The sequence below is a fragment of the Balaenoptera musculus genome, chromosome 2 (genome assembly GCF_009873245.2).
Source record: "Balaenoptera musculus isolate JJ_BM4_2016_0621 chromosome 2, mBalMus1.pri.v3, whole genome shotgun sequence".
NCBI lineage: Eukaryota > Metazoa > Chordata > Mammalia > Artiodactyla > Balaenopteridae > Balaenoptera > Balaenoptera musculus.
The window spans coordinates 59,397,740-59,540,312 of NC_045786.1; the positions used below are offsets into that span (position 1 = coordinate 59,397,740).

Sequence of the window (142,573 nt, forward strand, 5' to 3'; positions counted from 1 at the left end):
GGGGGGCGGGGTGGATGAGGAGGGTCCTCAAACTGAGCCTCTTCAGACATGACCCCCAGGTCAAGGCTGTTTCTCCTCGCTCAGACTGGGCCCCCTTCCCCTCCACCCCTGGCTGCCCCCTCACCCTCCCGGTCCAGCCAGGCCTGGTGGTGATAGATGCTGTCCCAGAGCAGGCATTTCAGGCAGCTGCCTCTTCCGCCGCCCGGCAATATGATTAATGCTCAGCCTTCCAGGAGCCCATTCATCACGGCCACGCCACATCCCCACGAGCCCAGGGCAGATGGGCTGCACTGGGGCCTGCCTGAGTCCTGGCCCACAGAGTCTTCCCTGTTCCCAGCCAGGCCAGAGACCAAAGCCTCGCTGAGGGGTGGGGCCCGAGTGATGGCTGCAGCAGGAAAAGGGCTTTCTGAGGCCCTCACCACCTCACTCCTGCCCCTTCCTTTCAGCCTCCAGGGAGGGACCTCCAGGGGCAGCTCTAGGGGATCAGACAGAGCTAATGGGAACAGCACCCCGTGTACTCCTTTCCAGCTATGTGGCCTTGCAGACCTCATCTTCTCTTCACAGCTCAGCTTCCACATCTGTAATATAAGAACGGTAAGAAGCTGCCGGCAGGTTCAGTTGAGGTGATTTGTATCACACGCCCCCCTGAGGCCTGGCCTGCAGCAGGGCTGGGGCAGGATCCTGACTCCTTAGGCCTTGCGGGGCTCTCCTGGGACTGCCCACTGAGCAAAATCAGAGCTGGGCCCCACCACCCAGGTCAGAACCCTGCCCCACAACTGTATAGTCACTACACCCACTCCGGCCTCAATTTCCGCAGCAGCAGAATAGGCATAATAAAATTATCACTAACCCACGCTTGGCATACAACATCTTAGCCACTGATCATTTTTATTATCCCGGGGCACCTTCCAGCCCACCTTCGGCACCCCCCTCTTGGCAGGTAGGCTGGGTGGGGGGCTGGACAGAGTCATAGGAGACTTGTGCAGGAGAACAGGCTGGGCCCAGGCACCAGGCTCCGATGTGGAAAGCCGCCCCCAGGTGCCAATACCGTAGGAGGTGTCAGGGAGCCGCCCCACTGCCCCAGTTTCCCAGAAGTGTCCAGTCGAAGTCGGGGAGCAAGGAGGATGTGCTGTCACACATGCGCATCCAGGACCACGCATGAGCACTGCCCGGGACAGCCAGAGCCTAGCACTACAGCTCCACCCGTTCCTGGTGCCCTGCACGCCCCCCAGGGCAGAGGACACAGGTGGGTTCAATCCCACCCCTGCCTCTTCTCTGACTTGGGTCAACTCACCTTCCCCACACGGGCCTCTGTTTTTCGTATGGCAACAGGGCTAGCGACATCCCTCTCCTGTATGAGGAATGAACAATGCTACGTGTGTGAAAACTGTGCCAGGTGCCTGGCAGGTGGCATGTGCCAGGTCTTTCTCCTTCCCCTCTCTCCTTCCTGTCTCCCACCTCCACCTGCCAGGCCTTTCAGGCCAGCCCCGTCATTACCACTGCTGCCCCCCTGTGCCCCATTAAAGCAGCCTCCCCATCTCCTCACAACTTGGATTTCACCCCTCTGTGCCCATCTCCACCCTGGTGGCTGAAAGCACCAATCACCAAAGCAGGGACAAGCTGCCTCCACCTCATACCCAGCAGTGCCCCCGGCAGCCTTCAGTAATTGATACCCAGAGGAAGGCAGCAGAAAAGAAGCCAGAGCTGCCGCCCCAACCACAGCCACAGGAGCTGGAGGACAGAGATACCACTGGCTTCAGCTGCAGCTGGCTCTGCTGCCCGCCCCACCCATAAGAGCAACCGGCCACCAATCCTGGCAATAATAATAGCTCCACTGACGGGGTCCTCACCACGTGACAGGCCATGTTTAAAGGCTTCTCATGCATCATCTTATCCAATCTTCCCAACATCCCTGTGAGGAAGCAACTGTTATGCCCATTTTACAGAAGAGGAGACTGAAGCACAGAGACGTTAGGAAACTTGCTCGAAGTCACACAGCTCACAAGTGGTGACAACAGTATGAACCCAGGTGGTCTGGCTCAGAACTTGGGCTCTTAACTCTATACTTTTCTGCTAAGTCCGTCCCCCAGCACCACAGAAATGCCCACGACCAGAGATCTGGTGGGGAGAAGGGAGAAGGCCACGGGGTCTCCCTTCTGTGTTGAGCTGACTGAGGTGAAAACCAAGGAAACAGAGCAGTATTTGAAGCAGAGACACTCTGACTTCTTAAAGCTGAAAATTACACCCCCAAGAATAGGATGTCAATTAGGGCATAGGCCTGACACCCAGCCCCATCATTCCCCTGTTTTAGAAATGAGGGCAGTCACAGCTTGGGTCTGCATCTCAGACCCACATGAAAAAGGCCAGTGAACTCTGGCAGCGATGATAGAGTCAGGGTGGGTGCCTGGCAAGCCCACCAATCCAGCCAAGATCCTTTCCCCAGGCCTCCTGGGCTCTTCTGGGTGGGCCCAGGCCTCTTCCGGAGTGGCCCTCACACTTCTGGTCCCCTCAGATGAGTGTACACCCCTTGGTGCCCACATGTGGCTTCACGTGGGGCAGAGCATTGGCCAAGGCTGGCCACCACCCACGCCCAGTCTTGACTGCTGATAGAGCCCGTGCCCTGCTGTGACCTGCGGACCTGCAGCTCCTCCTTCTGCCCCTGGACAGATGCTGTTGTAACTGTGGCTCCCAGACTTGCATAATGCCTCCCCGCCAGGCTCCCCATGTACCACACACACACACACACACACACACACACACACACACACACACACACACACGCGCGCGCGCGCGCGCGCGCTCTGATCCAGCACAGGTTTCTTCTATTCCAAAGATTTCTCGGGCCATCCCACAGTCATAAATAATCAAACATGCATCAGATGCCAGTTCCAGGTGTGCCAGATGACATCCCTTCAGGTCTGTGGTCAGCCTTGTGGATTTGAACCTGCCCTTCCCAGCCTACCCTTAGTAGCATCCCTGCTACTGAATCCCACGTCTGGGACAAGCGCCTGGAGCTTGCTCTTAGTCAACTGAATGGGGCTAGAGCCCACTCAGCCACCCAAGGGATGGCTGGCTGGGGAGGGCAGCTAAGGGCAGTTACTGTGGGCTAGCTCCTAAGGGCGGGGACAAACTCTAAGCAGAGGGGCTGTCAGTGTACAGAGGAGAGGGAAGTGGGTCATGTCTAGGAAGGATAGATGTGCCCCGGAGAGGGAACCTGAGAGAGCAGCCAAGTGGCTTCATCTTGCAGCCCTGCTGATTGTGGCCTCCTGGTCCAGACAGGAGTCCAGCTCCCACCCCACATGCCACGGCTTCTCTGGAGGGCAGACCCCAGCTCCTGGGGGCCTGGCCAGGGGACATGGTGGCCAAAGGTGTGGCCTCCAACCATGCCTCTCCCCTTGGGAGGCCCCAGACTGGGAGGAAAGGTGCAGAGTATTGGAGAGTGATACATAGACTGTGGGACTTGGAGGGAGAACCTGAGCCAAATCCTACCTTGGCCACCAGGGTCCATCCCCACCTCTCAGCCTCAGCTCTAGGTTCCTTTCCACCTCTAGGAAGGGAAAAAACTGCTCCCTCTCGTGAGTTGTTGGTAAGATTAATGAGCTAATTAAAGTGTGAAAAATGTTTCTTGTAGACTTAAAAGAGGTGATCAACCATGGCAAATTAATAACAATTAACACCCCTCCTCCAGGCAGTCTGCCTGGATTGGGTCCACTGGGCACAGTTTTCCCTCACAAGAATGATAGGAAGCCTGCGCCGGCCTTTGCAGAGGTGTCTGAGCCGCCATGGGCTGCTCTTCTCTGTTCCCCAGAGTTCTGCAGACTCTTCCCAATAACCAGACCCACCCCGTGCCTGGCCCTGGGCTCTGTGTTCACAGAACTCAGTCCATGAGGCAAAATAACTGGTGTGTCTTTTAACATTTACTGAGCATCAACTGTGTGCCAGCCTCTGTACCAGTCCTTCTCCATACAACATAATGCCCAGAAGGATACACTGTGAGGAGCCCCCTTTCAGAGATGAGGAAATGCAGAGGAGTGGGTCGCACAGACAAGGGTGAAGCCACAACTCCAACTGGTTATCTCAGTTAACCCTGTCCTGGGCTGTGTAGCAAGGTTAGGTTGCCAGACGAGGGTAGAGAACCAGGGAGGCCCGCCCTCAAGTCCCCCACTGCTCCCCACTGGCTGCTGCTATTGCTGTGAAAGGCTTGGGGGGGAATGGTGCCACCTCCCCTACTTCACACCCCTCTGCTGCCTACTGTGTGTGGAGGCGAGGCTGACTCGGCAGACACACTTGGGCCCCCTGACGCCAAATTAAAGCCAGAGCCCTCTTAGAAATCATCCACTCAGCAAAGCCTCCTTGGAACTGAAGTCCGAGGAGACACAGGAAGCTGGGGGGAGAGAGAGCGTCTGCCCCGAGACCTGCTGGGGCCTGCCGGTGCAGCCCCTCATCAAACAGTGTTCCCCAGACCCAGGAATCGTGTTCCCAAAATGCTCATTCATTGCAGAGCACGGCCAGGCCCCCAAAGCCTGAGCTCGACCACCTAGAGCACCTACAGCCTAACTTAGGCCCTGGCCTGCCCCCCACAGGCAGGCCCACCCCCCTGAGTGGCCCACAGCTCTGCCCCCTGCTCAGTGAGGGGCCTCCAGGGTCCCTCCAGGGTCTCACTCCTGGCTGGTGCCTCTGCCAGCAGCCCCCAAACCCCAACAGCGCCCATTACCCTGACCCCTCAGACCAAGGAGCCATCCTCCTCTTTTCTTCCCCAAAGCTGATTCCCAAACCCTTTTTTTCACCCTGCAACTCAACAGGACCCCCAGGAGCATGGCTGGAGGAAGGCAAAGGTGGGCTCCAGGAGATGGAAGAGGAGAAATGGTGGCAGAGAGGGCCGAGCAGAGGGAGACAAGGCCCCTGGAACCTGCCCTGCACACACACACCCTAGGGTCCAGCCTCATCCACCAACCCAGACAGCCCCTGCTGCTTACCTCTCGGGGGGGTTAACGTGAGCGGGCTCAGGGGCTCTTCAGAGGGACACCTGCAGAGAGACAGCAGAGAAGGGGTGAGACCGCAGTCAGATGGAGACCAGCAGACTCCTCACCCACAGGACCCATCCGGCAATCAACCCCACCAAACCTCTGCCCAGGGCCCGGGACAGAGGGAGCAGGAGACTGGGCAGCCAAAGGATGCCAGACTCACTCCAGGGAGTCAAGAATGCACTTTCTGTAAAGCAAGTGCCTGGCTGCAGCTGGCTGGGGAGGGGCCTCAGGAGGGATGGAGCTGGGGGGAGGGCTGCTCCCTGTGGCAGGCCCGAGTGTCCATAAACAGAGAGCAGCTGTCTCCACCTACCCATACCTGTGGGTTCTCTGGCCCCCGGACACACAGGACTAAACCTCAAATTCTCCCTCCTGAGGTCAGATGTGGTGGCCACAGGGAGCACCCAGGCCCTCTCCTTCATCTCTAACTGGGACCTTGACCTGGTCATCTCAGCTTTGTCACTGGCTCGCCCCATGACCCTGGGCCGGCCCTTCCCCTCACTGTGCCTTGATTTCCCCAACAATACCAGTCAGTGCATCAGAGTTACCTGGAGGTCTTATGAAAACATGGCATGCTGGACCCCACCCCCAGAGTTTCTGATTCAGCAGGTCCAGGGTGGGGCCTGAGAATCAGCATTTCCAAGAAGCTCCCAGGTGACGCTGCTGCTGCCATTTGGGGATCACACTTTGGGAACTGCTAGTCCAGATGTGTCTGGCCTGCAAGGTGCATAGTCCACACCCTCAGGGAGTTCATAGGCTGACTGAGGAGACCACACTCATGTGCACACACGGCTGATTCAAAGCAGCCACAGCAGGTCAGCTTATATTGAATAGATCCGATAGGTGTGGGCTATGGGCTAGCGCAGTCATGGAAGGCTTCCTGGAGGAGGTAGAGACTAAATTTACTATTTTTACATATTGTAGTCTTATTACTATACAAGTAATACAGTCGTACCTTGTTTTATTGCACTTCACAGATATTGTGGTTTTTACAAATTAAAGGTTTGTGGCAACCCTTCATCGAGTAAGTCTGTCAGCACCATTTTTCCAACAGCATTTGCTCACTTCATGTCTCTGTGTCACATTTTGGTAATTCTTGTAATATTTGAAACCCTCCACCAACAAAAAGATTATGACTCACTGAAGGCTCAGATGATAGTTAGCATTTTTTTAGCAATAAAGTATTTTTTAATTAAAGTATGTACTTTGTTTTTTCAGACATAATGCTATTACTTAATAGACTACAGTATAGTATAAACATAACTTTTATATACACTGGGAGACCAAAAACTTCACGTGACTTACTTTATTGCAATATTCACTTTATTGTGGTGGTCTGGAACCAAACCCACAATATCTCCGAGGTGTGCCTATACATGAAAGCATTCTCTTGTTAAGAGCTTCAAATACAGATATTTGTAGGGTAAACACGCTCTCACTCCCAACCACGTCTCCAGAGGTCCTGACTGCCCGGCTGGTGTGAAACTTTCACTATGCATTTGCACAGACATGCAGAGAGGCGCACAAGTGTTTACACAGAGAACAAACCTGCAGTTACGCGCCAGAGAGTATGGTCTCTATGCTGGTGTATAATCGCGTTCCTCACTTAATAGATTCTGGAGATCTTTCCCTGTCTGTACATAAAGATAACAATAATCACTGCTTGTACTCACTGAGCACCTACTATGTGCCAGATACTGGGTTGAGCACTGTATGTATTAACCCATTTAATTCTCATAACGACCCCCCCAAGACGGGTGCTGCTGTTAGCCTAATTTGTAGATGAGAAAACCAAAGTGCAGAGTAACCTGCCCAAGAACGCCCAGCCTAGGGAGTGGCTGAGCCCATGAAGCGCCAGTGTCTGTGCTCCAAACAGAGCCCCACTATGCTCAGTGCTACATGGAGGAACTCCACGTGGTGAACATACCCTCACCTATGTAATCAGACCTCCCAGGATGAGTGCTTAGGGGGTTCCAGTTTCTTATTTCAAACATTGCTGGAAAAAAAGCCTGCCTCTTTGTACACATGTATTTCTAAAAAGCAGGTCAAAAGGTATACACATTTTAAATTTTGATACTCACTGCCAAGTTGTCCTCCAAAAATGCCTGTGCCAATGCCAAGCTGACCATTTCCTCAGGTGAATGCCTACTTAAGAACAATTCCCATTTACTGAGTACCTACTAGGTGCCAGATCCAGTAACATCTGGGTTGTCATCTCTATTTTGCAGATGTGGAACTGAGGCTCAGAGAGGTTAAGTTACTTGCCCAAGGTCACACAGCTGGTAAACAGCATATCAATTTGCCTCAATATTATGAAGGAAGAAAGGGAAGAAGAGAAGGAGGGATGAAAAGACAAAGGGAGAGAGGGAAGGAGATTCCTCAGTCCATGTGCCCTTCCATCTTTCTGCTCCCTTTTATAGCAAAACTCAAGAGCTCTCTCTACTAAGTGTCTCAGTCTCCACTCCCTCACCTCTGGCTCTCCCTCACTCCCTCTCCAATTGTGTTTCCATCCCCATCACCCCACAAAACTGCTCTTTATCAAGGTTCCCAGAAACCTCATTTTTGCCAAACCCAGTGGTCACTCTCTGACACAGCTGACTGCTTCCTCCATCGGGAAACACTTTATCTCTGGGCTCCCACGATTCAGCCTCTCCTGGTTGTGCTCCCAGGCTTTCCTCCCTTCTTACCCCACCCGCCTCCAAACATCCGAGGCCACAGGGCTGGCTGGGGCTCTCTGCTCTCTCCTACCTACGCGTTCCCTGTTGGGTCGGACGTGTAGCTTTAAATCCCAGCCACGCCCCCAGATCTCTCTGCAGCCCCAGCCCTCTCCTGAGCACCAGCTGCGTGTATCCACAGTCCTATTTGTCATCTCCACTTGCTCATCTAACAGACCTGTCCAAAAGAGAACTCTTAATTTTTATCCCCCAAATTATATCTCCCTCAGCCTTGACTCCTCTCTTTCTCACCCCACACCCAAGCCATCAACACACCGTGTCAGTTCAACCCCGAAAACACATCCAGAACCTGCCCGCTTCCCCGGCTCATCTGCTCCCGCCCCTGTCAGCCCTGGATAACTGCAGCAGCCTCCTGCCTCTCTAGGCTCCCTGATCCCACCCTGGCCCCAAACTATCAGGGCAGCCACAGGAGGGTACAAACGGAATCCTGTCACTCTCCAGCCATAGCAAGGGGTTTCCACGGCAGAGAGAATCAAGTCTAGACGCCTCAAAGCCTACCCACTGCTCAGAACTCACCTTCGACCACAATCTGGCCCCCTCCCACACTGGCCAGTTTTGAGGACTCTGTCATTGCTGCTCCTGCTGCCCAGAATGCTCTTTCCCCAGACCTCCCTATCACCCTGGTCAAGTGGGACCTCCTTTATCTTCCCTGGTCATCCCCATGCACCCCAATCTCTCCCATCTTTCATAGACTTTATCCCTACCTGACATTATCTTGCTGATTTAGTCCTTGTTTCTCATGGATCTCCTCATCATAATACAAACCCAGTAAGGCAGGGAGGGACCGTGTCCATCTTGTTCAGCTCTATATCCACCTCTCACTAGGTGCAGTACTCAGCACATAGCAGACACTCAGTAAATATTTGTTGAATGAATGAACGAATAAATGAATGAAAGAATGAAGAGGCAGAGGCAGCTCTATCTGGCTCCAAAGCCTGTGGTTCTATTTTCTACACAGTCTGCTGCCATATGAAGTGGGAAGGAGCCGGAAGGCACACCCAGCAGGGCAGGACCCTCTGAGCAAAGGCAGGGAGGTGGGCACAAAGCTGGGACAAGGCCAGCTGGAGTGGCGGATGCATACTCAAGAGCAGTGGGGCCTGAGGCCTCCCTGGGATGCCAAGCCCAGCAGCCCTGCCCCAGGGGGAACCTGGGGCTCTCACACCTGCCAACCTGTCCCATTCAGGAGGGAGCCTTGGGGGGCAGCCGGCAACTGAGCATGACTGGCAGGGGGCCAGGATGCCTGCCAACAGCTGGCACTGCTGCCTGGCAGCCAAGTAATCGTGTTAGCCAGCGGAAATTGGTCCAGGGAGCTTTTTCCTTCGCCTCCCATTTTCCTTCTCTTCCCTTCCCCCTTGGAGCTGCAAGACTCGGAAGATTGATCTTTGCCTGAAACGGAGGAGATAACTCGATATAATGAACTCCACTGTCCCTCTCGCTGTTTGGAGCTTTTAAAAAATTTAAAAGGGCTAGGGACAAAAAAGCTTGTCCTCAGGGCTCTCTGGGGCTACACATCCTCCCCTGGAAGCCCCCACCTCTGCTCATGCCTCTGCTCATGCCCCTCTCCCAATTCTCTATCTGCCTCCTTCCCCCTTCTTTTTCCCTTGGGATGCCTTGATGGAACAAAGGTTAAAAATATCCCCTTTCTCTTGCAGGTTTTAAAAATAATTTCATTGAGGTCAGGGCTGGATCCGCCAATCGCCCTGCCTCCCACTGTCCCGCCCCTGTGGCTGCCCCCCACTCCCCATAGTCACCAGCCAGCCTGGGGTTGACAAGTTGGCTCAGTCCACCTGTTCTCAAAGCATTTCCAAAGGGAGACAGCGAGGCCCGGCCTGCCCACTGAGGGGCTGCCAGAGATGGCTTTTGTTCCAGCAAACGGCTCTTTAAAGAGCCGCCTAATGACACACAAAGGAAGCACAGCTCCAACTGGGACCCAGGTTTTGCCCCACCTCACTGGAGGTCCATGCCTCCCCCTCCCCAATCAGCCCCCACCGTCCAGCCTGGGATTCATGGCTCTGTGCCCCTACATACATCCACATAATCAATCAACATTTATTGAGCACCTACTCTGTGCCAAGCATTGGGCTGGGAGCTGGGGATGCAGGGGACAACCAGTGCCTTCTGATTCCTGCCCTCAGTGGCCTGAAAGCCTGGTGAGCAATCAATGGTCACACTGGTTGGGGGTCAGGGGGGAAGCCCACTCCACACTGGGCTGAGGGGGCTCTGAGAGCAGGGACAGCGGTCAGGGAAGGCTTGCCTGAGGAAGTGTCCTTAGAGCAGAAATCTACAGGACAAGTAGAAGATCATAGGGCAGAGGGTGTGGGTGGAGGGCTCCAGGCATTACAGGGAGGGTCTGCTCTCAGGAGGATGCCACCCAATGGGGGTGGGGGGAGGAGTTCTTCCCCAGGGCTCTCCACCTGCAAAGGGAGGCCAGATCCCATGATTCCCTGCCTGGCATTCAAGGCCCTTCCTAGCCTGGTCTCTGACCCCAAGACCCCCTCATCTCTAGCCTCCCCCTTCAAGGTGCAGCTCAAGTGTTGCCTCATCGGCCCCAGGGCAGGAATTTCTGCTCCCTCTGGGCTCCTACACCAGTGCTCCTCCCCACCCCAGCCTCCTGCTGGATGTTACAGGCAATGCTGAGCAGTCTCTGTGTAGCCGGAGCCCCGCACAGAGCCAGGAATGTGTGCCAAGTAGAAGGGAGCAACTGGGGACGCCATCAGGTTCTGACTCAGATCAGGGACGGCCGAAGGCATCAGAGAGAGCTTCCTGAAGAGGTAGGTCAGGGCTCTGAATAAAGAAGGATTTGGACAATATAAGGGGGGTGGGCGGGGGATCCAGTAACCAACAAGGACCTACTGTATGGCACAGGGAACTCTGCTCAATGTTATGTGGCAGCCTGGATGGGAGGGGAGTTTGGGGGAGAATGGATACATGTATATGTATGGCTGTGTTGCTTTGCTGTGCACCTGAAACTATCACAACATTGTTAATCTGCTATACTCCAATATAAAATAAAAAGTTTAAAAAATAAAATGAAAAAAAAAAAAAAGGTGGGTGGGTGGGACTTCCCAGGCGGTCCAGTGGTTAAGACTTCACCTTCCAATGCAGGGGGTGTGGGTTCAATGCGAGCTAAGATCCCACATGCCTCAGGCCAAAAAACCAAAACATTAAACAGAAACAATATTGTAACAAATTCAATAAAGACTTTAAAAATGGTCCACGTTAAAAAAAAAAAAAAAAAGGGGCTTTCCTGGTGGTCCAGTGGTAAAGAATCCGCCTTCCAATGCAGGGGACGAGAGTTCGAGCCCTGGCGGGGGAACTAATATCCCACATGCCGCAGGGCAACTAGGCCCACGTGCCACAACTACTAAGCTCCCGCGCCTCATCTAGAGAGCCCGCATGCCGCAATCTACACAGCCCACGCACTCTGGAGCCCATGTGCCACAACTAGAGAAGAGAAAACCCGCACGCCACGGCTAGAGAGAAGAGACCCGTGCGCCACAGCTAGAGTGAAGCCTGAGTGCCACAACGAAGAGCCCACGTGCCACAACGAAAAGATCCTGCATGCATCAATGAAGATCCTGTGTGCCTGAAACTAAGACCCAATGCAACCTAAATAAATAAATATTTTTTCAAAAATTAAAAAAAAAAAAAAAAAGGTGGAGGGGATCCAGGGCAGCAGAGACAGAGCAGCTCAGGGAAGGCCCGAGGATGTGGGCACTCAAAGACTTGAGGCCTGCCTAGGCTGATCTCTAAGCTGCAGTGCTTAAGAAGTCAAGTTGGAGAGGGGGAAACTGAGGCTCAGAGAGAGGCTGCTTCCACTAGGCTGTGCAGCCAGGCAACCGGCAGGCAGGATGCTGTCCAAAGGTCCTTAAGCAGTCACTGCCCACCAGCACCCATTTCCAGCACCCTCGACCCCCACTAGAAGAGCTCACGGACTAGTACTCAGGCAGCTACCACACCATGCGGCCCATGGAAGGAGGATGGGAGCCCGGAGAGCCCAAACCTGAGCTAGGGAGGCAAGAGGTACCCGAAGTGGTTCTCTAAGATGTTTGCTGGGCTAAGAAAGGCACTCCAGACAGGAGTCATCCTGGGCAAGGCCCCAGAAGGACCTCCGCCAGATTTGCTTCTCTGCCCACACCCAGGGTTTCTGGCCTGGCTGGGCTCCTGGGAGCATGGGTCAGCCCACTCAAGCCAGAACCTTGAAGAAACCAACCCCTTCCCCGCCTACCACCACATTGCCCTGAGAGGCTGTTCTGGGAAACCCCTAGCCAGTCTCAGGCTTTCTGTCCCCCACTTATGGCCCTGAGGTCCCAGCCCCCTTGGGTCAAGGACACAGCAGAGGCTAAGGGTTCTTGCCCAGGAAGGCCCCTGACTACCCCTCCAGCATCCCCCAGGCGGCCCCGGAAACCAAGCCTGGCCACCCCAGAGGGGCAGGCCACGGCCCCCACAGACTGCAGTGTGGCCAGCCTCTCTCCCCAGGGCCCACCACCGCCAGGAAGAAACGGAAAGGCCCAGCCTGCCCTTGTGGTTCTGCAGGCAAGTGGCTTCCCGCCTCAGCTTCTCCAACACGGCCCCATGGGGCTGCGGGCTCTGCGGGTCTCAGGCCGGTTGGAGGTACAGGAAGCTCAGTGTAACCAGCCCAGCCCCGCTGCTGGGGCTGAAGCCCTGGTCCCACACAGACCAGGGAAACCTCACCCAGAAGGTCCAAACACAAGGCTTCCGAAGACCTCAGCTGAACCATAGAGGAAATCAGAGTTCAGACAGAGGGGGAGAGAGTCTGGTGGGGGGGAGGGGCAGAGAGCGGCTTGGGCCATACTCAGTGGGCACAGCCTGGATGTCAGGCGGATGGAAATATTGGGCATCAACCTCTGTGCCCAGTAGCTACATGGGCTGAGCCAAGCAGAGGAGTAGGGCCTTCAGCCAGTTACTGGCAAATGCAAGGCTGGACAGAGGGGCCACTCCAGGGGAGCCGGCTGACCTGGCTGAGTCCCCCAAGCCCAGCTCAGGCCAGGCCAGAAAAACTGCCACTGGGCATGTGTGGAGCTGAACATTCTTTCCTAAGCCTCTGAGGGGTAAGAAGGCCTAGGCTGGTCCCCTGACCACGGCCTTCCGGCCAGCCCAGCCAGAGCTGTCCCTTCCTGTCACTGTACCCGCAGCCTTTGGGAAGCAGAGTCACAGCAGACGGGGTCTTGCAGAACCACCATCTGGGTGGCTGACATAGCAGCTTACCTACCCTCCCAGCAGCCCTGTGAGGGGGCTGTGAGCATCCCCCTTACAGAGGGGAAAACCGAGGCTGAGTAGAAGACACAGAGAATCCTGCTCCCAGCCCAACAATGAGAGAAAAACCAGATGATGGGCAAAATCATAACTTTTATCCAGCCCATCAGAGAGCTGAGGTCACGAGGCAACCAGGGGAACCAAACTGCAGAGGGTGACAAGCTGCTCCAAGGAGAGTGGGACACACAGGCGGTTTCACCTCTGGCAGAGTCAGGAGGAAAGGGTGCTGTCAAAACAGCAGGTGAGGGGCTTCCCTGGTGGTGCAGTGGTTAAGAGTCCACCTGCCAATGCAGGGCACACGGGTTCGAGCCCTGGTCAGGGAAGATCCCACATGCCGTGGAGCAGCTAAGCCCGCGCACCACAACTACTGAGCCTGCGCGCTAGAGCCCGCGAGCCACAACTACTGAGCTCAAGTGCCACAGCTACTGAAGCCCGTGTGCCACAACTACTTGGCCTGCGCGCTAGAGCCCGTGAGCCACAACTACTGAGCTCAAGTGCCACAGCTACTGAAGCCCGCACGCCTAGAGCTCGTGCTCTGCAACAAGAGAAGCCACCACAATGAGAAGCTCACACACCGCAACAAAGAGTGGCCCCCGTTCGCCGCAACTAGAGAAAGCCCGCACGCAGCAACGAAGACCCAACACAGCCAAAAATAAAATAAATAAAATAAATAATTTTTTTTAAATTTATTTATTTTATTTTATTTTATTTTTGGCTGTGTTGGGTCTTCGTTGCTGCGTGCGGGCTTTCTCTAGTTGCGGCGAACGGGGGCCACTCTTCGTCGCGGTGCACAGGCCTCTCACTGTCGTGGCCTCTCTTGTTGCGGAGCACAGGCTCCAGACGCGCAGGCTCAGTAGCTGTGGCTCACGGGCCCAGTTGCTCTGCAGCATGTGGGATCTTCCCAGACCAGGGCTCGAACCCGTGTCCCCTGAATTGGCAGGCAGATTCTCAACCACTGCGCCACCAGGGAAGCCCAAAATAAATAAATTTATTAAAAAAACCCAGCAGGTGAGCAGAAAGCAGCTACAGGTGGAGGAAATCGCAGGGGCTGAGTGTGGACCAGCATATGACCATTTAGATCCCACGGTCCCAGACAAAATGGGGGTTGGCCCTCGCCACCAGCTTGTTTCCACAGCCCCTCACAACACTCATGAGAAAGCGTGGGGCACAGTGGGAGATGGAAGAAAGACCCCTCAGTGCGTGGAGAGAACACCCAGCTGCCTCCCCTCCCTGCTGACCTGGCTGTCCCCTCCGTCCTCCCCAACTGCCCGCCAGCCTCCCCTGCCAGGAGGGGTCTCACTAGGGGATTTGGGCAACCCCTTCTCCTCTCTGGGCTCCTTCCCTTGTCAGTCACGTCCATCACGACCATCACCTTCGCTACGGCCCATAGCGTAATGAGAGTGGGCCTGCGGGGAGCCCAGGGACCAGGGGAGGGGAAAGAGAGCACCAGGGCCCACACCTTCTCGTGAAAGGGGGAGCATGACCCCGATACCCAAAGCGGAGTTGAGGGGCTGAAAGGGCACAGATTATCGGGGGTGGGGGTCAGAGCCGAGGCTTCCTAGCCTCAGGCCTGTGCCCTGTGCCCTTCCTAAAGGAGCCCCGGCCAAAGGAGGGTGGGCAGGGTCTGCTCCATTCCTTCTGAAGATGGTCTACTCTGGGCAGAGAGTTGGGGGTAATTTTCTTTTCTCTCTCCTTGAAGAACCTTTAGACAGTCAAATTATAGTTCGATATAAAAGCAGAGGCAAAGACATCAAGTTCAGGAGTTATTCTCTTCTTAACGAGCAAGTGGGGAGGACAGAGGGGGAGGCAGGAGAGAGGCTGAAGACTTGCAGTGACTGGAGGTGGGGGGCAGAGTAGAAGAAAAAGCCCCTAGGCCACCGCTCGGGGGGAGGGCAGCAGCAAGGCAGGGAGCTGGGTGGGCATCGCAAAGGCCGGAGGGGATGCTGCCGTGAGCCTGGGGGGAGCGGGGCTGTTACCTCCCAACCAGGCAGGAAAGGTGGCGTCTGAGGAGCTCATGCAGTGAGCACCGCAAGCTCCAGGAGCAGGTGGGGAGCCCACCCCACTTTCATTTATGCAGCCAGACAATCAACAAGTATTTCCTGAGCACCTATTATATGCCAAGCCTTGAGGGTCCTCAGTGTAAGACAGGCAAGGTCCTCGGAAGGGAAGAGAAGACATTGTAGGCAGGCCTGGTCCAACACCTCCAGGGAGGCCTTGACACTGGCTGTACATTGGACCCATCTGTCAGACACCGGGAAAGCCCAGAGTAGAAGAAAGAGCAGAGGCTTAGAATTAAACAGGCATTGGCCTGAATCCTAAACCTTCACCACAAGCTGTGTCCATGGGCAAGTCCCCTAGTCTCTCTGAGCCTCAGTAAGAATAACAATAGCAGCTAACTTTTATTAAACAGTTACTACATACTCAGATTTGTTCTACAACTTGACATGTATAAACTCACTTAATCAGTACAACAACACTATGAGGTAGGTACTATCATTATCCCCCTTTTCTTGGAGGAAACCAAAACACTGAGAGGTTTAGTGCCTCTCCCAAGGTCACACAGCTAGTAAGTGCGGTAGCCAGGAGTGACAGCGGGGACAGCCTGGCTCCAGAGACTGCACCCTTAACCACTGCATCATGGTCAAGAAGCTGTTCCCAACAGAGGTCTTTAGCACTGTTCCAGGCATTCCACCATAATCTAGAATTATTGCCATCCCAACCTGTCTCTGCCCACTGAACTCCTATTCACGCTCTGGAGCCCATCTCAAATGCCCTCTCTGCAGTGAAACCTGACAATTTCTCTCATAACTAAGGAGGATTAAGGCTCAAAAAGATGAAGTGGCTTGTCCCAAGTCACTTAGCTGGTTGAGGGCAGAACTTGCCATACACCACATGCACCACATGCCTCTAGCAGGGATGAACGTGGGGATACTATGTGAATGAGGCCAACATAGGGTCACCTAATAGTTCCTGGGCCACCTGGGAAGGATGTAGAGTACCTGAGCCTGAAAGAGCAGGAGATTATAAGAACTGGGAACAGAATCAATCAGTTAGTCAATAGCACTGCCTGGGGGCCCTCTGTAAGGAACATGGGTATGAATGAGGGATCTCCTCCACTTCGTTCCATGGTCTCCCATCCCTCCCCCAACCCCAAGGCTGAAAGCACCTACTCTTCTCTCCACCTGTCCAATTCCTGCCCAGCTATTTTTTCAGATCCAGAACCAGTACTGCTACCTCCTCCAAGAAGCCAGCCCTGATTGTCCAGCACCCTCTAGAGCACCTTGAACCTGCAATCTAGATGAAGACTAAAGCAGATCTAGAGGGTAGAATTGCCCCCATGCCATGGGTAAAGGGCAGTCAGGTGTAGAAGCATGTCTGGTGGGGAGGCGAACACTGCCTGGAGGATAACAAGGCACCCTGCCCTGCAGGAGACTCAGGCAAGACACTGTGCTCGCTGGCTTGACGGATGACACCATTCGGTAAGAAACAAATCCCGAGACCCATTCGCCAGGTGAACTGGGCAGGGGCGGGGGCGGGGTGGGTATCCATCATAGAGATGCTTAATGAATGTGCTGGCCGCAGCGGATGGCAGCACGTACATCTGCCTCCTACCCCTCTCCAGCTCCTTGTGCTCTGGGACCACCCTCTTCCGCCACCCTCAGGCTCAGCCCTTTCCCTAAGCTTTCCTAGAATCGTGGACAGAGGATGAAGAGATTAGCTGGTCCAGACCAAAACTCCCATTGCACAGACTCGAAAACTGAGGCCCAGAGAGAGCAGTTTACCCAAGGTCACATAGGAAGCCAAATGCAGAACCTGGACTAGAGCCCAGGCCTCCAGCCAAAGCCCACGTGGCCACTCCCTTAGACTCTACTCTCCAGGGACTTCTCCAAACCCTCCCTGCCTTCAAATTCTGCTGAGTCCATCCCCATCCCCAGGCCCAGGGCTCCTCCAGAGCACCAGTCCTGGATCTCTCTATCCTTCTGTTCCCCTCGTCTGCCCATGAAAACATGGCCACACCATGGCAGGCACCCGGGGCTCATGGCCACTTCTGGTAGGACTGAGTGGATGAGGGTTCACAATGAGTCAGGGCGGGAGCACAGGTAGGTCCTGAGGGTCTGCATTAATGACCAGATAAGACCCATCCCCAGAAAGTCTTCCCAAGGACCGTACCCCCAGGTTCCCTCCCCAAGGTTAATCACTCCTGCTGTGTGCCTGTTAATCATTCTCTGCCTGGTGACCCCTCACTTCCTAGAAGAGCAGAGGTCAGGCTGGCCCCGGCTGCATCAGAATGTCTGCCAATTCCCAGGCTGGGCTTTCACCAAGCTGATGGGCAAGTACGCTCGGAACAAATCCCTCAGTCAAATTAACGAGACGCTGATCTGCCTGTGAACAGAGCAGAGGGAGCCTTGGGGAAGCGGGTGGAGAAGGGCCAGAGAATGAGGCTGCACACAACACAGGAACCCGGCAAGCCCCCACCCCGGCATCTCCCACCGCTGCCACCACACCTGAAATGTCACCATTAAAGGGAAACATCGTTCCTTTGGGGTTCAGAGGCATTAAAGTCTCCTATTAAAGTGAAAATATCCCGGAGAGAAATCACACCCCCAGTCATTACCCACCTCCACACATCAGCAGAGGAAGTGGGCGGAGGGAGGGACAAACACCGAGAACCTACTATGTGCCCAGTGTTGGAGGCGACACCGAGGCTCAGGGGCCAAATGGCTGGCCAGAGGCCACTCAGTCTGTGGGTGGCAGGGCTAGGATTTGAACCCAGAGCCAAGCTCGCTCCTTCCATGCGATCCAGACAGGGGCTGTGACTGCCTCCCTGAGACTCCCCCTGGCAAGAGAGCTGCTGCCCACCCTCCCACCCTCAACAGCCCTGCAGGGCTTCAGGGCAGAGCTTCACTGGGCCCCTGTGGGTGTGAAAAACAGGAATCGAATCCTTCTAGGACAGGTACTCTGAGCCCTCCTAATGAGGTGTACTTTCCACACTCTCCCACCCTCTGGACATGCCACCTCCTACCCCCACCCCTGCAGCCACCAGTTTACCACCGAGCAAAAGGAACTGTCCTCGGAATCAGATGACCCAAATTCTAATCATGTCCCTTAACCTCTCTGGGCCTCAGTCTCTCCATCTGTAAAATGGAGAGAGTAACACCATCCTTGCAACAGCACTGCGGGGACTCCCTGGGAGATGATCTGGAAGAAGCCCAGCCCCTAGAGTAGCCCCCTCTGCCTCCATGTGTAGCCACCCCACTTGACTTCCTGCAGAGCCCAGCCCTCCTGGAACTCCTGGAACCCTGAAGTGGCTGCCACCAGAGGAGGGCTCGGGCCCAGTGAGCAGAACCAGGAGGACACAGGAAGAAGCAATGGGTAGAGAAAGGCCGGGTCCCTTCCCTGTCTTCCCAGCCCCAGCCCAGTTCCCCCTGGTGGTCCTGGAGGGAGGGCTGGGCCCAGCATCACCTGCCTGGCCCAGTACAGGGCTCCTCTGAGGCCCCTGCCTTTCCTGCCGGAAACAAGCACAACTCCATCCCCTGGGCGAGGCCCCAGTGAGCACCCCTCCACAACCGTGTCTCTGGGCAAGTCTCCCTGATGCTCTTCCTCTCACTCAGTCCTCCCACACCCTGGCCTCGTGGCCCGGAGGAGGAAGCAGGCTCAGCGGGGGCTGCTGGATGACCCAGAATCTCCGCAGCTGAGCAAAGACTGGAGAAGGGAGGGGTCTCTAACTCCTGACCTATTGCCAGCCAGGTCTGGGGACATGGCTCCTTAGGAATGGCTCTTCTTTGTCCCCTCCCACAGCCACTTCATAGGCCTCCTCGTTGCTGCCCAGTGAGGCTGCTCCAGCGCCTCTGGGGTCCTCCCACAAGACCACCCATCCACCCACCCCACACCAAGCCATCACCAAGGGGTCCTCTGAAAAAAGGGGCATGACCCCAGCTACTTATTGGCCCTTGAGTTAGTCAATCACCTTCTCTCTGCCATGAGGGCTGTCTGGGAGCAGCCAGAGAGGTTGAAACACAGAGAAGTGACCAGCTTGGGGGCTGGTGAGGGGAGTAAGGAGGGTATAGGCACACGCATTAATTAAGCACCAGATATGGGGCAGGCTTGCTCTATTTCATTAAATCCTCCTAACAGCCCCTTATATTATGCCCACTTTACAGATGGAGAAAGTGAGCCTCTCCGAGGTTAAGGCACATGGCTTAACTTGGGATTTGAAGCTGGATCTACCTGACTCTCCGTTTTTCCCCTGACCCCCACCCCAGGTGCTGAATAGACACCATCAGATGGACTAACTGCCCTGGCGACAGAGCTGGTGCCATTTCCCAGATCTCCCTTAGGACAACCTTGCCAGTGACCCCTTCCTCCCTGACCTCAGGGTCAACAGCTGGCCTGGCCGATCCCAGGGTTGGAGGACGCCTGCTGCCTTCCTGTGGGGCTGTCTCCCTCTCCACTCTCTCTCCATTCTCGCTTACAAATGAGAAAGAAGAATAGAATTACAGTTTGGCTACACAAGGCACAGAATTAGCAGGATTAAATATAAATAGCTATTAAAAGTGCCTTATAATTAAATTCATTTTCCAGTTATTTGTTTTACACACACACACCCGCCCACACTCGTGCACACACGCATGCGCTCCAGGCCGCAGCTCCACACAGAGTGGGTGTCAGGGCCCCAGCTGCTAACCAGCCTCCTCCCTACTGTCGCCTCTTCTTTGGAGTTCTGGTGCCTGCCTCTCTCCCTCTCCCGCCTCTCTTCCTCACCCCACTCCCTGGCCCTGTTTCGGGTCCATCCACGGAAACTACTGCCACTGCTGTTCCCACGTGCTGAGCCTACTATGAGCCAGACACCTGACACCATCACCTCCTTTGTTCCATCCAAAGATTCAGCTTTCATTCAATAAATATTTGTCGAATGCCAAGTACTTAACATGCACGATCTCATTTAATCTACACAATGACACTCATTCCTTCATTAGACAAGTATTAGTTGAACACCGACTACATGCCAGGGTCTGGTAAGTGCTAGCAATATTTCAGCCAACAAGACCGGAGCTTCTGTTCTTGGGGAGCCCACCTTGAAGAAAGCGCAGAGCCAGAGACCAGGCCAGGTGATGGGAAAGATGCAGACGTCACCTGAGTTGAGCCAGGAGGAGGTCAGGTGGGACGGGGACGCACAGAGGGGGTGTGTTGGGTAGATTCCTCCCACTGTGAGCCCCTCGAGAGCCAGAGTGTGTCCCACCATCTCCCTGTGTCCAGGGGAAGAGGTGGGGCACAGAGTGGGCACATCATTCATGATTGTCAGCCTAAACTGACCTAGCCAGGTGTAAGCCTGTCTCTGCTGCCTCTCATGTTATGCCCTCGAGAGGCCCCTCCTCCCCTTTAGGACTCAACTTCCTTCTCTGTAAAATGGGAGTAAACCTAGCCCTGTCTACATAAAGTACAGAGGTGAATACATGTAGAGAGCTTTGAACTGTGTCTGGCACATAGTAAGTGCTCAATAAGGGCTAGTTGCTTTTATGACTACCATTATTACTACGATTACTGCTATTACTGTTATCCATCTCACCTATGGAGTTGATCAGTTATGGATATGAGAGAACTTAGAAAAAGCCTCATAGAGATGGGAAGGATTATAAGACCTGTAATAGTGGGGGTGGGGAGGATGCCCTGAGAGCAGTACAGTGAAAGTCTATGTGGAAGGGGTCACACAGGGAAGGAATACTTCCAGCTAATCCCTGGAGGGCTTCCTGGAGGAGGGAGCAGTGCTTTTGGCCCCTCCATCCCAGCTCCCTCCCCTCTGCTCTCTTGGCCTGATCTTCAGCTCCTTCTCATGGGAAGACCCCAGCCCCAGAGCCTGGACTGTAAGGGAGGGGGCACTTCGAAAACTTCAGCCTTTGAATCCAGCCATTCAACTAGCCCCACTGCCTCCTGAGCCCTGGGAAAGGAACGAGAAGAAGACCCCACCCTTCTAAGGGATCAGATGGCTAGGAGGAGGGCACATGTGTCCAAGATGAACAGGGTCTGAGACAACACCAAAGTAAGGGCATGACCCCAAGCAGTGAACTGTGAGGCCACCAACATTTTCTAGTCCCTGCTGTGCATCAAGCACTCTGCTCCATTATCTCTCTCAGGCCGAACAGCCACCCGCTCACACAGTGGTACAACCCTGGCCCCTTCTTCGGAGGAAGAGACTCAAAACCCAGAGAGGTCAGCAGTGACTTGCCCAAGGCCACAAGACCTGCAAGTGGCAGAGTCGGGGATGGATGGACCCCAGATCCATCTGATCCAAGGCCTTTCCTTACCCCACGCTGCCCCTGAACCAGGGAGGCTCTGCTGGGGGCCACAGGCCCAAGGAGGCAGTGCTCCTAGAGAGCTTCCTCTGTTCAGGCCCTGCCTGCCTGGCCCCTCTCATCCTCCCGCTGTCACCCTCAGGGTGGACTGCCCACCCTACTGGCCCCCCGCAGAGCCCCCGCACTCAGCCAGCCCCAGGAGCCCAAGAGTAAAGACTTCTTGTCCTCAAAGTAGGCAGCTGAGCTTGTTAGCACAGACTCCATCCTTTCCTCGGTGAGGACATTACTTCATTATCCAAAGCCAAACATAGCCCCACGGTGTCCAGCAAACACTCTCAGGCAACCGGCAAAAGCAGCGCAAATCGATGGGCAGCAAGAGGCCTGCTCTGGCCCAGTTTCCCCACAGGGCTTTGGGGCTCTGTCCCATCTTTCTGACAAATACCAGGGAAGAGAAAGGAGCCTGTGTTGGATGAGAAAGATTACAGGTCGAGCAATAAGGCACAAAGACCCCACAGACAAACCACGCCTATTGTCACTTCCAGATGAAATCGGCCAACCCCAGGTGAAGGAGGGAGAGTGCGTGGGGGGGGTGGGGGTGGGATTCTGGTAGCAGGCCAGGCTGCAGCATCAGAGAGCCGAGAGGGAATCCCGCAGTGTCCATGGTGATGGACAGCCTTCCCTTGTGCCCACAGGAGGGGCACAGCCTACGTTGCTAGACTCATCTCTGCCACCTGCCCTAAGCCCATCGGATGGGCTTCTCACCATCTCCCCCACACACAGGTGGCCTCACGCCAGCCTCCTCTTCAGTGACCATGCTCTTTCCCCCTCCTTTCTGTCTGGCCAGAATTGGTGCCACCTCTTTCAGGGGCCTTTCTGACTATTCCACCCTGCAGAGACCTGCTCTGCCTCATGGCTGGAGCACTTCTCACAGGCCCCACAGAATCAGGCACATGGTTCTGTGGTGCCTGCCGTGCCTGGCTCTCGTTGCTGTGGTTGTTGTTGATTCGTGGGTCCTGTTGTGGAGAGAACAGAGATCTGGCTGCCTCCATCTCTCCTCCGTCATTGAGCTTGGAATAGAGACAGGCCCACGGTAGGTGCCTGATAAGTGTTTGTTGGTTGAACACTAGGAAATCCTTCTAAAGCCTCCCTGTGCTGCAACGGGGAACACCTGGAGAGTTTAGAGACCAGTGCTGTAGTCAGCTCTCATGCTAAGCTTCTGTGTGCTCTGGGAAAAGTCACTGGCTGGCATCCTCTTGGCCTTGGTGCCCTCACCTGACAAAGCAGGGCTTGAGTCAGAATGACAAGCTGCAGGAGACGGTGAGCCCCAGGCTGAGCTAGGTGCTGTTCGTGGTGCTGAATCTGTGTGGCCCTCTCTGAGGCTGGTGGGCACAAAAGCTGAACCGAGCCCAGAGACAGAGGACTGACTGGAGGGAGGGAAGGAAGGCACAGCTGAGAGACAATTTATTTGGACTGCTGGCTCTGGGCACTGCCAGGGTCTGTCAGCACGGGGGCCACATGCTCAGGCTGGGGGAGGAGGTTCAGCCCCAGCCATTGGGAGACCAACAGTCTGGCCAGGGACCCAGAGTCACATTGAGAACACTGTCTGGTGGAGGAGAGGCTGGAAGCACACACACACCATGTGTGCACGCAGCAGCACACGCATCATAATGTCTCCATAAACAGTAGGCAAGCCTCGCAGGCATCGAGCTTCCCAGCCCAGAGTGCCCTCCCAGGCATTGCTACGCTCCATCCCGCCACACCTGAGGCGGCACAGGGAACCCCTTATGGACCCACTTAAAAGAAGAGGCAAGTAAGGCTCGGTTCCTGGACCCTTCTCACTTCCAGAGTGTGAGAGGCTACTGCCGGATCCCCTCCTTCTCCAAACTGGGCCAGGTGCCTGTCTTCATGAGAGATGAGACAAAGAAGGCATTCGCTCTGGAAGAGCAGGCAGCAGGCCCAGAGCTGGGAGAGAAAGTGTGAGCACGGAGGGATGGGGGAAGGGAGGGAGGCAGGGAAAGGGGGAAGAAAGGGAGGAAAAGAGAAAGGGAGGGAGGGAGGGAAGGAAGGAAGGAAGGAAGATAGATTCCGCTGCTATTGAGGAGCAGATCTTGGCAGGCCCTTCTGCTGGGCCAGCCACCGTCCGCTTCTGAATAATTTCTCCAGCAGAAACTCCATAATTATGGGTAATAACAATCACTCTGATTTGCACATATTGAGCACCTTTCAGCCTGAGATCTCCAAGTGCTTTGCCAACATCAATTAATTCATTAGGCATGCCTGCTTCCCTGGGACAGGGCGACATGACGCCCCGCCCAGCACAGCACAGCTGGCTCGGCTACTCAGCCGGTGGGTGGCAGTCCCATCATGGGCACATGTTGGGTGTCCTGGGGGAGGGGCTCTGAGGAAGAGAAGACTGCAGAGCGGCCCCTCTGGCCCTGCATCCTGGCTCAGTTGCCCGCCTCAGAGGTCGAGCCCCTGCCCCGAGGCACAGCTTCCCTGCCCCAGCCTACCAGAGGGCCAGGGCCAGAATTGTCCGGTGCACAGAGTCACGGAGCCTCAGCTGTGCCCTCAGTCACTGGGGACCTTGGGAAACTCACAAGCTTCCAGGAAATAGTTTCTTCACTTGTAAAAAGGGGCCCGGGGTCTCCAGCTCCTAGGGTGGTGTGGAGCTCACAGCAGGCAGTGTGGGTGGGAAGCATTTAGACCTGACCAGGGCTCTGCAAAAGAAGGACACTGCTTCTCCCTCTGCCAGCCTGGTCTGTGGGAAATGGGACCAGATGGCCACAGATGGATGCACGAACCTTCCCTACTGGCTAGGACCCTCCTACGACTATACCTGGGCACTCAGTCCCCTTCAGAAACATGGAGATGCCCCTCACCCCTCACTCAGTCCTGCCCCTATTGCCCACCCCAGGCCCTGTCCCACACTGGCCTCGGTGTCGGAGGCCCTAGGGATCTGACTGGGAAGGAAGCGGTTCCCTGAAGGCCAGGCTCAGAATCAGGGCCAAAAGGGAACTCAGGGGTCAGCAGGCTGTAGCCCCAAAGCAAGGCACCCCCCAAACTCAAAGAGGGCAGCCAAATCCAAGTCATATCCTCCAGGTCCTGATAGTGCAGAGGGGAAAAACTGAAGCACAGAAGGGAGAGGAATACAAGCTTTGAAGTCCCACCTGGCATTGAATCCTAGTACCACCATTTCTTTGTGCTATCACCTTGAGCAAGTCACTACCTCCCTGAGCCTCCATTTCCTTATCTGGAAGATGAAGTGGTAAAATACCCTTGGCTAACAGCGCTGCCTACACAGCAGGTACTTAACAAATGGAGCCGTTGTCATTAATTACGCTTCAGTTATGCTATTTAACACCTTCCCTAAGGTCACATAGAAAACTCCATAACTGGATCCCTGGTTTCACCTCACAACTCTTTACTGAGCATCTACTATGTGCCAGGCACTCTGCTGCCCACCTCTCCAGCCCCTCTGCTTTGTTCACATCCTCTGCCCAGGTGGTTGGCTTCCTCGCTGGGGAGGCAAAGAGCTGGGGAGGCAAAGTCTCAACTGCAAGGAACATGCGAGTCCATATCCATGCAGAAGGGCTAAGGCAGGCCACCCCCTCGCCCCACCACTGGCTACACCCTGCCCAGTTGAGCCCACTTCCTTCCTTGGCGGGTCCTGATCTCTACATGGACATCTCCTCATGTGGTGACAGAAGATGACCCCTCATGTGCAAAGAGTGCTTTACAGTTATAGAGCCCATGGTCCCCTTGGGGTCCACGAGGAACTCAGGGTCCAAGGAGCTCAGACACTTGACACTCACACTCACAAGCACAGTCCCACATGCATAAACACTAGCACACAATGACACAATCAGGCGTGCACTGTCATACACACAATCACACGAAATACATGGTGACACACACCCATGGACACACCTTCTCACACAGAGTTACACAACACATACACTGACACACAATGACAACCACACACCCACGAACACACACCATGAAGGGGAGGCCAAGCCGAAGTGGTGGCCCGGGCTCAGCACGGCTGGTTGGTGAGGCAATGAACACAAGACTGTTTCCCTCCATCTGGGCATCTAACTGGTTTCCCCTCCTTCTTCTGCACATTTTCATCACGGTCTTAAGAACACTTGTGCCAACACGCTAACTTGAAAGATGATTACAAAAGTGCTGCCTCAGGGGAATGTGCTCAGGGCACTGACCCTGCACTCCCCAATTTCCACCCACACATCTTCCCCCACAGGGCACTGGATTCCTCTACATGTGTGCACGCACGCCCAGTGCTCCACTGCCCGCACACACTCACAGGCACTGCCTCTCATACACACTCATCCAGGCTCACACATGCTGACCTCAGGGACACCTCGGAGCCCAGCCCTAGGGAATGGCCCCACTTCTGCTGCGCAGGTCGCCCCACACATACCTGCAGCCCCTGCACCCGGGGGAGTGGGCCAGAAACCCAAGGAGTCCCACCGTCCTTGAATAAGGTGAGATACTCAGGGCCTGCTGCCTCCCTCTTTGGCCAAGCCACCCTCCCTTCTCCCTCCCCAACCAGTGTCCCTGTCTCAGGGTCATCTCTTCCCGGAGGCCTCCCTGGTCCCCAGGAATCATCTTGGCTTGATGTTTGAGACTATGTCTTCGAGAATGGTCTTCTCAGGCAGTCTGCCCTGGGGTCTTGGCTGTGGGCTGACACGAAAGGAGGTCCAAGCCTCTGGAACAAGAATGGTTGTGAACCACTCTTGCGGGATGGTAGGATGCTTCCCCAGGCTTGGGTTCCCGCCTCACGCCCCCAGATTGGGCTCCTCAGGCATCGACCATGTGTAGGGGTTGACTCCAGGGACAAGGCATCACAGGGGAGGGGCGTCCAGTCAGCCAGAGCAAACCTGAGGTGGGGATGGGAGCACCACATAGGCAGAGACTGGGCCCCCATAGACCTTATGGTGGTCACTTTCCATCTTTGTGCCTCAGTTTCTTCATCAGTCAATGGGGATATTGTGAAGACCAAGCCAATGTGCTTTTGATCTAAAAATGCCATGTAGGTGTTAGGATCTCATGGTGTTTTCCTGCAGGGTGTCCTCAGGGAAGTCTTTTATTCCCTTGACTACACAGGGTTCTCAGTGGACCCTGAGCCACAGAGATGTCCCTTCAAGTCCCCAGAGGAGAAGAAAGAAGGTGTGGAGACAGGATAAAGAGAGCCAGCAAGGGGCGGGAGGTTGCCCTAAGGGACCGAGAGAAGGATGAAGAGGAGAAGAAAGGCAGCCATAGGCGTCTATGAGCACGGGCTGCCTGGAACTGCCCAGAACCTGGGGCTCAGCCCCCCACCCCCGCACAGGCCTCAGGGCACAGGGCCCCTGGTAAGAAGCCCAACCTCCAGCTCGTTAGCCAAGAGCTGCTCGTTAATCACCGCAGCCGCCTCTCTCTGCCTTGGCTGTGTCAGGCCATAATAATATATGAAGAACATTCATTTATTCACCAACTTCCCACTCAAGAAAAGATATATGATGTTGTACGAATGGGTTTATCCTGACACCCAGCTTTCAGCAAAGTGAGGCTAATTTAAACATTTAAGTCAACAGCTCACCCCTCCCATTGTCTCCCAATTTTTTTTTTTTTTTTAATGGTGGGAGGTGAAGGATGGGAGGGAAGTTGAAAATGCACAAGCCTGCATGGCTTGAGGGTTAGAGGCAATGGAGGGAGAGGAAAGGGATTCTTGGCTGGCTTTCCCTCTGGCCTCTCCCCCCACCACCCATCCTGGCCCCATCTCTGAAATAAAATCAGTGCAACAAGTGGGTGTGGAGGAGAGAGCACTGAACTTGGGGTCCAGAGTCCTGCTCCATCTCTAACTCACTGCACCCTGACAAGCCCCTCCCCATCTCCGGCCTCCATTCCCTTGTCTGTAGAGCAGCGGGTTGAGCAAACTAGACCGCATCCAGGTCATCTCCAGATTCCGAAGCCGGGTTCCTCTGTCCACTTCTGGGCATGTCCTCACCCCTGTGGTCCACCTGCATGCTCTTAGGATACTAAGAGGACTAGGCCCTGCCACAGAGAGCCCTCAGGAAGGGCTGAGATGGCCGGCCTGCTAGGGAGAGTCGGCTGAACCTGGGGGGGTTCAGAGCAGGCTGGGAAGTCAGGGTGTGCTTCACGGAGGAGGCAAGGCTTACATTCAGGCCAAGGGGGCAGCTCTTTAAGAGCGCAGCCTCTGGGGCTAGATGCTTGGACTCAAATCCCCACTCTCCCATCTGTTCTGTGGCCTTAGCAGATTGCTTACCCTCCCTATGTCTCAGTTTCCTCGTCTGAAACATGATAACGAGAGGGCCTATCCCACAGGGTTCTTGAGAGCATCAGACGGGGCCACCATCCACGAAAAGCCCCTGGTACCACGCTCCACACAGAGGAAGTACTCAAGCAACACCAGCATCATCATCATCAGGGGTGGGCCAGGGTGGGGTGGGGGAATATCTGGGTGAGGTCTGTCTGCCCCAAGTCTCCCCACTTCAGCCCAGGCCTGTCTGAGGTGTCCCAGGGTGGAGTCTGCTCCTCTCAGCCCATCGGAAGCCCACCAGGCCCCCGACCAAGGCAGCAAGATTTCTCTTTGCTACAGGCCAAGACCCAACCACCCCACCCTCCATGAGTAAGAATAAAATCAGGGGCTTCTCTGAAGCCCTGGAAAGCACTTAATAGCAGGGCAGGGGAGCAAGTAGCAGGCACCCAGGGGGCAGGCACGTGACATGAGTAAATGAACCGCCCTCGTGTGTGTGTGTGTGTGTGTGTGTGTGTGTGTGTGTGCCTATGTGTACAAGCACACACGTAGGCATACACTAACTTTCCCACAGCTCCCCCTCCCTTCACTGGCCTCTGACCTGAGGTTTCAAGCCACTAGCTGTCCCCAGAATCCTTGGGCCTGAGAGTGGGCTAGTGTGGAGGTGAGGTACAGATTGCAAGGGCCCTGTCCAGACGGAAGACTGGAGATCAACTGGGAAGAAGGACAGGAAGCCTGCTAACCCCACACTGCCAGAGCCAACTTGGCTCAAGTGGGCCCGGGGCAGCAGGCCATGGCCAAGTTACTCTCAGAAGCTCAGTTTCCTCACCTGAAAAAATGGAGCCAATTAACACCAACTTCACAAGGTGGCTGTAAAGATTAAGTGAGGTCATTTACTGAAGCACCAAACCCAGGGCCTGGCACACAGTCGGTGCTCAGTGAGCATCCCCCACTGCCCCTCCTCTAATTTCGGGGGTTCTGGGAAAGCTGAAAGCAGTTTTCCTCTCACACCCCACCAGAACAGGAGACCCCATTAGATAGTGACAGATTGGAGCTGGCAACTGGGGAAAAAGGAGCCAGCTTATGTGGGGGGCGTCTGCATCTCTGCAAATCTCACTCTAATTGAGCGTCCTATTAAAGCACGTTGATTGGCAGCACAGCCACTTTAATAAAAGAGTTCCTGTGTTATTTTTACAAGTCATAACTGAACAAACATGCCAGATCCTCTCCCCTGGTCACGCCTGAAGGGAGCCTGGCATCTGAGCCACATCTTGTAACCGGGATGGCACTGCTCACCTGTGCCAGCAGCGTCCATACCTCAAGAGGCCTGGAAGGCGGCCACGCCCCAGAAAGTGACAGCCAGAGGGCCCCTCCCTCCCCAGGCAGGCCTGGGTGACAATTCTAAGGAGGTAGCTTTTTTTTTCCTCCTCGAAAGGAAGCTTGTCGGTGATTCACGCCTGTTTCCCCGTAGCAGCCTGCTTCTGTGTTGTCGCTCAAGCACACCTGATGGCTCCCTCCCCCGCGGGGGGTGGAGGGCACCCGGGGGTGGGGGAGGTGACATTTAACAGCCCAGGCTGGGTGTGGAAATGTTCAAGGAGGCAGAGTGAGCCCAACCACTGAGGGTGTCCTGGGCCCCAGCCAGTGACCCCAGCCCTACTGGGCCTCAGTGCCTGTCTATAAAAGCAGAGGTTGGACCATACACAACGCTTGCAAACTGGGCAACGGAATGCTTTATTGGGCCTCCTCAGTGGTTTTTAAAAGATTCGAGTCAGTTGCCAACTTTTATGAATCACATAGAAATCTGCACTTCTGGTTTCTCTTGGAAAAATCTGATCTGGCCACAGAGGTCCTGCATTTCCACGTGGCAACAATCAGCTGGGGTTGACAGTGGCCCTCCAGGTCCCCACAGTCCCCACCCAGCCTGCTTCGCTCATTTCCATTCCCTGCCTGGCCCCTGGAACCTTTGAGTCTGAGACCCCTCGGGCTTCCAGTTCTGAGGTTCCAAACCTCTAAATCAGTATGAGCTCGCTGTGCTCTACCTGGGGCTGGGGGAGATGAGGAAAAGGAGGTTAACAGAACTCACAGCTAGACCCAGATTGCAGATACAATCTAGGAACATATAAACCGTGGACTCTATTGTGAAAGGTTTTATTTTGTTGTTGCTATTAATAAGCATCCATGTTTAATTCACACCATTCTATTAAACCAAACACTTGCTCCAGTGTATGGGGTGGGACAGTGCTGGGACCAGCCACCCAACTGTGAGGGACCAGGCCATGACAGCCCAGTCCAGACACAGGACCACACGCAATCAAAGGCTGTCCCAGCAACTTGCTGATAGCACAGAAGCTGGGACGGACATTCTCTGTTTTCAAATTTGGGGACATACTAATCACTTTAAAGGGTTGAGTTGTAATTGTGCAAATACACAGAATGAAATAAAAGCTTTTTTCCGCTATGATTGTGCTCTTTCCAGTTAAGATGCCCAGTCTCTAGAAATACCATTAATCTGGTCCAGGTCAGGTACAGGACATTCCAGGTAAATAATCTCCCACTGTAATTAAGGGCTGGAAGGAGAGATTCTGACAGAAGGAGTTCTCAGGAGGGAGGGTATCAAGGGTTGAGGGAGCCCAGGCAGTTTCTTGGCCTCAGGGCATGAAACCAAGTCCCCTTATGGCTGCCTGTAGCTCCTATGCCCAAAAATTCCCCCAGGGGAGTGATGTCAGAGGATATGACCCAAAGGAGCTCACTGAGGCCCTGCCACATGCCCAGTCCCCAGAGCTTCCATCCTGGCTCATGGCCTCTTTGAGCCTCAGTTTTCCCATCTATAAAGTGGACATGAATGATGGAGTGAGGCTTGGCTTGCAACCAAGGCTTGCAACCAAGGTTCAGGGAGCAGGCTTCTGCTTCCATTTCCCTTGTTCCCCAAGAAAAGGCCCACAAGCCACCTGAGACTCAGTTCTAGGCTGTGCTATGCTACTAACTGCCGGCTGTGTGACCCCCAGGCTAGACCCTGAACATCTCTGGCCTCATGTCCCCCATCTGTAAAATGGGGCTTCACACCCTCTTGGGTCTTTTGAGCCCTAAAACTTGATGAGCCAGCCCTGAAATCACCTGGGCAGTCTTTGTTGAAACCAGAACAGTCTGCGGCTTCCTGGTACCTGGGGGTGGAAGAGGACACGGAGCAGGCTCGGGAGGTGCTGGGTGGCCCTTGCTGAGTGAAGGCAGAGCAGGTCGAGGGGTGGGTAAAAAGCAGTGACATGAGGACAGTGAAGGCAAGCCAGTCTTTTAGGACCCTGGCTGTGGTGGTCAGGCAACAACAAAATAAAACCTTTCACAATAGAGTCCACGGTTTATATGTTCCTAGATTGTATCCGCAATCTGGGTCTAGCTGTGAGTCCTGTTAACCCTGGCTGCGGTGGTCAGGCCTGGATGGAACGTGGGGCAATGGCACACACCAAGCTCATCTTATGCTCAAAGATCCAAGTGCAAGGGCAAGATATAGCCTCAGAGCTCCAGAGGAGCAGGACTTGGGCAAGCATCCTCCAGGAAGCCTACACTGATCACCTTCCTCTCAGGACCCCACTCCCCGTAGGCCTACATCGATTCCTGATCAGGCCCTCAGTGTACAGATGGAGTGAGGTACCCTGCCCAAGGCTCTCTGCACGGAGCCTCCCAGCCTCCTGTGCTTCACAGCCAGAAGATCTGGATTGGAGCCTGGGAAAGCAAGACCACAGTGGGAGAGCCCTTTGGGGAAGCTACACAATGGACAAGACTTCAACCACCAGGTCTTTGCCCTTCACCCAAACTCAGGTCTCTTATCTACCTGGTCAACACCTTTCCACTTCCAGCACTCAGTCCGTGGGCCCCCTCCTCCACGAAGCCTTCCCTGACCCCCCACCCAAGGGACACACCACTTCCTCCACTGGACCACCCACCCCGCGAAGCAGTCCCTCACACCTCTACCTCTGTCCCAGGGGCCTTCACTGTAACGTCTACTCACAAGGCTGCCTCCCCACAGGGCTGGGAGCTCCCTGAGGGAGGGACCGGGTCTGACTGTTCTCTGTCACCCCAGTACCAGCTTCAGGACCCTGCTTGGCACATAGTAGGTGCTTAATACATGTCTAAGGAACTACTGGAGGACCAAAGGTGAGAAGGCAAGAGAGACCTGGCCCAGAAAGGGAGATGCCCATCCACCCCCACCTCCCAGGCAGGCAGGCATGCCCCTCCCCACCCCGCCCTCACCCAGTTGGCAAAAGCTGCAGAATTAAGCACAAGTTATAATTAAGACGGGATGTTTGAAGAGAAACATAATCTCCGTTTCCGTGGGATCCGCGGGCACAACAGTAATTAACATCTCATTAACATTTGCCTAATTAAGCAGTTTATGAAAGTGTATGGATTTGCATACTGCCATACCAGGCTCAAGGCGGCAAAATTAACCCCTCAGGCCCTGGGTCTGGCTGGGAGGCTGGGAGGGCTGGGTGAGGCCTGGGGAGGAGGTGGGGTGGAGTGACACCAGTCAGCAGAGGCTGGGGGAGGGGATGGTCCTCACCTGCCCACCTAGCACCACCCCCAGCCCTGCCTTACCAGCCTCTCCACCGGCCTGAGGGTGGCCAGTTCACTCCTCCCCTCTCCCCACTCTCTGGGCCAACATCAGAGTTTCTCAAAAAAGACGTTTTTTTACAAGGAAATGGTCATTGGTCCCACCCCCTTCACTACCCCCAAGCTTTTCCCGACCTCCCACCCCACCAACCCCTGAGGGTCTGCCTGGAAGCCCACTGCTCAGCCAAGCTCCTGGGTGCCCACCCTTCCCTGTGGCTCTCTGCCGGGAACAGACCTTCCACCTAAGAAAACCTTTTTAGCTTCAGGTGCTTTTACCTGCATTATCTCACTCAGCAGCTCCTCCCACCAGCTCCCCCAGGGCTGTGTGAGTGTCACCCCATTTTATCCCAAAGGAGAGAGGCTCAAGGAGGTGTAGACCCTGTCCAAGATCACAGAGCTGGCGGTGGCAGACCCCTGGGCTCTGTGACCTCCAAACCCCTCCCATTTCCCCAGGGGCTCAATCTTGGGGGCACAAACGCTCCCAGCCAACAGTAACAACACACACAGCACACTTGTAGCCCCACCTTGGGAAAAGGCAGTCTGCTCCTTCTCGCCTCCCCTGGACACCTATTAACCACCCTCCTGGGGGCCTCCTCAACTCCCAGCCCAGCCACCACAGGTGGATCTGAGTCGAACCAGAGTCACCCGTGACGGGCCATGGCGGGAGGCCTCGGTTCTCCAAAGGAGACAAAGAAAGGGGCCTTTTAGGACGGTGTCAAGGATGAAGAAAAGCATTTCTCTCTAGAGCACTTTGAAGCCTTGAGCACTGCACGCATTTTGGTGTTCATTAATTATCCTCTTACTCCTTGATCTCCGCTCCCACTGAAGTGATGCCCACCATTCGTGCTCCTGGGACATCTGTCAACTCTCTCCTTCCGAGGGCAGGTTCGGACAACTTTTCCCAGTGAAAATTTAGCAAGATATATCATGAGCCTTAAAAAAATGCTCATTCCGAACAAGCTATAAAAAGCATAAGCCATAAAGGTGAGAAATCTGACTTTGTTACAATTTAAAGCATCTGTGCCACCAAAGGCACCACAAAGGGAAAAGACAAGCCAGAGACAGGCCCGAGGAGTACACCTGCAGTACATATAGCCAACAAAAAATTTGTTTCCAGGCTGTATAAAGAACTCTGCAAATCAATAAGAAAAAGACAAATCGCCCACTTTTTGTAAAAGGGAAAAAATAAGAACAGGCAATTGGTGGCTGAGGAGACCCAAAGGGCCAAACACATGACAAGACTTGCCTCAGGGCAGCAGAGTTCCCAACAATGCCAAGTAAAACGAGATACAACTCTGTACCCATTAAGTTGGTAGGCATCTAAAAAGTCACAGTGCCAAGTGTTGTTGGGGACTGTGGGGCAACAGGACAACTCCTGCGTTGCTGGTGGAAGTAGAAGCTGTTGCAAGCATTTGGGGAAACAATTTGGCCTTATCTTATAAAGCTGAAGTTGCATACAGCCTACCACCAAGCAATTCCACTTCAAGAGAAACTCCGCCCCACACACCAGGATGCACAATGCTCACAGCCACCTTGTTTGTAAGAGTGAAAAGGGGCAACGCTCTAATGTCCACCGGCAGGACAATGGATCAGCGGCAGGATGTACAGATAACTGTGGCAGGTTTGAACACGTGCATTTACCTTCACTCCTTTCCAAAACCCCATTACAACAAGAAAGGATCTTTTTTTGTACATAAATCCACCAGGACAAAGAACGGAAGAAGAGGAAAAGAGCAACATAATTTTGGAAGTTGGAAAGCAGATAGGTGAGTGGTAATTGATTCGGCAGAGCTGAGAAAGCAAGTGCCGGTCCTATTACCTGGCAGAACCCACCAAAGGCTCAGTAACTGGAGGCACCAGGTAACCCTGGACACAAGGACTGGTCAGAAGGCAAGAAGCAGGTAGACCCCAAGGAGCTCCCAGCTCTGCCCACAGAAGACTGGGAGACACCAGGCCAGGTGGAGCGTGGGGGACCATACTGAACACGGAAGGAGTCGGGGAAAGTTTATGTGCTGGATCTCAGGTCTCGGCTCCAGCCTTCCACCCCCACTCAGCTCCAGGAGGCCCTGCCATCACGGGTCCCAGTGAACCAGCCACAGCGAAGCCACAGTTGATGAGTCTGCCCCCAAACAGGGGACACCAATCAGCCTTTAGTGCCCCAATGCTAAATAAGAGCTACCAAACAAGCATTACCAGACATTTGAATGTCAGCTCCACCAGCTCGAGGACTTTGGACCATTTTGTTCAAGGCTACAGAATGGGGCTGGGGCAGAGTAGGCACTCCATAAATTTCTGCCAAGTGAATTAACTGAGGAAACCTCTAATAGGAAAGACAGAGTCCCAAACAAGTAAGAAAACAGAAAAAAAAAAAAAAAAAAAAAAAAAGCCGACTTGAAGGAAACAGGCAATGCAGATAAAAGGAAACTTTAAAAAAAATAGAGAGTGAGCTATTATTATCCTCAGAAATAAAATACAGTATCCATGAAATAAGAGTTGGATGCAACATATTTTAAAGAGAACACTCAGCAAATAAAAAGGAATCTTTGGGGCTTCCCTGGTGGCGCAGTGGTTGAGAGTCTGCCTGCCAATGCAGGGGACACGGGTTCGAGCCCTGGTCTGGGAAGATCCCACATGCCGCGGAGCAACTGGGCCCGTGAGCCACAACTACTGAGCCCGCGCGTCTGGAGCCTGTGCTCCGCAACAAGAGAGGCCGCGATAGTGAGAGGCCCGCGCACCACGATGAAGAGTGGCCCCCACTCACCGCAACTGGAGAAAGCCCTCACACAGAAACGAAGACCCAGCACAGCCAAAAATAAATAAATAAATAAAATATGGTATGAAGTTAAAAAAAAAAAAAAAAGGAATCTTTGAAATTTAAAATTCACAAAGCAGAAATCAAAAACTCTATTAGAAGAGTAGAATGATAACACAGAAGAGATCTCCTAGAAACAGGGACAGAAAGGTAGAGAGATGTGACAAAGGAGGGAAAAGATAAGGACGTTAGGGGTCCCTCCGAGAAGCACAACATGTGGCTAGTTGGAGTTCCAGAAAGAGAGAACAGAGAAAATAGAGGTCAGGAAATCACAAAGGAGTAAATCAAAAACTTTTCTGGAGCTAAAGAACATGAACTTCCAGCTTGAAAGGGCAGACCCTCACCAAGGCCCAGCACAGTGAGTTCTAAGAACATGGAGGTAAAAGAAGGTCCTACAGGCTTCCAGAAAGAAAATCCCAGGTAGGATGCCCAGAATTGATGCCAGAGCAGTCGTGGACCCCTCAACACCAGCACCATAAGCAACATTAAAGCAACAACTTGAAAGGGAGGGCCCCCTTTAAATTCTGGGAAAAGAGATCTCCATCTGGAATTCTATACCCAGTCAGACTATCAATAAAGATTCGGGCAGAAGGAAGAGTTTTCAGACGTGCAAGGTCTCAAAACATGTACCTCCCACGCACCTTTTTCTGGAAGGCTCTTGGAGGATGGTGTGCCACCAAAATGAGAGTGTCAAATTAAGAAGGGAAGCAAGACATCCAACACAAGAGAGGTGAAGGGAACCCGAGTAACGGAGGGGGGCCATCCCGGTGTGCCTGCAGCACAACGGGCATCTAAATAAACTGAATTGGAGCAGGTCAGAAGGCTCAGGGAGAAATTTCATCAAGAAGATGAAATTGATAGAGTACTTTACGTGTTTACTTATGTTGAGAGGAGATTACCCAACTGGGGGAGAGTTGGGAATCGAATAAGTGATAAGTATTTAAAAAAAAAAAAAAAAAGGCCCTAATCCCTCCCACCCCTCCAACCCTGCAAGAAGATAGTTATAAGCTCCAGGGAAAACAGAGCTGTCAAGAAAGGAAAAGTAATCAGAGTATTCTATGTGGCTCAGCTGGGAAGCTCAGCCAAGCAACAATGTGGTGACGGGGTGGAAGCAGGGGGATGGTGATCAAATGGAACTAAATCCTCAGCTTCTTTTTTTTTTTTAATATTTATTTAGTCATTTTTGGCTGCGTCGGATCTTAGTTGTGGCACGTGGGATCTTTCGTTGCTGCGTGCAGGTTTCTCTCTAGCTGTGGCGCGCAGGCTTAGTGGCCCACGGCATGTGGGATCTTAGTTCTCCGACCCGGGATCGAACCCGCGTCCCCTGCATTGGAAGGCGGATTCTCAACCACTGGACCACCAGGGAAGTCCCTAAATCCTCAGCTTCTATAGTAAAACTCACTACGTAATGCCTGAAACTAAACCAAGGAACAGCCATACAAGCCAGTTATTTAGAAGAAGCGAAGTAAACACACAAACGATCCACAAAAAAGTTGAAGAGTTTGCTCCAGAGGAGTGGCAAATGGCCCAGGGAAGGGCAGAGGACTGCAGGGTTTATGACAAAGCAACACAAGCGGCCTCACCCACTGCCAGTGGGGCCACCTCTGGCCCTAAACACCACAACCCCTGCCATAACCTGTGAGGGTTCATTGTCCCACCAGCACCCCAGCCTCCTGGCCAGCTCCTGCCTCCACCCCTGCTGGGTTTCAACACCTGGGCCCCTCGACCTCCCTCAAAGGGGCAGAAGCAGGTCCCCTGGGGCAGACAGGGAGGCCTTCAGCTTCCTCTTCCTCCTCCTCTTCTCCCTGGTTGGGGGCTTCCTGAGGGTGGGGGTCTGTCCAAGCCAGCGGTCTACTGAGTTTTTCTTTCCACTTTTCATTCAACAAATAGTTACTGAGCACCTCCTCTGTCCCAGGCACTGGAGACAGGGCTGTGAACAAGGCAGCAGCACATTAAGCAAATAAAGCAATAAGTACAAACTGTGGGGAGAGCCACGAAGGAGGAAAACCAGGTCTGTGGAAGGAGAGCTCTGATTTCTTCATGGGGACACTGAGGGGCAGACGGGGATGGTGACAGGGACACAAGTCTCCTGTCTAGAAGGAGGAAAGGAATAGGTGGTGGGGAAGGAGGAGCATAAGAGTCTCTACCCCCCTCCCACCTCACCCCCCCCCCCGCTTTGCTCCCCACCCATCACCCAGCCAAGACCAGGGCCAGGCTTGTCAGAGGACAGCAGGAGAGAGAAATTCATGGCCCAGGCTTTTAATGGAAATTGACGCCCACCTTGCCAGGGTGTTCTACACCCTCAATTCATTCCTCACTCAGGTCAGATGAGGCACCTCAGCCAAGTGGGGAGGGCAGGGCAGCAGGGTGTGGGCACAGGGTCCCTCTGCCAGAGAGTTCTCTCTGCCTGCTGCAGCCCTGTCACCGCAGGTGTCTTCCTGCCCTGTCCTTCCTCCATGAACCCTGCTTTCATTCAGGTCTCCCTTGCTCAAGATCCTTCCATGGCTCCCACTACTCTCGGGGACAATTTATGGGCTCTGGCATGCAATCCTGGCTGCAGCCTGACCCAGGCGAGGCTCACGGCCACAGAGCTGAACTAGGGGCTGATGACCACTTAGCACCATCCTGGCAGAAACAGAGGAGGCTTTCCATGGCAGGGCGAGGCTCAGAGCAGGAAGCCCCCACCAGCTGCCACAAAGTCAGCAAAGGCCTCCAGAGGGACCATGCTGAAGCCGGCCTTGGGATGAGCGGAAGTCTGCCAAGAGCTCCAGGAGAGGGTCAAAACCCCACTTGGCCCATTCCTACCTCCAGGACTTTGCTCTTGCTGGGCCGCTTGCCCAAGGGCCCTACCCAGTTAGCCCACTTCAAGTCCTCCTGAGGCTGCTCCTCAAGCAGCTTTCCATGACCTCTCAGTCTCCTCCATGACCTTGGGCCCTCTCTCCTTTCTCCCCCCTAGCACAGAGCAGGTGCTTTGGGAGGTCTTTCAGCCGACAGAGTGGCCAGGGTCAGCAAGGGGTCGAAGGAGGGTACCTTCCCATGGGAGGAATCGCCCTCCTACCCTGCCATACCCCAGCTTGGGCTGGGCAATGTCAAAGCCAAACACAGCCATGGATGGAGGCAGGGGAACTGACATGGAGAGAGAACGAGGGAAGGAAGCCAGCGCTCTCAGCCCCTCGCCCCACTGCTGTGGACAGCGACCACAGCTGACGGTGCCGGACCGCTGTCATCCACTTGCCTATGCTCCCTCCCCCACCTCACACAATGAGCAGAGATGGTCCTGGGAAGAGGGGGTCAGGGCGGACCTGAAATAGCCACCATCACCCAGCACCTCCTAGGTGCCAGGCACCTCACATAAGACCTGCCTTTCGTTACATGCTCACTCAGCGCTAAATGTGCAACATACGTGAGCTTGTTTAATTCTGAGACCCTGCTGTGCCCCATTTTCCAGTTGGAGAAATTGAGTTCCAGAGAGGTTTAGTGACTTGCCCACAGTCACACTGTGGTTAGTGGTGGGGCTGGGATCTGGGGTCAAATATGCCAACCTGGGGAGCTTAGTTCTTCCCAGGGACCTCCTGAGATGGGGGTCCCTGGGATGGGGGGACATACAGTTTGGGGCCTGCATCCCAGGAAGCAAATAAGCCTTTGTGCTCTCAGCTGGAGTGGAGGTGCCCAGAGGGGCAGATCATTGCTGCCATCTATCATTCCCCATAGATGGGGAAACTGAGGCTCTGGGCGGTCACAGCTAGGAAAGGTGGATTCAGATCCAAGCCTGACTCCAGACCCAGGGGCTCTTCCCCAGGAACGATTCATCCTCCTCAACTGGGCAGGAGTCAGTAGGCCCTTTCTGAGCCCCTGGACTGGCCAGGGCTGGGCTTAGCCATTCCGGGCCAGGGACACAGGAGGCTGGAGCTCCCAGCCTGGCCTGGCAGGCTGCCACCCAGGGCCAGAGAGAGCCCAGACACCCGCCCCCTTCCACCCCCTGCCTTGGCCAGTCAAGCGGGTGGGCTGTGAAGAAAGGGGCTGGTCCCACCTTCAGGCTCCCAAGTGAGGACTGCGACCCTTCCCTGGGCTCAAGTCACCCAGAAAGCTGAACCCCACACCACACCCAACACAACATTTCCTCACCCACAGGCACCTGGTGGGTGAGACAAAGTCAGAGGGAGGATGAGGCCAAATAGAGGTGGGATGACAGCATCACAGCCCTGGGGGAGGAGCAACTCCGCTTCTCCAGTTGGGCCAAGGGCTCCGAAAATCCAACCTCTTGACAGTCGAGGACCCTGGACCTCCAAAGGTCTGTGATTCCAAGATTTCATGCTTCTCAGAATTTTGCATCTGCCACCACTTTTGAGCACTGACTAATGTACAACAACGTATGGCATTTGCCCCCTCCACCATCCCACCAGGAGGTGGGGTTTTAACTCACTTTCTCGCAGGGAGCGGGGACCTGCCCAAGGTCTCCAGTGAGGAGAGGCAGGCTGGGTCAGACTCTGGTGCGCTGACTGGAGCCGCTGTGCACTCAGCCCACGGCCCATGAGTCCTCACAAAGCCCACTGTCCCAGATGGGGAGGGAGGGGAGGGCAGGGGGTCTGCGATAGATTCCTCTGACCTAGAAAACCAAGGGTCTGAGAGCCAGGATTTCTCAGCCCCGGGATTCTCCACTGAGAGTTCTCAGAGGGTAGAAAGGAAGCGCCCACACTGCCCTGCCCTCCGAGACCTTCTCCAAGCTCTAAAGACAAGAGCTTCCAGTGTTCATGGAGTGCCCTGTGCAGGAGCTGGTGGGGCTGGGCCTCAGGGCCCCGGAAGCTGGGCCAGGAGCCTGGGATGGCACCCGAGAGGTAGAGGGGGCCGGCAGGGACCGCAGAAGCCACTGCCACCCCTCTGCCTGCAGGATGCTGTTGGGCCCATTCCACAGATGCAGTAACTCGGGAAGGAAGATTCTAGGCTCAGCTCCACATCCTGCTCCCATCCCAGCTCTGGCCCTGAAAATCTGTGGGGGGTTAGGTGGGCTGCCTGCCCTCTCTGGCCTTGAGTTTGTCTCTGTTCAGTAAATTGGGTCATCCCCTCCAGCCAGGCTCCGGGGTCTGGCGCTAGCCCCCGCACTCTGATTCAGAGGCCACTGGAAAGGTGGGATGCCCACCTCCACTGTGGGCTCTGCCTCTAGACCTGCAAAGAACACCCATTCAAGCAGCATCCTCCGTGTGGAAAGAAGAACCCTGCAGCCCTTCTTCTAGACCAGTGTGACCACAGGTGCTCTGGGGCCAGCACTGGCGGTAGCCTGGAGACTCTGCTAGCTTCTCCAACCTGTGTTCCCCTGCCCCTGTCCCTGGGAGTGACCTGGGCAGACAGTCCCACTCTGCCTGGACCCCCGCACATCCCTGGTCAGGCAGCGAGATGGAGTAGAAAGAGTGTGGAGTTTGGTGTCCGACAGCCCAGGTTCAAAGGCCGCCCACCAACCCCTCCAGTTCCAGAGCAGTTTGGGGCAAGTCTTTTAACTTCTCTCGACCTCCTCTCGATTTCCTCATCCACAGATGGAGCCCACAAGCACGCCCCTAAAAGGAGGGGATGCGTGTGAGCAGGCGAACCAGTGAGACGGAAGCGGGGGACTCTGCCCATGCCTCCCTGAGCAGTCAGCCTGCCCCCAGGTCCTGCCAACCTGACACCTCGGTTCCACTTTCAATGCCTAAAAGCCACTGACAAAGGGGGAAATCTGTAGTTTAAAATAAAGTGGAATTTGCCTCTCATTAAAATGAAGTTTGTCACCTCTATCATAAATTGTCCCTCTCAGCTGCAGGAAAAGGTCCATTAACACATTTCTTTTCCTTCTCCAAATGAGATGAGAGTGGGTAGGTTTGAAAATCCCTGTGGACAGTAAAAAAAAAGCCAGCAAAGCCCTCCCCCCTACCACCTCCAGCTGCCCCCCAGAAGCCAAAAAATTCATTGTAATTATCTATCTGGGAGCAGGCTCGGGAGAGCGCCTTAGCAAGGTTCGTTAAGGCGCTAATTAGCAGGAACCAGCTTCAGCTATGGGGGTTGGGGGCCAGGGGAGTGGGCTTCAGTCTCTCCCTCTCCTCCTACCATCCCCCAGCCTTCCACCCACTCAGCTTCACCTGGTTCATGGGCACTTGCTCTCAGAGCCCAGGTCCCTGCAATAGCCCTCTCCCTTTGAGGACTCAGTCTCCACATCTGAGCTACGGAGACTGATCCCTGTGACTGCTGGGGACTCACAGAGCCCTGGATACCCTGTCCCTGGGAGGCTTTGGCACAGACAGAACGATAGAGCATGGAGGGGGGAAGGGGTTGCCTGGAGCTCTGAGCACTTTCAATTCCGATGTTATAACAATGATGACCTATATTTAATGAGCACCTACTATGTGCAGGGCTTGACGGAATGGACTCTTAATCTGGGCACAAGAGCCCCACGAGGTCATCCCTCCCAATGTCCTTTAAAGATGAGGAGGCTAGTCACAACAAAGTTGAGTGACAGCTAGTAAGTGAGATCTGAACAGAGGCAGCTAGTATCTGAACAGAGGCAGGGAAACTGAGCCCAGTCCCCACCCACCACCACCCTTGGAGCCCGTGCATCCCAGCCCCTGACTCCACACAGAAAGGACACGTGATTCTCTAGCACCTTCCAGCACAAATGGCCCTATGAGAGGGAATTACTACTGTACAGTGATATACAGAGATAAAGGGACTCCCAGGGTCACAGCAGACCAAGAGAGTGAGGGATTTTAAGAATATGTGTCCCTGCTCCCACTTCACAGCCCTGGAAACTCGCTTGGGGCCGGGCAGCCCCCCAGGGGCCCTGCCCGGAGCAGAGCTCTCCTCCAGTCCCCTCACCTGGGAACCTGCCTGAGGCGCAGCTGCACCTCCATGGGCTCAGAGACCCCATCTGTCATGCCTACTCAGCTGTCTCCAGGCCCCACCCAACCCTCCCTTAAATCCTGAGAGCACCCCTCGGCTCCTGCCCGCCCTCACAAACAATATCCCTCTCAATCCCACACCTCCGTGGCTCCAAGGGGGTCACTGGGCCATGAGCTCTGGGAGGGCGCCCAACCTCTCCTGAGATCCAACCACCAGAGCAGCTCTGATCCCTGCCCTGCCAGACCTTCTGGGGGCTGCAGGCCGGCCCATGCCCTTTCTGGGGAGGATGGGTGAAGGGAGCCAGAAGAGGCTGCGGAGGGGCAGTCTAGGGGGTGGTGAGAGTGTGCAGGGAGGGTGCCTCAATTTCCCAGAAGGTTTTCTTGGCTCCTTAAGTGAGCAGGGAAGTGTGGGCCTTCACTCACAACGAAACGATGGCCACACCGACAGGTCTGTCCTCCCCTGCCTGATGCCCAACTCTGTCCCAAGCCAAGCCCTCCAGCCCCTTGCCCCACTTCACCCAGGGCCCGCTGCCCTCAAGCACCTTCCAGTTTAGATTCTGCCTCAGAATCAAGGAGCAGCCGCTACCCCGATTCCACTCACACCCCCATGGACACCAGAGTTTGTGGGGCATCCTGCAGGAACCCTGTTCCGACCACCATTGTCCAATGCACACACACATCCACACACACACGCTCATACACACGGTCCCGGGTGCCTGCCCCCGGCTGAGCGTGAGCGCCCACCACCCATGCAATCCATCTGCCACCCAGTTCAAGCCTCTGGTATCAGTAATGAGAGCAGCAGGCCAACAGGTCACGGGGCTGATTGCCACTCAGCAGCGGCAGATGAAAGGAAGCTTCCTGACCCTGGGCTGAGCCCTGACTCTGTTCACAGGGATCAACGATGGGGATGGGTACTCCTGGGATTCTAGCCTCCCCCTTTACCTGGGTTCAACTGTCTGCAGAGGAAAGTGGCCAAAAGGGGCTGGAGTCAGTGCCCGGCATCAGGCCCTAAGGTTCTTCCCCAGCAGCTCCCAGCCCACAGCCTCAGTGTTCCTTGCTCCTGCCCAGAGAGGCCAAGGGCTCTATCTGAAGTCACACAGCAAGTCAGGGACAAGCTGGCGCTAGAACTCGGGTCTCCCATCTCCTGGGCCTGGGACTCAGATGCAATGCACATTGTAATCGGGGCAGAGCCACAGACACAATTCTCATGTCACGGGCCATCTTATCTCCTAGAACTCAGGATGACAGTGCCTGCCTCGGGCCTAGAAGGACAGGCCCCAAACTCTCCCCTTTCTCCATCAAGAATTCCTTCTCCAGTCTCCTTAGCCATGGTCATTGAGCCCCTGCTTGCGTACTTCTGATGAGAGCAAGCTCACTACCACCCAAAGCAACCTGTCCATCTGTAGCTCTAATTGGGATCCCCCCGGCCAGACCCGGCTCTGCCATGGGGCAGTTGGTGGCCATTGCAGGTCGGGGTCTGGGGAAAGGGCTCTGGCCCCTCAGAGATTTCTGGACGACAAGTGCAGCCCCCGAGCCTACCATTTTCCAGGTCCCAGCCCCTCCTTGTCTCCTACTTCCTGTTAGTGTCCCGGAGGGCCCCGGTGGAGGCCCAGGCTGGAGCAGCGACTGCTCGGTGGCTGAAGACTAGTTCCTTGCTCTCTCTGAAATGAGACAATTTAGGTAAAGCCCTGGCCCCAGAGGCTCTGGCAGTGTGGGTCCATCACACTCAGCCCTGGACAGGGCCCTGCATACCAGGCACGACCAAGCCTCCCCAGTCATCTCCTCCTTCACACCAGACTCCCTGCTCCTTGTGATACAGCCTCCCACAGCCTGAGCCACGGCTCTCCAGCACTCTGCCCTATGTCTGTGTCCCTCCAGGCCTAGAAAAACATTGTGTCTCCCTGCCAGCTTGGCCTGTCTCTGAGGTTGGCCCTGGGCCAGAGGCTGGAGGGTCTCCCCCAAACCCTGGCCAGCCGCAGGCACCCCACTGTCGCCCTAGATGCCCAGTTCCAAGCCCCCATCCCTCCATCAGCATCCCCGCCATGCCCTCATTAGCACAGCCGGCTGTCCCCGAGCCCCAGGCTTGCTGAGTTACAGCCCATCCATCCCTCCCAACGTCCTTGCCACTGCCACCGTGGGCCCATATTACGGCGTGCACATCTGCCAGACTGTGGCCGCCACCACTGCCACCGTTTCCAGGGAGACAGACTCGGTTTATGACATTATCAAAAAGTCCAGCCCCTCCCTCCCCCTCCCAAGTCTTAGCCCCACCTCCCTTTATGGGAATGAAGATTTGGGCTGTAAATATCACTGCATGTCTTACCTGCAGATTCTAATGTGCCTGAATACATTGCTGCTGCGGAGGACACCACAACCAAAAGCACGCAGCCAGCATGTGCTAATAGGTGCATTAAGGCCTCACTCTGGCTACCCTGGCCACCCTCCCTGCCACACCCAATGCCACTGGAGAGTCCCCAGCCCACCCCTCGCCCATGCACCCCCTGTTTCCCTCTAAGCCCTAAAGCAGAATCTGCTCACAGTAGAGGCGGACTGGGGATGGGTCACCAACCCAGGGCTTTGAGGGAAGGAAGGTAGAGAGCTGGCCCTGACTGAGCCCCCAACTTGGGGGCCCCAACATAACAGACCCTTTACACATCAGCCACCAAGTCCTTCTCCCAGGAGCCCCACAAGCAGCTGGTGTTAAGAGGAGAAAACCGAGCATCTAAGGTCACACAGCCGGGGAAGCTGGGATTCGAACCCAGAACCGGGGACTGCAAAGCTCCTTCCGCCACAGTCCTGGCCCCCCAAGGCCTGAGGGTTAAAAGCTGACACGTTATAAGCATTTTACATGTTTACATGTAATAATTTAAGCCTCACAATGACCCCATGAGGCCGGCACTACAAATACACCCATTTTACAGACAGGACACTGAGGCAGAGCCAAGGCCACATGGCTTACAGGTGGAGGAGCCAGGATGCAAAGCCGGGCAGGCTGGCCCCAGAGTCCAGCTCTTAAGTGCTCTCCTCAGAGCAGCATTCTAGCCTGACCAGGTGAGGTGTTCCCACCACTCCGGGAAGACTCAGCCCCTTCCCTGCACCCACCCCACAGAGATGGGCCTTGTCACTGTGATAACACTAGAGGAGTGAAGCCCAGGCGCTGGGCCTGACACATTGTAAGGGTTCACCCCAGCCTTCCCCAACCCCCAGTCTTAATCACAGCGGAATCATGAGGAGCAAATGTTCAAGATTTACTCATCCATCAAGGGCCAGGCAAGTGGTACATGGCAACATCATCATCATCATTATTATTATTATTATTGCCATTGCTATCATCACAGCGGAGGTTTGACCCCATCGTTGTGGGCTTTCTGACCTCACGCCCCACAGGAGGGCACACACTCCCTCTCTCCATGACCCCGGGAAACTGAGGGTGCTTCACTAACTCTCTAGGCCTGTTACAACTGTATTCATTTCCAAGGGCTGCTGTCAAAATTACCACGAACTTGGTGACCTAACAGAAATGTATTCTCTCACAGTTCCAAACTGGTTTCGCTGGGCCAAAATCAAGGTGTCAGGAGGGCTGATTCTCTCCAAAGGCTGTAGGGGAGAATCCATTCCTGGCCTCTTCCAGGTGGCGTCCAGCATTCCTTGGCTTGTGGCCACATCACTCCAATCTCTGCCTGTGCAGTCACATAGCCTTCCCCTCTTTGTAGTCAAACCTCCCTCTGCCTCCCCCTTAGAAGGACATTAGTGATTGCATTTGGGGCCCACCCAGACAATCCAGAATAATCTCCCCATCTCAGAATCCTTAATTTAATCACATCTGCAAAGACTTTTTCCATATAAGGTAATTTTCACAGGTTTTACGGATTAGGATATGGACATCCTCGGGAGCCATTATTTAGCCTACCACAGTCACCAAATACCCAGCTCAACACCCCTCCTGGACAACTAACAGGTGCATCAAGCTTCACATGATCACAGCTGAGTGCCTTACTTTACCCCAAGCCTGATCCTGCCAAAGTCCCCATTTCAAAAGTAGTTGAACCCCCATCTGCCCAGCTGTCGAGGCCAAAAACCACGGGGTCAACTCTTAGTTCCTCCCTTTCTCTGCCCCGGAATAGGTGATCCACCGCCAGCAAGTCTCATTGGTTTTCCCTTCAAAACTGACCCAGGATCTGACCATTTCTTGCCACCCGCACAGCCACCACCTGGTCCAGACACCATCCCTCTCTCCTGGATTACTGCAAGAGCCTCCTCCCTGTGCACCTGCTTCCACAGTGACCTCAGCACAGCAGCCAGAGGGACCCTTAAAACCCAAGTCAAGGTATCACTCTGTCAAAACCCTGCAGTGGCTCACGACCCACTCAGAGCAAAAACTTCACAACAGTCTGCAGGTTCTGGCCCCATTTGCTCTCAGACATCAAGTCCCACCCCTCTCTCTCTCCCTCCCCACTGTCCTGCCACTCAGGCCTCCTCCCTGTTCCTCACACAGGCCAGGCATGCTTCCAACCTGGGGGCCCTTGTTCCCTGGCCTTGAATGCTCTCCCCAGGTATCCATGTGGTCCCCTCACCTCCTTCAGGTCTTTACCTAAAGTCATCTTCTCAATGGAGCACTCCCGCCGCTGACATTTCCTTTTTTCCTCCGCCTTGATTTATTTTTTTTCTCCTTGACATGATCACGATCTAACACAATACTTATCTTGCTTATGCATCTTGTTTAATGTCTGTCTCCTCTGCTAGAATGTAAGCTCCATGGAGACAGCCTCCTAGGTCCAAAAAGTGCCTAGAATGTAGGTGCTCAATAACTATTCGTATTCATTCACTCCACAGATAATTATGGAACCAGGCACTGAGGAGGTACTGGGACCCAGTGGTGAACCAGACACAGCCCCTGACAAGGACCATCCAGGGTATCAAACACAGGGACAGGGAAGCACAGAGTGCTGTGGGAGGAGGAGGGAGAGACTAACTCAGCCCAGAGAGTTGGGGAAGACTGTACTTCAGAGGGTTTTGCAGAATACATAGGAGTTCACTGGCTGGATGAGGAGACAGCTTTCTACCTGGCAGGAGGAACAGCTGGTACAAAAACAGGGAACAAAATAGTAAGACCTGTTCTTGGGACAAGGGAGAAGGCAGGATGTGAGGCTAAAGGGGTCAAGCAAGGGCCAGGTTCAAAGGACCATGGAGAGTAGGCCAAGGGAGTTGAACTTTTCCCTGTGAGCAATGGTGGGGACTGAAGGGAAGGGTGTGGCAGGTGTGGATGTCTGCAGGCTCCCCTACCGCAGATGACCAGCAAGCAGCCTAGATGTGGGGAGAGGCTGGGGTACAGGGCCCACCTACCAGGTGCCAGGGGAAGGAGTAGGAAATTCCCTCAAACTGTGGCCTCAGCCAGGAAGCAGCTCAAGCCACAGTGACATTATGGGGCCCCAGTGTGCCCAGGACTGTGCTGGGAGGAGACCTTGGGGAAAATTAAAGCCAACAGTTTACAACAAATTCTAGACTGTGCAGCTTCGATGCAGCCAGGGGACAGGAGAGCAGGGATGGCATTATGAACTGAATTGTATCCCTCAAAGTTCACACGTTGAATCCCTAATCCCCAGCATGACTGTATTTGGAGTAAAGAAATAACTAAGGTTAGAGGAGGTCATAGAGTGAAGCCTTAATCCAATAAGATTAGTGCCCTTATAAGAAGAGACACCAGAAATACCTCTCTCACCCTCTCTCCCTCTCTCCACGCCCCCCTCCTCACTCCCTCTGCCATGTGAGCACACATCGAGAAGGTAGCCATTGCAAGCCACAGAGATTACTCTCACCAGAATCTGACTGGGCTGGCATCCTGGTCTCGGACTTCCAGCCTCCAGAACTGTGAGAAAATTAATTTCTGTTGTTTAAGCCACCTAGCCTATGTTATAGCCATCCAGTATTTTGTTACAGCAGTCAAGCAGACTAAGACAAATGTCAAAGTCAAGGAGAGCTTCCTGGAGGAGACAAGGTTTGGGGCCATCCTAGGGCTTGAAGACAGCTCAGATCCTGGCTGGCTGGCCCTGTGGTCACAGAGCAGACCCCAGCCAAGGCCCTCCTTCATCTGGCCTGCAAAGTCTCAGCAGCTTCTTTGGGGTTTAATTCCTCTGCTGAGGAGCACAGAGATAGTTGCAGGATTGATGGAACTTTGCATCTTCCATAAAGTATAGCCAGACCCCTCGAGACAGGGGTAGGAAGTTGGAATGTTATGGTTCCTGAGCACCGGATACCCGTGTCCCCCTTCTGCCACCATGAAAGGTAACTCAGCCTGGCCCGAGCCAACCAGGAGTCAACGTGCAAGGGCCTCCCCCCAACTCAGGTTCCCACCCCTAAGGGGGTTGCCTGCACGTGGAGACCTGGGCTGGGCTCTGAATGACAGAAATGATCAAGATATGCAGAGAAAGAAGGTCTATAAATAAATATACATTTTTATAAAACATGTTTAATTAAAGTGGATTAAAATTAATTTGCTTTAAGAAAATTAGAAGTGCCCTAGAGGATTTCAGAAGCAGGGCAAGAGACCCTGAATCTAGAGGCTCCTTAGAAGGGCCTGGGAGTGGGATAAGGGGTGGGGGGGGCGCCCATTCCCTGCTCATGGTGTCCTCAGAAGGAGGTGGCTCCCATTTACACAGCACTCTGTACACCTCAAGGTGTGATCCCGTGGGATGGCAGGCACGTTCAGCCTCACTTTGCCAGGGAAACTAAAGCCCAGAAAGGGCAGTGATTTGCCCAAGGTCACACAGCACAACTGTGGCAGGGCTCAGTGGGAAGCCGCTGGTCCTTTCTGCCAGCCCTGGGCATTTTGTTCATGCTCAGCACTCCAAAAGCCCCTCACCCCACATACAGGCCCCCTCCCTGGCCTGAGCTGCTGCCCCCCAGGATCCTCCCATCTGCAGGGCGGGGACTCTTGCTCTGTGACAATCTGGCTCCTCTGAGGCCTGGCACAAGGAAGGTGGAGGGAAGCAGCCCGGGGGTTGGGGACAGGAGGCAGAAAGGGAAAGGACCTGAAATCAACAAGCGTTCCAGAATTTTAAGCAGTTTTTGGAGGAAAACAGGAGCAGGTTCAGCTGTAGCAATTTGCTCCAGGGGAAAATTATGTTCCCGTGCTCTATTATACAAAACAGAAGGAACATTTGGTGGGTTGAATACTTGTTAATTTATTTCTCTGTTTGTTAATGGGCCTGACGCATGCGCATGCTCATGTACACACACACCCCAGGCGTCAGCAGGAGATGATGCCCGGCTCCCCGAGTTTTCCTGCCACCTTCCTAGGAAGTATCACTCCTGTCCTTGCTCCCTCCTCTCAACGCCGACGCCGGGGGTCTAGAGGGAGGCAGTGTGCAGTTCAGGGACTGAAGTGAGGTAAGAGCCCCTCAGTTTCCTCATCTGAAAAATGGACTTGGCAGTGAGATGACCCAACGTGTTTGACCTTGGAACGAGTATAAAGAGACGCAAGAAGTCATTTTGAGAGTGTCTAGAGACACGCAGTAGGTCCCCACAGGGCCTGAGGGAATGATGCTCCGCTGGACAGCTCCTCGGCACCTCACACCCAGCAAGTCCAAATGAGGACTGTCACGCTTCTGCCTGGCCCAGAATCCTATCTCGGAAGTGGGGCCACTCAGGCCAAGCTGACCTCCCCCGACCTGGACTCTCAGCCTTCCCCCGGCACGGCCCATCTCCAGCATCTCCCCTTCCATCCATTTCTCACCATCCCGAGGCCACCCTCCTCCCCGCTGTGACCCCACGGCTCCCCTCCAGACCCAGCACCCGCCTCCCCACCAGGCTCCCTGCTTTTTTTTTTTTTTTAATTATTAGCACCTTTAATTATTATTTTTTTTATTTATTTATTTTTTTGGCTGTGTTGGGTCTTCGTTTCCGTGCGAGCGCTTCCTCTAGCTGCAGCAAGCGGGGGCCACTCCTCATCGCGGTGCGCGGGCCTCTCACTATCGTGGCCTCTCTTCTTGCGGAGCACAGGCTCCAGACACACAGGCTCAGTAGTTGTGGCTCACGGGCCTAGTAGCTCCGCGGCATGAGGGATCTTCCCAGACCAGGGCTCGAACCCGTGTCCCCTGCATCAGCAGGCAGATTCTCAACCACTGCGCCACCAGGGAAGCCCCCAGGCTCCCTGCTTTCCCTGCCACTGGCTCTAATCCATTCTCTCCCCATGGTGGCCAGAACGGAATTTGAAAAGCACAAATCAGATCCCGTCACTCTCCTGCTTAGCGCTCTCCAGAGCTTCCCCCACCCCACAGTGCTCCGAATAAAACCTGCTCCTGGTAGGGCCTCCCCTCTCCCTCCTTCCCTGTCCACCAGCGTGCTGTCTTCCTCCTGGTCTTCACACACACCCAGCTCTTTCCCATCTCCAGGCCTTAGTCTTGCTCTTCAGGCACCTGGAATGCCATTTCTTCTCAGACTTGAGGTCACCTCTTCAGAAAGTCCTGCCTGGATCCCTCCCCCTCCAAAGCCACTCAGCCCACCCCAGCCACTCCCTGTTTCATGGCCCTGTTTACTTCCCTCCCAAAATCATCACAGTCTGACACTACTGAAATTATTTGAGGTTTGCCTCACTGCCATTCCCACAAGAATGGAAACCATCTGAGGGCAGGTGGAGCATGTGTAACTTTCCTCTATCCACAGAACCTAGAAATAGCACCTGGTACTTAGGAGGTATTTTATAAACACTTGAATGAATGAATGAATGAATGGATGAATGAAAAGACAGGTCAGCTCTAAGCCAGAGGGGTTAGTGAGAAGGGGGCCAGGGCTCCCTGTCCCCATTGTCTTCTGCCCCAGCCTCTGAAGGGTGCAGCACCTCTTCAACTGAGAAAAGAGAATGGTTAGGGATGAAGTTTGTGGAGCAGCACCTATGATCTGGGACCTTTTCTCTAAACAATTTCAAGAAGCAGTTACAGACCTGAGACTCAGGCCTAAGTCCTGGCCCCGCCACTCTATGCAACTTGTTTGACCTCTCTGAGCCTCAGTTTCCTCACCTGCATAATGGGGTAATAATAGGACCCATCTCCTAGGACTGTTCTGTGGGTGAATGAGATCTTGTTTTCAAAAATATGAGACGAGGTATTTCCCTGGCAGTGCAGTGGTTAAGAATCTGCCTGCCAATGCAGGGGACACGGGTTCAAGCCCTGGTCCGGGAAGATCCCGCGTGCCGCAGAGCAACTAAGCCCATGCACCACAACTACTGAGCCTGTCTAGAGTCCGTGAGCGGGAACTACTGAAGCCCCCGTGCCACAACTACTGAAGCCCTCGCGCCTAGAGCCTGTGCTCCACAACAAGAGAAGCCACCGCAGTGAGAAGCCCGGGCACCACAATGAAGAGTAGGTCCCGCTCGCCGCAACTAGAGAAAGCCCACGCGCAGCAACGAAGACCCAATGCAGCCAAAATTAATTAATTAGTTAATTAAAATAAATAAATTTTTTAAAAAATATATGAGACAATGATGATGATAAAAAGATCCCATCTCTTACAGATGAGGAAGCAGGAAAGGTTATGGGTGCTGTCTGGTTCCCATAGTTGAAAAGTGGGGAGCTAGGACTATATGCAGACTTGCCCCCGGAAATCAGGGCTCTTGCCCCTGTGCTGGTCACCCCACTCCCACTGGCTGGGAGTGGGGAGTGGAGCACAGGAGGCCTGTCTGTCATTTGTGCCTCGGTGGTTGTGTTCCTTTATGTTCCCCACATGAACTGGCTTAGCCTCCCGTTCCCCCAGGTTCAGCACAAAGACACTTTAGGAGGCTGGGAGTGCTGGCCAAGGAGAACAACGTGGCTCCCACTCCACCCCCCATGCCTGAGGCTAGGGAGCTGGGGAAGAGGCAGTGGCCCAAGCCCTGGACAGGTAAACTGAGGCAGCCTGAGAGCAAGTCTGTGCAGAGACTCCCCAGGATGGTCTAAGGTGGAGGAATGGGCAGGCCTGAGACTCAGAAATTCTGAGAAGAGTTGGCCCACACAGCAGGGGAGGAGGAATACCACTTAGGAAGCACAGCCCTGTCCCCCCGGCCAAGGGCACAGAGCAGGGGGAGGCGGCAGGACTCCAAAGGCCCTGGGGCAGGGTTCTAAGGACAGACTTGAGGCACACGCACTCCCACTCAGACTGGCTTCTGGGGTTGGAAGGTCATCACTGAAGGTCCAGAGGCCTAGAGGTAAGGCCGCCCTAGCAGAGACCCTGCTCAGGTCCAGCAAATGAGGGACGCCGCTACGAAGAGCCAAGGTGCCTTCCGCTTGCAGCCCACGCACATTAAGAATTATTCCTCTCGCCAGCAAACAATTTGTTATAATATCCATCGCACACTTTTCCTAGTTGGGTGCCCTCCCATACATCCTGGATTAATCCCGGAAGTCACTCCATTCATTTAGGACATGCCTGAGTGTGCCTCCTCTTTTATTAGGGAAATTTTTCATTGTTTTGAAGCACTCATAGGTTTTAATTTGGGGCTGAGATTTTAAAGCCTCCTTCAGTGGCTAAGACACATGAGTAGGCTTGTGGCTGGAAAGATTACCTCTGTCCTCAGATCTGGAAGGGCCTGGCAGGGGCCACCAGACCCTCTAGAGGAGGGGAGCAGAGCACCTCCTCTCCAGGGAGCCAGGGACTGCAGACCTCAGTGCTGTGTGGCATTGGGGCACACCCTCGACCTCTCTGAGCCTCCCCAAGAGAGGCAAAGTCAAGGAAGACTGCATATTTTGGTGTCCCTCTACTGAGTCCACCCAGAGAAATCTGGGAGATCATCACCTCTAAAACCCACAGCCCTGGGCAGTAGTGTGGGGCCACTGAAAAAGCTAAAAGTTTGGAGTTCATCAACTATACCCCAATAAAAATTTTAAAATAAAATAAAATAAAAGTTTGAAGTTCAGATCTGAAATGACCTGGGGCAGGTGAGTCATCAGCCTCTCTGAGCCTAGCTTCCACCTCCTCAGGATGAGCTAAGTGCCACCCCCTCTCTGGGCTGTTGTGCAAGCCCAAGTTCAGAGCAAGTCTGACTCAGGGCCTGGCACACAGTGGGTGCTCAATAAGAATTACTCTCCTGGCCCTCCCAACCCACCACAGACCCCTCCCACTTCTCCATCTCTCAGTCTTGTGGTCCTCAAGAAGCCAGACCCCGTGGTTCCTTAATCCAGGCTTGAGGCTGCCCTCAGGCTGCGGCACCTCCAGCCAGAGCCTCTCCGCAGGCCCATCTTGCCAGCCTGGGTATCTGCCACCAACCTCCTCCCAGGCCTTGCACGAGGCCTCCATACCCCCGACCCGAGGCCCCGGGGCCTGGGGAGTTCTGTCTGTACACAGTGAACCCCTGCCCCCCGCCACAGGCCCCATCCCATGCCAGGCTCTGTGCTGGGATTCAGGCTGCATGTTTGCTGTCCCCCTGCCCTAAATCAAGAGACAGCTGTCCCACTCCCAATTTCTAGTCCCCCACCACCACCAGGGGTCCGGGGCTGGGACTTCTCTGGGCTCTGACTGCAACCCCCTCCCACCCCCCACTCCCCACCCCCATTACCATCCCCTTCCTGGTCTTTGCTCACCCAACCAGGCCTGCCCTCTCTACATTCCTCCCTGCCCCACCTCCTTCCCCAAATCTTCCTGGACACTAAGGTCCAGCTTCCTCCAGGAAGCCCTCCCTGACTTCTCCAGCCCTCATCTCCTTCCCTTTCCTGTACTCCCAGCATTTCTCCTCAGTCCCGCTAAGTTCACATTGCTACTCAAAAGCAGGAACTATGTCACCTACTCATTTCGTGGCCACCAAGCCCAGTACCACTGGGTACTCAGGAAGGATGGGCTCATTAAATGATTCAGAGGGAAGGGTGTAGAAGACTCTCACTGATGGAGTACACACCTCTGTGAATAGGTCTCATCATGCCCCTTGAGCTGATGGAGAAACTGAAGTTAAGAGAAGTGAAGCACCTACCAAAGCAACAGGGCTGGCATGTGAACCAGCCCCACCAAATGGTGCTGTTAAGACACAGTCCAGGAAATTCCCTGGTGGTCCAGTGGTTAGGACTCTGCGCTTTCACTGCCAAGGGTGTGGGTTCCATCCCTGGTCAGGGAACTAAGATCCCACAAGCCGCATGGTGTGGCCAAAAAAAAGACACAGTCCACAAATCCACATTCCACTGACATGACCCACCAGCCCTGCAATTCACACACACTATCCCGTGTGACCCTCACCACCTCAGCTCCACTGTTATCTGTGCCACCCAGGAGGAAACTGGGATCCAGAGAGGCGGGGTCACTTCTCAAGGCCACACAAACTGTTAAGTGGCAGCACTGGAACTTGAATCCGAAGTCTCTCCGTTCTCAACCTCGTCAGAGGGCCTATCAAGACCCCCCTCACGAGGTCTGTAGACCAGCCTTCGCACCCTGGTGCCCTCCCCTCCCCAGGCTGCTGGATGGCCCTCCTTGTCCCCAACCAGCACATCACCTGCTCCCAATTATCAGCCCAACCCCAGGACTCCAGGGAGAACTTGCACGGTTGATCGACCTTTTGGAGGGGCCTGGCTCTCACGGTTCTGGGTATTTACACAGACAGCCTTGCTGCGGTGGTTCCCGGAAAGTAGGACATGTCGGGGGAGGGTAGGAAGGCAGGTGCAGACTGAAAACACTCCCGCCATCCTCCACACCACCTGGACAGTGGAGCCACCCATGGCACCGTCTCCTCGAATGACCTTAACAAGTCCTGGGGGCGGACCCTGTGGGGACTGGGGTAAAGGCCTGGACTGCCCACTGAGGGAAAGGCCTTGGCCAATGTCCCCTCCAGCTCCTCTCTGCTCAGTGACCTGGAAGACCTCGGGGGACATGGGAAGAGAAGCCCCTTTTTAGCAAGAACACCTCTCTGCGTCTAGGGGTCACTTTATGTCACTGCTCCCTCATCTGTAAGTGGGGTTCAGGAAATAGAGGCCTCCACATTCTAGACATTCAGGGAAACTAGGCTGGCTTATCCCAGCAGGATCTGAGGATGCAGCTCTCCTGGGACACCCAGCAGACATTCAGCTCCAAGCAGGACAGATCTGGTCTCCCAGGAAACCAGCTGTGTAGCACTGAGTAGGGGTGCCACGCTGAAAGGCAAGTGGACACATCCACCAAACAGCTACAAAACCACACCCAGGATGTTACCACGGAGCCCAGGGTCTCAGAAGCCAAGAGGTGCTGCCCCCTATGCAAACTGTCTGCTCCTGAGCACAAGGTCAGGCCATGTTCACCATTACAGACTGTCATCACCACACCCCAGCCTCCTCCCAACTCTATGCTGGCCTGAGTGGAAGAGGACAGAGGGTTCACAGTAGAAGGCACCAGTGTGTGGGGTTCAGGCTAGAGCCAGAGGGGCGTAAGGGCTGCAGGGGGTGGAGGTAAGGACAGTTTCCCCCTCTTTGCCCTCCCCGTGCCAATCCCCATCTCCACTGCTGAGCAGAAAGGAGCTGCCCCCCCTCATCACACACAACCATCATTCTCAAGGCTGGGGCACCCGTCTTCGGTGTCCCCCACCCTCTCATCTGCAGCTCAGGCTCCACTCTGTCTCTCTCCAAGCCCAGCTCAAGCACTTTCATTATTCAGAAGAGCCTCTTGATTGAAAAGGCCTCTAAGGCATCTCGCAAATAAGAATCCTTTAATTGGGAAGTTGTTAACTTCTCAAAGAAGAATTTTAATTTTGCTTCCCCACCATCTCCTCTCCCCGAAACCTATGAAAACTACGGACTAAAAACAAAGACTAACAAAGCCAAACACCCCAGGCACCCTGTCCCCAACTGCACAGCGCCCAAGGCGGCAGAGGCAGAAGTGGCAGCTGCCCCCTCAACTTGCACAGACACCCCCGGACCCCCACCTAAGACTGTGCAAAGGCCTTGACCTCTCCCTTCGGGCATGCCTGCTCCATACCACCCTCACCATCCACACAAAGGGTGACAGATGGCTGAGGGGTTAATAGGATGACAGGGCACCCAGACAGGGCAGGGACTGCGTCTGTTGGGTTCCCAGAGCCAGACTCTCGATACACATCTCCCCATAACCTCCTCTGCTGTCCTCTATCACACTGTCCTGTAGCTGATGACTTTAAATTATATTTATTGAGCATTTGCTATGTGCCAGACATTGCTCTAAGCCCTTATGTGCACCAACCGACTTAATCCATACAAGGTCAATGCTATTATTATTCCCAATTTACTGATGAAGAGACTGAGGCCCAGAGAGCTTAAGTAAATGGCCTAAATTTATACCATTAGTGAGAGGCAGAGCTGGCACTGGATTCCAGGCAGTCTGACCCCAGAGTGGGCATAACCTAAAGTGCCACCTTCACCCGCCCACCCCCCTCCATGGCCTGTGAGCTCCTTGAGGACCAGGGCCATGACCATCTCATCTCTGGGTTCCTGGGGACAGCACAGAGCCTAGCAAACAGCCCGCACTTAAGAAATGTCTGCAAAAGGAAAGCACTTTCCCAGTGGTTCTCTCCTTCTAGCCTCACCAGAGGCCTGTGACAAAAACAGGCAGGAAAGATGGTCCCTGGTTCACAGTCAAGGTAGACTGAGGCTCAGAAGTGAAAGCAACTGCCCCAGGTCACCCAGCTAGTGGGTGCAGAGGCCAGGGAGTTCCTCCTCCAGCGCCGACTGTGCGTACCTGCCTTCCACCCTGAGTGTACAGGGACTGGGTTGTTACCGTCACACACCAGGTACCATGTTCCTGGGCCCCAATTAAAACCCTGGCCTGAAACAAACACCAGGAAGCCCTGGGGTAGGAATCTCCTCTCTCCACCCCTGACAGCTCAGGGCAGCCTCAACACCACCTTGTATACCTCAAGGCATGAGATACTCACCACCACCAGGGCTGCCTGGTCCACTGTTCACTGCTCTGGAAATCCCAGGCTAGTCGCATGCTGTTACCAGTTGAGTTTTGCCCCTCAAATTTATATGTTGAGTTTCTAAACCCCAGTACCTCAGAATGTGAGCTTATCTGGAAATGGGGTCATTGCAGGTGTAATTAACTAATTAGGATGAGGTCATACTGGAGTAGGGTGGGTGTGGCCAACCAGTATAGCTGGTGTCCTGATAAGAAGGGAAATTTGGACATACACATACCCAGGGAGAATGCCATGTGAAGAGACACAGGGGGAAGATGACCATCTATAAGCCAAGGAGAAAAGCCTGGAATAGATCCTCCCTCACAGCCCTCAGAAGGAACCAACCCTGCTGACACCTTGATTTCAGACTTGTAGCCTCCAGAACTATGAGAAATAAGCCACCCAGTTTGTGGTTACAGAAGACCTAGGGAGGGTGAGCTGACAGCAGTTTCTCCAGGCTGGTAAATCTAGACAGCTTGTCTGTAAGCCTTGGGTAACAGGCCCACCCATGGGCAAGGAGCCCCCATGGGCTGGATCCCTAAGCAGTAAGGCCCAGATTCCTCCTCTACATGCTCTTGTCCAGGCTCTGAGGCTTTATTTTTTATCTTTTTTTTTTAAAAATAAATTTATTTATTTATTTATTTGTGTAGTTATTTATTTATTTATTTCTGGCTGTGTTGGGTCTTCACTGAGGTGAGCGGGCTTTTCATTGCAGTGGTTTCTCTTTGTTGCGGAGCATGGGCTCTAGGCACGCGGGCTTCAGTAGTTGTGGCACACAGGCTCAGTAGTTGTGGCTCACGGGCTCTAGAGCGCAGGCTCAGTAGTTGTGGCGCACGGGCTTAGTTGCTCCGTGGCATGTGGGATCTTCCTGGACCAGGGCTTGAACCCGTGTCCCCTGCACTGGCAGGTGGATTCTTAACCACTGCACCACCAGGGAAGCCCCCAGGGTCTGAGGCTTTACACACACCCTTCCTCCCGCACCCCCACCCTTGGTCAGACTGCTGACAACTCCTTCATTTACATGCCCACCCCAGCCTCTGCCCTCAGCTGTAGCCGTACAAACCCACAGTCTGTGCATCCCCTCCACGTGGATACTGGCATCTCAAACGTACCACTTCCAAACAGGACTCTTCCTTTCCCTTCCAAATTCATCCTTGGCCCCCTGAGCTCAGCTCAGTCAAAGGCTCTACCAGCCACCCCGTTCTCAGGCTCTGACCCCTCACAGCCCACAGTCCATCCTTCAGTACCCCTTCAGTCTCCTACCCTCAGCCACTCCTCCCCACCCAGGCCCAGTCCGCCAGCTCTCTCCGGACTGATGCTGGGGCCTCCGCATGAGCCTACCAGCTTCTACTCTTCCCGCCGACCCACAACCCCCTCCCCAGTCTTTTCCCCATGAGGCTGTGAGAGGGAGCCTGTGAGCCATGAATAACCTCCATTCACACTCTCTAACAAGAGGCCCCGCAAGCCCATTTCTCAGCCCTTCTTCCCCACCGGCTGCTCCCTGCTCAGAGCCTAACCAGACCTCCAGGGGCCTATTCCCTCTCCTCAGGTCTCTGCTCACAGGGCAGCTCACCTGAGAGGCCTTTTCCAGACCACCCTGCAGAGGACAGCTCTCCCACATGCTCTCTCCCTTTTCCAGCCTTATTTTTCTCCACGGCTCTTATTATTCCCTAACCTTTATTATGAATTTACTTCTCTGGTCATTTTCTGTCTACTCTGTTAGAATTTAAGCTCTATGAGGGCAATGACCTGGTCTAACTTATTCACCTGTGCATGCTAGGCACATAGAACAGTGCCTAACACGCAGCAGGTGTTCGATAAGTATGTGTCGAATGATGAATGAGCCATGGAATGAATGAATGACTTCAGTAAGCATTTGTGCAGCACCTGGTATAAAGGGAACAGAGGGGCAAATCAGGTTAGGTCTGCCCTGAGGTCTGTGGGGAGAAAGACCCATGCCCATAGGTAATCCCGCCCAGCGTGTGAGCAGTGCTGGTGTGAACACACGTGCACGGGGAAATGAGGACTGGGAGGGGGCCACCAGATGGGCCCAGAGGTCAGGGAAGCTTCCTGGAAGAGACACCCCACCCCCAGCCTCCCTTCCTGGCTCTCCAAGGTCATGGGCCGCCTCCCACTCTCCACCAAGGGGAAGGAGGGAGGCCTGTCTGAGCAGCAGCACTGATTCAGAAGTCCGTAAGTGTTCAGAGCTGGTGTGTGTGTCCCTCCTGCACCGAGACCTGGGCAGGGCTCACCAGAGAGAGAGGGGGGCTTGATTTCAACGCCATTGATCCCTCCAGGGAGCGAGAGGTCAAGGGCTGTGGCATCTGGGACCCCCAGCCTCATCTGCCTTTCCCCCACTGCACCAACCTGCCCCCTCCCCTCCGACCACAGGAGCAGCCAGAGGAGGCAGAAGACGGCAAAGAAAGACCTGAACTCCCTCCAGGGCTTTGCTGAGTCGAGTCTCAACTCCTCAGCAGGTCTCGAAGGCTCCCAGTGACCAGCCCTGCCCCACTCCTGGGCACCTCACTCTGCAAACACTCCAAAGTCCCCCACCTCTATACCTCTGCTTAGCCTGGGCCCTCCTCCTCCCCCAATCCTTTTCCACCCATCATAACTCTACATACATCATCTTGTTCATCCAGGCATTCTTTATGATGACACACCACAGGAAATAATCAAACCCTACCACAGAGAATTGGTTAAACATGCTACGGCACACACAGGCTGGAACATTATGCTGCCATTAAAAATCACATTACAGAAGAGTATTTAATGATGGGCAAATGATCTTAGTATAGTATTAAGTGCAAAAGGCAGGTTAGAAAACAGTAAGTGCAGTTTGATCCCAATTATGATATAAATATGTATTTTGTAAAAGACTGACAGGCAAAACACCCAAGTGCTCACATTTTCTATGGAGAAATGCAGGCTTTTTTATTATCAGAAGAACAGAATATTTTAAATGAATCCTACAGCCTTCCAGGCTCAGCTCAGGCAGCCCTCCTTCAGGGCTCTCCAGCCCCCCAGCTGAGAGGGGCCCCTGTTAGTTCCCCTGTCTCCCTGCCCACTGAGCTTCCTGGTGCCTCACGCTGTCGCCTAGCCAGCGGGAAGGCTTGCTGCGGCCCCTAATAGGGGGGTGGGGGGCAGGGCCCAGCCACCGCCTCCCTGACGCCCCTGCCCCCAGTCCTCCCATCACCCCTGGCTGCCTTGCAGATAACCCTGACCACATCCTCTCTCCCCATCTCCCAGCAGCAATTACAGGTTAAACTGGAGGGGCTAATTAGCTGTTCATTCCACCCGGGGCTGACTGATTAGCAGGAATACTTTGACGGAGGTAACTGGACTTCAAAACGAGCCCTAGCGCCCAGGAAGGAAATCCAGCCGTCCACTCCCTGCCACACCCCGCGGCTTCCTGAATGGGAGGACAGTGTCGGCTGAGCCGCAGCCGTACCACAGCTGTCACCCAATCCTTCAGGAGAAGGGGTGGAGGCCCACGGCGCTGCTGAGCCGCGAGGTCTTCTCTCTCTGAAAAATGGGGTTAACATTCCAGTCCAGCCTGCTGCCCTGAGCCCTCCCCCGGTGCTCCTGTGTAGCAAACTTTCTCAGGGGTCACAGAGGCCTGTCCAGAGCAAAGCATTGGCCGGGAAAAAGGGTGGAAGTCACCTGTTCAAAGTCACAGGCAAGGCAGCAACCCAGGCCCCCCTCCTTCCCCATCTACCACCTCTTTGGGACTTGCTGTAGTTCCTCCACATCCCCTCACGTGAGACACAGAGTGGGAAGGCCTGTCACCTCCCACCTTCTGGGTGTCCTGCTCCTGGTGATACAGTCCAAGAGGCCATCTACTCTGCTCACACGGCGCCAAGGTCACCTGGCCACCAGTGCTTGTCACACGCACGCACCTGGGGCAGAGCCTCATCCTGCCTTGAAGGTGTCTGGATCCACACATTGACTCTGGCTTGGAGCCCCATTAGATTCCACACGTTGGAGCCAGTGCCAGCCTCTTGACAGTTTCCTGGACCCTGATTGTCTCAGTCTACACGTTCCCACTCCCTCCTGACCTAGAGTCATGCACACATTTGGTCAACGATGGGACAGAACCAAGGACAGAGCCCTTCAGCTCACCATTAGAGACTTGCCATTCCACGCGGGAACCCATTAGCCGGCACGCCTGTGAAACCGTGTCACTCAGGAAAATGCCCCAGGCTTCTGAGCTGGCTGCCAGAGCCCTGCCACAGCAAAAGCAATGCTGGGAGGTGGCCCAACCGAATCAAACCTCCTGGACTTGAATTCACGTGGGGATGGAAAGGTGGGAACACCCCCCGGAAAGACTGCCCCTTGATGGCCTTCCCACAGCCTCTCCCTTGGGGACACCACATCCACCCCCCATGGCCCACGCCAGCCCCGCTCTCCCAGCGGCCCAGAGCAGCTTCTTACCTCAGGTCGGGCAGGCGTTTGGGGAGTGCAGCTGCTGGGGGATCAGCCTGGTTTGACTCGGTCTCTCTCTTTGCCTGTGGGCACAGGAGCCTCAGGGCCTGTGGGAGCAGGAGGCTGTGGGAGAAGGAGATGAGCCGTCAGCCAGAGCGGAGCAGCAGAGGGCAGTTCTGGGGAGCAGCGGGGGGCCGTGCACACAGGGAGTCTGATCCCACCCGGCTGGGCAATAAACACTCACACATCTCACACACACACACACACACACACACACACACACTCCCTCTTGCTGACACACTCACACTTGCACACTTGCACGTGCCCTCACTCATTGGCACACTTGTGCTTATACATACGCACACGCTCTCACATGTACACACACATGTACTTACTCTCTGACACACTCACATATCACTCACACACTGGCATTTACACACACGTGCTCTCACTCACTGACACTCACATACACTCACATGCCACCATCTAGGGCAGGTGGGGCTCTGGGAATGATGGGGCTTCTGGCAGCAGGCAGAGAGGGGGGTGTCTGAACATGCCTCCCCCCACAACTGGCTCTGTGACCTTGGGAAAGTCAAGTCCCTGAGCCTCACTTCCCTCATCCGTAAAATGGGGATACCGTCCCTCCCGTCAGGACTGCTGGGAAGATACAAGCAGACAAGGGATGCACGGCCTGGGGCTCAGTAGGTGCCCAGCCAACACCAGGGCCTGCCTTCCCCCGCAGCCTGGCTCCAGGAAGCAGGCCCCGGGGCTGACCCCTGAGAGCGGGCACAGCAGAGCACCAGGGGTGCCTCTCCCTGGGCCTGAGCCCCAGCTTCCTGGTTCCCAAGGATGCCCTCTGCTCCCAGCCACCCACCTCCCCGCCTTCCTTCCCCAGCCTCTTCTAGTTCATTCCTTCACCAAACACTCTCCAAGGGCAGCTCGGGTCCCTGTCCCCCCACCCTCCGTGAGTGGAGGAAGACACTAGGGAGTCCTGTCTCCTTGGCAAGGCCCCAAGACACAGGCCTGGGGCTGGAAGTCCGAGGAGGCAGGTCGACTCCCAGCTTCCTCACTTGCTGGCTGTGTGGCCCTGGGCCAAGCTTCCCCCTCTGAGCCTTAGTTTCCTCAGCCTCTCAGACCAAGACCCAAATCCCCCTCTCAGATAAAGACCTAAATCCCTTTCTGAGCTATTGCCAAGAGGTTCCAACCCCATCAGTGATTCTCTAAGCATGAGACACGTTGCTGGAGGTACATAAGGGGATTCTAGGTGGTATGTAGACAAACATTTTTATTTTCATAGGTGTGTGTTTATTTTTCTGTGTATTTTTTTTAAAAATGACAAGTATATCACAGCTGTGATTTCATGGATGTGTGGCGTGGGGAGCGCTGGGTAATCCACCTTCAAACGTGAGTCAACGCAAAGACAAGGGTTAAGAAAACGTGAGTGCAGGTAGCACCCAGAGGTGGCTATAACCATGATGGTGAAAGGGAGACACAGAAAGTCGGCATCTAATAGGGTCTGGCTCCCAGCAGCCCTCACGAGGGTTAGCAGCTCCCTTCTTCCCTGACAGACCAGGCCAGCCCCTCCTTTTCCTCTTAATTCCCCACATGGCACCATAAAACACAGGCCTAAGTCCCCAGGGGGACTCACAAGGCCTTCCAGATGGGATGGATGGACGCATGGATGGAGGGGGCTTGGAGGTGGTTGCCATAACGTGGGCGGAAGATGGCAAAGGCCTCTGAGTCTCTCCCAAAGTCAACATTCCCTCAAGTCTAACATGCAAAGATGGAATTTCTAGCTACATGGTAGGTGAAGATGGAGGGACTCTCTAAAGGCAAGTCTTCTCGTTTCATGGGCTGTAAACTTCTCCTCCAAGAAAGAGGCAGAGAATTGGGTGGGTTTCAGGGTCCACCTTGGCTTTCCTCTCCTGACAACAGAGCCACAAGCAGTGTGGACCCAATAAGAGAGGCCTGCCTAGCCCCACAGTTCACCAGCCCCAAATTATGCCCCCTGCTGCCAGCAGGCCCCAAGGGTGCCTCCCAATGGCTGCCGATCCTGGAGGACAGGACAGGACAGGACATAGTGATGCTAGTCTGGGACAGAGGGGTAGCCGGAGGCTGGGCAGTTCCTCAGGACGGGGTCCTCCAAGCCAGGCCTATCCAGGCAGGGGTACCCTGAGTGGACGCCCAAGCTGGCTCCCAGTAGATTGGCACAAGTCAGCAAAGCCCAGGCCAACCCAGGCAGCCCTGTCCTGGGCAGGCCTCCAGACCACCTGGCTGGCAGCCCTGAGCCCATTTCCACCTGAGCTGGCAGGACAAACCATCCTCACAGCTCCTCTCCAAGCCCCCAGCTGCCATGTTCCATGATAATGAATGGGCCTCCCGCTCCCTTCTTCCCAAACCTTCCTGAAGCTCCCACTCTCCACGGTGGCATCACAAGGAGTTGCTATGGAAATGTGACCACAGGCAGAGCATGACAATGATTTGGGGCAGGGGAGGAGACACAGTGGGAGCTGGGAGCTCTCCTGGACACGAGGCCTGCCTGTGTGCTGAGTCCTAGAAAGGACATGAAATCCCAGCTGCACGCCTCACAGCCCAGGGGGGTGATGGGGACCATGGCAGAGGTGGGGGGGGCCGCTTCCATCCTGCCCTCCTGGCTCCTTACCCCCTCAGTGGAGCCCAGGGAACCCTGGGAATCAGATGCCTGTGTCTTCAACAGAATTAACACATGCCCCAGGGAATGTGAGACTTCCACGGAAACAGCTACTTCAGGATGCTGCTAAAGTGACTTCAGTACTGTGGCGGGCTGGCACCAGTAGGTGCTCAGCGAACACTGTGATCAAAGAGGATAGTACTGGCGTGTGTATATGCAAGTGTGTGTGTGTGTGTGTGTAAGAGAGAGAGACAGAGACATGTGCCTGCTCTGGTCAACACAGTCACAGAATCACAGAGCTTGAAAGGCCCATTGTACAGATGGAGAGACTGAGGCCCAGTGAGGGTCAGGGTCAACCCAGCAAGTCAGCCAAAAAGTCAAGTCCAGAACCCAGGTCTCCTCTCCCCCAGACCTGAACCCTCTACCTAATACCCCTGGTTTTTCATTCATTCATTCATTCATTCTACTTTTGGTAAGCGCCTACTATGCGCTTGGTGACTGGGATAAAGAGATGTGAAGGACACCGCCCCTGCCTGCCAGAAGCTCAGAGAGGAGACAGGCCATCATAGTCAGGGGGAGGGGGCTGGGACAAAAGTCCAAGGGGCTGCAGGAGCCCAGGGAAGGTTACCTCAGAGATTTCGGTTATATGCTTCTGAGCCGTGCTTCAAAGAGACCCCAACTTGTCTCCCAACTGCTTCCTCAGCCCAAGGCCCCCTACAGTCCCCACGCAGAGGCCTGCAGTGTGGGGCAGTACTGAGCCCACCTGCCCTCACCTCCAGGAGGTCATGGGGTGTTCCCCATTAGCACCCCCAATCTCCAGAAATGAGGAACCATGAGAAAAGTACCTTGCTACACAGAAGGAGCTCAAAGAAAGTTGGTGCCCTGGTGCCCTTCTCCTCCCCCAGGCTCAGCATCTTCCTGCACTGTTCACTCTTTCCTTGTTCATTCTTGCTTTCCTGGGCACCTCCCATGAGCCAAGCATAGCACTGGGCCTGGGGTGGAGCAGAGAACAAGTGAGCCCTAGTCATCAGCCATCACACTCGTGGAATTCAAGTCCCCATCTCTGTCAGCAGCATGCAAATTCTCTCCTGTAGTGGGTTTTTTGGAGGGCGTAGTACTGAATGGGCAAGAGGGGACACCTTCCAGAGCTTGGCTTGGAAGACCTGCCAGCTCTGCTATATCCCACATGGGCCACACCTCCCAGCAGCTGGTTCATATGCCCACAACCAATTTCACACAGGCGGAAACCAAGACCCTGAGAGGTGGCCAGGTGGACCCCAGGTTGCTCAGCACTGAGAAGGAAGGACAGGGAAAGAGCAGTGAGGACAGAAGGGAAAGGCCAGGTCCAGGACTGTGGAAGTGGAGGAAGGAGCTGTCTGGGATGGCTTCCTGGTGGAGGAGGGATGGGGGTTAGCTCAGAGCCTTTCCTCAGCCTCCCAACAGGAAATGAGTTTCCGTGAGAAAGAGAACTGAGCCAGGGTCTGTTCTGCCAGCCTATGTGACTTGGGGCTGCGCTGGCAGGCGGAGGATGAGGGGGGCATGTTCCCTAACAGCCACGGTCCCATCCCAACCCACTGAGGGCTGCCACAGCCGGCATCTCACATCCCTAATTACCGCTGCTCAATGGGGAACCAGCTGGGGATGGGAAAACAGTAGAGACACAGAAAGGGAGGGACAGAGCACATGAGAGACAGAGGCCCGAAGAAAGAGCAACTGTCTCCCCAAAGCCAGAGGACAGAGAGAGAGGCAGAGAGATGAAATGGATGGGCAGATGGGGCCATCCCTCCCTCTCCCAGAGCCAGTGCTGTAGCTGCCAGGAGGAGCCCACAAACCAGGGCTTTGCAAAGATTTCTCAGCAATAAAATTCTTATTTGAAATGAAACCTTACGCAGTGGGGGAAGCCTTCTATGCCAGACATTAAATCCAGAAGCCATAAAGTGAAAATTTGATAAATCCGACTATATAAACACATAAAAACATCTGTACAGCAAAGACACTATAAACAAAGTTAAAAGGCAAGTGAGACACTGGAAGAAAATATCACTAATATACAAAGAGCCCCTACAAATCAATAAGAAAAAAAAGACAAAAGAAGAGAAAAATTGGCAGTGAATTAGAAATCCGTAGAGGAGGAACTAAATTGGCCAATAAACATATGAAAAGATGTTCTATCTCACTAGCAATCAGGGGAATGCAAATGAAAACAACATGATATCATTTTTTGCCCATCAGACTGGGAAAAATTAAAATGATTGATAACAACCAGTGCTGGCAAGGATGTGGGGAAATGAGCACTCATGGACCATTGGAAGGAGAGGGAATTGGCTCAACCTTTGGAAGGGTAATTTGGCAGTACTGAATAACGTTTTAAACCCACACACCCTACCACCTAGTAATCTCACGTCTAGGAGCTTCTCCTACAGAAATGATAGCATAGGCACTCACATATAAATATCCTAGGATGTTCATAGCTGCATTGCTGGTAAGAGTAAAAAAGAAATGGCCTAAATGTTTATCAAGAAGGGAATGTTTAAACAGAATACAGCACATCCATACTATGGAACACTCCGCAGCCACGCAGCCCTTTGACAGAAGGAGGCACCTCTATGCATAACAGTATGAAAAAAAAATCAAGCTGTATAATGCTATTTCAGAAGGAACCCATTTTTATAAATAGCAGATGGTTGGTTTATGCCCCAAAAGGCTGGAGGATAATATCCAGACAGTACAGTGATCGCCTCTTAGGTGGGGGACGAGGGGGCTTTCATGGTCTCCACTGCCTACAAAATGTGTTATTGAATTTTCAATAAAGAGTTAATTTTTTTCTTTGAACCCTGCCAGGACCCCAGTATAAAATGCAGATCTGAGCAGATCTGCTGTGGTTGAAATGGGAGGGGCCTATGCAGCCCCACCACCACCCCCATAGCCCCCAGGCCCCTTCAGGGACACCAGGGCTCTAGGACCAGTTTGAGAACCTCAGCTGGAGAATGTGGAGCCCATACCTTCACTCCCCCAAACCAAGGCCAGCGGGGCAGAGGGTGGCCCAAGTCACACAGGCAGTACAGACGGGTCGGGGCTAGAGGCCTCTGGCTCCTCGGCAGGGCTCTGGCCCTCCAGGGCTGGGGCGGGAGGTTTCCCTAGGTGACCAGGAAACCCTGGAACATCACAGTCTTGGGAACCCTAGGCTGAGGCTCAGGGGAGCCCAGGGGGTGAGGGCAACACAGGAAGGGTCTTAGTAGAAAACTCCAGGGGAGGGGGCTTTGAGGTCCAGCTCTGAGCTCTCACAGGGCTCCTGTGCTAGGGAAGGAGAGGGAAGGAAAGAGGAGAAGGGAAAGCAACAGGGAAGCTGTGGTGTGCTTCCCTTTGTGCAGAGAGAGGCTGGGCGAGCCCGTGGGTACAGGTAGAGGGCACTGCTGTGTGCAGGTGTGCGGTGCTTGGAGAGAGGGGGCTCGTGTGGGTCTGCGGCGGTGACTGTGAAGGGCATGTGTGTCGTCGTGTCTACATCTAGAGTCTGTGTGTGTGTGTGTGTGTGTGTGTGTGTGTGTGTTAGGGCGGCTGGGCAGCCAGCAGGCCCGTAGAGAGGCCAGGAGCGGGTGGCAAATTCCAGAGACCCATCCCCAACTGGCCCTCAGCCTCATGCCTGACCCAGTGCCTCCCAATACTGCCCTACCCTCCAATGAGAGGAGGCATCAAGGACTCAAGTTTGTGGAAAGAATGAGCGGGTTATCACAGCACTCAGGCCCCAGCCAGGCACCGGGTGGAGCAGCAAGGGCGTGGCCACGGGACTGAGACGCCTAGCCTCCCATCCTAGGACAACACGACAGGTCATATTAACCATGTCACCTGGGAATCGATTAAAGCACAGTTCCTAACTGGGGTCCCCTGGGACGGGGAACTTAGGAGGTCTGTGAGCACTGAAACTGCACAAAACTAGATGTGCATTTATGCACATGGTGCAGTGAGGGGAGGATGCATTGTTTTGGGTCGAGGGCCCTGGCTTTCATCAGATTCCCCAAGTGGCCCACAGACCAAAAAGACTCAGAACCATCGAGCAGGAAGGGAGCAAGGCTGGGCGTCCGAAGGACAGAGGTCTCAGGGGCTCATTAACCCCTGTGTCTGCCTGTACGTCCATGGGGTGTTGGAAGGCAGGCGCTAGGACAGGTTCTGCGGCTCCAGGCCCCAATCAGGACCCCCGCGAGAGTCCCAGGGGGTGGATGCTAGCTCCGAGCAGGGACGAGAGCCGTCCAAGGTGAGCGGGGCTGCCTCGGCAGCGGGGAAGCACCTCGTCGTGCAGGGGTGAGAGCACAGGCTAGATAGGCAGAGGTCAGGGTGAGCAAGTGGCGACCCTGAGTCTCATTCTCAGACTCTGTGGACCTCAGTATCCCCAGGGCTACACCCCAGGGCTACACAAGGTGTACCCTGGGAGTCCATTCTGAGCGTGTGAAAGGAAGGGCCAGGGCCATGCAGGGGTGTGGCTCAGGCTGTAGGGCTGAGTGTACGGTCCCGCATTTGGGAGTCCTCCCACCTGGTACTGGCCTCAGCCCCTCTTCCCTCCTGGGGTAGCGGGCAGGCTGCCCCGGCTGCCCCACACTGCTGACTAGGTCTGCAGAGTCCAAGACCTTCTTGGGTGTCACCACCTCCCACATGACAGTGACCCCAGAAAGTACAGGAATAAGAGGTTTCATTACAATCCTGGACTGGGGCCAAGGGAGCCCAAGGGCTGGACGGAAGCACTGAGCAGGGCTGGCAGACAGGCCAAGGCATACGAGCTCAGTGGAGCCCCCCAAACTCTCTCTGAGCCCTCCAGGGGCCTCTCTCAGCCTGGCCTGGGGAAACTGAGGCACAGAGAGAGCCCTCTGTCCTGGGTCACACAGGGAGTTGGTGGCAGATCTGGGCCAGGATCCCAGGCCTCCCGCCCCTGGCTGAGCTTACTCTGGGCACAAACGCAGCTCGTCCGCCTCAGGTGACTCAGTGCCCGTCTCAGCACCCTTAATCCTGCCAGAAAGAGGCAGCTGGCACTGGGGCTCCAACACACTGATTCACATGCAGGTCTGCAGGGCCCCCTGGATCCAAACACCCTGAGCCTCAGTTTCCCCCTCTCTAAAACAGAGGTACAAAAACTCCTGTTGTGAGGATTAGAAGAGCACAGATGCACAGGCTGCTTAGGGGCACTTTCCAACCTCCCATCTCTGGGCCTCAGTTTCCCCATCTCTAAACAAGAGGGTTGCTCTGAGTGATTCCCCAGGTCCCCAGAGCCTCTGAGGCTTCTGGGAAACTTGCCTGGGTGCACGGCCCATACCCATGTCTGTGGGGAGACAGGCTGCAGGGGCAGAGACCAGGGCCTGTCCTCAAGGAGCTCCTTGCTAGTTGGAAAGTGAGAAGTGTGGGGACTTCCCTGGTGGCACAGTGGTTAAGAATCCGCCTGCCAGTGCAGGGGACATGGGTTTGATCCCTGGTCCAGGAAGATCCCACATGCCACGGAGCAACTAAGTCCATGCACCACAACTACTGAACCTGTGCTCTAGAGCCCACGAGCCACAATGACTGAGCCCATGTGCTGCAACTACTGAGCCCGCATGCCACAACTACTGAGCCTGCGTGCCACAACTACTGAAGCCCGTGCGCCTAGAGCCCATGCTCCACAACAAAAGAAGCCACCACAATGAGAAGCCCGCACACTGCAATGAAGAGTAGACCCCGCTTGCCACCACTAGAGAAAGCCCGCGCGCAGCAATGAAGACCCAACGCAGTCAAAAATAAAAAATTTAAAAATTAAAAAAAAAGAAAGTGAGAAGGGTGACTGTGGAGCAAAGACTACTTAGTAGAGCTGGGTGTGAAAGCGTCCATGGAAGGGCTCCCAAACATGCCTGCACACTGCCACAGTCTCCACCTCTCCCTTTTGCTTCACACCCAGCCTGTTCCACTCATTACCTGCCCGTCCCCTTTAGGCACTAGGTTTGTACCCCTGCTCCAGGGGCCACAAGAAGCTTGAAAATAGAAAACCCATTGTGAGCTGGGCAGTAATCAAGGAAGGCTTTCTGGAGGAGACAGGACAAAAAGAATCAAGTTCACACAGGGGACCTTGAATACCCAGATGAGGAATCCAGACCCTGAGGAGCCACTGGCAGTTTCATACGGGCCCCCTCACCCTGGGCAGAGATGCCAGACCCCACCCCAGGCTGGCCTCAGAGCTGTGTCCCCAGCAGAGGGCTTGAGGGGGTGGGGGACCTAGGCACCAGGCCCCCTCCACCCCTCCTCCACAGCCATGGACTCTGACTCCATCCCAGAGAAATGAGTCCTGGTCGGCGATGCCCAGCGGCCGCGGAGGCCTCATTGCAAAGAGCTTTGCTGCTGGTGAGTGCCGTCTGGCCAGGGAGGGCTCCCCGACAGATTAAGAGCAATGCCGGCCCGGACTCATTCATATTCCGGTCTGGCTGCTGGCTTCAATATGGCTGAGAGACGCGAGGGCAGAGGCGGCCCTCCGAGAATGCCCGGCGATGATTCCACTCCGATTCCAATTTATTTTCTATCATTAATGCTTTTGAAAAGCCCCACATGCTCTGCAAACAGGGAAGGAGCACGGGGCTCGGGAGGGGAGGAGAGGAGAGGGCTGGGGGTGGACGGGGGCGCGACAGAGGTGGTGCGGGCAGCCGGCGAGGGGCCCTGAGACCTGGGTTCAAATCTGCACCCCATCTCCACCTGCCTAGAGAACACTGGGGGTAAACCTGGCCTATACTTGGCAGTGGGGAACGGCCCCTGCTCTGCCTAACTCAGGGGACAGTTTCCAAGATCTACTGAGGGGTCAGAGGTGAGCAGGCTTTATATATTGTAAAGGGCTGTACACCTTGAGGAACCGAGAGCGAAGCAAAACTGATTGACCATGGCAGCAGAGGCCTATGAACTGGACGCCTGCCTCCCCAGCTACACTGGGGGACCCCCACCCCTGGGTGCAGGAAAGGTCTGGGCTGCCTCTCACCCCAGCACAAGCAGAGGAGATAAGGATTTGGGTCCCCTGTCCCCTGCCTTGTCCGTCTCACACTGCCAGCCTCCCTACCCCCACCCCCCCCACAGGCTTACCAGGACCAAAAGGCCCTAATCCCTCCCACCCCTCCAACCCTGCAAGAAGAAGATAGTTATAAGCTTCCCAGCTGAGCCACATAGAATACTCTGATTACTTTTCCTTTCTTGACAGCTCTGTTTTCCCTGGAGCTTATAACTACCCTTGGGATCAAGTCCAAACTCCCCACCTCCATGCAAAGCTCTCCCAGGCAACTCAGGCCCATCTGGGCAGCCTCAACTCCTCCCTGGCCTGACCCCACCCTCAGTTCCAGCGCTGACCACCCCTGGTCTTCGCACATGTTATTTCCTGTCTGGAACTCCCTCCCCCTTGGCCACAGGTTGAAACTCCTACCCCCTCTTCAAGATGCAGCCCAGGTTCTCCTCTATGAAGCTTTTCCCAACTTCCCTGGCCAGCCCTGTTCTGTGCTTCTAAGTATCCCGTACCCACCTATGTTACAACTCAGCAATATGGTAATTATGTTTGTGTGGCAGCTCCCCTCCATTCAGCGAGTGGCCAGGGGCTGCGTCTGATTCGTCCCCAGCATTCCCGGTGCTTGGCAAAGTGCCTGGCTCACAGTAGAGCCACTGATTCAGTCAACTGATCTTAATAGAGCACCTACTGTGTGTCAGGCTCGGTGCTGGGGATGCAGCAACAAAGACAGAGCCCGTCCTTGCCCTCAAGTTCTTCCAGTGGATGTACTCAGGGTAATGTCTGTTGAATGAATAGACATACAACCACCTTGTAAATGGGGAAACTGAGGCCCAGAGAGGCAAAATGCCCTGTCCAAGGGTGCCTCTGCCTCCTTGCCCGCACCTCTTTCTACACCATTTCTCTCCCAGAACCTTAGCAGCAGTGAGGAGGAACTCAAAACTAAAGGTTAGAATCAAAAAAAAAAAAAAAAAGGAAGAAGAGAACGTGGTGGATTTTCCTCCTTTCTCAATAATGTAAAGAAAACTGCTTTTGCCAACTATGGCAGCTTAAAAGCAATTAGAGTTTTTGGAGGGGACTCTGGGCACAAGCAGAAGAGACAGAGTGAGCGCCCAGCACAGAATTTTTCCAGCATTCGTTTGTATCAAGCAAAAGGGGGAAAAAAAAGTGTTAAAACAGCAATTTCTAGCAGCAGAGATGGTGGAGATAAAATATTTACAGCCTCCAAGGGAGGGGCCTGGGAGGGGCCAAAGACCCCCACTCCTACTCCTCTGGAGGCAGGAAAAGGGAGGGCAAAAAATGGGAGACAAGGAGAGATGAGCCACCTCCCCACCACTCCTGTCCCGACAGGAGCCGTGGGGCAAGGAGGGGAGAAGCCCCCAGGTGCCCCTACTCTCTCACCCCTTCCCCACCATTCATGGCCCACAGCCACTAACCAGCCCTCAGACATCAGAGATCCATCCCTCCAATCCTCAGACCTGGCTCTGCTCAAAATTCAGAGAACATCACCACTCCGAGCTGGCATTTGAGGCCTGCACAGCCCAGGCCCCTCTCCAGCCTCTTCTCCAGATGCTCCCCACAGGGCACGCTGCCCTGACTGTTTTCCGAGGACCCTCGCTCAGTCCCACCTCCAGGCCTTAGCCTGAGGAGGGACTATAAGGAGTGTGTACCCCTCCCCTCAGGGGGAGGTAAGTCAGGTTGGAGGGTGTAGACCTTGAGCAGATGACGGAGCCAAGGACACACAGCTCTAGACCGCACGCTAGACTTCCAACCACGCCTCTCCCACTGAACCGCTCCTTCCCTACCTGGACCCTTCACCTGCCCCTTGGCCTCCTCTCTCCAAATACACAGCAGCCTCCAGCAGCATCTTCCTGAACCCTAACTTCCTCCGTCCCAGCTGCAGCAGAGACTCCCCTCGTGTGGCACACAAATGACATACTCTCCATTAGAAGCAGACGTTCCTAGGTTCAAATGTCAGCTCCTCCACTCACTAACCGTGTGACCTTTGCAAGTCCCTCAATCTCTCTAAGCCTCAGTTTCCTCATCTGTTAAATGGGAATAGTAATAGTACCTATCTCATGGGATTGTTTTTAGGATTAAATGAGGTAATGTATGTAAAGCACCTGGCACTATGACTAACATTTAGTAGGTGTTTAATGAACTCACCTCTGCCCTACTTCATGTTCAGTCCTCAAGTGTGACTCTCCAGGCCTCAAGATGGCCCATACACGTGCACACAGCCTCCCGCGCCATCTTGTCATCACCTGATAAGTGCACAGAAGGCACACACCAGCTGGGAGCAGAGGGAGGAGGTGCTGAAGGGCTCTGCACACTCAGAGGCCCAATCCCTCTGCACAGAGCCAGGGAGCCTCTCACTTTGCTTGGCTTAGGAAGGATTCCTCCAAGAACAGCAGGAAGCCTCAGTCAGAACCCTGAGAACTTGCCAGGCCAGGAGGAGGTGACTGGAGGCTCAGCCTTCCCTCCAGCCTGTGGTGCAGCGCATCCCTCAGCCATCCTTCCAGCCCTACTGGACAAAGGCAAACACCAAGGCCCAGGGAACAGCCGTTAGTAGTAAATCCCAGAGCAGAAACCAAGTCTCGAAGACAGTGTGGTCCAGCAAAGCTGGGTAGTTCTGGTCTCAAATCCCAGTCCCGCCGTTGACCAGCTGGGTGACCTCTCTAAGCCTCAGTTTCCTCATCTGTAAAATGGAACCCATAATGCCCACTTTGCAGGGCAGTTGTATGCACTAACAAGGGTAGCGCTCTTCCAGCGCCCTGCCGAGGTTCCAGCATGCAGTCAGTCAGCATGGGGACGTATGCTTGTTCTGTCCCATCTTTTCCCTGGACTCCAGGCACAGTGCACTCCCTACCCCGCAGCACTGGGAGAGCAGAGGGAAGGCCTGGAGGTGGGGGCAACAGGACCTGCCCTATTTCCTGTGATCTTTCCCAGCCCACTGCCCACCCAGCAGGGGGCTAAAGGACCAGCCAACAGACAGGCCAACAGCCACGGCCAATCCTCCCTGCCCCACTCTCAGAGCAGAAGAGGTCCATTCCCTGCCTCATTTTATCCAGGAGAGGTAGTGACATGTCCCAGGTCATACAGCTCCCATCAAGCCACTTGGAGGAAGTCGGGTGTTTTCCTCTCTTTCCCCAACTTCAGAGAATACACAGCCTCAACATAGGGTCTGGCAGTGCCACAGGGCTGTAGACCAGGAATCAGAAGGTGTTTTGAGGTCTCTGTCTCTTGCTTCCCCTCCGATTGCCTTCCTCCCACGGGGCTCTCCCGCCCACTGCCCCTACTCCTGTCCTCAAGAAAGAAGCCCAGCAGTAAGCCTGGCACTAATCAGGGCTCTCCTTGTTGGGGGGCAGAGATGGGAGCACATGAGGACTCTCTGAGCCCTGGATGGCTGAGCCTCAGGACACCCTACTGCAGCCTCCTCCCCAACCTACATACCCATTCTCCCCACTGGTAAGTAACTGGGGCGGGGGGGTGTGCATGTGTATGCAGACAGGATCACGGGTCCTAAGAACCTGGGGCCCACCCCCAGGATGACTGATAGCCCTTCCCCAGCTGGGCCCGCCTCCGCCCCTTTGCATCTAGGGGAGAACTGGTCTGTCTGAACCACAGGCCCACAAGGCCCAGGAGCTGGGGATCCTGGGACTGAGAAGCCGGATGCCTGACTTATTGCCTAGGCTCTGCAGTGCTCTTCAATGTGAGACCCAAGATGCAGTTGGCCACTCCCTGTGCCTCAGTTCCCTTATCTGGAACCTAAAAGAATGAGATCATCTCTGAGCCTGCCTTCTCCTTCCGACATTCTCCAATTGCATACCTATGACCTCTGGGGCCCTCAAAGAGTCAAGAGGTGCTCCCAAGTCACCAAGGGCACTAAGGGCAGAAAAAGGAGTCCCAAGCATGTGTGGGTGCCGGGGGGGCAGGATCACCCTGACCCCAAGGAGACAAGGAATCCCAGGGAGACCTGCACCTACCCTAGGCTGGCAGAGGACACCCATCCTCCCTCCCCAGGGAGGAAACCGGGCCCAGGCAGGAGAGCGAACACGGCTCCTCAGTGAGGCTAGAGGCAGCCAGAGCCCTCTCTCCTTTCTGCACGTGCCCCAGCTCACCCCTCCATGCCTCACTTCCCATCTCTGTTCTGAGGCTACAGAAGATTCAGCCCAGCCCAGATCTCAGGCTCGGCCCCAAGCTGTCCCACCTGCCCCCTGGACTCCAGGCACAGTGCCCTCCCTACCCTGCAGCACATACAACTCCAGTTCCCCCAAAGCCCCTGGCTGCCCAGGCTAGGATCCTGAGCCCTCCCTCCAGGCAGCCCTCCCCGTGCCTTCCCCACTGGCCTCCAAGGCGGCTGGTGGGGGCAGCCCTACTCCTTGTGCCAGCAGGGGCTCCCCTGGCCCTGCATGGCCAGAGCCTGATAACAGTCTCCTAAATTAAACAATAAACAAGAAGTTGTTCTAGATTTTCCTGACGCTGCAGTTCTTGATTAATCCCCATAGCAAACAAAAGGAAAAGAGCCCCGGTTACCCTGAGACTCACTTCCTGTTTCCAGGCGGAACCTCCAGCCTGAGCCAGAGGAACCCCCAGAGGGGGATCCTGCTCCAGCCACCTGCCCGGCTCCAGACCACTTACCCCCTCCCTTTTCGCCCACCATCTCGGCCAATCCTGGGTTGACACCCTTAGCGGCCTCCTAGATCCCACCTCTCCTCCCCTCTGGCTCTGCGCTATGTGACCTTGGACAGACCAGGTCACCTCACAGGCCTCAGTCTCCGCAGCTCTCAAGCATCCTCACCTCTCAAGGATAAAATGAAATATGTGACCACTTGAGGTTAGACAGAAATTTTCTTGTATTTTTTAGAGATGGATGCTGAAATATTTAGGGGTGAAATGTCATGATGTCTATAATTTACTTTAAACTACTTCAGAAAGAAAAAGATAAAGCAAAACGTGGCAAAATGTCAACAACTGTTAAATCTAGATGAGCGGGTATATGGGAGTTTCCTACACTATTCCCTCTATCTTTCTGTATGTTTGAAAATGTTCCTAACGAAAAGCAAAAACAAAAAAAACAAAAAAAAACACATTGGTCACATGAGCCAGAGCCCCACAAATAACGCCTCATGCTCCTGGCAGGCCTGAAAGGCAACTGGATCTCTTACGTAGGTTAAACGTCCCCCCTGCCATCTCCTTTATGTGGTTTCCCTAGAAATCGCTTTTGCACAAATTCCACTGAGTCCTAGCTCAACATTTAGAAGCCTTGGCACATTCAGAAGCCAGACACAGTGCTGTACTGAAGCAACTGTTGTCTTCTCTTTTTTTTTTTTTGAATTTTATTTATTTATTTATTTTATACAGCAGGTTCTTTTTTTTTTTTGAATTTTTGAATTTTATTTATTTATTTATACAGCAGGTTCTTATTAGTTATCTATTTTATACATATTAGTGTATATATGTCAATCCCAATCTCCCAATTCATCCCACCACCACCAGCGACTGTTGCCTTCTGACCCACCACCTCCCTCCCGCCCACCACCTCCCTGTCCTTTCTGCAAAGCAGCCCTGGGCTAGATATCGTGACGCTGGCTCCATCCTCATGTGGCCACTACCCTCTCTGAGCCTCCAAATGTCGCCCCCCACCCCACTTAAGCACAAATGATGACAAGTCAGTGACTGCCTAGTCTTCTCATTCAAAGGCACAATGTTACCCCACAGAGACTGAAATCCCCATTTAACAGATGGGAAAGCTGAGACTCAGGCCAGGAGGGACTGGAAGCAGAACCCAGAAGGTGGGGACAAAGGGAGGTGGGAGTGAGCAAAAGCTCCCTGTCTGTCCCCTCCCCCCTCCTCCCCATTCCTCTACCCCAAACCTGACAGCGCAAATCAGAGGGAAGATGGCCAGCACCTCCCTTTCTCTGGTTCCTATTTACAAGCTTCCTGGTCAGGAATAAATGGCCATGATCGCAATCTCCCAGCCAGGCCCAGCTGACCCACACCGACGTTGGCCAGGTCCACCTCTGCCGATCGATAATGGAAGAGTTAACAGTACCTCAAATAATCAATCGCTAATTGCTGAATGCCATGCAATTCATCGGGGAGAGTTACATGTGGCCAGTGCCTGGGCATCCCTGCCCTGGCCGGGCGGAGCCTCCAGAGGCAGAGAAGGCCTCGTCTGTCGTGAGCACCTCAGCAGAAAAGCCGCCCATAACTTGGAGCTTCACAAACAGATGTCCTAGGCCCAGCTCACATCCCCAGGCGCAAAGGAGAGGCGGAAGAGGCAGTGGCCGACGAGGCCCTGAGGGATGGGCCACATGCCCCTGGTCAGCCCATCTGGCCCCAGGTCCCTGGAAGTGCCAGGTACCCAGGATGGATAAGCCCAGTCCCCGTCACCAAGGCATTCCCAGGCCATGAAGAGAGACCAAGTGCCATGTATCATGGACCTTGCACACAGTAGGCCTCACATACGGTAGGTGCACAGCAAACGTTTGCAAAATGTAAAGCAGATATGTTGCTCTCAGAGTTCTGAGGAAGGAGCCGCTACTCCCAGCTAGAGTGACCAGGAGGGGTTTCTAAACATGGCATTTGGGCTGAGTGTTGAAAAGTGGGTGGGATCTATGGGCAGAGACGGAGGAAGGAATCAGGCAGAGGGGACAGCAGAGCGAAACCCTGGAGGAAGGAAAGCCAGAGCGTGTGTGAAAAGGAGAGTGAGTGGCATTTGGCTGGAGCCTGGGTGCACAGAGGAATATGGAGGGAGATGGCTGGGAGAGAGAGTCAGACTGTGCAAAACACTGAGGGGTCCAGACGCCAGTCTGAGGGAATGAGAAGCCCTTGAAGGGTGCTGAGTAGGAGCGTGACAACGAGCATGTGTTTGGAAGGACCATTAAATGCCATGGAGTCCACAGTTACTGCCAGGCTGCACACCCTAAGAGGGCGGGGGCTGGTCTTATTCATCTCTGTCCCCATAACAGCCAGCACAGCCGGGCCCAGAGGAAGCATCCAACAAGTGAATCGCTGAATGATTACAGGACCATCAGATGTAGGACTGGGGACTCCTGGACTCACAGCTGTGGAAGATGATGTTTGTATAAAAATACATATTTATAGTAGAGTCTCAAACACAGCCTTTTGAGGCAGGCTGGGAGAGAATTATCTCCAGTTTACAAAGAGGGAAGCTGAGGCTCAAAGAGGGAAACAGTGACCTGGCCAAGGTCACACAGCTGGCAGAACCCAGTGCTCTCCCCATCAGGCCCAGAAGGCTGAGCCCTGCTTGCCTTGGCATGGCCCAAGGCCCATCCCCTCCTCATTCCCTGACACCGCCACCGCTACCCTGTGCTGGCCAGACAGAGAAATGCAGCAAATGCTGCCCCATTGAGCATCCCCCCATACTAACTCCAGCTGGGATTGGCAGCTGTCACCATGGCAGCCTGTCCCTGCACCTATAATATAAACAGGGCTAGGCAGGGAATCTCTAGAATCCCCAAGCTTGGTCTAGACAGACCTTGTTGCAGACAGACCCACTTCTCCCCAGCCTCCGCCCCTCGAAATTTGGGAAGCATACCGATGGAGCAAGAGTCCTGGACCAGGAATCCAGAGACAGGGTAAAGGTCAACTCACTGTGTGACTCTGGAGAATCACTTCCAAGTTTCCTCATCTGTGAAATGGGTCGGTGCTCTCTGCCTACTTTACAGAACTGCCATGAGGACTAAATGAGGGAGGGAGTATAAAAACTTATGGAAAACTATAAAGCAAACTTTGTCTTGGAAAATAATAAGTCTCCTCTCTACTTCAGCCTGTTGGAGAACAGGACTCACTTCCCTCTCCCAGCAGAGAGCAAAACATGAGCTAACATTTACTGAGATTCTTCAGTGTATCAAGCTAGTGCACACTTTACATGTATTATTTCGAAGTACACTAATGACACCCCTACAAGGTAGGTATCATTCTCCCATAATAGATGAGGAAACCGAGGCTCAGAAAAGTGATTTTCCTGAACTCATCCCACTCAGAAGGAGCTGAGTCAGAATTCAAACTTGGTTCCAGATGGCATCCAAGCCCAGGCCCTTTGATTGAGGGGTCCATTTCCACACCCCCAAATCTCAGAGCTGCAGAATCAGTGCTCAGGGTAAGGCTGCATGTCCACACCTGAGCTGCATGTAACACACATATACTCCAGAGGCCTGAGACCCTGACATCAGATGCGCCGTGCCACCCCATGGCCTGTGGACCAGCAGGGCCATCGGAGTGGCATGGGGAATGGGGTTGGGGGTGGGGGTGGCTGGCACAGCTGGTCTTGAGCTAATTGGATCAGTCCTGGACATGGAGCCGCCCGTCCGGCTGCCCTGGCAGATGGGTGCCAGAACTGGAACACCTGCCAAGGCTCCACCTCCATGTCCAAACCAACTTGGACACTGAGGTCCCATTTTGGCCCCCTCCCGTGCTGACCCTGGGGGCTGGCAGTGCCTACATAGATCCAGAAGGTCAGGGTGGCAGCCGCTATCCTTCCTTCAGCGGCTGGCGCCTCCCCTGATGTGGCCATATGGCCCCATACGCTCCCTGACAGCTGGACTGCCAAAGCAACTGCCTGAGGATGTCCTCTGCAAAGGCCCCGAGGCCCCAGCCACCACCCCCCACCCAACCTCTGCCCAGTGGGCCACAGGCGCAGCCAGGAAAACCCCAGGCTGGAACGCCCTGCCCCCAACTTGCTTTACGATCTTGTGTAAGTCACTGCCCCTCTCTGGGCCCCAAACTCTTCCTCTGTCAAACAATGATGTTGACCACCCCTCTACGCCTTCCCTTTGTATTCCACTTCCAAGGTCACTAACTTCCACCCAAACTCGCTCCAGGTGTCCAGGGAGAAAAACGTATCTGTTTTATAGACATAGAAACTGAGGCCCAAGGGACCTCAGGGACTTGCTCAAGTGTGCACAGTGGGAGGGCCAGTAGTAAAGGCTCATTTTATGACTCCAGGATGCCTGCCATCTCTGTACGCCCAGGAGGTGGGAGTGGTGATAACCGAGGCCCTGCCCCATTCTGATGGCCTACATCACCCCACCTGGCTCCCCACCCAGCCCGAATTTCTCTCCATCCTCCATCAAAGGGGAACCATGCACGGCCACTTGGCCATCAGGGCGAAGGCTGACAAGGTGCCTGCCCCTGCTGCTGCCCTCAGCACCAGCCTGGATTCCCAAAGCAGCCTCAGGACTGCCTCCCTGCCTCTGGCTCTCCTGGCCAACCCCTCCCCCCGACCACTAGAGGGAGAGGTTTAAATTGCAAATCTGATCGCGTCCCTCCAGAACTTCAACTCTACAACCCCTGAATACGGAATCAGCCCACACTCTTCAGTCGGGCACTCAAGATCGTCCTCCGTCTTGTGCCAACCTGCTCTGTGCCTGCTGTGCCCCTGCATAAACTACTCCACTGCAAACACGTTCCACCCATGCCTGGCGCCTCCCACCTCCGTGCCTTTGCTAACACTATGCCATCTGCCTGGAAAGCCCTCACTTGGTCACATGCTCCATTCATTCACTTATTCAACGTATTTACTGAGCATCTACCAAGTGCCAGAAACATCCGAACAGGTCAAATTGCAGCAGCCCTTCCGGTCCATCTGAAATAACCCCTTGCCAGCCTCCCTGCCCCATACCTCTGCAGGGGCCCAGCCCAGTCTGCCTCATACCCAGGGGTGCGGGTCGATGTCTGTGACCCCTTTCAGAGCCCACCCAGGGAGGGGCCCAGGTTTGTCATCAGTACCCCCAGTACTCAGCCCAGGCCTCAAACCAGGAGATGCCCCCAAATGTGGAGTGAGCCCCAAGTGAAGGGTTCCAGGAAGTAAAGAGCAAGGCCAAGCAAGACATGGTTCTTGGGAGCAGATGTCTGGGCCCTGGAAGTCCGCAGAAGAGACTCTGATTGGCCATGGTGGCCCCCAGTCCCCTCAAAAGGAGGCCTGAGTGATCAGGGGTAACTTTACCCTTTCAAGTCACCCAAGGGCCCAGCCCAATCAACAACTTATCACTGAATTTGTTGTAATTTAAAAACACAAACATGGGGCTTCCCTGGTGGCGCAGTGGTTGAGAATCTGCCTGCTAATGCAGAGGACACGGGTTCGAGCCCTGGTCTGGGAAGATCCCACGTGCCGCGGAGCAACTAGGCCCGTGAGCCACAGCTACTGAGCCTGCGCGTCTGGAGTCTGTGCTCCGCAACAAGAGAGGCCGCGATAGTGAGAGGCCCGCGCACCGCGATGAAGAGTGGCCCCCGCTTGCCGCAACTAGAGGAAGCCCTCGCACAGAAGCGAAGACCCAACGTAGCCATAAATAAATAAATAAATAAATAAATAACACAAACATGGCAGGGCCAGGGCCTGGCTGGACACGGAAATTAAGGGGGCCACACTGAGCACTACCCATTCCCAGTCAGGAGGTTTAGGGAGGGGAGTGGCTGTCTTTAAGAAGACAGTGGGGGCTGGGAGCACCTGACTGGGATTTTCACCCCTAACACAGAGATCTGGGGCCAAAGAGATACCATGTTCTCTCCCTCTCCATGGCTTGAGGTCCCATATGGAGGGCTCATCCTGCTGGAGTCAGCTGGGGGCACTGGGGGCGGTGGGGGTGGGGGGCGAAGCAGACATCTGGCCATGCTCCAGCCACCTGGGTATCAACCAGAGCATCACTCAGGTCAACACACAGGAGGCAAAAGTCCAGACTCAGGGAGCCACACAGGGACAAAGGGGTAAAGAGGTGGGGAGAGAAAGAGAGAGAGAAATGACAGCTAAGAAAGACTGAGTCAGCTAGAGCTGGCAGAAAGGAAGGGGTAGAGGCAGAGAGAGTCTGCCCCAGGGTGAAGCCAGCAAAGAGGCTGAGGGAGCCGCCACAGGACCCAGCAGGCCACCACCACCACCCTCAGCCCCAGGATGAGCTTTGGTCACTCCTGGGCAGCAGCCTCCCCACCAGAGGCCTTCAAGGGCCTGAGTGGCCCTGGGGATGAGTCCAGGCTGTCATCAGGACTGGGCTGGGGTGAATGGTCACAGAAGCCTGCCTGGAGTTGATAGCTACTCTAGCCGCCTATGTCTCAAGTGGGCCATTTGGGAAGGAAGTGGTCCCAGTAGTCACCAGACCCCATCCCCGCCAATGCACATTTAGACCACTGTGTGGAGAACCCATTCACCTGAGGGTGAGCTCTTTGGCCCACAAAGGGACTCCAGGGTAGAGATCCTGAGACAGTGGGAAGGGTTCCAGGGCCCAAACAGGAGGACCTAGAGTGCCAGGCTGGGGTTGGGAAACCCCTCTGATTCCCAGAATGATACCGACATCCCAGTGCCAGAACCAGGTTTGCAAACCATCAAGCAGAGCCCAGGGAGACTCTGGCCCCAGATCTAGGAGGCAAAGATTAATGAGGCTGGGGTCAAGCCTGGGAGAATCAGGCTGAGAGTGGCTGCACCCACCTCCCTGCCCATCTGGAGAGGGTGTTGGTCACAGGCAGCAGGAGAGCTGCCCTGGGGAGACCTTCCAGCAGCAGGCCCCCAGAGCCCTGCTGCCCAGTCAATAAAGAGGGCTTGAGGGCCCTCCCTGCCCCCTCCCCACCTCACCAAAGACCAGGTTTAAAGGATAACTTCACAGTGAAAGGGGCTGCCCTGAGACTGCAGTTCTCCTAGCTCCATCTCTGCCTCAAAATCCTCTTCTTACAAGGTGGCAGAGAGATTCCAGAAAGGTTAGTGGAAGTGGAAGTGAGGTCTAAGCCTGAAAGCTGGTCAAATAAGACATTACCATACCCCACAGACCCAGGTAGATACTGACTGGCCCAACATCACGATCCTTCACCCAGCATCTAGGCTGAGAACGAGACTTCTGACCCCACAGGCTCATACACTGAGTGCCAGGAAGGAGGGCACATGGACAAGGGCTGCTGGGGAACTCAGCTGCTCCAGCCCAGAATCCCAAGCCAAAAGGAAGGATTGGGAGCAATCAGAGAAGGCTTCCCAGAGGAGGAAGAACCTGCCTGGAAGCAGGGAGGATTTGGTAATTTGGAGGGGCCTGCAGGTGGCCTGAACTCTGACCCTTTCTTGGGCCTCTCACTCCTGGGGACACTGGCCTCCCTCCCTCTCGGGGCACCATCCTGGACCACATCTCCCCATCCTAACTTCTGCAGGGGCAGGGCTGGCATGGCGGAGTGGTGGGGGGTAGCTAGGAAGTTTCCTGAAGTAGTCAGCAGTGGACAGGAATGCGGGAGGAGACTCAAGAAGATGGAGGTGGGGACCGGGGTACAGCACAACCACAATCTCATCACACTGAGTGAGGCACGCAGGATCATGGCTCCAAGCAAAGCAGGCATGGGGGGCGGGGGTGGCACTATGCTGGGGCCCTAGAGGTTCCCTTCCAATCCCTAGCCTCTTGGGAGCTCCTGCAGGCCAGGGCTGATGGGATGCACTTTGCCGGCAGTTCCCTTCTTCCAGCCGCCTGTCCCACGGAGCAGAAGGAGCAGGGACACACACGTACACACACACACACACACATACACACACACACACACACACACACACACACACACGGGAACGTCTCCCAACTCTCCCCACCTCAAACCCGTGTCCTCAGCCTGGCTGCAAAGATGACCTCGCGGCCCTGGGACCTGGAAGCTGTGGCTGTGCCTGACCCTGGAGGGGTCACAGGGGTCCAGCGCCCGGAGCGGCTCTAGAGCGGCGCCGCGGGGCTGGACGGGTGTCCCAGAGAGCCGGCGGCTGCGCTGATGGGGTGGTGGAGATGCAGCCCTTGGCCCGCCGGGCGGCACAGCCCCCGCGCCCCCGCCCCATTCCTCCCTCTCTCCTCGAGAAAGAAAGGCCGGAGTTCCACCACTAAAGAGCCTCCATCCTCTCCCCCTACACGCAAAGTTGCTCCAAGTCGCCGGGGTTCCCGCGACACGCGAGGGTTAGGCGGGGCTGCTCAGCGGGCGAGAGCGCGGTCACGAACAGGGGTGCCGAGCGCGCCCCCCTGCAGCTCCGCGCGTGCACCCTCCCACAACGGGCGCGCACCCAACACCCCACCCCCAACCCGCGGCCCCTGAGGCTCCCGCCCAATCAGAGGCCGCGCACGCCGCGCTGCCGGCGGGCAGAGACACCCCAGCTCCCTGGCCTGCGCCCCCGCGGCCCCCGCCCCGCCGAAGCCTCGCGGCCCGGCCACACTCACCGTCCCGGGCGCGCAGTTCGCGCGCAGCTCCTCTCCGGGGCCGCATTCCCCGTCTCCGTTCCCCTCCTGTTCCCGCTCCGGCTTGGGTTCCCGCTCCGCAGGGCTCGGCTCTGAGATGGTGGCCGCGGCAACGAGCGAGGCAGGGAGGGCGTGTGCGCGTGTGTGTGTATGTGTATGTGTGTGTGAGCGCGCGCGGTGTGTGTGCGTGTGCACGGGAGGGCACCGCGCTCCCCTGCGCGCCCCGCTCCTGCCTCCTGCTCTCCACTCTGCGATGCCAGCAGAATCCCTAACGCGCGCTCCCACCCTCCTGGGCGCTCACACTCGCGCACACACGCGCACACCCGGGCGCGCACACACACCTCGCCGCCTCACACCCGGCTCCGCACTCCCGACTCTCGCCCTCCTGGGGCTCTCACAAAGGCCCCTGGCCCCGGCCCGCCGGAGCCCCCGGAGCGGGGCCTGAGGAGTGGCCCTGCGGTCCTACCGGGCTGGCCCCGCCTTAGGTCCCCTGGTGCTCCCTCGGGCGTCCCTGCTCCTTCACCCTGCCCTGCCGGGCCGCGGCCGTGCTCTAAGCCTGACCCCGGCCGAGGAGCCCGACTCCGGCTTCTGGCGCTCCCACCCAGAGGCGCTGGCTCCCTCCTCCTCGCCTGCTCCGCCGCCCGCAGCCGCGTGCTCTCCCGCTCCTTTCTTTCCCCCTTTTCTGTCACTGCCTATCCTTTTATCTCCTCTCCTTTCTCCCACCTGCACCCGCCCCGGTCCCTGTCCTCAGTCTTTCCGGCTGCCTCTCTGTCTTGCCGACGACCTCTCCCGCGCCTCCTCCCCACCGCCCTGCGCTGCCCTCACATTCTCCGCATTACATGGGGTGCCGCCCGCCACTCGCCGAGCCCAGGGTGCGGACGCACTGTGGGCGGCGAGGGGACCCGCCGAGCCCGGGCCCCACCGCCCCCTCGGCTCTCCGCTTGCTCCTCGCTCCTCGCTGCGGCCTGGCGGGCGGCTACGTCCCGCGCTAGCCTCGGCTGTCGCTGACAGCTCCCATCTCGCCCGGGCTTAAAGGGATAGCGCACCGGGCTCGACCTGCCCCACCCGGGGGCGCCGACGAGGGCGGCCTCCTGCGCCGGCACAGTCCGGGGCGGTGGCGCAGCCGGGGCGGTGCGGGCGGCGCCCTGTCCAACGCGGTTGAGCCCAGCCCTCCCGGGCTGGAGGTGAGTCAAGGAGAGGGCGGTCGGGCCTGACCACGCCATCCTGGGGGCGCTCAGTGCTTGTTGGCGGCTAAGCCTAGGGCCAGGCTGGAGGTATGAGGCAGTGCAGGCTGGACGCCCTGCACTGTGGGGCGGGGAGAGGAGGGACCAGGGAAGCAGCTGTCCGGATCTGAGCACAGGGTGAGGACACCTGTCATGCTGAGAGGACAGGGCTCACAGGATGGCCTCCCGCTCTTGCTGTGTGACCTTGGGCAAATGCCTGCCTCTCTCTGGCCTCAGTTTACACTTCCTTGGAAGGCCATTGGCTTCCATCATCTCTGGGGCTCTGATTTGGTGGTAGATCCCTCCAAAAATGAGAGAGCAGGAGGTATGACGGAACTTCGGGGGGGGGTAGGGGGGGGCGGTGGAGGAGGTCCAGGAAAGCTCCTGGAGGAGTTGACACTGAAGCTAGGTATTGAAGGATGAGTAGGAGTTGACTGGGCAGAAAGGGCATCCCATGCCAAGAGAAGAGGATATACAAAGACCTGGAAGTGGGAAACAGGGAAAATGTGTGTATTTGGGGGGAGGAGAAGCTGTAAGAGCCTTGAATTGAGGAGTTTCAACTTTGTTCTGGGGCAGCAGTGGGGATGCCACTTAGTTAATCTAGGCAGAAGCCCTCCCCATCCTTCAGCCATCACAGAGGCATTGCTAAGGGCTCCCCACATCCAGGAGCTTTTGAAAGAGGCCTCCTCTCCTCTCCTCTCCACTCCACCCAGTCCCAACTTCTCCCAATCTCTCCAGCCAGGCGCAGCACAGCCTCCCCCTGCTGACGGGAGCTGGAAGTGGGAGAAGCCCAGGCCTTGCTGTAGTGGTGCTGTGAGCCCCAGAAGGGTCAGACTTTAGCACCCACCAACCAAGGTGCCCTGAAAAGACCCAAGCCTTTGTTGTCAGGCCATACCCAGTGCCAGTTCCAGCCTCAGTGTCCTCTTCTGTGCAGTGGGAATAAAAATACTCAGCCACAAAGGAGGTTGGCGAAGAATTCATGAGAATTCACACACAAGAGTGACCCAGCACGCAGGAGGCATTCAGCAAATGTCCTTTTCCCTCTGCACACCTGGCCTTGGCTCTGTGGACCATCCCAAAGGCCCTTACTCTCTCCCTTTTCCCTTCTTCCCTGGCCATTTTCCTTCTGCCTTCCTACCAGACTTCCTGGGGGCCTCAAGGGAAATGAGCTGACGGCTGTTGCCTGCTCTGGTTCAACGCACCTCCTGAGGAGTCTTCCCAGGGCTTCCAGGTGGGCCCTAGGGAAGCCAAACAGAGACAAACAGCCTTTCCCCAGAGTCCCTGACATCCAAGCAGAGCAGCAGTCTACAACCCCATCCATTTCTCCCACTCTCCTATTCTGGGAGCCACACAGCCTTTGTGTTTGTGCTTGGGAATTTATGCCCCCAGTTTTGCTGTGCAACCTCAGATAGGCAGCACACCCTCTCTGAGCCTCAGCTTCTTCCCTAAGTATGGGGACATGCTGGTGTGCCACACAGGGGCAATGAACATAAATCTAAGTCATTTATTTTCCCTCAGCAGGCCCAGGCCGTGTGCCTCTATCCAGGAACTCTGCACAGAGGCAGGCAGGTACAGAAGACTCTTTGGGACCCCCTTATGTCCTGCTGTTGTGCTAGTGACCAGGAGCTGATACCACCTCTGCCTCCCAGCAGGCTTTACAGAGAGGCAAGGCATAAATATGAACAGACCCACTTGGAGGAATCACTCTCCACTGCCAGAGCAGCAGAGGCCAGGGGCCAGCCCGCTGTGGGCAGCTCCAGGAAGGAGCTCCTTCACGAGAAGCTAAGAACTAGCTGCTTCCTGTCACAAGGGCTGAGTCAGTGCCCCTGCTGGTGTCTGCTCAGGGCTCCTCTGCTGTTTTCAGCCAGGTCTGCAGGCCATTGGGGGAGCCCTTGGCAATGTCCCAGACCCAGTCACTAAGCCAGGTCCAGCCGGGGGCTAAGTGGCCCACATGGAGTCCCAGGAGGCAGTGGGCATTTCCTGCCTGCCTTCTCAGCCAATCCCTGGCTTCCTGGATCAGGCTGAAAAATAAATAGGGTCACTAAGGGTTCAGAGAAATGCCCCACCCAGGCAGGCTGTCTCTGTGCTGTCTCTCATCCCATCTCCCCACCTCCAAGTCTTTTCCCACCTGTTCTAGGGCCTCTTGGCTTCCACGCACCCATCCACCTCTCAAGTCCTTGCATCCCTAAACAGCTTTCCTCGAGTACTCCCCGCCCACTCCCATCTCCCTCCTCCTCTTTACTCTTAACCTACTATGTGTCAGGAGTTTTCATACATCGGTTCATCTTTACCCTAATCCTGGTGTTATCATTCTCATTTCAGAGAAGAGAAAACCAAAGTTTAGTGTGCAGTTCCAGGATTTGAACTGAGAGCCACTGTTCTCCCTTCTTTCCATGAACATTTGTTGAGGGACTGCTCCATGCCAGCCTCTGTGCCAGGTGTGGCAAATACACATCAGAGGACTTAGTGTCTGGAGAAAGAAACAGACAGAACCCAAACAGACAGAACTCTTTACATTGCAAAGAAATGTAAAATTACAACTAGGACAAGTGCCATGAAGATCTATGGGGCTGTTAGGTTGAGGCCCAGGCTGGTCTTGGGAGTCAGGAAAGGCATCCTGCAGGATGTGACATTTGACCTAGCACCAGAAGGTTGGGTAGACATTAACTTAGAGAAGTAAGGGGCTCCAGAGAGAGGGACTAGCATGTGCAAAGGCCCTGTGGTGAGAGGAAGGAGAGAAAGCCCATGTGGCCAGAGCATAAGGAGAGGGAATTGGAGATGGGACTGCATGGGGCCAGGACAACAGGTTCTGATGGGCCCTGCAAGGAGTTGAAGGTTTAGCCTGATGGCTCTGGGCTGGCCCTGGAAGTTTGAAGCAGAGTACAGTGTCCCACTGTTCCTCCAACTGCTTCCCAGCCCACCACCCAGCACCTTTGTACCCAGGGACCACTTCTACCCCCTTCTTGTGATGCCCCAGCCCTAGCACAAGGTGGGGCATGCTGGAGGCTCAGACTTGGCAGCTGAGCTGGCAGCATGGTGAGGGGGAGCAGGAGACCTTGGCTCAGCCTTCACTCAGACTCCAGCTGAATGACTCTGAGCAGCTCCCGCCCCTCTCTGTCCCTCATTTAACTGTAAGGCAAAGATTAAGACTGATTCCCTCTGCCATGTCTGGTTGATCCTGGGCTATAGCCCATAACAAGGGAATGGAGAAGACACAACAGTCAAAATGACCCCACCTGAGCCAGATTCCAGAGCCTAGAGCCCCGCAGTGGGGATGGGGGTGGGTGCTGCTTGGGGCCTGCTGCTGGCCTAGTGCCTTCCCATCCCGCCTCTCCTCCTGAGCTCACCCTCCCCAGCCCTCCCCAAATGAAGCACTCTAAGGGGCTTTCCTCCTCCCCTCCACCCCCAGCATGGCCCATGCCCTCACCCACTTCTCCCCCATCAGATGTCTGGGAGTCCCTGTTGGCCTGTAAGAGCTGAATTGGATTCCTTGGGCCTTTGGTTTTCTCATCAGTAAAAGGGTGTCATTCTTTACTCCTCCTGTCTCCCTGGGCAGGAGAGAGGATGAAGAAATGAGTTCTTGGTATAACCTCCATCTACTCCATCAGGGGCACTGCTCCCTTGTCAAGCATCTTCCTGGGACCTTGAAGTCAACAGCACTGGGGGAAACAGGCACACCAGCGAACCTTTTTAAACCTACTCCTGGCAGACTGTAGCCAGCTGCCCCTCCTTAAGGACACCACATACCTTCCAATAGGACCGCATCACCCTCATGAGTGCCACTGGACAGAGTCCGGTTTGTGGGTCCCATGTATAGATGGGAAAGTGAGGCTCCAGAGACAAGAGGCTGGCCCTGGTCATCGCAACAAGCCCTCCTGCCTTGCTTCATCCCAGCTGCCTGGGGGGAGTTCAGGGAAGGGGGACTCCGTGGGGTGCCACCTCCCCTCCCCCAGTGCTCCCTTGTGCGTCCAGACCGAAGCCGGAGGGGGGCTCCCTTCCTGGGCAGCACTGCCCTCCGCCCTGTGGGAGGCTCTCTTCTCTGAGTTGTAATAGCTGCTTCTGAGCTGGCCTTACCTTTTTAAGGGCCCATCCTAAGGATGCTGGGATGGCCCTGCAGGAATTGTCCCCAGGTCAGCAGGGGCCAAGCCAGGTCAATCCACAGTTCTGTCACGTCAGCTTTTTCTACAATAATCACACCTACCTATAAGTGGGGAAGTACTTTGCTGTCCACAAGACTATCCCGTGTGCCTTCTCAGCGAAGGCATGCTACAGCCTGGGGAAGTAGAAACAAGGATTATCCTCATTTTACAGATAAAGAAACTGAGGCACAGAGTTAAGGCCAGGATGGACATGGGGGACCTGCAGTCCAGCACAGTCACATGTCGGGGTGTCAGGAAAGGATGGTGCCAGGGGCAGCAGGAATGGTGGCTATTGGGGATCTAGGCAGAGAGGTGACCCTGCCTATTACTGAGAGGTGGGGTTGGAATTGCAGTTTGAGAGGCCAGTGGGGCAGGGGGCAGTTTAGGGACCTGGGAGTGTGCACAGCTCAGGGGATAAACCTACACTTCAGCTCCCACTCACAGAGGACGTGCTCCGTGCCAGGCCCTGTGGGGCCCTGTCCTCAGGGAATTCACAGGCTGTGGGCAGACAGGCACCAGGAGAGCCACATCCACAGAGGAAGGCCAGGTCTGGAGTGCGCACTGTGTTGGGGTGGCTGGCAGGATCACAGAACTAAGACTTGGGAGCCCGTGGGGCGTGTCCCTGAGCCTCAGAGGAGAGGAGGGGCCTCCTGCACTCACCTGGGCTGGTGTCAACGGGATCTGGCTCTCCCCAAAAGACTGTGGATTGGCCGCCCTTGAATGATGCATAGGAATTCACTGGGCGGAGGAAGGGGGCCTGGGGAGGGGGAAGTGCAAGCAGGAGTCACCTCTGAGTCCTCAGCCCCCAGCAGTCCAGGCCTGGCTACTGCAGGGATTTAGGGAGTACGTGCTGGCCGCTTGGATGGTGTTTGAATGAAAGAAGGAAGCCAGGGAAGGAGGGAGGGAGGGAGAGAGGGAGGGAAATAAGGAAAGAGGGAGGGAGGAGGGAGGGACGACTGCATGAGAACAGACAGAAAAATAAGAAAGCACCCACACTGTCGAGGGAGGGGCAGGATAGCAAGTGGGGTACACTGGGAGGAGGTGGCAGGGCAAGGGCAGGGCCAAGTCACCAAGGTTCTTGAATGCCGTGGGAGGATAATTGAACTTTGAAGGATTTTAAGGGGAGGCAGACGACCAGATCCGAATTTGTGGATGCTCCCTCCGGCTCCCGTGGGGAAGATGGATGGAGGGGGTAAAACTGGAGGTCAGAGCTGGAGAGGAGGCTATTGGGGTCCTCCAGGCAAGGAGATGGGGTGGGGTGGAGGGTAGATAATTAAGAATTGAAGAAGCAGTACTTGGCGAGTGTCTGGGTGTGGAGGTGAGGAAAGGAGGGGCCCCCAAGTCCTTTCAACAGAGTCTACTGTGAGCTGACCCCACCAGGCTTCATGACTTCGTTCCAGGGAACCCTCACACCGACCTCCCTCGATCGTCTGCCATGTGTAGGGGGCACAGACCCCCTTCAGGCTGAAGCACTTCTCCCTGCTGCTGGGAGTATTGAGGCTGGCCGGCCACAGATGAGCACCTGCCTCTCAGCTGAAGAGAGAGGCTCCCTGCCCAGGGCCTTGCCCCTCCATGGACAGCTGCATCCAACGACTGGTCAAGGCAGGGGATAATGGCCCAACCCTCTTGTCCCAGTTCAGGCCAACCCCACAAAGAGAGCTCAGGTCCAGAGATTCCCAAGGCTCTGTACTGTGAATGCATCGCAGCGCAGCTTCCCCTTCTGCCCCATCCTGCTTCCCTCACTCCCTCCCCGCCAGGGGGGTTGATCCCAATAAACCTCTTGCATGCTAATCTTCCTAAACACGCTGGTATTAACATCCCCATTTCACCCATAAGGAAATTGAGGCTCAGAGATATAAAGTGACTTGTCCATGGCTGCACAGCTGATAAGTGGCAGGTCAGGGGCTGGCTAGGGAAGGAAGAGGCCAGGGACCCTGGCTGGCTGAAGCAGGGAGATGGAGGTGGAGTCAGTCCCCAGGGAAGCCTGGTGCAGCCTGTAGGCCAGCACTAGAACGAGGAGGGAATTATTCCATCTGCCTCTCTCTCCCCATTCCACAGACGGGGAAAAGGAGATCAGAGAAGGGGCAAGACTTACCCAGGCTCATAATGTCAGTTAATGATGGCCCTGGGAGTATTCCCTAGGGTTCTGCCTCTCAGACCAGCGTGGGTGTTTCCCTTGGACCACACTAATGTTCTCTTCCCACCTGCCTCCCTTTCCAAGCCCAGCACTACGTCTCAGGCTCAGAGACCCGGCTGGATTGACCCTTACTCGATTTCCCAAGGCTGGAATGAGGTGCCTGCAGTTCCCCAGGCCTGCAGAGACCTTGGCAGCAGCCTGAGCTGCCCAGCCCTAGCGTGAAGTTGGGATGTACTGGGCTGGGCGGGCTGGATCCGACTGGCACAGCAGAGCAAACAGACGGAACAGACGGGAAGGAAATCAATTTGAGTGTTTGATTAATTTTCATTTTTAATTTGCACAGAGAGTAACGCAACCCATTTGACACTGCATACCCTCTGTGAGCTGCTAGCATTCGTCATTGCTGCCACCGCTGCAGCTTGGTGTGCCCGGCGGCTCCCTGCCCTTCTGTCAGGTGAGCCAGTCCCTCGCGTGGCAGAAGGGCCTTCTGCAAAGCAGGAAGGAAGGGTTTCCTCTGGGACCTCTGCCCCTTCTGCCCAGGAGAAAAGTGTCTGGTAAGTCCCTTCTGGGCAAGGTGGGAGGGGCCAAAGATGTGCTCCCTCCTGGGAGGAGACCAATAGGCAACTGTCTGTTCCAAAGTCAGGGTTGGCAAATGAACTCTCGGGAGTGGTGACAGACCAGTTTGGGGGGAAAGGGAGATTCTGGGTGCACGTCAGTTCACAAGTGCTAAGTAATTGCCCAGGCCACCTATATTCAAGGGCAACCCTGTACCTAGAGTCAAATCTGTCTTAAAACTAGGACAGTCTCAGCTCTTGTGTTCTGAGACTCCACGGGTCAAAGCCCTGCTATCTCTTTGTTGATTTGGAATTTAATCACATGCAGGTGGGGAAAGTTGGTCTGAATTGAAGAGACTAATTCCATCACACCCTCTAGCTCCTGGCCCTTCTTTCTTCCCCCACCGGGCCTCATGCCCTGAGAGCATCACCCTATGGGGCTGAGAACAGAGACTAATGAGGCAGACCTGGTTGCAATCCTGCTCTGCCAATTATTAGCTCTGTGACCTTGGGAAAGTCACATAATCTTTCTGAGCATAGCCTTCAAGGACCCCTTCAGACCTCATCCTCTCTTGGTATCTACGGAACACAACATTCCATGGCCTCCTCCAAGAAGCCCTCTCTGATTAAGGCTTCTATTTTCCTCACCACTACTATTCCTGGGTGCTGGCCCTGCCCTGAGCATGAGCCCTTTCCGACCTCTCCTTGACCCTCAGTAGCTCAACTGTGTGCACTGCACACTCTGCATGGGGTGATGTGCTAGAAAGAACGTGACCTTTGTTATAGACATCCCTGGTTCAAATCCAAGTTCACCTCCATGCTGACTGCTTAGGCCCATCTCTTGAGCACCTCAGACTCAATGGATCCAAACTGAACTCATCATCCCTCCTCAAAGTCACCCTTGCCTCTTTTTCTTCCCTATCTCATCAAACAATACCCCAGCCAACCAACTGCTCAAGCCAGCGAGCTAGGAACCGCTGAGACTCCTTCATCTGCTTCATTCCCAGCATCCTATCTGCCCCAGGTCCTCTGTGCCCACCCTCCTCTACCTACCCTCTGATGGGGCAGGCAGAGGGGAGAAGAGGGATGCTCCGTGGTATTTACTCCACTGCATGACCGGGCTGGGAGAGCCTTCAGGGAACAGTCAGTCCTCGCCTCTCATTTTACAGATGAGGACACTGAAACCCAAAAAGGGACAAAGACCTGCCCTGGGCCGGATGGTGAGTTGCCCACAGCAGAGCCACTATGAGAAGTCAGATCTCCTCTGCAGCCCAGGTGTGCATCTCAGGGAAGTCACAGTCAAGGCCAGGCCCTGTAACAATGGAAGAAGGGAACATGAAGCCCCTGAGGTCTCGGCCCACTTCCCCTCGCACCCCAAACCCAAAGAGGCTGCAGGGGAGGCCTGAGGGGCTGGGGCTGTGTTCAAGTTCCCAGGCAGAATAAATAATCAACTACTGAGAAGCTCATGAAAACCAGACATCACTCCCTGGCGACTCCACAGCCTGGACCCTGGAGTCCTGCTTGGAAGTGGCCAGGGCAGCAAGCAAGAAGGGGCCTTAGCCATGACTGGAACCAGTGGTCATTCTCTGTGTCCCCCTCCCCACACACCCAACTCTCACACTGCCTGAAATTCTACCACTGTGCCGGGCTCAAATGCAGATTAATGCGGTCTGGCCATTAGAAGAGCTGGTACAAGGGTGGGAGAGAGGGCCTGAAGAGGAGTCATCCCAGTTAGAGGTCCCTGAGAGGGAACCCAGGGTGGACAAGGCTGTCCCTTTTTACTGAGCACCTTCTGCGTACTGGGCACTGTGCTGAGTGCTTCACAAGCTTCCTCCCTGCTGCTCCAAGGCCCCCTGCCTGTGACCCAAGCATCACTCAACCCCTCCCGACCTGTTTCCTCTCCTATAAAATAAAATTAGTAGTAATAGCTACCTCCAGAGGCTACTGGATGATTAAATAAGAGAAGGTATGTAAAGTGCTTCCTACGTTGCTGGACATAAAGTAGATGCTAATTAAATGCTAATTATAAATGAGATAACTCCTGTGATAAGGCCGAGAATGAGCCCAGTTCATGCTGGTCAAATCTGAGCTGCTAATAAGATAAATGTTTTACCACTTGCCACTGGAATGGGGCAGAGCTGGGGGTGGAGAGGGGGGTCTGTCCAGGGCTATGGGACAAAGGAGTCGTCTAGAAACCCAGAGCATTAATGCTAAGACAAAGCATAGAGAAGGGGTAAGGCCACAGGAAATGGACCACCAGAGGCCAAAATCCACTCTTATCTTTTTAAAAGCCTCTATCTCTGAGGTTTGGGCCTGGATGGGCTGACTCCAAAGGTCCCCAAGTCTTTTGGATTGGACCAAGTGGGGCAGTCAAGAAGAAGGGATGAGAACTTTATCCACTGGGAGGGAGAGGGGAGTGGAAGAGACCCAAAATGAGACAGAGACATTATGAAGACAGTCATGTGACAGCTGCCAATACACAGCCCTTAGAGCACATGTGCTTGGCCTTTGCCTACATTTTCTCAACTCATTCTCCAAATAGCCATGTCAAGGGTATTGTTACGCCCATACACAGTTGAAGCTCTAAGAGGCTAATAATGACTTGCCCAAGGTCATTGCCTATAAGCCTTGGAGCCAAGATTTGAGCCTAGATCTTTCTGGTTTCTCAAGACCATGCTTAGAACCATGTAAAGAAGGATCAGGGAGGGAACTGGTGCCAGCCTCTTCTCTGGGTTCCAGAGCCCCTGGCCCAGGGTAGTGGGGCCTCCCAATTTCCAAATCAATGCTTCCTCAGATACTCCAACAGTTTACAAGGCCAGAAAATGTCTGCCTCTTCCTAGTCTGACCCTGGAAGCAAGACTGGGAAGAACCTGGCCATGCACCAGAGCTGGGGCAGTCATGCTTGAGATTAAAAAATAATAATAACATTTTGCTGCACTAACTACACGCCAAGCACTGCTTTAAGTGCTTTATATATTATGTTTCATTCTATAACACCCTTTGAAGTAGGTGCTTTATCATCCCCATTTCACAGATGAGGAAACTGAAGCATAGAGATGTTAAGTAATGCCCCCAAGTTCACACAGCCTGGGGGAGACAGAGCTGAGATTCAATTTCAGGCAGTGACGTTGCAGAGGCCATGACTATAACCATCTACCATGCTGCCTATCAAAAGGGCCAAGTACTGCCCCCAAGCCCACAGCAACCAGGATGGTGTTGGGGGTAGGATTGGACTTACAGCACTCTTATTTGCACACACTTTTTAGAGTGAAGAGAGACACCTGTGTCTTTGCAGATTCAGCATAGAGAAGCTAGCTGGGCTGTCCCTGCTTTTGCCTCGGTTCCAGAAGACACAACCACAGGCAGTCAGGCTGCGGGGAAACCTGAGGCCACTGACCCACTGAATGACTTAGGCAAGTCATGTTCCCAGGGCTCTAGTCCCCAGGTCCCACCCATATGATGATTTCCCAGGATGAGCCAGTTCTGAAAAGCCCAACTCCACATTCCACGCACCTCTGGGGCGTTTGGGGCACTCTCCAGGGTCCTGAAATATCTCTCCTGCCAGTAAGCAGGGAGTCTGGAGACCCCAAAGCAGCTGACTTGGTTCTCTGAACACGTTCTTAAAAACCAGGAAGGTACATCAGCATTTTGGACATGGACTATTACCCTGAGCACACGTGGGGAGCTATTTCTTAGATTCATCACCACCACCACCAAGGACAGTCCTTCTGTGAAGTCAATGAATTGATGCACCTCTCCCTCCTCCCTGTGGGTGGCTCTGTTTCCATTTGAATTTTCATGTAAAGGACATGCCTCAATGAGGTAGGCTGGTCTGTAGCCCTGGAACTGAGGTGAGTGCAGCACGAGGTGTTTAGCCCAGGGGCTCGTAAATGTCATCGGCTGCCGTCATCACCACCATAATCCTCATTTTCCCTGGGTAGACCCCTCTTCTGGGATAGCAGCCACACCCAGATGTGTACCTCCAGCTTGTGGCTCCAGAAAGCACACCTGGGGAGAAAGCAGTGGTCTCCATTGTTGCGTGCAAAAGATGGCCAGATGGCAACCTTTAGGGGAAGGAGGAGGAGGGCCTTCCTTTCAGAGGCTGCTCAGATCCTCTCTGTCCCAAAGTTCCCCCTTGGGGGACCTGGAATGTCCTTGTCCTACCTATGCTTTCAAGTTAAGACTGGGTAAGGATCTGAGAGGGTCTCCCTCAGTCCCCCACCCACCATCCACAAGTCCTGATGGGGAAACCCCATGAAGTGACTCCAGGACCAGTTGATTATAGAGCCATCTTCTCCCTCCATACCCGCTTCTTTGGGCCCCAAGACTCCCCATCTCAGTGGAAAATCAGGCAGCCAGATTCTAGTAATTCTTCTTCTGCCTGAAGAAGGCAGGGGCCCTCCCCATTTAAGGAAGGGTCCCAGATGCTGGGGAAAGAGATGTGTCCCCACACAAGGGTGGGGAGTGGGGAAAGAGAAAGACTTACTACCCTTTGCTCCCCTCTCCCACCTTCTCCCAGTTACCCCAGCGTGGAAGGGGCAAGGTCTCGAGGCAGAGGCCCCTTACTCTTGTCATCATGTTCAGCCCCAGCCAGCCAGTACCCTGTTACTCAGTCTTCATTACAGAGCAACTCTGCAGGCTCCACTGCTGGGCCTGAGAACCCTCAAGTCCTCCTTCCAGCAGACACTTATTAAATACCTACTGTGTGCCTGACCTGTGCCAGGCAGTTCTCTTACACTTGATCCCATTTGATCTTATGACAACCCATGCAAGTAGCTATTTTACAGGTGAGAAAACTGAGGCTTAGAGAGGTTATTTTCCCAAGGTCACACAGCTGGGGAGGGGTGAATCAGGAACACAAGATTGCCCCTTTTCCAGTCTGATGAGAGTGGCTCTCCTAGCCCTACCCCAAATGTTTGATCCCACAGAGCTGACTACAGCACAAACTTTTTCCTTAGAACAGGTGAGCTTCACTGAGGAATCAGAGGGGAAAGGAATGTCTAGCCTCATTTACACCTGCTCTGGGAGAACCTGCCCAGCTGGCTCCCTGGGTCTTGGAAGGATGCCCCATGTGGGCAATGGTCAAGGTGATGAAGGAGGAAAAGTAGTCACTTCCAAGGCTCGACTCCTTCCTTGCTTCCCACCTGACAGGCCATCAGGCACCGCTGAGACTGAGGGGTGAGGAACAAAGGGGGTCGTGCACCGTATCCAGGAGGCAGATGTGCCCTCCTCCCCCACCAGAATACAGGCCTCTCACTTCTCGGGGCCACCAGAGAAGACCCCTTCTGAAATGCCAACATTTTCTGAAAGGGTCAGGGGTCACTACCCCCAAGGGTCAGGCAGGTAACCAGAAACAGACCTGCTGAGGAAGGGCCAAGGAAGTGCAGGCTCTGCCTAAAAACCCCAACTACCCTATGTGGGCCTGCTGATTTTTCAAGAGAAGCCAAAAGCCAGACTTCCCTCGGAAACTGCTCATTTTTTAAATATTGGCCACTAATTCAATTTTTTAAAGTACCCTAAGGGCCAAACATTTGCCATCGCTGGCTCATGCACTTAGATGCTCCCACTGACCGAGGCTTCAGTGGAGACCAGCACAGTGTGGCCCAGCAGTTCACAGAGCCCCTGCCCAGCCCCCCTCATCTGAGCCTTGGGGATCATGGTCCCCTTTTTACAGCTGTAGAAACTGAGGCTCAGAGGGAAAAGAGTCCTTGGTGAGGCCGGGCCCTGACCCCAGCCGAGGCCTCCTCCTGCTCCCCAGGTCGGTGAGCTGACCCCTCGTGGTAGCCTAGGGAGCCCAGGCAGGCTCTCCTATGGGAGGAGACCAAGGCTCCACCCAGATGGAACTGCCCTGAGCACAGATGAGGACCACAGGCTGCTCTGAGGAGCAAGGCTCAGGAGCCAGGGGCAAAGGAGGCACAGATTTTATTCACCCTGCCATCCTCAGTGGGCCCTTTTGATTGAGGTGCAGGAGCAAGGCCCCAGGGCCCAGAAGAGGTAAAACTGGGTGGCAAGAGGGCTGCCAGCAGCCCTGGTAGTGGGAAAGAATGATGCATTGGATTGGATTTTCTCCATTTGGAGGTGATGTTGGCTCCACTGTCCACTAGTCTCATCAGTATTTTTCATCGAGAAGTTGCTACATTGGATGGGGTGGGGACTGAATGGGGACAAGGTTCAGGGACCTGGGCCCCCAGGGAGCTAGAAGCCAGGCTTCTGATGGGGAGACCACAGGGGTGTGAGAAAATCCACAGTCCAAGACAAGGAGGCACCAATGTCCTTTCTCGGCTTTTTACACACATGCACACGTGTGCCTGAGACTTGTGCATGGCAACACCAGCACATGCACACATATGTGTATATGGGCAGGTATACGTGCAAACGTTCTCACACATGCCTCCAAAGCCCTTGCTTAAACTGTGCTCCCCGCCTAGGATACTCTCCCCTTCTCTCTGAATCCTCCTGTATCATTTCTTGGGCCGCCTCCATGCCTAGTCCCTGGAGCCAGAGAGGTGTGTCTGGATCATGACTCAGGCCGGGGGGTAATGGGCCCTGGGTGTATGTCTGAGAGAAAGGGAAAGGGTCCTAGGGCAGAGTAGAGCTCAGGGACCAGGACAGTGCCAGTGCTGGCAGCGGGGCAGGGAGGTGTCCCAACACTGCCAGGATGGGAATGCTGAGGCTGCCGTCAGGGGACTGAGAAGGACCCACTGTTCACAGAAAAGGGCACCAAAGCTGGGCCTGAAAATCTTCCTTTGGCACCCTGCTGGAAGTCCTCCAGGATTACCCCAGGCCGGGTGCTCTCTCCTTTTTCCTCTGCGCTCCGACAGCCCTGATGGTGGGCTGAACCCACTGGACACTGTGCTCAAGAAATCTTAAATCCATCTTCCCAGAGCATCCAACCTACTGGATCAGCTCCAGACCCAGGACTGTACTTTTAAAACCCAAGCCCTTTGGTGGTGGGGAGGTAGCCTTCAGCACCTAGCAACAGAGAAACCCGGCTGAGTGTGATTGGTCAGTTCCAGCTTACGGGAGGGAAAGCATGAGCTGATTGGTTGGCGATGTTTATAAAAGGGAGACACCAGCGACCACGAAGGAGCAAGTCCATGCAAAGGACCGTGGTAGGGCTTGGCTATCCTCCCGAGAGAGCCAGAGAGCTAGCCAGAAGGAAGAAGGAGGACAGTCCGCAGCTCAGAATTCCCCCTCCCATCCAAGCAGGCCGTAGAGGAGCACTCCCATTGGAGGTAAGTGTCCAGTTTCAGATCCCAATCTTGGTGTTCCAGGAAGATGGGCCCAATTCTCAGTCTGCTCATGGAGACTGGCAATAAAGCAAAGTTTCTGGCACTCAGAGGGTTAAGCCTGAATTAACTAGAACAAACCTAAAAGCATTTCCCAGAGTGTCACAACACCTGTGTCCCCAGGCAAATTCCTGGAAGGTAGGCCAAGGGTTTCCAAGCTGGAGAGGCTTTGGGGATGAAGTAGCCCTGTTCCCATTACACAGATGAGGAAACTGAGGCCCAGAGGAAGCAGTGGGGGGTAAGGGGAGGATTTGTCCTTGGTCACACAAGTACTTAGAAGCCAAGCTGGGACTGGGACCCAGGTCTGCTGACTCCTGGTCTGTCCAGCAATCTTCCATCTGGCCCACACAAGCCTGTAGGTCCTTCATGAGGCCCAGCTATTGTGTACCTCCATGCTTTTGCATATGTCCCTGGAATGCCTTTCCCTGCATCTCTACCAGGCAAACCCCTACCCATCCTTCAGTTTTCAACTCAGGGATCACCTTGTCTAGGAAGCCTTCTCAGATGCCCCCTCTGTCCATCCTTGTGCTCCCATGGCTTCCTTCGTGCTGCCTGTCATAGCTCTGGTCACAGGGGACTCCTATTGTCTGTTTACATGTTTGTCCCCTGACAAGGCTGTGGCCCCTCAAGGGCAGGGTCAATCTGCTCCATTCTCATGTCTCCACCACCCAGGCCAGGCCCAGGGTGCAGCTGGAAGTTGAGAATTAAATGTCTTTTCAACAGAGGAATGAAAGACTTTGATGTTTTAATTTCAGTTTGCCTCCAATATGATTCCCATTTTCCATGTGCCCAGCCCTGTGCTTGGGAGGAGAGAAGGGGAGGGCAGAGGGCCAAGCCCTGCCCCCCAGAGCTCCCAGACTGGAGCCATAGAAGAGGATGTGTTAAGGCAGGGGTTCAGGCATGCTGTGCTCAGGGTTATTACTTAGAGGCCTGGGTGCCAGTAGGGGGAGTAGCACTAGACAGGGCTAGGACCCTGTCTGCCCTTGCCTGGGTACCTATGCAACAGGTAGATCCAGGGGGAGGGCTGTCCCCTTCCTCAGGTCTTCCTAGTAGCTGTAGAGCTGTGAGACTGCTACCCCGAAGAGCTCTCAGGCCTCAACTGCACACCTCCAGGGGTCATTATTCATGTTGTTTTCCACTAATGGCACCCCCTGGAGCCCAACTCCGTAGCCTACAACGTGAATGGCACCCCCTGGAGCTGGGTAATGTGGTGGCTCTGGGCGCTCAGGGCAGCCAAGCTGATGGTGGACCCCAGAGGGAGTCTTTAGTCTCACCTTTGCAGTATCCCTAGTGGTGGTCATGGGTGGGGGCTGACTAAAGACTGCCAGCTCAGATGCCCCTGTACAAGAGAGTCTGGACACTGTCAGCCCTGAGCCTCTCTTCCCAGCCCCTGCTCCCAGCCTCCCCCCTCAGCAGTCATCGACCAGCTAGCTGGACAGGCCCGTGGATGACATGTCTGCAGCATGTCATCCATGGCAGCTCGGCAGTTGAAAACCACAAGATGCCCATTTACTGCAGGGCAATATTTACATTTTCCAATACCAGGCAAAGAGGTGGGTAATGTAACAATATTGGGGGCATAAGGGCTGTTCCATACAACAGTGACACCGTTAGAGGAGTACCCTCTGTGTGCCAGACACCATGTAGCGTTTCTGATTCTCATAAAAATCTTGGGAAAGAAGTATAATTACAGTAGAACCACTTCACATATGAGGACACTGAGGCTCAAAGAGGCTCAGGGACTTGCCAGGCCACACTGAGTCATGGCAGAGCTGGATTGAAGGATGCCCTGCCTGATACCAGGGCTTTCCACCTGCCCCCTAGTAGCCCAGCCCCCAGTAACCTTCTGTCCTCAAGGGCTATAAAGGCAGCAGGAACTTATGTCCGAAGTAGCTTTGGCCAGTCCAGTGTGATGAGAGGGCTGCACTATAAGGGTCCCCTCCCCAAGGCTGTGGGCTCTCCTTTCCTGTAGCAGATAAGAGCTGTCTTTGTGCTGCATGCAAATGTGGCTGCATGTGCATGTGACTCTATGTACCCGTGCTACATGGAACAGTCATGTGCTCTGGTCCCAAACAAGCTGGCCTCAAATCTCACTCATTCACACAGTAGCCTGGACCCTGGGGAGTCATGTCCCAGCTCTGCCACTTACCATCTGTGTGACCTTAGTGGACTACTTAACCTCTCTGTGCCTCTGAGTCTTCATCTGTACAATGGGGATAATAATAGCACCTTCCTCAGAAGTATATGAGTTTAATACAGTGCCTGGTGCATGGTAGGTGCCATATGGGTGCTGGCTAGTATATTTTTTCAGCAAAGGCTTACTGAGCACCTACTATGTGCCTGGGAGTCTGATAGGTGCTAGGACTGCATACTTATCCAGACAGGCACAATTCCCACCCTCAAGGGGGTCTAGCAAGGTTCCTCAAGGCTGCCTCCTTCCACAAAGATGCACTTGCAGATGGGACAGGTAATGATTGAGACAGAAGACGGGAGAGGTGGCATCAGGGACCCTGCTCTCTCTGGTTTTCCTCCTGCCCTTCTGGCTGCGCCTCCTCAAGCTGCCCCCTGGCTCCCTGTCCTCCACCAGCCCCAGCTGTGGGGGGCTCCCAGGGCTCTGTGCTTTGCCTCTTCTCTCCCCACTGCCCACCCTCGCCAGCCCACCCACCCTCTCCCATCTCCACAGCCATGGCACCCACATCTCTTTAACCTGGCACACCCAGCTGCCTGCTCAACACCTCCACCTGGGGGTCCACCATGTCCAGATAACAAATCACCCTCCTCCCCCACCATGTCTACCCTCTTTCTGGGTGCCCATCTTAGAACCTAGCCCTCCCAGCTACCCAGTCACCCAAACCAGTAGCCTGGAAGCCCCCTTGTCATCTCACTCTCCATCACCCCTTCATTCAACCACTAAATCCTATCAGCTCTACCTCCTAAATCACCATGAATCCATCCATTTCCCTCCAACCCCACCAGACTCCACCTCCCCCAGTAATAGGTGCTGTTGGTGCCTCACCCAGATCCCTTTCACCAGTGCATTTGCCCCCCAGCTGCTGTGAGCGCTGGCTGTTAACAGCTCACAGCTGCCCTTCTCTGGAGCATTGCCCTCCACCAAGGAAGACTGACCTTTTCAGGAAATGCTTGAAGGTTTACAACCCACAGCCAATGGCTGACAGATCCAGGAACAAAAGCCCACTCCCCAGCCCCCTTGCCTCCTGACAAGTCTGACACTCTTCAAGCTCCAGGGCTCCCCTGGGATCAGGCTGAGACCAGACTTCAGCTGACCCCCCTCATCCTTGCCTAGCTTCCTCCCCATCCTATCTCACTCTCTTGTGGGCATCACTTGAAAGAACTCATTTAATAAACCTCTAGACTCAGATCTCCTTCTCCTACTCTGCTTCTCAGGAACCCAATCTAAGAGACCGTCTCCTTGCTGGGCTAGTCAGAGTGACATATCCCAGCCCCTGGGGGAAAACTTGAAGGACAGGTGGGGGCCAGGCTGGGGTAGGGGACCATCGGGCCCTGGGAAGGGAAAGAAAATGAGCCCTGATCCTCCCCACCCATTCTGTATAGGCTGGCCTGAAGGAGCAGCTAGTACCCACCTGGCCTCCCAGACACTGTGATTAAGTTTTGTGCCAGAAGGAGAATGGGGAGCTAGTGCTTTCCCTCCTCCCTTTTTCTTTTTACTTCTCTTTTGCTTTTTTTCAAAGGCTGAGCCCAAGTTAATCAGATAAATTCTTCGCCGGTTGCACCAACAATTTTTCTAAGGTTCAGTCTCCCCAGAGCGACTCATAATTACTCCAGACTGAGACATTAAAGCAAAGGGGAAAGAAGAAGGGGAGAAAAAAATGTTTTTAATTAAAAAATTAATTTTTCCAACAGACCCACTGATGGCTACCCGGCTGTGGTGCTTCACTACCCCGGAGACAATCCCCCTCCATCCGTCTTTTCCTCATTAAATCTCGAGGAGGCGGGGTGGGCCTGGAGAGAGCAGCCCCTCCCTGAACAGAGCTTTCTCACCCTCCAGCTAAAGCATCCAACTCTCTGCCCTCCTGTAAAGTAAGTGGTTGGATTGCAGGAGTCTAGGTGGGAACAGCAGACCCAGAGTGCAGGCTTTGGAGTCAGACAGACACCGGTCCCTAATCAGTCCCTTAGGACATATGCAACCTGGCAGAGCTCCCCGGCACCTCCCTACTCAAGTGAGGTCCTCTGACCAGCAGCATCGACATCACCTGTTAGAAACCAGAATCTAGGGCCCCTCCCCAGATCACCTGAATCCAAATCTGTGTTTTAATAAGATCCCTGGTGATTCATGTGCAGACTACATTTTATGAAGCACTGCCTGGACTTCCCTGGTGGCACAGTGGTTAAGCATCCGCGTGCCAATGCAGGGGACACGGGTTCCCTGGTCCAGGAAGATCCCACATGCCGCAGAGCAACTAAGCCTGTGCGCCACAACTACTGAGCCTGTGCTCTAGAGCCCGCAAACCACAACTGCTGAGCCTGCCTGCCACAACTACTGAAGCCCGCGCGCCTAGTGCCCATGCTCCGGAGCAAGAGAAGCCACCGCACTGAGAAGCCCGCACACCACAACGAAGAGTAGCGCCCGCTCTCCACAACTAGAGAAAGCCTTCGCGCAGTGATGAAGACCCAACCCAGCCAAAAAATAAATTAAAAAAAAAAGAAGAAGAAGAAGAAGCACTGCCGAGTGGCTCTGAGCCTCAGTCATTTCCTCTGGAAAATGGGGAGAATAAGGACCTCTGCCTTACAGCTTAGTTTGCAAGGATTATGAAGATGTAGAAGAAAACAGTTTGGCAAATCATAAAGCAGGAACCTTAAAAAACACTCACTACTTATTACCCTGAGCCACTTTGTTGTTTGCTGTCAAACCTCCTCACATCCAGTAGCATTTCAGGAACTTGATTTGGTGAGCCAGAGGCCTTCCTGCTCACTCAGGCACTTTATTCCCTGTATCTGGGGCCCAACCAGGAGTCTCTTAAAGGAACTAAAGAGTTTGTAATCAGGGAACTCTCGATCAGAGGAAATAAAGTCACTCACTGTCACAAGCATTCTCCGGGTGCCTCCCCTGCTCACAGCAAGCTAGGAGCTGCTGGGAGTGGGTAGGCTGGGGTGAGGGCAGCTCAAATCCCAATGTCATAGGGATGCAGGTATGCACTCTAGACAGATAGCAATAGCCAGGGCCTCTGATTTTTACTTCATCATTCCCTTCTGGGGTCTTTCCTGAAGACATAATCTCAAGTGTGGACAAAGCTTTATGCTATCAGATTACCTCTAATTAAGAGTAACTGGGGGGCTCTGCTACCCTTGTAGGGTGTGAGAGCTCCCCTTTCTGGTCTCCAACTCTATTGTAATTGAGGTTTCTGTTTATTAACTTTTTACAACATTTTACCTGGAAGTTTTGATTTATCCCACTCTCAAGAGCCTCCATTCTTGGCAAGAACACTGGAATCACAAATAACTGCTGAGCAATCATCGACAGGAAGACACTGGAACTCACCAAAAAAGATACCCCACATCCAAAGACAAAGGAGAAGCCACAGTGAGACAATAGGAGGGGTACAATCACAATGAAATCAAATCCCATAACTGCTGGGTGGGTGACTCACAAACTGGAGAACACTTATACCACAGGAGTCCACCCACTGGAGTGAAGGTTCTGAGCCCCATTTCAGGCTTCCGAACCTGGGGGTCCAGCAACGGCAGGAGGAATTCCTAGAGAATCAGACTTTGAAGGCTAGCAGGATTTGATTGCAGCAAGACTGGGGGAAACAAAGACTCCACTCTTGGAGGGCACACACAAAGTAGTGTGCACATCGGGACCCAGGGGAAGGAGCAGTGACCCCATAGGAGACTGAACCAGACCTACCTGTTGGTGTTAGAGGATCTCCCACAGAGGCGGGGGGGTGGCTGTGGCTCACTGAGAGGACAAGGACACTGGCAGCAGAAGTTCTGGGAAGTACTCCTTGACGTGAGCCCTCCCAGAGTCCGCCATTAGCCCCACCAAAGGGCCTGGGTAGGCTCCAGTGTTGGGTCACCTCAGGCCAAACAACCAACAGGGAGGGAACCCAGCCCCACCCATCAGCAGTCAAGCGGATTAAAGTTTTACTAAGCTCTGCCCACCAGAGCAACAGCCAGCTCTACCCACCACTAGTCCCTCCCATCAGGAAACTTGCACAAGCCTCTTAGACAGCCTCATCCACCAGAGGGCAGACAGCAGAAGCAAGAAGAACAACAATCCCGCAGCCTGTGGAGCAAAAACCACATTCACAGAAAGACAGACAAGATGAAAAGGCAGAGGGCTATGTACCAGATGAGGAACAAGATAAAACCCCAGAAAAACAACTAAATGAAGTGGAGATAGGCAACCTTCCAGAAAAAGAATTCAGAATAATGACAGTTAAGATGATCCAGGACCTCAGAAAAAGAATGGAGGCAAAGATCGAGAAGATACAAGAAATGTTTGACAAAGACCTAGAAGAATTAAAGAACAAACAAACAGAGATGAACAATACAATAACTGAAATGAAAAATACACTAGAATGAAACAATAGCAGAATAACTGAGGCAGAAGAACAGATAAGTGACCTGGAAGACAGAATGGTGGAATTCACTGCCAGAACAGAATAAAGAAAAAAGAATGAAGAGAAATGAAGACAGCCTAAGAGACCTCTGGGACAACATTAAATGCAACAACATTTGCATTATAGGGGTCCCAGAAGGAGAAGAGAGAGAGAAAGGACCCGAGAAAATATTTGAAGAGATTATAGTCAAAAACTTCCCTAACATGAGAAAGGAAATAGCCACCCAAGTCCAGGAAGTGCAGACAGTCCCATACATGATAAACCCAAGGAGAAACACGCCGAGAAACATAGTAATCAAATTGGCAAAAATTGAAGACAAAGAAAAATTATTGAAAGCACCAAGGGAAAAACAACAAATAACATACAAGGGAACTCCCATAAGGTTAACAGATGATTTCTCAGCAGAAACTCTACATGCCAGAAGGGAGTGGCATGATATACTTAAAGTGATGAAAGGGAAGAACCTACAACCAAGATTACTCTAACCGCCAAGGATCTCATTCAGATTCGATGGAGAAATCAAAAGCTTTACAGACAAGCAAAAGCTAAGAGAATTCAGCACCACCAAACCAGCTCTACAACAAATGCTAAAGGAACTTCTCTAAGTGGGAAACACAAGAGAAGAAAAGGACCTACAAAAACAAACCCAAAACAATCCAGAAAATGGTCATAGGAACATACATATCGATAATTACCTTAAACGTGAATGGATTAAATGCTCCACCCAAAAGACACAGGCTTGCTGAATGGATACAAAAACAAGACCCATATATATGCTGTCTACAAGAGACCCACTTCAGACCTAGGGACACATACAGACTGAAAGTGAGGGGATGGAAAAAGATATTCCATGCAAATGGAAATCGAAAGAAAGCTGGAGTAGCAATACTCACATCAGATAAAATAAACTTTAAAATAAAGAATGTTACAAGAAACAAGGAAGGACACTACGTAATGATCAAGGAATCAATCCAAGAAGAAGATATAACAATTATAAATATATATGCACCCAACATAGGAACACCTCAGTACATAAGGCAACTGCTAACAGCTCTAAAAGAGGAAATCAACAGTAACACAATAATAGTGGGGGACTTTAACACCTCACTTACACCAATGAACAGATCATCCAAACAGAAAATTAATAAAGAAACACAAGCTTTAAATGACACAATAGACCAGATAGATTTAGTTGACATTTATAGGACATTCCATCCCAAAACAGCAGATTACACTTTCTTCTCAAGTGCACATGGAACATTCTCCAGGATAGATCACATCCTGGGTCACAAATCAAGCCTCAGTAAATTTAAGAAAATTGAAATCATACCAAGCATATTTTCAGACCACAGCGCTATGAGATTAGAAACCAATTACAGGGAAAAAAACGTAAAAAACACAAACACATGGAGGCTAAACAATACGTTACTAAATAACCAAGAGATCACTGAATAAATCAAAGAGGAAATCAAAAAATACCTAGAGACAAATGACAATGAAAACACGACAATCCAAAACTTATGGGATGCAGCAAAAGCAGTTCTAACAGGGAAGTTTATAGCTATACAGGTCTACCTCAAGAAACAAGAAAAATCTCGAATAAACTATCTAACCTTACACCTAAAGGAACTACAGAAAGAAGAACAAACAAAACCCAAAGTTAGCAGAAGGAAAGAAATCATAAAGATCAGAGCAGAAATAAATGAAATAGAAACAAAGAAAACAATAGCAAAGATCAATAAAACTAAAAGCTGGTTCTTTGAGAAGATAAACAAAATTGATAAACCATTAGCCAGACTCATCAAGAAAAAGAGGGGGAGGACTCAAATCAATAAAATTAGAAATGAAAAAGGAGAAGCTACAACAGACACCACAGAAATACAAAGCAGCCTAAGAGAATACTACAAGCAACTCTATGCCAATAAAATGGACAACCTGGAAGAAATGGACAAATTCTTAGAAAGGTATAACCTTCCAAGACTGAACCAGGAAGAAATATAAAATATGTACAGACCAATCACAAGGAATGAAATTGAAACTGTGATTAAAAATCTTCCAACAAACAAAAGTCCAGGACCAGATGGCTTTACAGGTGAATTCTATCAAACATTTAGAGAAGAGCTAACACCTATCCTTCTCAAACTCTTCCAAAAAATTGCAGAGGAAGGAACACTCCCAAAGTCATTCTATGAGGCCACCATCACCCTGATACCAAAACCAGACAAAGATACTACAAAAAAAGAAAATTACAGACCAATATCACTGATGAATATAGATGCAAAATTCCTCAACAAAATATTAGCAAACAGAATCCAACAACACATTAAAAGGATCATACACCAAGATCAAGTGGGATTTATCCCAGGGATGCAAGGATTCTTCAATATACGCACATCAAGCAATGTGATACACCATATTAACAAATTGAAGAATAAAAACCATATGATCATTGATAAATATCATTGATAAATGCAGAAAAAGATTTTGACAAAATTCAACACCCATTTATGATAAAAACTCTCCAGAAAGTGGGCATAGAGGGAACTACCTCAACATAAAAAAGGCCATATACAACAAACCCACAGCAAACATCATTCTCAATGGTGAAAAACTGAAAGCATTTCCTCTAAGATCAGGAACAAGGCAAGGATGTCCACTCTCACCACTATTATTCAGCATAGTTTTGGAAGGCCTAGCCACAGCAATCAGAGAATAAAAAGAAATAAAAGGAATACAAATTGGAAGAGAAGAAGTAAAACTGTCACTCTTTGCAGATGACATGTTACTATACATAGAGAATCCTAAAGATGCCAGCAGTAAACTACTAGAGCTAATCAATGAATTTGGTAAAGTTGCAGGATACAAAATTAATGCACAGAAATCTCTGGCATTCCTACATACTAATGATGAAAAACCTGAAAGAGAAATTAAGGAAACACTCCCATTTACCATTGCAACAAAAAGAATAAAATACCTAGGAATAAACTTACCTAGGGAGACAAAAGACCTGTATGCAGAAAACTATAAGACACTGATGAAAGAAATTAAAGATTATACCAACAGATGGAAAGATATACCATGTTCTTGGATTGAAAGAATCAATATTGTGAAAATGACTATACTACCCAAAGCAATCTACAGATTCAGTGCAATCCCTATCAAATTACCAATGTCATTTTTTACAGAACTAGAACAAAAAATCTTAAAATTTGTATGGAGACACAAAAGACCCTGAATAGCCAAAGCAGTCTTGAGGGGAAAAAGCAGAGCTGGAGGAATCAGACTCCCTGACTTCAGACTATACTACAAAGCTACAGTCATCAAGACAATATGGTACTGGCACAAAAACAGAAGCATAGATCAATGGAACAAGATAGAAAGCCCAGAGATAAACCCACGCACCTATGGTCAACTAATCTATGACAAAAGAGGCAAGGGTATACAATGGAGAAAAGACAGTGTCTTCAGTAAGTGGTGCTGGGAAAACTGGACAGCTACATGTAAAAGAATGAAATTAGAACACTCCCTAACACCATACACAAAAATGAACTCCAAATGGATCAAAGACCTAAATGTAAGACTGGACACTATAAAACTCTTAGAGGAAAACATAGGAAGAACACTCTTTGACATAAATCACAGCAAGATCTTTTCTGATCCACCTCCTAGAGTAATGGAAATAAAAACAAAAATAAACAAATGGGACCTAATGAAACTTCAAAGTTTTTGCACAGCAAAGGAAACCATAAACAAGACGAAAAGACAACCCTCAAAATGGGAGAAAATATTTGCAAACGAATCAACAGACAAAGGATTAATCTCCAAAATATATAAACAGCTCATGCAGTTCAATATTAAAAAAACAAACAACCCAATCCAAAAATGGGCAGAAGACTTAAATAGACATTTCTCCAAAGAAGACATACAGATGGCCAAGAAGCACATGAAAAGCTGCTCAACATCACTAATTATTAGAGAAATGCAAATCAAAACTACAATGAGGTATCACCTCACACCAGTTAGAATGGGCATCATCAGAAAATCTACAAACAACAAATGCTGGAGAGGGTGTGGAGAAAAGGGAACCCTCTTGCACTGTTGGTGGGAATGTAAATTGATAGAGCCACTATGGAGAACAGTATGGAGGTTCCTTAAAAAACTAAAAATAGAATTACCACATGACCCAGCAAACCCACTACTGGGCATATACCCAGAGAAAGCCATAATTCAAAAAGACACATTCACCCCAATGTTCATTGCAGCACTGTTTACAATAGCCAGGTCATGGAAGCAACCTAAATGCCCATTGACAGACGAATGGATAAAGAAGAAGTGGTACATATATACAATGGAATATTACTCAGCCATGAAAAGGAACGAAATTGGGTCATTTGTAGAGACGTGGATGGATCTAGAGACTGTCATACAGAGTGAAGTAAGTCAGAAAGAGAAAAACAAATATCGTATATTAACACATATATGTGGAACCTAGAAAAATGGTACAGATGAACCGGTTTGCAGGGCAGAAATAGAGACACAGATGTAGAGAACAAACGTATGGACACCAAGGGGGGGAAAGTGGTGGGCGTGGTGGTAGTGTGATGAATTGGGAGGTTGGGATTGACATAAATACACTAATATGTATAAAATAGATAACTAATAAGAACCTGCTGTATAAAAAATAAAATAAAATTCAAAAATTCAAAAAAAATAAAAAAGAGTAACTGGAAATAACACTGAAAGACTGAGCAAATGATAGTAAGGACCTTTGAAATATTAAACTATTAATGACAAGAAATGTTTATAATGTAATGTAGGATATAGAACAGCTATAAACTTATACCTATGTTTAAAAAAATTGTAAACATAAGTTTGTGTGTGTGCAGGTGTGTGTGTCTGGGCTTCTGGCCAGAGAATGCTGTAGTCCTGGTTTCCAGGGTCTCTATAAGACCAAGTCCCCATAGCCAGGGCATCCTGTAAGCAAGGCCCCGCCCCGGGAGAAGAGGGCTGAGGGAGGAAGAGAAAATAACAGAGGAGAAGGATCAGGGCCACAGCAGACAGAGCCAGAGTTCAGGGCTTATCTCCAGCACCCACAGAGAACTGCAGAGACCAACAGAAGGAAAACAGAGAATGAGGCAGCCATGGACCACATTGCAGGGGTGTGAGGGGAAGGCTGAAGCCCCAAGATGGAGCTCACTCTAAGCCATGGGATGCAGGGCAGAGCAGCTCCCAGTATACTCCAGGCGTGGCTCCTGGAGCTGGGGCCAAAGCTTCAGCATCAAGCCTTACAGTTAACGTTAGCCCAGAATAGGCAGGAACTGACACCTTGTCACAATATCGAAAGGTCTTTGGCACTGGCAGTGTTTAGGGGGAAAGGTGCTGGGGTTATAGTAATGTTGAAGTCTACTCAATAGCTAAAGCGAGTGGAGCTTCAGTCAAAATGCTTCTCTAAATTTGTGCTCTGTGGGCCTACCACTAACTCCCTCTACTTTTCTGCAAAACTTTAACAGTGACAGAGAAAATTTAAAAAGAAAAAATAATAAATAAGGCATAACCTAGGAAAGCCAGAGGAAGATGACCCAGTAAAGCCACATTCTGGCTCTGGGACTGGATCTGCAATACCTACAAAATCACCAAGGGATAAGAGCCTTAAGCAGGGTATAAAAGGAGGGTAAAACCAAAATTTTAGACAATAATAAAAAAAAAATAAGACATGGTTTTGCACTTGGAACTTCAGGGGATTAAGGGAGCAACTGCAAAACCAACAGTTGTTAGGGACAAAAAGACAGAGAAAAACTTTGTTTTGAAAGTTATCACTTGTTTGGGTAACCCCATTATATCTGATGTTTTTCTTTTCAGGAGGTTTGATGATGGACTTTAAATACAGGCCTGAATGTTTTGACCAGGGAATGGGGGTAGAAATCTTTGCCAAATACTTTTAGGCTTCCTACCTCATCCCCATCCTCTCAACACCCAGTGAAGTGGAGGGCGGGGCTATCACTGAGGGCCAGAGAGGCAGAGACTGTGGACAATGGTTAGTGGCACAGCCAGAAACAGAATCCATGTCCCACCACCCCCTACAACCCCAGTTTTTCCCGTGTCTCCCCAGGCCACCTCCTAGTTGCAGGGGGTTGTGAAGTATCTTTCCTTGAAGTCTCTTTCCTGGAGCTGATTCAAACCAACCTCGTGCATATGACCTCATTCAAGATGCCAGAGGTGAGAAAACGCCAATGCCCCTGGGGGACACTGCCAAGCAGTCCAGTCTCCCCTCACTCTCGCTTGGAGAGTACGACAGATCTGAGACCAGGAGAGCTCTGCACTGGAGCGCAGTCTCCAGCTCCTGGTGTTTGAGGCTCACCTTTGCAGGCAGACAGCAGGGAGGGGCTGCCTTATAAGATCAAAGACAGCGTTTTCCAGATGGACAGAAGAAAAAGCTCTTGTGAAGAAAATCATCGTTCTTTGGATCTGCTTAAGGTGATGCCCAGCCGTTCTTTAGTTAATCTCTCCACCTACTTAGAAAGAAAGGTAAATCATTGACAGCTTCTCACTAGAATGACTTGACCCAATATTGTGGTTATAAAACCTTAGGCTGGTAAATTCCCTCATCTGTGAAATGTCCTTCCCCAGACAGCTACTGGAGCACGGCAGACATCCAGCGACCTGAGAGTGGGCACAATTAGATCCAGCCTGAGATGGGCCAGAGAGGCCTGCACTGCCACCCTTCTCCCTGCATGGTCTGCTCCATGTTTATTGAGTCAAGATGGCATCTGGTTCCCCCACAAGCTCTGACCTAATGGGTTGGACTCTAAGACAACCTTAAGGAGAGTCACCAACCACTGGCCTGGGGGCTAGTAACATGTTTCCCTGGAGGAGAAAGTAGGATGCCCTCATTGCCTGGGGTTCCTGTGGAGTGAAGGGAAGACAGAATCAGCGTGCCCACCCAATTCCTTCACACTGTCATGATCTTGGAAGAAAACACTCTGCAATTTGCTTTGAAATCTTAAAAAAAAACCAAAAAAACTAAGTCACAGAGTAGTCAAGGTTGAAAGGAACCTCAGAGAACAACTGGTCCAACCCCCTGACTGTTCTGAGAAGGAAACTAAGGCCCAAGGTCACACAAGGAGGATGAGGTGGGCCTGAGTCCGCAGCCCCCAGGGTTGGCCTCCACTGCCTGCAGCTCACATCCCCAAGACCCAAGCTGCAACGGGGACTGAATCTCGGCTGCCCAGAGGGGAAGTCTAAGGAGCAGGAGAGAGAGGAAAAGAAGGCGGAGGACAAAACACAGGGTGGCAGGAAGCAGTGTGAATTTGCTCAGCCCAGTTGTACTTGATCAATCGTACGCGGGGTGCGGGAACGGGAGCGGGAGCCGCTGCTGGAACCACAGATCCCCGGAGTCCCATCACTCAGCGATATGGTAATAAAGTGGCCGGGGCTGGAAAAATGCTATGAGATTCCAGAGAGCTCAGTCTCATCCTGCTGGGTTATAACCCTGTTATTGACACCCCTGAGGCTTGTTCTGTCTCCTTCGGCCCCAGGAGGGGATACAGCCTGACCCAAGCCCAGGGCTGGGAGAGAGGGGAGGTAGGTGGCGGGAGAAACTGACTCCCCAGGGCCACACCTGCCATCAGTGTCCCTTCTCCCTGAACCCCAACTCCTGTGTCCACTGAGGCTTCAGCCATTCACGGGCTGTGCCAGGAGGGACAGTGGGAGGAGAAACTGGGGTCAGGCTTGAGGGTCCTGGAGTGCACAGTCCTCACCTGCCAAAAGGTTAGCAGATAGCAGAGACTGTGCGGTTCAGCTGTTCATACTCAGAAGACAGAAAAGGCCATGGGGGTTTCAGAGGGGAAGACAAGCTTCCGGGGGGAGGTGCGGCTACACTGGGCTGGGAGGGTCATAATTCTATTCCGGAACCATTGCCACAGGCTCCTGCAGACCATCCTCCTCCTCCCCTCCTCCCACACGTGGATCAGAGAGCATCCTAAACAGCAGGTGCCCACTGTCATTCTACATGAAACTTTCCCCAGCATGCCAGCACTTCCAGGAGAAAGTCAAAATCCCATCACGTAACAATAATATTCAGCCATAAACAGAAATGAAATTCTGATACATGCTACAACATGGGTGAAACTTGGAATCATTATGCAAGTGAAATAAGCCAGACACAAAAGGACAAATATTATATGATTCCACTTATAGGCTGTACCTAGAATAGGCAAATTAGTAGAGACAGAAAGTAGAATGGTGGCCGTCAGGGGCTGGAGGCAGAGGAGGGGGGAGGGGAATTATTGCTTAATGGGTACAGAGTTTCTGTTTGGGAAAATGAAAAAGTTCTTGAAATGGATAGTGGTAATTGTTGCCCTACATTGTGAATGTACTTAATGCCAATGACTTGTACACTTAAAAATGGTTAAAATGGTAAATAAACTTCATGTTATATATATTTTACTACAATTTTTTAAAAATCCTTACCCTTGAAACTAATGTTGTATGTCAATTATACCTCAATTTTTAAAAAATCCATCACACGCTGCCATGCAAGGTGCCTGCCACCTCTCCCTAATTTCAAGAGGGCATGGGACTTCCCTGGTGGCACAGTAGTTAAGAGTCCACCTACCAATGCAGGGGACACAGGTTTGAGCCCTGGTCCGGGAAGATCCCACATGCCACAGAGCAACTAAGCCCGTGCGCCATAACTACTGAAACCCGCGCGCCTAGAGCCCGTTCTCCGCAACAAGAGAAGCCACCGCAATGAGAAGCCTGCACACTGCAACAAAGAGTAGCCCCTGCTCGCTGCAACTAGAGAAAGTCCGCGCACAGCAACAAAGACCCAACGCAGCCAAAAATAAAATATAATAAAATAAAAAGAGAGCATGTGCCTAGAATGATGGGAGAACCAGAAGACTTGCTGAGCACAGGTAAAGTCACCACAGGCACGCAGTTCATCCCCTGAATGAGCCTCTGTCCTAGCCTCTGCAAACTGATGCCGCCTCCTGTCGGCACCATGTCCTGTCCTGTCTCCGTGCCTTTGCACATGCTGTTCCTTGGCCTAGAACTCCAGCTCCCCCTTCACTTCCTGGCTAATGCCAGCTGGTTCTTCAGGACTCCACGGATGTGCCACCTCTCTGTGAATTCTCCCCCACCGTGCTCGCTACACAAGCAGAGTTAGAGCCACCCTCCTCTGGGCATCCACATCTCCTTGGATGCCTGCATCAAGGAACCTATGCTGACAGGTGCTGAATTTGTGGACACATAAGATGATACCACCCTCTTGAAGTGAGGCTGGACAAGACAGCCCAAGACATCAGAGAGAAGAGTCCAGTTTCACTTGCTGTAGGTATTCTTAATTAAAGCAACAACAATAAGCTACATCGCTGATCAGAGGTAGAATCTGGGTTACTTCCTCAGCACTTTCAATTTGAATGTAAGCCATGGCTCAAAAGCAGTAGGTTCATTTCTAGGGTCAAGCTTAATATTAACTTCCCAAGAGAATGTAGTGATATTTTGGTCCACCAGCAACTGAGAAAAAAACAGAAGATAAGGACTTAGAGAAAATCAAAAGAGCAGCTAAAAGCTGGAGCTACACATCTCTCTAGGAGAATTTTTAAGTGGCCCCAACTAGAAGAACTTAAAACATGGATATTAGCTTAAAACCTTTATGATCTATAAAAATGATAATCTACCAATCAAGATTTGATTTCCTATTCTGTTTCAGTACAGAGGATACTGAATTTACATAAGTAAAATCACATTCACTAGACAGATGGATAGATAGATAGATAAATAGAGACATGGAGACATAGAGACATAGACATATATGTAACTAAAAATACCTAGATTATTTGAATCCTTGTAAATCCACGATGTGACTTGCACACCCTGCACATCTTATACATCAGCAAGTCCACTACTGTGTCTATATCCCTGTTTCCTCATCTAGACCGGGAACCACTTGAAGACAGGTCCCTTTGTTTGTGGTCCCAGCCCAACAGAGTTTGGTGCTTTGTAATTTAATGAGTTAGTCTTTGTTTCTCCAGCACCCAGCACAGGATGTGGTTCTCAGCCAAAGCTTAGTATGTACTGGAAAAAAGGAAGGAAGGACCCGACCACTGACACAATGTCCTCCACTGTAAAATGGCCCGCCTCCTGACATAAGCACGTGGAGAAGCAGAAGTAGCTGCAGACAGAGAGCTGTGTGTCCCTGCTCACTAGTCTGCCCACTGGGGAGGACGGCAGGAAGGTGAGGAGGCCCGGCAGAGTTGCCTCCGTCACTGAGAGGCCAGAACGCCTGGGTTCTGGGGCCGCGAAGGCTGAGGCAGGAGCCGCATGGAACTCTCCATGAACTGAGAGCAGCTCAGAATCTGCAGTTTGGGATGATGAAATCCAAGTGAAATTTCAAGACAAGACTGTTCACAGTAGCAGTGTTTGTAAAAGCAAAAAACAAAACAAACACAAACGAATAAAACCTGAACAATCCAAATGCTCTTTGAAAGGAAAATGGGTACATGGGGATAGAATCATTCTATGAAATACTGAACTGTAATAAAACAGGAAAAATCACAGCTACACACAATCATATGAATAAATCTTAGCAACATAATGTTGAGTGAAGAAGTAAATCTCAGAAGATCACATGTAACATGATGGATGCCTTTCTATAAGGTTCACAACTAAAATCAAAAACATATTTTCACTCATCACAAGGAAAAAAAGTTTTCTATTTCTTTAATGTTGTAGCTATATGAGATGACGGATGTTCACTAAACCTATCGTGGTCATCATTTCATGATGTACGTAAGTAAAATCATTATGCTCTACGCCTTAAACTTACACAGCGCTGTACATCAATAATATCTCAATAAAAACAGAAGAAAAACAAAAACAAAAACCTATTATTTCAGTATACACAGGTATGTGATTTTGGTAACATTACCCAAGCTCGACAAAACTTCCAGTTCTTCCTTCTTTCTAGGTACCTGCCCTCTTGAAATTAGGGAGAGCCGTGAGAAGATCTTTGGCAGTGAAACGTCACCGAAGTGTTCAGTGTCACTTTTGGGCAGAAACATCTAACTACGTGTGCTTCGTTCTTACTCTCTTCCCCTCCCAAAGCAAACCCCAGATCTTAGTGTTGAATAGCAAGCTCGCAGGATGGTGGCTGCACGGTGCCTGGGGCCCATGTCCGCAATGGTCTCCGCCAATCTACATTGGCCATGTAGCATGAGTGAGAAATAAACTTTTGTTGGGTAAAGCTACTGACATTAGGGGTTATTTGTTACTGTGGCATAACCTAGTTTATCCTGACTGATACAATAATAAAATTATATTAAAAGTCAAGAGAATAATAAACACAAAATTCAGCATCGTAATTAACTCTGAGAAGGAGGCAGGAGAATAGGATAGGGTAGGAGCACAAGACAAGTGCAAATATTGTTAAGGCTATAGATCTTGGGTTGAGTTCTGAGCCCATACGTGTTCACTATATTGTTGTAAACAAAAATATATCACTGTAAACTAATGACTTCATTAATTAAAGTGGCCCTGCATGGGCCAATAATGAGTGTGTCATAACCAGGGGTTGTGGTTACCCAGCTCCGTGTACCTGAGGTCCATTTAAAAAGGAAAAGAAAAGAAAAGAGAGTGTCGTTCAGATATGAGCTGGAAACCCAGCCACCGTACCTGCCAAAGGGCGCTTGCCTCTCATCTTGTAGCAACGAACACCCACCAAAGTGTGGAAGGAGGGCAGGGGATGAGCTCAGATGTGTGGCTTTTTTCCCTAATTCCCTGAGGCCCAGGGCCAGAGATGCCATTCCCCGCAGCCCCTCCTCCAGACTCCCCCAAGGAAACTGTCCAGCCAGCTGGTGGGGGAGGTGGGAGACTGGAGCATCACAGAGCCTTTGTTCCTGGCAGCTTATCAAATCCGCCCAAAGCCTCATTTCAATACATTTGCATGAAATGGTTTCATCCCAGAGTCTCCTCCTCCCTATCCCCATCGCTGCCCCACCCCGCCCCCAGGGTGCTCGCAGGCCTGGCCTGGCTCAGTGTCCTCACAGGCCCCTGGACCAACACCAGGCCCCCTTTGATGATGTCATATTTACCAGGAAGAATTCTGCTTTTTCTGCACCCCAGGCATCATGAATCTTACATAATTTTTTCTCCCTCAACCATGATGCTAAAATCACTGCATTCGATGGGGAGCCATTGGGGAGTTTTCAGCAGAAGAGGATGTGGTGGGATTTGCAACTTGAAGGCTGCTCTAGTTACCAATGAGGGACAAGGGTGGAGGCGGGGGGGACCACTGGGGCAACAAACAAGGCATCCGAACTTGGGGTGGGGGGAGGGAGGCAGAGGTGTGGGAGGCCCCTGGGCAGACCCGAGAGCCACTCAGAAGGTGGAATCAAGAACTTGGCAGAGAGTCAGAGAGGCAAAGCCTGACTCCACGGTCACTGGGGAGGAAAGAGGAGCAGGCCTGCCACCCACCTGCTCCCGACACCACTCAGGGTGTGGAGAGGGAGAGAAATATCCAGGGAAATGCCTGCATGGGGTTGTGGCCTCTGGAGGAGACTGGGCCGTAGGAGGGTGTGAGGCGGGGACAGCCATTTATCTTTGACCTTTTAAAACTAGTTGTATATATTAATTTGACCCAAAAAAATCAACTGAAAAAAAAGCACTTAAGAGTCAGAGCTCCTCAGTCATGCTTTCTTACACATGTGAGGTTCTGGGAGTTCATAGTCCGAGAAATTATGCACCAAGTTGGGTTATGTGGGTGCAGGTTTTTTCTGAAAAGGCGTCTATATGTTTTATTGGATTCTCAAAAGAGCCTGGTGACCTGGTAATACTAATTAACATTTATATAATACCATACTTCAGGCTCTGCACTATATATATGTTCATTTAATCCTCACAGCAGCCTTGTGAGAGACAATCTATTGTCATCCCCATTTTACATATGTAGGGACTGAGGCACAGGGAGACTAAGCAAGGTGCTGAAGTTTGCTCAGGTTAGTGAGATTTGAGTCTCCAGAGCGTCAGCCACTAACCTGGACCCAGTCTGGTTCTATACTGAACTTGCCCAGACGGACAAGTAAGGTCGCAGGCACAAGCGTTCACACCAGATCTGAGGACAGACAAAGCTGGGCAGCCAGGGCACGTGGACCTCTGCTCTCCCAGCCCTTCTCATGATCAAGTTCAGGAGCAATAGGAAATCTGGGCCCCTCAGTGTCATCCCGGCCCATGGCAGGAAAGGCAATTTTGTGCCAGGGTCATCTCAGGAGCAAACGTCGGGGAGGGAAGCCTCCCCACAACACCCACTGGTACCCCTGCTGCTACTGGCCCCCCAGGCGCCACTGCAGAGGCCAGCCTAGCCTGGCCGACCCCCTGCAGGGACAGGGATCCTCCTTCCTCAATAACCAAGCCTTGTTGTCTCCCTGGCCTCTCCTCCACACCTCTGCCCTCAGCCCCATCTGTGGCTGAGGACGAGCCCCAGGCTGTCCTCGCTGGGTGGGCCCAGCACCTCTAGCCTCACTTTCCCTGTCTCTCCTCCCTGCTGTCTAGCCTGAGCAGGGGTTGGTCCCTGCCCACCAGGTCTTGTCCTCTGAAGCCTTGACTGGGTCTAGCCCCGCTCCCTCCTGGGAGTACGTGAGCCCCTCGGCCAGGCTGGAGCCCTCCCCCAGGGAACTGTGGCAGAGGCAGGGCCTGGAGTAGAGGCACGGTAAGAGGCTGCCAGCAGGGTGGGGCTGCCTCAGGAAGTAGTGAGGGCCCTGCCCTAGGAGACGTGTGAGCAGAGGCTGGACCCCCAGTCTCTGAGAGGGGCCTGGACCAGCGGTCATGCCCAGATCTCCAATTCTCCCCTTCTAGGACTCCGTGGGGGGCATGGCGACACTTACAGGATGTCACAATAGCATGTACAATGGGCTCCAACCAGATGGACCTCAGAGCCTGCTCTACCTTGATTTCACGGAGGGACAGTGGCTTGTCCAAGGTGCCACAGCATCTTGAGGTGCACTAGGGGAAGGGCAGCCCCGGGAGGAGAGGGATAGGCTTGGAGGAGTGGCTGGTCCCTTGAGCAGGAGGATCCAAGTAGCTTCCTGGAGGACAGAAGACATACACGAGGGTCCCTCAAGGTAGATGGGACATCTTCAGACAAAGCAGGAGATGGCTGGAGTCAGACATCCCGATGGTGGGTCTCAGTGGGGACGCTGAGAACTTGAATGCCCAGCCTAGCAGGAGAGTCCCCTGTCGACAGCCCCCCACCCCGCAGCCCACCTAGGACAGAACCCATCCTGGTGCCCCATCTCAGCCTGACAGGGGGAATGCCTCAATTATCCTAACAGTGTGGCAGTCGGTGGGGGGCGGTTCTGGGCCTCCCCCACCCACCCTCAAGTCAGAGCTCTGTCTGCCCGCCACAGCCTTCCCAGAGCAGGGTCCTGGCTCTCACCAGCCCCACCCACCTCCGGGCCCCGCAGGCGGCGCCGACACTGGAGAGGTTGCCCCAGCTGCAGCTCCTGAGCTGATTTTCCCCGGTTCCGGTGGCATCAGCCAAGAGGGAGCAGGCTATTTTTAGCGGGTTCTCCGCAGCAGCGAGAGGGCTCAGAAGTGCCAGCGTGGTCGGTCCCACACCGTTCTCAGCTTTTAGCTCTTGCAGGGAATGATTCTCGCACCCAGCACGCTCTGATCACCAGGGTGACCTGAGCAGCTGCCATGCATCTCCTTGTGGGCTAAGCCCGCAGGCGGGAGACATGAGAGGAGCCAGGGCAGAACTCCCCACTACTCTGGTGCCCGTCACATTCCAGGACCATGGGGGCAGAGGGTGGGGTGGGTGAGTGACTTCACTGGACTTCGTTGACTTGATTTGCATAGCCTACCCGGTGCTTCACGGGGTGTGAGGAACATTCCAGGAGCCCACCTGCCTCCGCCCTTTGCAGAAGGACATGCCATGGAGGGGGTAGACATAGGTCACCCCAGTGAAGAGGAGCTCTTCGAGAAGGGCCCCGCACTCCCCTTGACAGGGGTCAGACATTCAAATGTTTTCAGGGGGGTTCAGCGAGTGCCAGGAGTGAAATGATCTGCTTTGCATGTAAATGGTTCGTGCCATTCTTCAGTTCCACAGAGGGATGTATGCACACTGTGTTGATAGGTCTTCTCGTTTTTTTAAGAGAACTTTAAAATTCAAAATCTGTTGTGGAATCTCCCAGGTTTTAAATGTTGGCACCCAGGTCAAATTTTAAAAGAACATTGTGTGATTTAAACAGAACACATTCAGGAACCACACCTGATCCACAGGCCAGGAGATGGGAGCAGTGTTAACAGTGGGGCCAGCTTTCCAATGCCTCTCTTGCCCCAAACCAAGATGTGTCCCCATGGGAGGCCCCTCCATACCAGGGGGCAGAGCAGGCCTCAGGACCCCAGATCCCAAAGGACAAGGCACCACACTTTAGGGCCCATCCAGCATTTTTCAAACAGTGGTCCAGGGAAACTAGTTCCTAGAGCAGTTCAAAGATGTTCCTTATTTATGGGCAAACACTCTGGGAATCTCTGCCTTAATTAAAGCAAAACAGACTTCTTTACTACAGGACTTGTCTGAGCCTTTAACATGCAACAAAGCGCCTTGTGAATCTCTGGCAGCTGGAGCATATGCAATGCTTCTCAAAATAGTTCCACGCGGACCCCATTTTCAAGGCAAGCATACACATTAACTCTGGAAAAACGCTAGTGTTCTATGGAATATGGTTCTGGAAATAGGGCTCACAACACTGACCTAGGCAGTACACAAACCAACATCCTAGGGTGGCTGGAGCACAGGAAGGGTGTGGAGAGGGTCATCGGAGAAGCTGAGACCAGCAGGCACTGGTCAGGAGCATGGCTGTGCCCTCAGGGCAGTGGGAACCACCAAAGGGTTTAGACAAGGAGGGGTGTAGTTGGTGGACCGCTCTCATTGCGTGGCGAGCATACTGAAGAAGGGACACCAGGCCGGAGGCAGGGAAGCTGGTGCAGAGGGAATGGGTCCCAGGGATGTTTTGGAGGTGGAACAAATTGTCAGGACTAGGTGGCTGGAAGGCTGTGGGGAGTGTAGGGGAGGGAGGAGGTGAAGACGAGGCCAGGCGATAGGCTAAATGGGCAGAGCCCAGACCCGAGGCTCTGAGCCAAAGGAGGGGAGAACTTCAGAGCCCAGGCTGGGAATCTGTCCTCTCCCTGCCCGTCTCATCAGGGAGCCGGCTTCAGGTAAACTTCAGACACCTGGGGTTCCCATGGCAACCAGGAAAGAGAATCAGCTGAGCATCTGGGCAAGCAGAAGGTGGGGAAGGGGTCAGGAAGGGTTTCTGGCCTGATCAGTGTGCTGTGGGCCCCAGGGGTTCAGAACCTTGTCACCCCGTCCCCCAGGCAGCTGGCAATGGCCAAGGGGTGGTCAGGAGAGAAAAGCTCCTGCCCCCCAAGGCTCCTGATCCCAGAGCCAAGTTAGGAGGGTTGTGCGGGTTCTTGCTGCTGCAGTAAACCCAGCCCCGTTCTGGGACCAGGCTTGTGTCCCTCATCTTTCAGCAGCCCTGGTTACTTCCTCTGAGAGAAAAGGCAGGGTGATTCCCATGACTGTGTTTCCTGCTGCCCTCACAGCCACGAGGCTAATTTTAGCCCTGACATCAGCTTGTATCTTGGGTGCTGGGTCGGAGAGGGCCGTGTGTCTGCCCAGCTCAGAATGTAGGCCCCGGGAGCCCTACCCTCAAACGAACCAAGCGCCTCAGCCAAACAGCCCTTCTGACACTCCCACCTCCACCCCCAGCACCCACCTCCCTCTCCACACCCTCTCCCACCCTCAGCCCTCCAGGAGCTGACCCTGCCCACTTTTCGGTTAACTCCCAAGGCTCTGGGCTCTCTCACCAACCGAGTTTAGACTGGTTGGTAGTCAGCTCCCCCAGTCCCCAACGCAGAGCAAACATGCTACACCATCTATGTCGACAAAGATAGGATGCTTCCAGCAACCCCAGAACCACATGCTAAGATCCCACCTTGTGGCGCTGATCAAATATCACCCCCTCCATGAAGCACCGCTACTCCTCAGTCAAAGCTAAATTCTCCCTCATCTGTGCACCCCAAGCTCCCTGTGTCCCCATATGTCACTGTTTTTGGACACATTGTCTCCCACATGAGACTCTAAGCCCCTGAGAGCAAGGACTGAGTCTTGTTCATCTCCATCCTCCCATAAGCCCAGCATGGTGCTTGGCACACGGTAGGCATTGCTGGAGCCCAGGTCGAGGGGGCCGGGGTGGGGGGCGTGAGTGTAGCCTCTGAGCCAGGGAGGACAAGGCTGCTGAGCCCAGCTCAGCCACCAGTTTGCCTGGTGGTCATGGTCCCCTGTCCCCCCTCCCTCCCTCCAAGGAAAACAGCATCACTCCCAGGTCTGATGGCTCCCTCTGGGTCACCCTGCGGCCTATGAATATCTGACCTCCGAGGCCACGCTGTGGGCTGTGCACTGACCGTTGGCCTGGTGGGAAATAACCCAGACCAGACTGTCCCGCTAAGTAACTTGACCTGGGACCTTCCACGTGATGCAACAGTTCATGGCAGAGGCAGAAGCGAAGAGCATACGTCTAGAGTGGCCAGGATGTAGAGTCAGGACCATAATGGAGATGTAGGAGATGAAGATGAGGAGCAAGCAAGGAAGAGAAGGAACAGTTCCATCCCAGGCTCAGCCCCAGCCCTCCCTCCACTGATGCCCCCGCCTCCCACTCAGTCCCGCCCACCCAGCCCCGCCCCAATCCCTGCTCTGTGCAGAGGCCCTGGGCCATTCTGCCTGGCAGGTTCGTGAGGCTGATTCAGTGCCTGCAACCCCCCTAAATAGACTCCCCATGCAGCCCAGGTGGTGGGTGACGGTCCAGCTCCCTCTTGCCCGGGTGGGCTCTCGCTCAGGGCAGGGAAGCCCAACCTTGCCCCTCCCTGGAGGAGAAGGCTCAGGGATGGCGGAAGGACCACAGCAGGGAGAACACTGTGCCCTCCCACGGAGGTCAATGGCTTCTCTGCTGTGGGAAAGTGGGCTCCCGAACACAGCTATGGGCCCCAGGCCAAAGGAAAAGACACCCCTCAGCTGTGCAGGCCGCAGGTCTCCAAGTCCATGCTCCCGCTCTGGGAGGAGAGACAGGGAGTTAGTTTCTCTACTTGCCAGCCCACAGAGAAGGGTCCAGACAAGCCAGCATCAGGCAAGGCCCATGACCTCTCCAGCGGGCGCCAGAGAGCTCCCTGCCCACGGGCCATGGCCTCTGCTGTCCAGTCCTGCTGCAAGGACCCTGATGCTTAACCTCCTAGACTGGCAGCTGTGGATGTGTTGGGCTGAGGCAGGATACGTGGAGGCCACCACTGGCCACGTGATTCTCCCCCTGCGTCTCAGTTGCCCCTTGTGTGAGCTCCTGAGGGCAGGACCCAGGGTGGCCCCTCTGTCTCCCAGTCTGGACATTCTCCCAGGCAGGGGTGGAGCTCTTCTGATTCTATCCAAGGGCACCAGGGCTGGGCACACGCCAGGCCTGACACAGATTTGTTCCCTCCCACCCCCCTGAGCCAGGAGATGCTGGAGGAGGGGAAGCTGGAGAGGCCCCGAAGCCTGGGATGGAGCAGGCCCAGGAATGACCACCCTGCCTTGCCTCACCCCCACCACGGGCAGCAATCCCCGAGGAGCCACTTCTCCAAGAGAAGGGACCCAGGTGGCAGCCAGTGGTCATAGAGCCATCTCAGAAATGCTCCTGGCAGCCAAACATAAGTGCCCGTGCCACCGTGAATAGCAGAGCTGGTAAATTACCACTGAGGGTTGCACACACACTCCCTCTCTATTTACATCTGCCTTGGTGCCTAAAAATGGATATTTATGCATTTTCAATATTCAGGGCAAACGCTCCATCACTCAGCGCTGCGTGTCTGCAGCACATTACCCTGGCCCCGCCGAGACATTCCTCTTCCACCTGGTGTGCCAAACCACTTGGTTTGCTTCCAAGTACGGCCTAGACCCTGAACCCCTGCAGAGCCCCCACCCCCATCTGCAGGCCTGTGTGCCCCAAGGGGAAGTGGAGGGAACAAAGGGCCAGGCCAGCCTCCCCTCGGGGCCCCAGGGCCCACTCAGAGACTGGCTCCTCTCCCCCACTTTACAGACAAGCAGACAGGGCTCAGAGAGGTAGGGTGGCCTGGGCAAGGTCACACAGCATCTCCTCTAGGTCAGGGTTACACCCCCATGTCCCCAGGTGGAGTGGCTCCCTCGTCACCAAGGAAAGTGGCGGAGCTGGGCTGTCTCTCTCGCTCTCCCAATCCTTCTTTGCCTCCTTTACTTGAGATCTGTCTCCTCTGGCTCTGATTCTCTCTCTAGATTCCTCTCTGTGTCTCTGCACCTGGCTGGCTCTCACCAGCTCAGTCTCAGTGTCTCTCACATCTTTCTCTGTCTCTCCTTAGTGTTCGCATCTCTTTCATCTCTGGTCCCTGTGTCTCTCTGTCTTCCTCCCACCCACACCCCACACACGCACCCTTTCTCTTCCTCAGAGCCCCTTTGTCCACCCTGTCTCCCCAGCTTCGTCTTGGGTCTGAGATCAGGGCAAGGGGGAGGGAGATGTACTGATGTCCAGGAGGGGCCTCCTTGGGCAGTCGTATCTCCCCCACACTGGCCCTGTGAAAGGGGAGCCTCCACGGCCCCTGAGCTGAGAGACCCACAGAGCAGAGTGGGGCTGAGGTGAGAGGTTCAGGGGGGCAGATTTCCACTCACTGGAAGCAAGTGAAAGATGGGCTGAGTTTCCCATCCCAGGATGTGCAAGATTTCTACATCAGCCCAACCACTTGACTTTAAAGGACCCATCTGGTTTGGTGATTGGGGCTGAGTGATGGGGTCCTGGGCCTGCCCTGAGCTGAAAGGGTTAATGCCCTGGGCCCTGAGGGCCTCTCACACCTGCTCCCACTCCCCCTTCACCTGCACCCCTCCAGCTGCTCCTTTTGCGCTCTCGCTCTCGCTCTCGCTCTAGCTCTCGCTCTCTCGCTCTCTCCATCCATCCCTCTCTCCCTCTGTCAGGAATGATAAGAATTAATTAAATGTGTCCTCAGCTCCTGTCTGCTCACTTCCCCCAGGGAATTAACCAGTCCCAGCACTTCAGGCCTTGTTAGATTCCAAGAAAAACATACCACTTGTGCACTCTGTAACATGTATGTGTGCACGTAGCTGTCCCTGCACACAAAGGTGCACACAGGGGCGGTGTGCTATTGCATGTTTCTGCATGTCCCGTCTGCTGGCTCATCAACGTATACAAGACTGTGTACAACTCCATATGCACTCCTGAATCTGGAGACACATGCCAGGATGTTGGTGTGAATACGCATATGAGTCTCTTGGTGTGGCCGTGTGTCTACACCCTGAGTGGGCATGCACACGTGTGCATCATATGTCTTCACATTCAGGTTCACTCTGTGTGTGGACAGGTCTCTACTGAGTCTCTGTGCTTGTACTGTGAGTCTGAGTAGACCTCATTACCATGCAAGTCTGTTTGGATGTAAACATATATGTCTCTGTGTTCTGGGGGTGTGTGTGTGTGTGTGCATAAACCTATGTGTGCACATCTAACAGTATGCATGCACTGGTGCATGAGCATGTGTGGGGGGCACATGGGCCATGTGTGTGCAGTGTACACACACCCATACACCCTGGCTGCCTTGCACTCACATCTCCTTCCTGGCTCCCCCGGAGCCAGCAGCCTTGTCCCCAGCAAGAGCCATCGTGCCGCATCTCCGGGGGGATGATGGTGGCAGCAGTGGCAGTACGGGTGACAGAAGTCCGAAGTTAGGAAGGGGGAGGTGGTGGAGGGGAAGGCGCTCGCTAATGAGGCCACCTTCCTTGCCAGCCTGGGAGCTGGTGCCACTCATTATCGTCTCAGTAAGCAGCTCCCCTGGGAAGAGCTGCTGCCGGAGCCCTGCTCTCTCCCTCCCCTGGGATCCCCTTTCCCCACCTCCCCACCAGTCGTGAGACCCTGCAGCAGCCCTGGGCACCAAGAAGAAGGGCAGGCAGAGAGGAGGGCCAGTGCCTGGTCCCACCAGGGCACCCAGGATGCCCGCCTGCCTGCCTTCCTGCTGCCAGGAAGCCCACCTTTCAGTGTACTCCTCTGTGTTAGGACCTGGTCTCCAAAAGACTTCTGGAAATCCAAATGTGCTTCTGGAGAAAGGAAAGCCTATGCACCCTGACCAGTCCCATGACAAACAATGAGCATGCTCCTGTAAAATAAGCACTAGGCGAGAGTCAGCTGGTCTGGCTGATAATCCCAGTGCTGTGTGACCTTGGGCAAGCGCCCATACCTCTCTGGCTCTTGGTTTTCTTGTCTGTAAAATAGGGGAAGAAGAGTAGAGCCACTGTTCTCAAAGAATGGTGCATGCATCATTGGTGAGATATAAGACTATTTTAGATAATACACAGAGATGGGCATCTGCTATTTTAACTATGTATTTATTTTCATTTATATATTCTCATGTATGTGTGTGTGTGTTTGTGTGTATTTAACTAGCACATCAGACCCCTGACTTCACAAACATTGCTTAAGACAAGGCTTAACACATTTAAATTTTAAAGTGAGCCAGTTTAAAGAAAAATGTTAAGTAAATGAGAGGAAAGGCTAGCATCTGAGTATGACAAAGTCCTGGTGGAAGTTGACAAATGACTGTGGCCCTGGGCCAGAGCATCTCTGAGGCCCTTCCCTCTCTGAGAGACAGTGGATTTAGGACCCCCAAGAATGAGAAATACACAGACTGGGCCCTGGTTCCCACCTCTTCCTCATCATCACCAAGACAGACCATCGTGAGGAGTGGCAGGAGAAGGTGCTATGCGGTAAGTGGGGTGGTCCCTCCTGGCACAGGCCACCATGAGAACTCAGAGGACACAGATGGTGTCCACACATGTGGCCCCTGTTGTGATTCAGGCCAGATCAGGCTGGGGCACAGGAATGGCTGAGACTGAAGGCAGAGGTAGCCGGGGTCTGGACAGAGAGGGCTCAGGCTGGGCCTGATGTGTCGTGCAGAGTCGGCAGCTGCATCTCCCACAGAGGCTGGAGGGGAGGCTGTCTGAGCCCCCCAGGCCGGTGAATGAGCTATTCCACCTGTGCTGCCCAGGGAGGAGCAGCCTGTCCCACAGTCCCAGTGCCTCTGTCCTCCAAGTGGCCGGGTGGGAGTCCCAGGAATTTACAGCCCAGCCTCCAGTGGGATTTATGAGTCTGCCTCAAGCCTGGCTTGCAGGGAGTGGCCGCCTGTCAGCCCGCCCCCCCACCCTCCCGTTGCTGCTGATTGATGAGGATGTTTCCTGCCAAGAAAAACTCCCCTCTGTGTCAGGCAGCAGAGGGAAAGTTTCCCAGGCCCAAGGGCCAGCCCCTCACCCCATACCTGTCCCCAATCTGGTCCCTTCTCCTACCCTTACAGCCCACGCCTTCCCACGATCCCCCCAGCCCCACACGCTGACACCCAAACAGGAGGTGCACCCAAGGATCCCAACTCCCGGGCCAGAGCTCCACCCTCCCAGACCTGCCACTTGCTCATCCCTTCCCAGTGCCCTTCAAAACAGGTCCAACCCAGGGTCCAAGGCTGGAATGCCAAATTCCAGAATGAATCACTGAGGGAATCCAGAACGCGCGCACACACACACACACACACACACACACACACACACACACACACGTACTTCACAGATGAGGAACCAGAAGTCCAGAGAGGGATGGGCCTTGCCCAAAGTCACACAGCAGAACAGTGGTGTGGCTGAGACCTGAACCCACAAGACCCTGGACTAGTCATGTCCACGTCTGGTCACGGCTGATTGTCACACAGTCATACGGATAGTTTTCATCTCCAGATAAGGGCTCCTCTCCAGAGAACTGATGGATCTGGGTTTGAATTTCTCCTCTGTCACTTTGTATCTGAAAGTCACCACTTCTCTGTGCCTGTTTCCTCACCTGAAAAATGGGGCTCAAAAATAATCCTGACCTCCTGGGGTCATTATGAGGTTCAAGTGGTATAATACAGGTGAAGTCCCAGGACAGAGCTGGGACCCTGGCGGTGCTCACTAGGTAGTGGAGATTGTCCTCCTTCATTCCTGATGTCTCAAAGGGCCCCACTCCCTGATTTGCTAGGGGATGGGATAGGGTAGTTTAGGGCAGGTGGAGCAGGAGGAAAAGGAGAGGATGTATGTGGGGCTGCAGGGCAGGACTGAGGCCATTTCCTGCTGGAGGAAATCCTGGAAGGGTCCCTGGAAGAGGTGACTTCAAGCAGAGGACGCAGAGCTCTACCTCTCTTGCTCTGAGGCCACTTGGGGACTTCCTGAACACCACAGGGCTGAGGGGAAGCGCCCTGCCCTGGAAGCCAAGCCCAGCCCCAGCCCGAGCTGCTTCCCTGAGTGATCGGGGGTCAAGTCCCTCCCCTCTCTAGGCATCTGCAAAACAGGGCCAGAGAGGACCGGACCACACACCCTAGAGGCATCTTCCTGCTCTGACCTTTATGCAAGCCCATCTAGACCCATCCCATGCAATACCTAAGTTTTACCACTGGGTGGAAGAAGAGAGTGCAGCTGGAAACCAGCCTCCCTGCAGCTGCTGCTGGCCAGTCCCTCGCCCAGCACCAGATGTTCTTTGCTCCCCAACACCATCAGCTGGCTCTCCAGGGAACCAGAGCTGAGTGATCACCCACATCCAGACATTTGCTTCTCCCCACAGCCCTGCAGAGCAGCCAGCATTCTCTACTTTTCAGATGGGGAAACTGAGACCAGAAGAGGGGAGGCCTTGTTCAAGGTCACACATCAGACGTGACAGAGCCAAATCTCTAACCCTTTTTCCCAGCCCCCAACACCCAGCCCCCTAGCAGAGGTTGTGTGAAGGGAGGACTGGAGTCAGGTAGACTTGGGCTGGAATCCTGGTTCCACCACCCCTAGCTGTGCATCACTAGGCAGGTCCCCCACCTTCTCTGATCCTTGGCTTATGTAGGCGTCTGGCATATGGCAAGTGCTGAACACATGAAGCCACTGCTTTGTTTCCGGTATATTTTACACTCCACGAGAGCAGACACGTGTCTATATTGCTCACCTTGGTGTCCCCAGAGCTAGCATGGGGTGGATGTTCAGAGAATAATAGCTGCCTGGAGGCCCTCTCCCTCCCGGCCCTGTCTGGCACTCAGTATAAGGGTCTAGCCTCCTCCAGTCCCTTCCACCAACCCGAATCAACCCCTTCCCTTTCCCCCTTCCCCTTGGCAGCCCACACCCACCCAGGCCCTGAGGTAGTGGCTCCTGCCCACCTGCTCACCTTTTCTCCCCGTGTCTCTCAGCCCCACTTTTCCCTGTCCCTGCCTCTCCCTCAGTCCCTGTCTCCTGCTGAGCCCCTGCTCTGCATCACACACTGTGTTTACAAGAAAACCATGACAGTTTTTTATTTCTCTCTTTTGTCTCCCTTCCTCCCCTGAAGGGAACGCGCTTCCACTCTCCCAGGAAAAAAGGAAGGCTCCCGAAGAGAAAAAGCAAACAAAGGACAGTGGGGCCATGGATGCCCCCAGCCCCACCCATGGGCCACACGCACACACACACACACAATCCTCCTCTTGTCCAGGCCTCCAAGAGCCATTCTGTTATTTGGGGGGTAATTGAAAAATGTCGATCTTTATTGTAGAGGATAAACGAGGCAGAGGGACATGGGGAGCAAGAGGGAGAGAGAGAGGAGAAGCAGAGGGAGGCAGAAAGACTTAGAGGGGAGAAGAGTCAGATGGGAGAACGTGGGCTCAGAGAGAGGAGAAGCCAGAAGGAACAGGTCGGCGGCAGACTCTTCCCCTGCAGTGAGCCTGGCAAGGCAGCTTCTGACCCCACCGGGAATCCCGGGAGAGCCGGGTGGCAGGAGCTCCTATTCTGGTCCTCCTGTCCCTGGGCAGCCCCTGGAGTGGAGTCTCTGAGTGCTGGGGGCAGGGAGAAGGGGTCTGGCTTGGTCAGCGAGGGCTTACAACCACAGGCGCCCCATCCAGAGGTGGGACCCCAGCCTGGAGGGTTGAGAGCCAGCCAGCAGTTCCTCTGCTCCTGGGACGAGGAATCATGCCCCAGCTCCATCCTGAGCACAGAGACCCTGCTGAGCTCCCTTCCCTCAGCCCACCCCCACCCCCTCTGCACGGTGGGGAGGAGGGGAGGGTTCTCACGGTTTATCTACTCTGAATCTCCAGGGCAGTGGGCTGTGCAAGGGAGCCTGGGGGGACATGAGTACGTACGTGAGACAAGGAGGCGCCTGGAGAGAGGGGTGTGTGTGGTAGTAAATGTGCGTGTAGTATGCGTGTGTCTGTGTCTATGCCTTTCCCTGTGAATGTAATTTAAGGCCCGTGTTTGAGTGGGCTTGGTGTCAGGGTGTGTGTACGGAGTAGGGTGCGTGGTCTGAGCGTGCGCGTGCATGCGCGTGCACGTGTGAGCTGTACTGTGAGGAGCGTCTGTGTCCTGTCTCCATGCACATGTGGGTAAAGGATATGTGTCTGTGCACAACCCCTACCTGTGAGCCTGTGTGTGGTGTGGCAGTGTGTCCCCGCAGGCAGGGTCCCTCTTTTGCCCCTGGCCCAGGGCCACCATCCCCCCAGTCCTGGGAGCCAGAGTGACAGCTGGCCCTCAGAGTCCCTCCAGCAACAACAGAATGACGGTGACCTATCCCCCGCCCCAGCCAGCGTCCAGGAGGGTTGTGTGACTTCAGTTTTACCACCAAGCCCTGGCAGGGGTGACCCACGGAGGCCAGGCCTCCCCCTGGCCCTGGGAAAGGAGGGCGGAAGCGCTGGTAGGTGCTCTGCCATGCACTGACCCTCACCCACCCTCCTATGTCTGCCCCCGCCTGGAGAGCGCTGCTTCTCATCCTCCCACCAAGCCACGCTCTGAATTCCTGGAGGGTGCAGCTGGGACTCTGAGGCACAGCCAGAGCCTGGCATAGGGCAGGAGCATAGCAAATGTTTGTTGAACAAATGAATGATTGTGTCTGTGTGATCATGTGCCAGGCTCTGGGACCTAAGTACCTGAGGGCACAGGCTGAAGTCCTACAAGAATCAGACCAAGGCTTCCTGCCAGGTCAAGTGTGGCCCCCGAGTTGTTCAGAAGGGGCAGGGTCATCACCTGGCCAGGCCTGAGAGGCCATGCCCACTGACCTTCTCCAAGTCTTCTACATGGTCACCACCACAGGAGAGGCAAGGCCAAGAGATGGGGACTGCTTCGTCCAAAGATCTGTCTCAAGCTAAATGACCCTGTCACTTCGTGGGCTGAGGCACAAGGGAGGCCCCATTTATCTTCTCTGGAGGCCACATCCCTTTCTTGGCGGGGCCATCTCTCTTCCAAACATCTTCATCCCCCAAAGATTCATACTGAATTCTCCAGCCTCCTCTCCTTCCCTTGGGACCTCAAACCAAGGGTTAGTTCTAGCTCTAGGGCTAACACCCAGCCCCTGCCCATAACTGGTGGTAGCTGGGGCCAGGCTGAAGGTCTGTCGCAGACTGAGCCATGGAGGCAAAAACTAGGATTTAGTCCTAATGTACGTCAAGGGTCTCACCCCAGACTGAGCCCTCACTCTAATCACACTGCCAAACCTGGTCACACTGTGAGCCCTGACCCTGTCACACAGTGAGCCCTGACCCTGTCACACATTGAACCCTGACCCTGTCACACATTGAGCCCTGACCCTGATCACATACTGAGCCCTGATTCTGGTCACACACTAAGCCCTGACCTTGGTCACAGACTGAGCCTGGGCTTTCATTTAGAGACAGGCCATTAATTTGTCATAGGGCCAAAGCTGTTTCCCTGCCTCTGGGCCTCAGTTTTCTTCTCTTTTTAATGGAGGGCCTTGGGATGGGCTGAGCACTAAATCAGAAAACCCCTACTCAGAGGTTGGCCTGTAGCTTCCCTGACCTGGTGACACAGGAGAGCATCAGCCACTGCCACCTGCCAACCCCCACCCCTACCCAACACTTTCAGCCCAAGCATCACTAATTTTTGCAGCCGCCGTGATAAATGGCGTTGTCGGCAAAATGACATCTTTCCAATCTGCTGCAAGACAGATGGGTCCCCAAGCTCACTTGCTGTCTCTCGAGCCTGCCCAGACCAGCCCTGTGGACGAGTGGGGAGGACAGGACAGACACAATACCCCAGGTATGGGGGCTGCGGCGGGAGGGGGAGGAAATTTCAGGCCCAGAGTCAGGTATGACCCCAGTGGGGTTTTTTACAAGCCCCTTTTTAAAATATTCAGTTGTTTGTTTCTTTTTGATATTCCAAAGATGTTCTCTGCTCCTTTCTATCCAAAATTAGTTCTTCAATACCATTTTCATTTTCAATTAAAACCTGAATATTGCTCAAATTCGCAAGGATGAGCCACCAGACACTGGTTCCTAGTGGCCCTTTCCTCCTGCCTCCCTCTGCTTTGGGGACAGTGGCTGCAGAAGGACATGCCTCTGCCTGAGCCATCAGGCCTGGGGGACATTCAGCCTCCTCTCCTCCTTCCCTAAGCCCCTCTCCCTCCACAGTTCCTGCCCTCCCTTCCCCATTTCCGCAGGCTGCAGAGCCGGTGTGGAAGTCCTCCCCACATCTCCTGTGACGGGGGGAGCTAGTAGAGGGGCTGGTCCTAGGGCTGGGGACAAGTCGGAACAGGAGATCTGGATACCAAGAATTAAGGAAAGACGAATACCAGACCCTGAGACCCCAGCCTCCCCAGACACCGGCAGGAGAGCTGGCACCAGTCTGTCCAAAAGCGGCGAAGCCAGAAGAGGTAGGGGCTGCGGGCATCGCCTGGACTCATGAGTGAGGCAATACTGTCCCCTCCTGGCTGGTTCACGGCTCCTCCTCTCCTCCTCCACGGGGCCCCTGACGGCTGGCCGTTGAGGCTGGGGACACACAGGCAACTCTCCAAAGACAGCATGTGACATGCAGACCCTCCTCCCAGCAGGCCCCCTGCGCTTTGCCTATTCCCTAGGCTGATCGCTAGCTTCCAGGCTCTGCCCATCTTATCCAACTTTCTCTCACTGCCCAAGGAATTCTGAAAAGACCACGTCTTATCTAGCCCCATCACAGTGAGGACAAATCCTGAGTCGCCTCCAAGCTGCCCACCGTCTGGTCCCATTATGGGCCAGCCTCCTACAGCCCAGGCGCCCGCCCTCTGAGCCTCCCCCGGTTCCCTGCCCCTGCACACTTTGGTCCCACCTGCACGCCTTCCCTCTCATCTTCACCTCCACCAAGAATACCCTCCCTCCTACACACTGTCTCTGCTTGTCCTCTTGGGTTCCTCCCCCAGGAAGGCTGCCCTGTGCCCCCGGCCCCAGCCAGAATGGCTCCTCCCTCCTGCCCCACTTGCCCTGCTCCTCTCTTGGGGGCTGACCACTATCAGGGATCAGAATCAAACAGTTCGGGAGCTGGAGGGAACTTGGACACCCTCCAGGTCCACCGTCCCCCCTCACAGAGGCCCAGAGAGGTGAGGGAGCTGCACAAGTCCACACAGCACATTAGTGGCAGAGGTAGGCCTAGAACTCAGCTCCCCGGAGTCTCTGCCCAGGGCTCGTTGGAGGACACCTGGTGAGCCACAACAGAACATCTCCCAGACAGGGACTCTTACTGCACCGCCAGTATCCCAAGCCCCTCATCAGGGCCCAAAGAAAGCCACTGTGAGTGTTTGCAAAATGAAGGAATAAATGAAAATATTTATCTAATGCCTTCTATGTGCTGGATACAGCAGGCATCAGCTCTGCTACTTAAAACCTTGGTAAGTTGCTCGATTTGGTACAGAAAAATAACTTCTGGGGATGGGGGGTGGGGGTGAGTGCACCAGGAGGGGCCTCAGTCGTGAATGTCGACAATCAGTGGGCACAGGTGGGGCGAGTGCTTGATGCCCATGGTGAAAGCGGGCGTGCGGGACTTATGCACCGTGACCTGCTGGACGTCATGGGAGCCGGGGCCGGGCCGAGGTGTGTGGTCCACCGGGTAGGCAAAGCGCCTGGCCATGCTGTACATGGGGCTGCGGTTCTGGTAGACAGACGGCTCAGGCCGGGCGTGCATGGCCGGTCCAGGGCCTCCTGCCACATCCTCCTTGTAGAACCAGTTCTTGTCCAAGGGGCTCAGGCTGTAGCAAGGAGCAGCTCTGTTGGCGGGCAGGTTGGGCCCCAGCAGGAGTGGCAACTGGTACTGGTTGGGGCCCGGGTTGGGGTCCATCACTCTGTATGGGCACCGGTAGCCAAAGGTGTACTTGGGAGCCCTGCGCTCCCCAGGCGGGTGGGTCTTCTCCAGGTGGTAATGGCAGGAGGCCAGGGTGGGGCTCAGGCCTGAAAGTGTATGAATGAAGGGGAGGGGTCTCAGGACAGGAGCCAGGCCACATCTCCTGGTGTCCAACTAACGGGTCTAGGGAGGGAGCTGAGGTCTTGGTTAGCCTGGTATGACTTCTCTATAACCACCTTAGCATCGGGCAGGAATATCACCACCCCTGCGTGGGACTATGGGATGGAGGTGGGGAGGGACTTCGGCCATCCTGATATCAGGATTGTGACACTGTTTTCATAATATAAAAACCCCAAGTGTCATCAGAACATCACCCTTGGGCTGTCATTGTCCCTGTGACAGCACCAAGAAAACATCCTGAAATCACTACAGTGAACTCATTAGCATGACAATATTACTGCCACGACATGAGCCCTGTGATATTTTTACCATAACATCACCCTGCAACATACATGCATAACATTGGCCTCAAGACATTAAGTACTGTGACACAGACACTGTGACATCAGTGTCTTGATATGACATTGCAGGGAGAGGCCAGAATCTGCAGACACACCTGGCGAAGGGAGTCATGACCCCTTTGCCCCTGCTCCTGTCCCAAGCATGGACCCCCATCCCCCAACCTCCCAACCCTGACCTCCCTCTCCCGGCCCGTCTTACGCAGGTTAGAGATGCGCTCCGCCATGGGAACCTGAGGGCAGCTGGACATTCCAAACCGAGTTATTTTAGGATCCAAGAAATAGCATGGCCCAGGGTTGCATATGTCCATGATCCCTGCAAGGCAGCCAAGGAAAGGCCCGGTCAGCCCCAGAGGCCCACCCGAGGGTGAGTCTGGCCTGCATCCAGGCAAGATACCCCTCCCCCAAAAAGGACCGAAGGCTCCCTTCCAGTTCCTCGGGCTCTTGAGTGTTTCGGGAGCCTTGATTTCCTCATCCATAAAATGGGGCTTTTAACACATGAACTTGTTCAGAGGAACAGATAAAATAACAGCTGCGCAGCAGTTTGGTCAGCCCCCACCCCGCCAGGGATTGGTGCCAAGGGGATAATAATAGGCATAGTGGCTACTGTTAGTATGAGGAAGGGACACAGCCCTGGAAAGGGGGTTCTCCTGCTGAGGAGGGTGTGTCGCCTCTGGGAGGGGCCGAGATCTCAGACCCCCAGATACACGCCCCTGCCCACCTTCTCCTCTCACTGGCCTTGGCTGTCATCCCCAGCTCTTCGAGGGCCCTCTGCTCCCCACCTTCCAGGGGGTTCTAAGCCACCTGGGAAGCTTTGAGGGCACCCCCCACCACCACTTTCCCTCCACTCACCAGCTATTCCTGCCCAGCTGCTATGGCAAGTGAACCCATGGCAGCCAGAGCGGAAGGGCCCCAGCCAAAGACCACACAGAAAGGCGACCCTGCCAGCTGGATGCAACAGGTCCCTTCGAAGCTCCCTCAGGAGGCCCAGTTGGGAAATGCCCAGAGTTGCCTTCAGAGGGATGGGTCACCTGGCACCCCTGCTGGCTTCCTTCTGGACCCAGCAGGCCACGTGGGTGTCCCACTCAGGACAGGCCTGGGTTCCCAGGGGACTCTGGCTACAGATAATGACTCCTCACCTCTCACCGCAGCCCCAAACATCCAACAATAATAATCCTACGCCCACGGGGATGATGGGTGTGGTGACCACTCACGCTTCTCCGAGTGCCGGGTGTGCAGGGTGTAGGCTGGCTCCTGGAACATGGAGACGTCGTGGTCTGTGTAGCCCGTGCAGGATGGCCGGAGGTATTTAGCAGGCCCCGGACCTGTGAGCACCGACAGGGTGGCCCTCAGCCTTGGCCCGCCAGATCAGAGGCAGGGGAAGCCCCAAATACAGTGTGCCTTAAGATCTCTGGGGTCTTTGCTCTCACTGATGTCACCCTGAGACAAAGACCACCATCGAGGTGCTTCCTTTGGGGAAACGCAGTGTTCCCAGATAAAATGTGATTTCCCTTGGACAGGCAATGCATAATCAGAAAAGTAATAGTTACAAGGAACTGAGACCTTATTCTGTGCCGAGTACTATGCTAAGCATTTTCTGTGGGTTATTTCAGTTAAGCCTCTCGACAATTCTGTAAGACAGATACCCTTGTTTTCCCCATCTTACAGATGAGAAAATTGAGGCTTAGAAGTATCAATTTACCCAAAGTCACACAAGCCATTATTGTGAAAATTCTGAGACACCAGCCAACAGAGCCTAAACGTTTAATCACATACTAAACCACCTCCCACATAGAGCAACAATCAGTAATTAACAATGTAGTAAGAATTAGTTTGTCTGCTTTCAGTTGAGAGTAAGATTCAAGGGAAGTGAAGAAGGCTAGAGCTGGGCTAAAGATGCCACAGAATCCCTAGCCTTTTTCCAAAACTGGCCTCACTTCAAACCCCTTCCACCCCCCTCTCCTCCCCCCTCTCCCCCCCAAAAAAATTCCCAGCAGCTAATACCGCCTGCAAAGTTTAGCTTGGAAGTGCTGATCTTCTGTGGCTTTGAGGCGAGTCTGAAAGGGCTTTGCAGGAGGCAGGACTGGAAGACTAGGACACCTTCGGCAGCTCTGCAAAGAGATGAATGAGCCCAAGCCCAGGTCTCACCTTTAATTGTTGCCAGGACAACAGGGCTCTGCTTTACCTCCTGCCCTGAGGGCACCTGCACCTTCCTCTCTGGCTGCTGCCCATAGAACACAGGGTTCCTGACCCCCTTGGGCAGTTTCATGTCTGGGGCCAAGCAGAGGGCAGTAGCAGCTGCTGAGAGACCCTAAGCAGCGGGCAAGGAGCTGGGCCTGGGTGCGGCCTGTTCCAGGGGCCCCTGCCCAAGCCCCTCTTTCCACTCTCTCTCCCTGATGCCAGAGGCTGTGTGGAGGCTGGGAAGCAAGACAGTCCTCCTGCTCGTGCAGCTGAGGCCACCTGGGGTACAGCCAGCTGCAGGGCTCAGCAGGCTGGAGCTGGGGATGACATCACTGCAGAACTTAGACTGTTTATTTCCTCCAGTTGCCGTGGTGCCTGAACCGTAATTCTACACTGGCAGCTCAGCTGTGGAACCCTGAGAACTCGGGCCCCCCTGTCCCTGCTCCCAACCTGGCTAAGTAGCCTGAGGGTCCCCAGAACCTTGGGGCAGGAAAGAAGAATGGAGAAGTGGAGTGACAGATCCAACTCTTCACTCCTGGTGGGTGCCCTGAGGTTTCTGAAAGAGTGGACGGGTCATGGGTGAAGGGTTCTTGCCACCTGCACAGCCCCCTGGGGTGGTCCTCTATTGCCTGTCCCTCCCACCTATCTCCCAGGTTCTGGACATGCCCTCACTTCTATCACAGTCTGTTTTTTCTTGGGAAAGTATCAAGCCAATTATTTCACACTAAGGTGTGACTGTCTGATAGCTTCCCAGACTCCTATCCCACAGTGTCTTTAGGGATCCACGTCTAGCTCAAGGAATACTTGCCTGCTGCTGGCATTTCAGGCAGGCAATGGGGAGCAAATAAAGGAGGAGGGAGGGTGGTGCTGAGGCCTCAAGAAGCTACTTCCTGTGCCTGTGGTCAAGAGCACCCCTTGTGGTGGCGGAAGTGTGAGAGAAAACATTGAGGGATAGGGAATATACCCAGCTACCATATGATTGATGGATGAGTCCCAAGCCTGAGGAAATGTTAGACACTCCTTCACCCCGAAAAATCCCAGAGGCTCAGGGGCCCTGGGGGCTGCTTGCACCTAGCAGTTCATAGCTCAGACTAAGGATTTGATCTAGAGGGGTTTCCATCTTGGGGAACAGATGACTGCTGGCTTCAGAGAGAGTGTCTGTCACAGCCCCGGTACACAGATAAGGAAGCTGAAGACCAGAAAGGGGCAAAGACTTGCCCAAAGTTTCCCATTACATTAGTAGCAGAGACAGAACCAGAACACAAACCCCAGAGCTCTCTTTAGATCATAGCCTCTGATCTAATGGAAACCAAACCATGCTCTGAACTCATTCCAACCAACAGGCACAATGAGGACTCAGAGCAGACCAGCCAGGTGTGCTGGGTGCCCAGAAAGCCCCGGTGGGGCTGAAAGGCTTGGAACAGAAGGCAGGGCTCCCCACCTCCACCAGCGGCAGCAGATCTTTCCTGTGCCTCTCTCATAACCCGCGGGGCAGCCAAGCCTCTGATTTCTGGAGAGGGAGGGCTGGGCAAGGCTGGGATTGGCCCAGCCTCAGATGGCCTCGGGCCACAGGCAGTGCCTCTTCCTCACCCCCATCATTGTCAGCTTTTCCTGGAGGAAGCTGCAGGCCTGCTGGGCCCAAGCCCTGATGGTCCCCTCATGCTGATAGGGGCCAGATGTGGGGCTGGGCTCTTCACCTTCCTGGGCTGGGGGGAAGGTGGTGATCTACAAGTATTTCAGACCCAGGGAGCCTTCCTGACACCCACACAAACACTGTTCCTGTCTGTCATCCTTGTGCCTGGCTCTCTTAGGGAAATTGAGCCACTCTACACCCCGGAATGTCACAAGCCACCCCACTTCTGCTCCAAAGGCTCCCTTCCCTCCAACTTTAACAGAGACTTAGCTCACCCCTGGAGACAGCCTTTGGCTAGCTTCAAAGCTGCTGCTCTGTCCCTCAGAGCCCAAGGTGGAGCAAGTCCTGGTTTCCTTGGTATCCACCCAGGCAGTGTCCCCTCCCTGACAAGAGCACATCTCCCCAAGACGCCAGCATCCAGGGTGCCCCGCTTCATCTCTCAGGGGTGCCATCTGTCTTGACGTGTTGACCTGGCGGCCCTGGCTCATGGTCTTCTTCCCCACTCCTCAACTCCTGCTATTACCCTGGTGACTTAGGCCTCCCCAGGGACCACCCACCATCCCTTGGCCTCCCAGCTCCCAGACCTCGTCATCTCCAAATGCCTCTGCTCCACTCCCTCTCAACCACCCTCCCCAGCACATCCTGGGCTTCTCCCCCTCCTCCCAGGAGCACCATTCCCTGTCCTTCCATTTCTGGCCCTGTACAGATTGCCTGCTATCACTGAGATCCCATCGGTGACCCTGCACCTCCTCCCCATCCTTCAGGCTGCCCTCCTTGTCCCACTTCTTTGCTGGTAAATCTCAGCCCTGAGTCACCGTGTCTGCCTTGCCCTCCTGTACCAGGCAGCTAAAAGCTGCTGCGGGTAGACCCATGGCCCCCAGACCCTGGACTTCTGTCCATGCCGCCCAGTTGCCCATCTCCGCGCCGGTCAGCTTGCTCTCTCCCTCTCGCCAGAGATCATTCAAACGTGGCTTATTCCCCTCTGTGTGCCTGGCCCTCCCTCCAGCCCCTGCTCTGCCTCCTGCTCACAGAGAGAACAGAGGACATCAGACTGGGCTTGGACTCAAACCCTCCGTACTACACTGTCAGAACCAGCAGTTTCCATCTGCTGTCACCTGCTCCCACTTCCCTCCTGGGGCTTAGGAGGACCCACCAAGACCTCCTCCCATCTCCTCTGTGTCTCAAGAACATTTCGCTGTCCATTGCCACCTTCTCCTTTCTTTAAAGGAGCCTCATCTGGCTCCTTCCTATCATGTTCTACATACTCTGCATCCCTTCCATCTATTAAGAACCATCTAACACAGGGAACTATATTCAATATCCTGTGATAAACCATAGTGGAAAGGAATATTTAAAAAAAGAATGTCTATATATGTATAACTGAGTCACTTTGCTGTACAGCAGAGATTGGTACAACATTGTAAATCAACTATACTTCAAGTTAATTTTTTTTTTAATTACTGCTATCGAAAAAAATAATTAAAATGTTTTTTAAATTTAAAAAATAAAAACCATCTTCCTGGCCACGCACACCTCTCCCCAGTCCACAGGCAAACTTCCCCAAAGAGGCATTTTTCCTACAGTCTCATTCTCGCCTCCCTTTCACATTCTGAATCCCTGCAGGCTGGCTTCAAGCCCATCGCTCCCCCTAAACTGTGACCTGCATGTGGAAGCTGCAGCCAATAGCCACCTCTCACTCTCACTGGACCAGCCTCCCAGCAGCACTGGGCCGCAATGACCGGCCACTGCCTCCTTCTTGCAGGACCTCTTCCTGGTTCCAAGATGTTCTGGTCTTCCTCCCATGTTCCCATTGCCCCTTCACAAGCTTTCTTCCTGGCTCTTCTTCCTCAGCCTGACCTTTCAGTGTTGGCATATGCTCATTAATTGCAAAGGGAAAAACAGTAACTTTACAGGGAGAATCTTGGCAGGCACCACCTCAACCAAGGGATGTAAGTTAACATTATTGGGACTTCCCTGATGGCACAGTGGTTAAGAATCTGCCTGCCAATGCAGGGGACACGGGTTCAAGCCCTGGTCCACGAAGATCCCACATGCCGTGGAGCAACCAAGCCCATGTGCCACAACTACTGAGCCTGCACTCTAGAGCCTGCGAGCCACAACTACTGAGCCCACGTGCCACAACTACTGAAGCCCGCGCACCTAGAGCCCGTGCTCCACAACAAGAGAAGCCACCACAATGAGAAGCCCGCACACCACAATGAAGAGTAGCCCCCACTCAATGCAACTAGAAAAAGCCCGCACACAGCAACAAAGACCCAACGCAGCCAAAAATTAATTAATTAATTAATTTTCAAAAAAGAGTTCTTTGTACATTAAAAAAAGAGAGTCACACTGGTTTAAAATAAAGAGAGAATAAAAAGAAAAAAAATCATCAACAATGGGACAGATAGATGCTGTGTACCTCCTGAGAGGATGCAATGAGAAGGACACAGGATCACTTCTGGGGCGTTCCCACCGAGGGTCCATAACCTGAATCTAATTGCAAAGAAACCAGATAAACTCAAATCAAGATTCATGTTCCAAAATAAAATAGGTCTGTACTTGCCAGAAATGGCAATATCATGAAAGATAAAGAAACACTGAAGAGCTTTTCCAGATTAATAGAAACTCAATGTACTTTCTATTCAAATGCAATGTAGGAGCCAGGAGTTTCTTTTTGCTCTCAAGGATATTACTGGGGAAATTGGCAAAACCAGAAAAAAGCCTGTAGCTAGTTAAAAGTATTGTACCAATGTTAGTTTCCTGATCTGGGTTCTGAAAGAGAAGGTCCTTGTTCTCAGGAAATACATATTGAAGTATTTAAGGATAAAGGAGCATTATATCTGCAACTTACTCTCAAAAAATTCTTACAGGCAAAAAATATGTATATACGTAGAAAAGAATTTAAAGGTGATAAAACATTACCATTTGGGAAATCTAGGTGAAGAGTATGTGAAAAATATTTGTAATGGCCTTGCTACTTTTCTCTAAGTCTGAAATTATGTTAAAATAAAAATTTTTTAAGAAAAATATGTTGGTATCTCAAAGTTCAGTCCTGCAGTCTTTTATTGATCACTCTCTCATATGTCACAGCAACAAAACATGTATGCAAATTTGTTTAAAATTTGTTTCCTAT

General features: G+C 53.7%; 1 protein-coding gene and 1 long non-coding RNA gene across 2 annotated transcripts; both read right to left on the reverse strand.

Moving 5' to 3' along the window:
- Positions 1–410: 410 nt before the first annotated feature.
- Positions 411–61,207, reverse strand: LOC118888479. Its single transcript, XR_005018303.1, has 4 exons — positions 61,170–61,207; positions 4,977–5,026; positions 1,295–1,351; positions 411–578 (listed from the first exon to the last, which is right to left on the reverse strand). It is a non-coding gene; the product is annotated as an uncharacterized LOC118888479 (long non-coding RNA).
- Positions 61,208–134,730: 73,523 nt separating this feature from the next.
- Positions 134,731–137,892, reverse strand: ODF3L1 (outer dense fiber of sperm tails 3 like 1). The gene is made up of 4 exons (XM_036845189.1): positions 137,772–137,892; positions 136,838–136,948; positions 135,826–135,939; positions 134,731–135,212 (listed from the first exon to the last, which is right to left on the reverse strand). Exons 1-4 carry the CDS (start codon positions 137,890–137,892, stop codon positions 134,731–134,733), a joined length of 828 nt encoding a protein of 275 aa, XP_036701084.1.
- Between the last annotated feature and the right edge of the window lie 4,681 nt (positions 137,893–142,573).

What these genes read in the sequence shown, in the direction of transcription:
- ODF3L1 (XM_036845189.1), bottom strand. Translation starts at nt 137,892, where the DNA reads ATGAAACTGCCCAAGGGGGTCAGGAACCCTGTGTTCTATGGGCAGCAG. An exon ending in TGTCCTGGCAACAATTAAAG is followed by an intron (nt 136,949 to 137,771) that starts GTGAGACCTGGG and finishes CGGTGCTCACAG; the next exon opens with GTCCGGGGCCTGCTAAATAC. An exon ending in GGAGCGCATCTCTAACCTGC is followed by an intron (nt 135,213 to 135,825) that starts GTAAGACGGGCC and finishes ATACACTTTCAG; the next exon opens with GCCTGAGCCCCACCCTGGCC.